At 29.8% G+C, this 127,230-nt stretch overlaps 13 protein-coding genes and 5 long non-coding RNA genes across 22 annotated transcripts; 10 read left to right on the top strand and 8 right to left on the bottom strand.

Annotated features, from left to right (window-relative positions):
* Positions 1-5,165: 5,165 nt before the first annotated feature.
* On the top strand, positions 5,166-6,550 carry LOC145741145 (C-type lectin mannose-binding isoform-like). Its single transcript, XM_082558673.1, has 5 exons — positions 5,166-5,382; positions 5,490-5,729; positions 5,856-6,007; positions 6,141-6,261; positions 6,398-6,550. The coding sequence occupies exons 1-5, from the start codon at positions 5,166-5,168 to the stop codon at positions 6,463-6,465; spliced, it is 798 nt and encodes a 265-aa protein (XP_082414799.1). The 3' UTR covers positions 6,466-6,550.
* A 7,005-nt stretch (positions 6,551-13,555) lies between these two features.
* LOC145743692 (uncharacterized) lies at positions 13,556-14,584 on the top strand. The gene is made up of 4 exons (XR_014281037.1): positions 13,556-13,617; positions 13,797-13,930; positions 14,193-14,298; positions 14,511-14,584. It is a non-coding gene; the product is annotated as an uncharacterized LOC145743692 (long non-coding RNA).
* Positions 14,585-15,731: 1,147 nt separating this feature from the next.
* On the top strand, positions 15,732-16,558 carry LOC145743661 (uncharacterized). The gene is made up of 3 exons (XR_014281034.1): positions 15,732-15,853; positions 16,172-16,292; positions 16,431-16,558. It is a non-coding gene; the product is annotated as an uncharacterized LOC145743661 (long non-coding RNA).
* A 5,081-nt stretch (positions 16,559-21,639) lies between these two features.
* Positions 21,640-22,562, top strand: LOC145743693 (uncharacterized). The gene is made up of 3 exons (XR_014281038.1): positions 21,640-21,767; positions 21,911-22,031; positions 22,468-22,562. It is a non-coding gene; the product is annotated as an uncharacterized LOC145743693 (long non-coding RNA).
* Positions 22,563-23,061: 499 nt separating this feature from the next.
* On the bottom strand, positions 23,062-30,319 carry LOC145743887 (uncharacterized). Its single transcript, XM_082561949.1, has 13 exons — positions 30,178-30,319; positions 29,354-29,433; positions 28,803-28,857; positions 28,474-28,583; positions 27,877-27,977; positions 27,059-27,185; positions 26,569-26,627; positions 26,417-26,474; positions 25,862-26,009; positions 25,253-25,363; positions 24,483-24,714; positions 23,908-24,026; positions 23,062-23,459 (listed from the first exon to the last, which is right to left on the bottom strand). Exons 1-13 carry the CDS (start codon positions 30,305-30,307, stop codon positions 23,227-23,229), a joined length of 1,563 nt encoding a protein of 520 aa, XP_082418075.1. The 5' UTR covers positions 30,308-30,319; the 3' UTR covers positions 23,062-23,226.
* A 263-nt stretch (positions 30,320-30,582) lies between these two features.
* LOC145744163 (ATP-dependent DNA helicase Q1-like) lies at positions 30,583-38,892 on the bottom strand. The gene is made up of 14 exons (XM_082562282.1): positions 38,837-38,892; positions 37,786-37,968; positions 36,993-37,172; positions 36,684-36,790; positions 35,987-36,094; positions 35,365-35,455; positions 34,600-34,679; positions 34,060-34,228; positions 33,764-33,912; positions 32,945-33,046; positions 32,463-32,617; positions 31,951-32,042; positions 31,322-31,541; positions 30,583-30,952 (listed from the first exon to the last, which is right to left on the bottom strand). The coding sequence occupies exons 1-14, from the start codon at positions 38,850-38,852 to the stop codon at positions 30,583-30,585; spliced, it is 2,022 nt and encodes a 673-aa protein (XP_082418408.1). The 5' UTR covers positions 38,853-38,892.
* A 634-nt stretch (positions 38,893-39,526) lies between these two features.
* LOC145743429 (11-beta-hydroxysteroid dehydrogenase 1-like) lies at positions 39,527-42,361 on the bottom strand. The gene is made up of 5 exons (XM_082561385.1): positions 42,232-42,361; positions 41,652-41,894; positions 41,051-41,233; positions 40,340-40,477; positions 39,527-39,928 (listed from the first exon to the last, which is right to left on the bottom strand). Exons 1-5 carry the CDS (start codon positions 42,314-42,316, stop codon positions 39,723-39,725), a joined length of 855 nt encoding a protein of 284 aa, XP_082417511.1. The 5' UTR covers positions 42,317-42,361; the 3' UTR covers positions 39,527-39,722.
* Positions 42,362-42,587: 226 nt separating this feature from the next.
* On the bottom strand, positions 42,588-45,491 carry LOC145743183 (uncharacterized). The gene is made up of 5 exons (XM_082561093.1): positions 45,145-45,491; positions 44,874-45,043; positions 44,431-44,617; positions 43,898-44,100; positions 42,588-43,015 (listed from the first exon to the last, which is right to left on the bottom strand). Exons 1-5 carry the CDS (start codon positions 45,242-45,244, stop codon positions 42,710-42,712), a joined length of 966 nt encoding a protein of 321 aa, XP_082417219.1. The 5' UTR covers positions 45,245-45,491; the 3' UTR covers positions 42,588-42,709.
* A 16,346-nt stretch (positions 45,492-61,837) lies between these two features.
* LOC145744162 (angiopoietin-related protein 2-like) lies at positions 61,838-65,271 on the top strand. The gene is made up of 6 exons (XM_082562281.1): positions 61,838-61,911; positions 62,091-62,215; positions 62,596-62,692; positions 62,780-62,876; positions 62,935-63,008; positions 65,024-65,271. Exons 2-6 carry the CDS (start codon positions 62,168-62,170, stop codon positions 65,269-65,271), a joined length of 564 nt encoding a protein of 187 aa, XP_082418407.1. The 5' UTR covers positions 61,838-61,911; positions 62,091-62,167.
* Positions 65,272-68,043: 2,772 nt separating this feature from the next.
* Positions 68,044-70,916, top strand: LOC145744158 (angiopoietin-related protein 2-like). Its single transcript, XM_082562277.1, has 6 exons — positions 68,044-68,117; positions 68,297-68,421; positions 68,802-68,898; positions 68,986-69,082; positions 69,141-69,208; positions 70,669-70,916. The coding sequence occupies exons 2-6, from the start codon at positions 68,374-68,376 to the stop codon at positions 70,914-70,916; spliced, it is 558 nt and encodes a 185-aa protein (XP_082418403.1). The 5' UTR covers positions 68,044-68,117; positions 68,297-68,373.
* A 3,997-nt stretch (positions 70,917-74,913) lies between these two features.
* Positions 74,914-79,107, bottom strand: LOC145742938 (uncharacterized). 5 transcript variants are annotated; one of them, XR_014280968.1, is made up of 5 exons: positions 78,020-79,106; positions 77,547-77,824; positions 76,794-77,328; positions 76,469-76,598; positions 74,914-75,706 (listed from the first exon to the last, which is right to left on the bottom strand). It is a non-coding gene; the product is annotated as an uncharacterized LOC145742938 (long non-coding RNA). The 5 variants fall into 5 exon arrangements; XR_014280971.1 differs by having other exon boundaries at positions 76,794-77,054; positions 77,229-77,328; positions 77,547-79,100; XR_014280969.1 differs by having other exon boundaries at positions 76,794-77,028; positions 77,229-77,328; positions 77,547-79,096.
* Positions 79,108-82,089: 2,982 nt separating this feature from the next.
* On the top strand, positions 82,090-84,912 carry LOC145744153 (angiopoietin-related protein 2-like). Its single transcript, XM_082562271.1, has 6 exons — positions 82,090-82,411; positions 82,591-82,715; positions 83,095-83,191; positions 83,279-83,375; positions 83,434-83,501; positions 84,668-84,912. Exons 1-6 carry the CDS (start codon positions 82,090-82,092, stop codon positions 84,910-84,912), a joined length of 954 nt encoding a protein of 317 aa, XP_082418397.1.
* Positions 84,913-91,261: 6,349 nt separating this feature from the next.
* Positions 91,262-93,719, top strand: LOC145742180 (microfibril-associated glycoprotein 4-like). Its single transcript, XM_082559959.1, has 6 exons — positions 91,262-91,568; positions 91,630-91,754; positions 91,837-91,933; positions 92,072-92,168; positions 92,525-92,598; positions 93,411-93,719. Exons 1-6 carry the CDS (start codon positions 91,277-91,279, stop codon positions 93,653-93,655), a joined length of 930 nt encoding a protein of 309 aa, XP_082416085.1. The 5' UTR covers positions 91,262-91,276; the 3' UTR covers positions 93,656-93,719.
* Positions 93,720-94,188: 469 nt separating this feature from the next.
* LOC145741868 (solute carrier family 49 member 4 homolog) lies at positions 94,189-102,540 on the top strand. The gene is made up of 11 exons (XM_082559538.1): positions 94,189-94,296; positions 94,707-94,905; positions 95,387-95,561; positions 95,845-95,984; positions 96,473-96,593; positions 97,304-97,439; positions 98,310-98,441; positions 98,585-98,652; positions 99,526-99,659; positions 99,868-100,047; positions 100,738-102,540. Exons 1-11 carry the CDS (start codon positions 94,282-94,284, stop codon positions 100,965-100,967), a joined length of 1,530 nt encoding a protein of 509 aa, XP_082415664.1. The 5' UTR covers positions 94,189-94,281; the 3' UTR covers positions 100,968-102,540.
* A 4,242-nt stretch (positions 102,541-106,782) lies between these two features.
* LOC145744150 (angiopoietin-related protein 2-like) lies at positions 106,783-111,380 on the bottom strand. Its single transcript, XM_082562268.1, has 6 exons — positions 110,987-111,380; positions 110,683-110,807; positions 110,301-110,397; positions 110,117-110,213; positions 109,991-110,058; positions 106,783-107,030 (listed from the first exon to the last, which is right to left on the bottom strand). The coding sequence occupies exons 1-6, from the start codon at positions 111,378-111,380 to the stop codon at positions 106,783-106,785; spliced, it is 1,029 nt and encodes a 342-aa protein (XP_082418394.1).
* Positions 111,381-114,215: 2,835 nt separating this feature from the next.
* LOC145741425 (microfibril-associated glycoprotein 4-like) lies at positions 114,216-116,770 on the bottom strand. Its single transcript, XM_082559016.1, has 6 exons — positions 116,414-116,770; positions 116,228-116,352; positions 116,050-116,146; positions 115,866-115,962; positions 115,740-115,807; positions 114,216-114,582 (listed from the first exon to the last, which is right to left on the bottom strand). Exons 1-6 carry the CDS (start codon positions 116,727-116,729, stop codon positions 114,335-114,337), a joined length of 951 nt encoding a protein of 316 aa, XP_082415142.1. The 5' UTR covers positions 116,730-116,770; the 3' UTR covers positions 114,216-114,334.
* Positions 116,771-119,965: 3,195 nt separating this feature from the next.
* On the top strand, positions 119,966-122,038 carry LOC145741427 (uncharacterized). Its single transcript, XR_014280934.1, has 3 exons — positions 119,966-120,222; positions 120,503-120,602; positions 121,260-122,038. It is a non-coding gene; the product is annotated as an uncharacterized LOC145741427 (long non-coding RNA).
* Positions 122,039-123,450: 1,412 nt separating this feature from the next.
* LOC145744144 (angiopoietin-related protein 2-like) lies at positions 123,451-126,122 on the bottom strand. Its single transcript, XM_082562258.1, has 5 exons — positions 126,000-126,122; positions 125,617-125,713; positions 125,433-125,529; positions 125,307-125,374; positions 123,451-123,695 (listed from the first exon to the last, which is right to left on the bottom strand). The coding sequence occupies exons 1-5, from the start codon at positions 126,120-126,122 to the stop codon at positions 123,451-123,453; spliced, it is 630 nt and encodes a 209-aa protein (XP_082418384.1).
* Between the last annotated feature and the right edge of the window lie 1,108 nt (positions 126,123-127,230).

The following is a 127,230-nucleotide window of genomic DNA, read 5'->3' as shown; positions in this document are numbered from 1 at the left end:
CTAATATATAAAATTAACTTAACCTAATACCAATTAACTTAACCTAATATATAAAATTAACTTAACCTAATACCAATTAACTTAACCTAATATATAAAATTAACTTAACCTAATACCAATTAACTTAACCTAATATATAAAATTAACTTAACCTAATACCAATTAACTTAACCTAATATATAAAATTAACTTAACCTAATACCAATTAACTTAACCTAATATATAAAATTAACTTAACCTAATACCAATTAACTTAACCTAATATATAAAATTAACTTAACCTAATACCAATTAACTTAACCTAATATATAAAATTAACTTAACCTAATATATAATTTAATTTTATTTAAGGAAGAAGTTCAAAATATTACTTTGGCCTAAGTCGGCAAATTCCAAACCAAGACAATTCCCCTTTTATTTGGTCTGATGGAACAATTTTAACTAGTGACCAAGCTAACTGGGACAGAGATGGTGAACATAATGTATATGAACCTAATAATGGGGGTGGTGGGAATGAAAATTGTGTTTTGCTCAAGGGTTGGTCCTCAAAGTGGAATGATAATAAATGCACTGAGCAAACAAGATTTATATGCCAACGACATTTACCAAGTAAGTAAAACTATGTTTAACATATATTTGTCTCACACAGAAATAATGCCGAAGTAGAAACATTGCAATAAAGTCTTGTATGTTTAGCTTCTACTGTATTGCTGTTAAATCTTTCTAGATAAAAGCCTTGATTCTACTTATTCTATTTAATAGTCGATATAAAACCACAGGCTACCCAAATAGCCTTTTTTTTTAAATATAAGACTGGCCCAGGGTCACAACAGTTTCCTTAAATTTGGGCTAATAAAAAATGATAAATGAAAATGATTCAAATACTACAAAATTAATTTTTTTAGCTACAACATCTACTACAAAAACTGTTTCTACAGCAAAACAACCACTTGCAACAACCTTAAAAAAACACTCAACAACTAAACAAAATTCAACATATTCCTTAACCCAACAAACTAACCAGGTATAATACTACTACTGTATAATCAGTAGTGGCAGCATGGTAAAGTGGTCAGAACACTTCCTACAATATATAAGGTCTTTGGTTTGATCCCTACCGCTCTTACGCTTTGCGCCTTCAGTAAGCGATATAAATTGTATAAACTTTTGCTGAGCCCGCACTTAATCAGTAGTTTAATTATCATGCGATTAAATTCTATAATTATCATGCGATTAAATTCAAATTGCCACAGGCAACTCGAGACTGGGTCGGAGTAACTGATGTTACTCGATGTTTAGGTTCTACAGCGAGAATAAAGATATTTGCAAAAAAAAATTAGTAATATTTAAAGCTCTTAAGAATCTTAAAACTATTTAAAATTTTTAATTAAGGCATCTTCTTTAACAATCCCCTTAATTGTAACTGGTTTGTTATTATTGCTTTGCTTTATTGTGGTTGGAGCAGTTCTGTGTTATAAGAAAACTAAAAATAAAACAGGTAAAGTGAAATGGGTTAAAAAAAAAACAATGTAGTAAAGTTAATGCTTAAGTTTTCAGCTAATATACCAGCAAAATGTTGTAAATTTTTGTAAAATATTTATAGTTAAAAATTTTTTTGTTTGCAATATTTTTATGCAGATCCAGAAAATACTGAAAATAATATTCCAGCCGAAAACTTATACACCACAGCAGAAGATCAACCAAACTTAAACACCACACCGGAACCCATACCATTTACCAACTATTACACCACAGCAGAACCAGGCCCGAGTGACAATAACACCACAGCAGAAGATCAATTAAATGATCAAGAAGTTTATGCTGCTGTTATTCCAAAACATTTACGATAAATACAAACTAAATTTTAACTCTTTTATTACATTTATTGTATTTATATTTACCAGTACTTACACTGTTTATCACATATATAAAATATATACCAGCAGCGTGGTGTAGTGGTAATAACACTTGCTACACCACCATGAGATCGTGGGTTCAATCCCCACTGATTTCATGCTGTAGCGCCCTTGAGTAAGGTGCTATAAACAGTATGAACTCCTGCTGAGCCAACACTTAATCAGCAGCATAATTACCGAGCAATTATAATCTATAATATTCCAAACTGCCACAGGCAACTCGAGACTGGGTCGAAGTAACTGATGTTACTCTATGTTTTGGTCGCGCATTCGACTTTCCCACATCGAGGATAAAGATATATACAAAAAATATATATATATTTTTCTATTTTATTCCTTATTATACTCTATTGTTTGAGTGACAACAAAAAAAAATATTTTGAGTATGGAAATTTTGTTTAACACTAGTAGACCTATAAAAAGTGTTTTGTAATAACTTACATAGTTATCAGAAGTTTTATTAGTTTAAAGTTACTTTTATGACAATTGTTTTTATAAGTTAGGCTATGTTATAAAATGTTTTTAATAAATTACTAACATTATGTCATTATCTGTTATGCAACTTAAACATAGCACAAAATAATATTTTAATGACAAACAAAATATGAGAAACTATATCGAAAATGTTTTTTCAAATAACTATTCATAAATACCTAACAAGTAGTATAAGTAATAAACTATGACATCACAACAACATCTTGTCTAAACTCAGTTAACTTATAACATGCATTACAGAATTTGTTTATTTTAAATTACGTAAGATATTAAAATAATAAATTTTATTTATAAATAACCAAGCAATATGATTAAGATCTTAATAACATAGAGTTTTGTTTTAAGGCATTTTGCTTTTAAAATGAACAAGTTAGTTTTAAGTTTGATGATTTTAAGTTTAAATGTTGTAAATGGACAACAATGGTATACATATGAGGATGTAGAATATTATTTTTATAAAGGGAATGTATCCAATGGTTATAATTATCAATCATCAGTAACAAGATGTACAGAATTAAAAGCCAAGTTAGCAACTCTTAAAACTTCTGGAATTCGTGATTTTGTTAATCAAACATTATATTCAATAAAAGGTAAAATTTAAAAAAAAAATACAAGTATCTATTTAAAGCATTTCACCAAAAAAAAATATTTTGTAAAAACTTCAAATTTTTTAAAATTAGTTTTTAGGATAATTTTTTTTTAAGGTCAAGCTCTTAAGTATTGGATTGGACTAACTTGACAAATTCCAAACCAAAAAAATTCCTCTTTTATTTGGTCTGATGGCACAATTTTAACTAGTGACCAATCTAACTGGGATACTTATGAACCTAACAATGGAGGTGATGGGAATGAAAATTGTGTTTTAGTTAAAAGTTGGACTTCGAAGTGGGAGGATTTTTCATGTGCTTCAAACTGGAAAGAAGGATTTATTTGCCAAAAAAATTTACCAAGTAAGTTACCATAAATACTGTTCTTAGTTGAAACAACCTTTACATAATCGGCATTTAATTAAGACTATGGCTTATTGTAGCATTTAAAATACTAAGTATTCTTACATTAACTGTACCCATATTATAGCATATTAAAGCAAAAACTCTCTTTGATTTACCCACAATTATTGCGTAAAAATAAAAATAATTTAAAAAAAATTCTGTTGATATTCACAGAAACAAGAACAACCAGAGTAACAACAAAATGGACAACAGCAATAACTACAGAAACAACAGCAGACACAACCACAGATGTACTTACAAACTCAATAATTTCTTCAACAGCAGGACCAGAAACTACAAACAACTCTACTCAACCAACTTCCTCAGTAAAATATCTGTTTTGTAATAAATATTAACAAGACATTTATTTAAAGAAAAACAGCCTAAAACACTACTATGTTTAGTAGAAATATCGCAGAAATGTTGTCAAAATTTTTGTTTAAACAAAAAAAATTTTCAACTAAATTATAATAATTACCTTTTGTTAAAAAATTTTTTTTTTACATACCTTAAAATATTAGTTTAAATTTGTTAGATAAAATTCTAACTAAATTTTTATTTTTACTTAATTATTTTTAAGGCTACAGTTCTGACAATTCCGCTAATTGCAACTGGGTTGGTTTTATTGCTTAGCTTTATTATAGTTGGGGCTGTTCTTTATTACAAGAAAATACATACAAAAACAGGTACAATTTTTGGTTGAAGAAATTTTAGAAATTGGACTATAAAATTAGTATTTAAATTATCTTTACAAATAATTTTAATTTAATATATTAACATAACAACCAGAAAAAGGAAACTACCATTATGTTTAAATACCCGCACAAAATGTAGTAAATTCTATTGAATTTTGGTTTATATTTGCTAAAAATATTTTTATGCAGATCTAGAAAACACTGAGAACAATATTCCAGTAGAAAACTTATACACCACAGCAGAAGATCAACAAAACTTAAACACCACACCAGAACCTATACCCCTCGACAACTATTACACCACAGTAGAACCAGAACCAAGTGGTAACTTTTACACCACAGCAGAAGATCAACAAAATTTAAACACCACATCAGAACCTATACCCCTCGACAACTATTACACCACAGTAGAACCAGAACCAAGTGGTAACTTTTACACCACAGCAGATCCAGGCCCAAGTGACAATGACAACAACACCACAGCAGAAGATCAACCAAATGATCAAGAAGTTTATGCTGTTGTTATTCCAAAACATTTACGATAAATTTTAAAAAAATTCGCCTTATTTTATTGCCATTGAAATGTTGTTTTAATATAATATATTTTTTCATTTTAATGAATAAAATTTATATCTTAAAATTAAATTAAAATATTAATTTAGGTCTATTTACTGTATTTAAAAAAAAACTGTTTTTTCTTTTAATTTTATAACATTTGTTTTAAAAAATCATCTATATTATGAATAGTTTTTCAATTACTTACATCATAGGATTATTTATATTATTATCTATATGTAAATGATATTTTCATGACAAACAAAGTGTAAGAAACTATCTAATTAATGTGTTTTGATTGCAACCTGTGTTAACAAACTTAAATATGTACTATACAACTATGACATCACAACAACATATCTAAACTCAATTAACTTATCACATGCATTACACATGTTTATTTAATAACACATAAGACGTTGTGATAATAAATATTTCCTATCAAAAACTGAGTAGTGTATTGATAATGCTTCATTAAGATAAAGTTTTTACAAAGCAATCTCAGTTTAAAAATGAACAAGTTAGTTTTAAGTTTGATAATTTTAAGTTTAAATGTTGTAAATGGGCAACAATGGTTTACATATGAGGGTGTAGAATATTACTTTGGAGCAGGTGTTTATAGTTATAACACATCAAAATTAAAATGTACAAAATTAAATGCTAAGTTAGCAACTCTAAAATCTTTCGAAATTCAGAGCTTTATTAACCACACAATAGATTCCATAAAAGGTAAAATTACTTTTTTTCCTTCATGCAACTTTATAACTTGGGCTAAATTAAATTTTATCACAAGCAAAAGTTAATAATCTTAACAGCACAACTAACATTTTATTTAGGACAAGGAGCAAGTTACTTTATTGGCCTAACAAAAACAAACCCAGCTAATTTAAATTCTTCTTTTATTTGGTCTGATGGGACAACTTTGTTGGGCCATCAATCTAACTGGGATAAATATGAGCCAAATAACTCTGGTGGTAATGAACAATGTGTTGTGGTAAGAGGATATACTTCTAAGTGGAATGATTTTGAGTGTTTTGCTAAGAGGGAAGGATTTATTTGCCAACGAGATTTACCAAGTAAGTAAAGCAAAGTTAACATTTTTTTAGTCAAAAAAATAATGAGAACACATTTAAAAAAACTAATTTAAGTAAAATCTTTTTTGAATTTTCACATAACTTATCTCATACAATTCAATTCTGCAGTTACAACGCTGATACTTACAACAAAAATATCTACAAAAACAACAAATTTTACAACAATATTCAGCCTCTCCAACAATTTAACAACAAATTCTACAGTTACAGTGTTTACAACTGAACAACCACAGGCCAACACAATTTATGTCATGATACAAGTAACAAAAAATAACATTATTATATCATTATGGTTAATGTATATAAATTCAAAACAGTTTTACTATTCATGTTTATTTAAATTAAGGTTTAAAAGGTAATTAATTTACACAAATTGCTTTAATTTATGTTTAGAACAATCCACTTATAATAGGGTGGGCAATTACTGGAACATTATTGCTCATTTCCATACTTGTTATTCTCTATCTGCTTTATCTACTGAAAAAAACTCAAAACAATTTGACTAATAACCCAGGTGTGTTTGTGATGTAATAAACTATAAATATAAAATATTTCTTTAAAGTTGTGCAGTAAAAATCAAATATGTTTAACGAGATATATAATTGAATAAATATTTTAAAATACAAATGTTAATTAAATTTGTTTTACAGACAATCCAACAAACTTGAAGAATACTTTAAACAATCCAGAAAGTATTTACGAAAACAAAAGATTTTAAAACTTATAAAAAAAGACAACTGTACATGTGTTGTATTTCTATAATTCGTAGCATAAACACTTTTAATTCTTACCCATAACTTACAAAGTATTTTATTACCTTACAGTCTATTTATTTTATCATTATTAACATAATCAATTTTTATCTTTATTTATTTCATTAAAAATGGTAAGACTTTATTTATTTGAAAATTTTTGTATTAATTTAACAGTCATCCTAGTTATTACATTATCTTAAAAAAACAGTAGTCATTTTTTAGTGTTTTTTGTAGTTTGACGTAATATTGTTTTAATTATGCCAGAATAAAACTAACTTATACTACTACTATTCAACTATAACATCACAACAACATATTTAAACTTAATTAACTTATAACATGCATTACACATGTTTATTTAATAACACATAAGATGTTATGATAATAAATATCTCTTATTAATAACTGAGTAGTGTATAGGTAATGCTTCATTTAGATAAAGTTTTTGCATAACAACCTCAGTTTAAAAATGAACAAGTTAGTTTTAAGTTTGATGATTTTAAGTTTAAATGTTGTAAATGGAGAACAATGGTATACATATGGGGGTGTAGAATATTACTTTGGATCAGATGTTTTAAGTTATGACACAGCAAAAACAAAATGTACAGAATTAAATGCTCAGTTAGCAACTCTAAAATCTTTCAAAATACAAGGTTTTATTAATCACACAATATATTCCATAAAAGGTAAAAGATTTTATTTTACAAAGCTTTTAATGAACATTATAACTTTGATTTTTATTTTAACTTAAAGTTAATAACGTTAACGGCACAACTAACATTTTATTTAGGACAAGGAACAAGTTATTTTATTGACCTTACAAGAACAAACCCAGCTAATTTGAATTCCTCTTTTATTTGGTGTGATGGAACAACTTTGTTGGGAAGCCAATCTAACTGGAATAGATATGAGCCTAACAATGCTGGTAGTAATGAACACTGTGTTGTGGTGAGAGGGTATACTTCTAAGTGGAATGATGTACAGTGTTCTACTTCTAAAATATTAAATAGATTTATTTGCCAGCGACTTTTGCCAAGTAAGTAAATTTTTATCAAAAAAATTGGTGACTGAAATTAAAATAAATCATGAAAAAGGTGATACCCAATTCAAAAAACAACTTCAAGTTGTAATTAAGCTAACTAAAAAGCCCATAAACCTCATTAAGAAACTGTTGTTTAGTTAAAACCGATTTAAATAAACTTATACTATATGTATTAACAAAATTAGCTTAGTCCAATTTATGACAAGCAATATTGGCAGAGAGGGTAAATCAATTAAGGTAATTTAGTACATTAAATTTTATTACAAATTTATTATAATTAAGGTCATTCAACAATTGCAACAACCCCAACCACAAGAGCAAATACAGATACAACAACACAGCCCCTAACAACAGAACAAATAATGTTTTCCACCCCAAACCAAGCAACAACATACCCCACAACTGAGTCACAACAATCACAGGTTTAATATTAACTAAAGTATATTGTATACAACTTAGTTTATATTTTGTATGAAGTATGTAATCAAATAATAAGTATGTTACACCAAGAATAAATTAAAAATAAACTTTTAGATGTCCAACCATTACTTTTAACTTATGTACAGAGCAATCCACTTGTGATTTTATTGGCAATTACTGGAACATTTTTGTTCCTTTCCATACTTGTAATTCTCTATTTACTTTATCTACTAAAAAAAGCTCAAAACAATGTAACTAGTTACACAGGTTTGTTTGTGATGTAATAAACTATAAATATAAAATATGTCTTTTAAGTTGTGCAGTAGGATTCAAATTTGTTCAACGAGATATATAATTGAATAAATATTTTAAAATCCAAATATTGATTAAATTTGTTTTACAGACAATCCAACAAACTTGAAGAAAACTTTAAACAATCCAGAAAGTATTTACGAAAACAGAAAATTTTAAAACTTATAAAAAAGGAACAGTTGTACATGTGTTGTATTTCTATAATTCATAGCATAAACAATTTTAATTCTTACCCATAACTTACAAAGTATTTTATTACCTTACAGTATATTTATCTTATTATAGTTACCATAATCAATTTTAATATTTTTACTCATTTTGTTGTATAAATTATTAGACTTTATTTATTCAAACATTCTCGTATTATTTTAACAACCATGTTAGTCATTACATTATCTTAGAAACAGTGGGTAAATAATTTAGGTAAAGACGTTATATTGTTTTACCAATAACTATCTTATACCTAGCATTGCAAATGTTTATTTAATATCACACAGGATGTTATGATAATAAATCTTTTTTAATATATACCAAGGTATGTGGGTGAGGCTTATTTGGAGAAAGTTTTTGCATAACAACCTAAGTTACAAAATGAACAAGTTAAATTTGGGCCTAATTTTTTTAAGTTTAAATGTTGTAAATGGGCAACAATGGTATACATATGAGGGTGTAGAATATCACTTTGGACCTAAAGTTGGAGATTATGACACAGCAAGTACAAATTGTACACAATTAAATGCTAAGTTGGCAACTCCTAAAACTTCTGGAATTCATGATTTTATTAATCAAACAATACATTTAAAAAAAGGTTAATGTCTGTTTTGAAAACAGTAATTTAAAATATTTATGTGAACAGGTTTACCTTAGTTATAAAAACAAAATTATATCATTATTTCTTCAAAGCATTATTTAAATAATATTTTATTTAGGACAAAGAACAAGTTATTTTATTGGCCTAACAAGAACAAACCCAGCTAATTTGAATTCATCTTTTATTTGGTCTGATGGAACAACTTTGTTGGGCAATCAATCTAACTGGGCTTCTAATGAGCCAAACCGTGATTATGAACTATGTGTAGAGTTATTAGGGTGGAGTTCTAAGTGGAATGATATATACTGTTTTCACTCAACACAACCTAAAAATTTTATTTGCCAGCGGTCCTTGTCAAGTAAGAAAATTTTCGTCAAAAATTCAGTGACTGGAATTAAATTAAAATTTGAAAAAGTTATACATTAATGAGGTTTATAGGTATTCAGTTAGCTTAACCTAAGTTAAAAAGTTATACATTAATGAGGTTTATAGGTATTTCAGTTAGCTTAACCTAATTTAAGCTAACTGAATACCTATAAACCTCATTAAGAAACTTGTGTTTAGGTAAAATTGTTTTAAATAAACTTATACTATATATATTAACGAAATTAGCTTAGTCCGATTTATGACAAGCAATGTTGGCAGAAAGGAGTAAATAAATTGGGGTAATTTAGTACATTAAATTTTATTACAAATTTATAATATTTCAGGTCCTACAACAATTGCAACAACCTCAACCACAAGAGCAAATACAGATACAACAACACAGCCCCCAACAACAGAACAAATAATGTTTTCCACTTCCAACCAAGCAACAATATACCCCACAACTGAGTCACAACAATCACAGGTTTATATCAACTAAAGTGTATTGTATACAATTTAAATTATAAAGGGTTTAAAACAGGTATTACATAATAAGTATGCATCCTTTACACCAAAAATAAATTAAAACTTGTTATGTCTCAAAATTACTTTTAACTTATGTTTAGAGCAATCCACTTGTGATTTTATTGGCAGTTTCTGGAACATTATTGCTCATTTCCATACTTGTAATTCTCTATCTGCTTTATCTATTAAAAAAAGCTCAAAACAATGCAACTAGTTACACAGGTTTGTTTGTGATGTAATAAACTATAAATATAAAATATGTCTTAAAAGTTGTGCAGTAAGATTCAAATATGTTTAATGAGATATATAATTGAATAAATATTTCAAAATACAAATGTTAATTAAATTTGTTTTACAGACAATCCAACAAATTTAAAGAATACTTTAAACAATCCAGAAAGTATTTACGAAAACAGAAGATTTTAAAACTTATAACACGAACTTATGAAAAAGGACAGTTGTACATGTGTTGTATTTCTATAATTCATAGCATAAACAACTTTAATTCTTACCCATAACTTACAAAGTATTTTATTACCTTACAGTCTATTTATTTTATCATTCTTAACATAATCAATTTTTATCAATCGTATACATATACTTTATTTACTCTTGAATTAATTTTACAGTCATCCTAGTTATTACATCATCTTAAAAAAACAGTAGTCATTCTTTTAGTGTTTTTTGTAATTTGACGTAATATTGTTTTAATTACACCAGAATCAAACTCACTTATACTACTACTATTCAACTATAACATCACAACAACATATCTATACTCAATTAACTTATAACATGCATTACACATGTTTATTTAATAACACAGAAGATGTAATGATAAAAAATCTTTCTTATTAAAAACTGAGTAGTGTATTGGTAATGCTTCATTTAGATAAGTTTTTGCTAAGCAATCTCAGTTTAAAAATGAACAAGTTAGTTTTAAGTTTGATGATTATAAGTTTAAATGTTGTAAATGGACAACAATGGTATGCATATGAGGGTGTAGAATATTACTTTGGACCAGATGTTTTAAGATATGACTTAGCAAAAACAAAATGTACAAAGTTAAATGCTATGTTAGCAACTCTTAAAACTTCTGAAATTCAGAGCTTTGTTAATTATACAATCTATTTAAGAAAAGGTAGGGAATCACTTTTCATTTTTTAATATTTCCTTTTAAACCTCTTCTATAATTAAGTTTATCTTTATGATAAAACCATTTAGTAAGATGTTAAGTGTTTGAATAAAATTTATTATATTTAGGACAAAATGCAAGTTACTTCATTGGTCTAACAAGAACAAACCACTCCAATTTGGATTCCTCTTTTATTTGGTCTGATGGAACAACTTTGTTGGGCAATCAATCTAACTGGGCTTTTAATGAGCCAAATCATGATTATGAAAAATGTGTTGAGTTAATAGGGTGGACTTCTAGATGGAATGATATACAATGTTCTTATCCTGCAGTATTTAATAGATTTATTTGCCAGCGAACTTTATCAAGTAAGTAAATTTCAGTCAATGTTTTGGTTGACTGTTAAAAAAAGAGAATACTTTACATTAAATTGAGCACTTTTAAGTTGCAATCAAGCTAACTGATTCGATTATGAACAAACATGTTAAATAAACAGATAATGCTTGTAAAAAAGAAGCACATTATCTATCAGTTAACCATACTTAGTAAAAACGAACAAGGTCAACACAAGGCTGAGGCTAAATAACAAATGTTATTCTATGTTTGGGTCATAAAGTTGTTTTTTCTACATGGAAACAGTATATGCTACTGATATCTATCTAGTTAGTAATAATTGTTAGCAATATATACCAAGTTTAAAAAAAAAATTACAAGTTTATGATAGGCCTGTTTAAAGGTCCAACAACAATTGTAACAACCCCAACTACAAAAGCAAATACAGATACAACAACACAGCCCCCAACAACAAAACAAATAACATTTTCCACTGCTAACCAAGCAACAACATACCAACAACATTGCAAGCAACAACATTGCTTCATTATGGTTGCAGCTGTTCTTTATTACAAGAAAATTAAAAATAAAACAGGTAAAGTGAAATGGGTTAAAAAAAACAATGTAGTAAAGTTAATGTTTAAGTTTTCAGCTAATAAAACAGCAATATGTTGTGAATTTTTTTTTAAATATTTATAGTTAAAATTTTTTTTGTTTGCAACATTTTTATGTAGATCCAGAAAATACTGAAAATAATATTCCAGCCGAAAACTATTACACCACAGCAGAAGATCAACCAAACTTAAACACCACACCAAAACCCATACCATTTAACAACTATTACACCACAGCAGAACCATGCCCAAGTGACAATAACACCACAGCAGAAGATCAACTGAATGATCAAGAAACTTATGCCGCTGTTATTCCAAAACATTTACGATAAATTTTCAACCAAATTTTAACTTTTTTATTACATTTATTGTAATTTATATTTACCAATTCTTACACTGTTTATATATAAAACATATTTTTCTGTTTTATTCCTTATTATATTCTATTGTTTGAGTTACAACATAAAAATAATATTTTAAATTTGTAAATTTTGTTTAACACTAGTAGGCCTATAAAAAGTGTTTTATAATAACTTATATAGTCATCAGGAGTTTTATAAGTTTAAAAATATTGTTATGACAATTGTTTTTATAAGTTAGGCTATGTTAAAAATGTTTTTAATGAATTACTAACATTATGTCATTATCTGTTATTTAACTTAGACATAGCACAAAATAATATTTTAATGACAAACAAAATATAAGAAACTATATCGAAAATGTTTTTTCAAATAAACTATTCATAAATACCTAACAAGTACTATAAGTAATAAACTATGACATCACAACAACATCTTGTCTAAACTCAGTTAACTTATAATGCATAACAGAATATGTTTATTTTAAATTACGTAAGATGGTATGATGATAAATTTTGTCTATAAATAACCAAGTAATATGATTTAGACCTTAATAACATAGAGTTTTGTTTTAAAGCATTTTGCTTTTAAAATGAACAAGTTGATTTTAAGTTTGATAGTTTTAGGTTTAAATGTTGTAAATGGGCAACAATGGTATGCATATGAGAGTGTAGAATACTACTTTCATAAAGGTCACATAGACTTTCACAATGGTTATAATTATCAATACTCAGTAACAAAATGTACACAAATGAATGGCACATTGGCGACTCTTAAAACTTCTCGAATTCAAGATTTTGTAAATCAAACAATATTTTTAATTAACGGTAAAAATAAAAAAAAATTACAACTATCTATTTAAAGCATTTTACTTAAAAAAATCATTTTGTAAAAACTTCAAATTTTTTAAATTTAGTTTTTAGGATAATTTTTTTTTTTTAAGGTCAAGCTCTTAAGTATTGGATTGGCCTCAAAAGACAAATTCCAAACCGAGACAATTCTTCTTTTATTTGGTCTGATGGGACAACTTTAACTAGTGATCAATCTAACTGGGACAGAGATGGTGGAGCTTATGAACCTAATAATGGGGGTGCTAAGAATGAAAATTGTGTTTTAGTTAAAGGTGGGACTTCTAAGTGGGAGGATATAGAATGTATCAAACAAAGAGAAGGCTATATTTGTCAGAGAAATTTTCCAAGTAAGTGACCATCAATATTGTTCCCAGTTTTAACTACCTTTACAAAAAAGGTGCTAAGAATTATAACATTAGCTGTACCTATATTATAGCTTAATAAAGCAAAGATTTTCTTTGATTCACCTACAATTATTGCGTATAAATAAAAAAAAATTTGAGAAAAATTCTGTTGAAATTCACAGAAACAACAACATGGACATCAACAATAACTTCAGAAACAACAGCAGACACAACCACAGATTTAGTTACAAACTCAATAATTACTTTAACAACAGGACCAGAAACCACAAACGACTCTACTCAACAAACTTACCCAGTAAAATATCTGTTTCGTAATAAATTTTAACAAGACATGTTTATTTAATAAAAAAAACAGCCTAAAACACTACTATATTTAGTGGAAATATCGCAGAAATGTTGTCAAAATTTTTGTTTAAACAAAAAACAATTTTCAACTAAATTATAATAATCACCTTTTGTTAATAAATTAATTTTTAGTTACCTTTAAATAGTAGTTTAAATTTATAAGATAAAGTTATAACAAAAAAAAAATTTAATTTTACTTAATTATTTTTAAGGCTACAGTTCTGACAATTCCCCTAATTGCAACTGGGTTGGTTTTATTGCTTAGCTTTATTATAGTTGGGGCTGTTCTTTATTACAAGAAAATACATACAAAAACAGGTACAATTTTTTAGTTAAAAAATCATAGAAATTGGACTATAAAATTAGTATTTAAATTGTTTTTACAAATAGTTTAAATTTAATATAAAACAACAATATATTAACATAACAACCAGAAAAAGGTAACTACCATTATGTTTAAATACCCGAATAAAAATGTAGTAAATCCTACTGAATTTTGGTTTATATTTGCTAAAAATATTTTTATGCAGATCTAGAAAACACTGGAAATAATATTCCAGTAGAAAACTTATACACCACAGTAGAAGATCAACAAAACTTAAACACCACACCAGAACCTATACCCTTTGACAACTATTACACCACAGTAGAACCAAGTCCAAGTGGTAACTTAAACACCACAACAGAACCAGGTCCCCCAACTAACAACTATAACACCACAGCAGAAGATCAACTAAATGATCAAGAAGTTTATGCTGTTGTTATTCCAAAACATTTACGATAAATTTAAAAAAAATTTTCCCTTATTTTATTGCCATTGAAATGTTGTTTTAATATAATATATTTTTTCATTTTAATGAATAAAATTTATATCTTAAAATTAAATTAAAATATTAATTTAGGTCTATTTACTGTTTTTAAAAAAAAACTGTTTTTTCTTTTAATTTTATAACATTTGTTTTAAAAAATCATCTATATTATGAATTGTTTTTCAATTACTTACATCAAAGGATTATTTATATTATTATCTATATGTAAATGATATTTTCATGACAAACAAAGTGTAAGAATCTATCTATTTAATGTGTTTTGATTGCAACCTGTGTTAACAAACTTAAATATGTACTATACAACTACGACATCACAACAACATATCTAAACTCAATTAACTTATCACATGCATTACACGTGTTTATTTAATAACACACATACGATGTTGTGATAATAAATATTTCCTATCAAAAACTAAGTAATGTATTTTTAAAGCTTCATTTAGTTAAAGTTTTTACAAAGCAATCTCAGTTTAAAAATGAACAAGTTAGTTTTAAGTTTGATAATTTTAAGTTTAAATATTGTAAATGGGCAACAATGGTATGCATATGAGGGTGTAGAATATTACTTTGGAGCAGGTGTTTATAGTTATAACACATCAAAATTAAAATGCACAAAATTAAATGCTAAGTTAGCAACTCTTAAAACTTTCGAAATTCAGAGCTTTATTAACCACACTTTATATTCCATAAAAGGTAAAATTACTTTTTTTCCTTTATGCAACTTTATAACTTGGGCTAAATTAAATTTTATCACAAGCAAAAGTTAATAATCTTAACAGCACAACTAACATTTTATTTAGGACAAGGAGCAAGTTATTTTATTGGCCTAACAAAAACAAACCCAGCTAATTTAAATTCTTCTTTTATTTGGTCTGATGGGACAACTTTGTTGGGCCATCAATCTAACTGGAATAAATATGAGCCAAATAACTCTGGTGGTAATGAACAATGTGTTGTGGTAAGAGGATATACTTCTAAGTGGAATGATTTTGAGTGTTTTGCTAAGAGGGAAGGATTTATTTGCCAACGAGATTTACCAAGTAAGTAAAGCAAAGTTAACATTTTTTTAGTCAAAAAACGCCGATACTTACAACAAAAATATCTACAAAAACAACAAATTTTACAACAATATTCAGCCTCTCCAACAATTTAACAACAAATTCTACAGTTACAGTGTTTACAACTGAACAACCACAGGCCAACACAATTTATGTCATGATACAAGTAACAAAAAATAACATTATTATATCATTATGGTTAATGTATATAAATTCAAAACAGTTTTACTATTCATGTTTATTTAAATTAAGGTTTAAAAGGTAATTAATTTTACACAAATTGCTTTAATTTATGTTTAGAACAATCAACTTATTATAGGGTGGGCAATTACTGGAACATTATTGCTTATTTCCATACTGGTAATTCTCTACCTACTTTATCTACTAAAAAAAGCTCAAAACAATTCAACTAGTTACACAGGTGTGTTTGTGATGTAATAAACTATAAATATATAAAATATGTCTTAAAAGTTGTGCAGTAGGATTCAAATTTGTTCAACGAGATATATAATTGAATAAATATTTTAAAATCCAAATGTTAATTAAATTTGTTTTACAGACAATCCAACAAACTTGAAGAATACTTTAAACAATCCAGAAAGTATTTACAAAAACAAAAAATTTTAAAACTTGAAACACTAATTTGTAAAAAAATACAATTTTACATGTCTTGTATCTTATAATTTATATCATAAACAATTTTAATTCTTACCCATAACTTACAAAGTATTTTATTACCTTACAGTCTATTTATTTTATCATTATTAACATAATCAATTTTTATCATTATTTATTTCATTAAAAATGGTAAGACTTTATTTATGTAAAACTTCCTGTATTATTTTAACAGGTATCCTAGTTATTACATCATCTTAAAAACAGTAGTCATTCTTTTAGTGTTTTTTCGTAATTTGACGTAATATTGTTTTAATTACACCAGAATCAAACTCACTTATACTACTACTATTCAACTATAACATCACAACAACATATCTAAACTCAATTAACTTATAACATGCATTACACTTGTTTATTTAATAACACATAAGATGTTATGATAATTAACCTTTTTTATTAATAACTGAGTAGTGTATTGGTAAAGGTTCATTTGGTTAAAGTTTTTGCTAAGCAATCTCAGTTTAAAAATGAACAAGTTAGTTTTAAGTTTGATGATTTTAAGTTTAAATGTTGTAAATGGGCAACAATGGTTTACATATGAGGGTGTAGAATATTACTTTGGACCAGATGTTTTAAGATATGATTCAGCAAATACAAGATGTACAGAATTAAATGCTACGTTGGCAACTCTTAAAACTTTTGAAATTCAGAACTTTATTAATCAAACAATAGATTCCATAAAAGGTAAAATATTCTATTTTACAAAGCTTTTAATGAACTATATAACTTTAATCAAGTTCAATTTTAATACAAGTAAAAGTGAATATTTTTAACAGCACAGTTAACATTTTATTTAGGACGAGGGGCAACTTATTTTATTGGCCTAACAAGAACAAACCACTCCAATTTAGATTCCTCTTTTATTTGGTCTGATGGAACAACTTTACTAACTAACAAATCTAACTGGGCTCCTTATGAGCCAAATAATGCCCATGAACAATGTGTTGTGGTAAGAGGGTATACTTCCAAGTGGAATGATGTAAAATGTTCTACTTCTACAATGTTAAAAAGATTTATTTGCCAGCGACATTTGCCAAGTAAGAAAATTTTTGTCAAAAATGACTGAAATTAAATTAAAATTTGAAAAAGTTAAACCTAATTCAAAAAACACCTTCAAGTTGTATTTAAGCTAACTGAAAGTCATAAACCTCATTAAGAAACTTGTGTTTAGGTAAAATTGTTTTAAATAAACTTATACTATATATATTAACAAAATTAGCTTAGTCCGATTTATGACAAGCAATGTTGGCAGAAAGGGGTAAATAAATTGGGGTAATTTAGTACATTAAATTTTATTACAAATTTATAATATTTCAGGTCCTACAACAATTGCAACAACCTCAACCACAAGAGCAAATACAGATACAACAACACAGCCCCCAACAACAGAACAAATAATGTTTTCCACTCTTAACCAAGCAACAATATACCCCACAACTGAGTCACAACAATCACAGGTTTATATCAACTAAAGTATATTGTATACAATTTAAATTATAAAGGGTTTAAAACAGGTATTAAATAATAAGTATGCATCCTTTACACCAAAATAAATTAAAACTTGTTATGTACAAAAATTACTTTTAACTTATGTTTAGAGCAATCCCTTTGTGACTTTATTGGCAATTACTGGAACATTATTGTATATTTCTATACTTGTAATTCTCTATCTACTATATCTGCTAAAAAAGGCTCAACACATTTTGACTGGTAATACAGGTGTGATAGTGGTGTAATAAATATAAAATATGTCTTAAAAGTTGTGCAGTAAGATTCAAATATTTAACGAGATATATAATTGAATAAATATTTCAAAATACAAATGTTGATTAAATTTTTATTTACAGACAATCCAACAAACTTGAAGAAAACTTTAAACAATCCAGAAAGTATTTACGAAAATAGAAGATTTTAAAACTTATAACACGAACTTATAAAAAAGGACAGTTGTACATGTGTTGTATTTCTATAATTCATAGCATAAACAACTTTAATTCCTACCCATAACTTACAAAGTATTTTATTACCTTACAGTCTATTTATTTTATCATTATTAACATAATCAATTTTTATCAATTGTATACATACACTTTATTTATTTGAAAACTCTTGAATTAATTTAACAGTCATCCTAGTTATTACATCATCTTAAAAAAACTGTAGTCATTCTTTTAGTGTTTTTTGTAATTTGACGTAATATTGTTTTAATTACACCAGAATAAAACTAACTTATACTACTACTATTCAACTATAACATTACAACAAAATATTTAAACTCAATTAACTTATAATATGCATTACATATATGTTTATTTAATAACACATAAGATTATGATAAAAAATATCTCTTATTAATAACCAGTGATGTATTGGTAATGCTTCATTTAGATAAAGTTTTTGCTAAACAACCTCAGTTTAAAAATGAACAAGTTGGTTTTAAGTTTGATTATATTAAGTTTAAATGTTGTAAATGGACAACAATGGTATACATATCAGGGTGTAGAATATTACTTTGGACCAGATCTTTTCGAATATGACTTAGCAAAAACAAAATGTACAGAAATAAATGCTACGTTAGCAACTCTTAAAACTTCTGGAATTCAGAATTTTATTAATCAAACCATTTATTTAATGAAAGGTTAATGTCTGTTTTGAAAACATTAATTAAAAATATTTATGTTAACGGGTTTACCTTGTTATAAAATAAAAACAAAATGTATCATTATTTCTTCAAAGCATTGTTTAAATAATATTTTATTCAGAACAAGGAACAAGTTACTTCATTGGCCTAACAAGAACAAACTCCACCAATTTAAATTCCTCTTTTATTTGGTATGATGAGACACCTTTGTTGGGAAGTCAATCTAACTGGGCTTCTTATGAGCCAAATAATGCCCATGAACAATGTGTTGTGGTAAGAGGGTGGACTTCCAAGTGGAATGATGTAAAATGTTCTACTTCTACAATGTTAAAAAGATTTATTTGCCAGCGACATTTGCCAAGTAAGAAAATTTTCATCAAAAATTCGGTGACTGAAATTAAATTAAAATTTGAAAAAAGGTATACCTAATTCAAAAAACAACTTTAAGTTGTATTTAAGCTATCTTAAATGTTCATAATAATAAAAGTAGTGAATAAAAAACTTGTGTTAAGTTAAAACTATTTTAAAGAAACTTATGTTAAATGTGTTATCAAAGTATTTTTAGTTAAATTAAGTAGCAAGCAATATTTGCTGAGTAAGTTTAAATATTCAGGTAATTTAGTGCACTAAATTACAACAATATGATATTTAAAGTTCCAACAACAATTGCAACAACCCCAACTACAAGAGTAAATACAGACACAACAACAGAACCATCATCAACATTTAACCCTTTTAACCAAGCAACAATATACTCTAGAAATGAACCACAACAATCACAGGTTTATATTAACTAAAGTATATTGTATACAACTTAGTTTATATTTTGTATGAAGTATATAATCAAATAATAAGTATGTATCTTTACACCAAGAATAAATTAAAAATAAACTTTTAAATGTCCAAGAATTACTTTTAACTTATGTTTAGAGCAATCCACTTGTGATTTTATTGGCAATTACTGGAACATTATTGTTCATTTCCATACTTGTAATTTTGTATCTACTATATCTACTAAAAAAGGCTCAACACATTGTGACTGGTAACACAGGTCTGTTTGTGATGTAATAAATATAAAATATGTCTTAAAAGTTGTGCAGTAAGATTTAAACAAAATAGCATAATTGAATAAATATTTTAAAATACAAATGTTAATTAAATTTGTTTTACAGACAAACCAACCATTAAGCAAAATACCTCAAACAATCCAGAAAGTATTTACGAAAACAGAAGATTTTAAAACTTGAAACACTAATTTGTAAGAAAATACAATTTTACATGTGTTGTATCTTTACAATTCATATCATAAACAATTTTAATTCTTACACATAACTTACAAAGTATTTTATTACCTTACAGTCTAATTATCTTATTATAGTTACCTTAATCATTTTTTTATTTTTACTTGTTTTGTTGTATAAATTATTAGACTTTATTTATTCAAACATTCTCGTATTATTTAACAACCATGTTAGTCATTACATTATCTTAGAAACAGTGGGTAAATAATTTAGGTAAAGACGTTATATTGTTTTACCAATAACTATCTTATACCTAGCATTGCAAATGTTTATTTAATATCACACAGGATGTTATGATAATAAATCTTTCTTAATATATACCAAGGTATGTGGGTGAGGCTTATTTAGAGAAAGTTTTTGCCAAACAACCTAAGTTACAAAATGAACAAGTTATATTTGGGCTTAATTTTTTTAAGTTTAAATGTTGTAAATGGGCAACAATGGTATACATATGAGGGTGTAGAATATCACTTTGGACCTAAAGTTAGAGATTATGACACAGCAAGTACAAATTGTACACAATTAAATGCTAAGTTGGCAACTCCTAAAACTTCTGGAATTCATGATTTTATTAATCAAACAATACATTTAATAAAAGGTTAATGTCTGTTTTGAAAACAGTAATTTAAAATATTTATGTGAACAGGTTTACCTTAGTTATAAAAACAAAATTATATCATTATTTCTTCAAAGCATTATTTAAATAATATTTTATTTAGGACAAAGAACAAGTTATTTTATTGGCCTAACAAGAACAAACCCAGCTAATTTGAATTCCTCTTTTATTTGGTCTGATGGAACAATTTTGTTGGGCAATCAATCTAACTGGGCTTATAATGAGCCAAACCGTGATTATGAACTATGTGTAGAGTTATTAGGGTGGAGTTCTAAGTGGAATGATATATACTGTTTTCACTCAACACGACCTAAAAATTTTATTTGCCAGCGGTCCTTGTCAAGTAAGAAAATTTTCGTCAAAAATTTGGTGACTGAAATTAAAATTTGAAAAAAGTTAAACCAAATTTAAAAAAATAACTTCACATTGTATTTCAGCTAACTGAAAGCCCATAAAAGAGGGTAAATCATTTTAGGTAATTTAGTACATAAAATTTTATTACAAATTTATAATATTTTAGGTCCTACAACAATTGCAACAACCTCAACCACAAGAGCATATACAGATACAACAACACAGCCCCCAACAACAAAACAAATAACATTTTTCACTCCTAACCAAGCAACAATATACCCTACAACTGAGTCACAACAATCACAGGTTTATATTGACTAAAGTATATTGTAAATAATTTAAATTATAAAGAGTTTAAAACAGGTATTTAAATAATAAGTATGCATCCTTTACACCAAGAATAAATTAAAACTTGTTATGTCCAAAAATTACTTTTAATTTATGTTTAGAGCAATCCACTTATAACAGGGTGGGCAATTACTGGAACATTATTGCTCATTTCCATACTTGTAATTCTCTATTTACTTTATCTACTAAAAAAAGCTCAAAGCAATTTGACTAATAACACAGGTTTGTTTGTGATGTAATAAACTCAATAAACAGGCAGCGTGGTGGAGTGGTAAGAACACTTGCTACACCACACATGGGATTGTGGGTTTAATCCCCACTGACCTCATGCTGTAGCGCGCTTGAGTAAGGCGCTATAAACGGTACAAACTCCTGCTGAACTAACACTTAATCAGCAGTATAATTATCAGGCAATTATAATCAATAATATTCCAAACTGCCATAGGCAACTCGAGACTGGGTCGAAGTAAGTGATGATACTCTATGTTTAAGTCGCGCATTCAACTTTCCCACATCAGGAATAAAAATATATACAAAAAAAATGAAATAACAAAAGGTAGATATGCCATTGTATATATAATTGAAAACATTATGCATGCTAATTTTTTTATTATATAAATGCTAAGTTAGTTACCTAATTATGGTAAATTATTTACAGGCAATCCACCAAAAACACATAATTTCTCCAACATACAAGAAAGTGTTTATGAGAACCATAAAATCTAAAACTTTAGAGCAAAAATGAAACTTTTTATCTAACCCTAAAAAGTTGAACTAAACAAAACTGCAATTAAAATTATCGTGTTAGTATATTTTATAATCTGTATTTATGATGTTTAGTGCATGTTGGCCATGATTTAGTTTAAACTTTTGTGTAAAAATTTTACTATTATGTCTTGTAATCTATAAAATTAGCTTTGCTTACATTTAACCCTTTTTTAAATTACTGTTTATGAGCTTTAATAAGTTGTTAGTGTCACTGATCTGTAGTAAACATAAATAAAAAACTGAACCAATTTTTTTTTTATAACCAAACCTAGTAGAATATTTCATAATGTACAAAAAACTTAAAAAGTTTCATATCAAAATAATGAACCAAAAAGCTAACTTTTTTACATCTACAAATATTTAAAACAATCAGAATCTTCAGTATTGATATACCTGATTAAATGGTGCGGCTCAACATTGAAATCAATAAATAAAAAAGTCGACTTTCTAACATCGAAGATAAATAAAAACAATTTTTTTTTAAAGATAATCTGTGTATTAATTGTCGAAAAAAATTTTAAAAACAATAAAGTTTTTATAGTTAGATTTATACACATACTTAAGTATGCAAACATATATTTATCTGAGTTTGTTATTTTTCGACCTCATTTTTTTTTTAAATGTCATAATTTTTCAAAAATTAAAATTTTTAAGACTTATTAATATAATAAGGGTAACTCCCCTGGGATTGAGGTATAAAGGGTTTTGATTCGGTGACTGGTGGGTTAGGGTTGGGGTTAAATTGTGGGGGTTTTAGGGGAGTAGAAAGCCGAGCTTTGATTGCGAGAAGTTGATCCCGGCGTTGGGTCATTTTCTCAATCGAGTTCTCTAACAGGGTATTCCCCTGTCTGGCTTGATGAAGAATTTGAAGAAGAGGTGAAACTTAAAAATTTTAAATAAACAATTTTTAACAAATTTATAAATAAAAACAAAAAGATTTTTGGTAAGATTATAAGAAAATTTAATATATTTAAATAAAATTAATTTATTTCTTTATATATCTTTTCCTCGATGTGGAAGGGTCGACTTCACAACTAAACATAGAGTAATATCAGTTACTCGGACCCCGTCTCGAGTTGCCTTTGACAGTTTGAGATATTATAGATTATAATTGCCTAATATTTAAGCCACTGATCAAGTGCTTGCTCAGCAGTGTTTGCTTATGAGAGTTACAGCATAAGTTTACTGGGGATTGAACCCAGGACCCCATGTAGTGTAGAAAGTGTTCTGGCCACTACACCACTTTGCCGGTACCAGCGTAGTTTAGTAACGATTAAACAAATTTTAACAGCTAGACAATCAATAGTTTATCCCCAATCAATTAACAAACCATCACTAGGGGTGCCAAACTCTTGAAAGAATTGCAACAAGTCATCTTTTTGGCTGTCAGCCAACTCATTAATTGCAGTCAGTCCATCTTTGTTAGTTGATTGATGTAGAATACTTGGTCTAAATATTTATTGTTCAGTTTTATAAATTTTAAATATTTTATTTGTTTATTCTTGATATAAAAATGCTAATTTTATGACCAAATTGTTTAATTTATCCTTGATGTAGAAAGGTCAAATTAATGACTTAAAAATAGAGCAACATCAGTAACATTAGTTACTTTGACCCAGTCTTGAGTTGCCTGTGCCAGTTTGGGATATTATAGATTATAATTGCCCGACATTTATGCTGCTGATTAAGTGTTGGCTCAGCAGGAGTTTATACTGTTTTAAGCGCATGGAAAGAGTGGGAATTAAACCCTTACCCTCATGTGGTCAAGTGTTCATTAAAAATATTTTAATACACTAGTTCAGTATTAAGACACAGCTAGAGTCAGTTTAAAAAAGAGGTAGTATCCTTATTACTACAACACCCTGTTAATTAAATCGTTAATTACTAATTATAATTAACACCAACTTATTATCTCCTCCTATATCTGCTGGCTTAGACGCCACCATAAACTCATCTCCATAAGCAGAGAGAGTAACCACGCTGTGCTTTGGTGCCATGGCATAACCTGCTGCCACCGATTCATCTGTGGCTTGTGCCGCAACATAAGATGGCTCAGTGGGTACCAGCATTGGGGTTAACAGCTTCGAGGTCACCTTAGGTCGCTTGATTTTGATTGGTCGTTTTTTTATATTATCTCCTGATAATAGTAAATAAAATTTATTAGTTTTAAGTAGAATTTTACATAAACTTATTTTATAAAAAGTTTATAGATTAACCAAGGTTTTAATCTATACATAATAAAACTCAAAGTAACGTATATGTCCAATAAAAAGACCTTTAAGAAAAAACTTAAGTTAGTTAGGGTATGCTGATAAATTATCGAGTGCAAATATTGGCCTTAAGTTGCAACCATATTACAAAATAAATCAAATATAATGCAGACTTTAAGGTGTGCAATGGACTAGAGTATAACTCTATGTTTAGGATGTACATTCAACCTTTCCACATTGAGGATTAAGATATGCAAAAAATATTAACTTTGTTAAGTACAAAATAAATAAAACAGTCGGTTACCGTGTACAGGTAAATTATCATATGCAAAAATCAATTGATAGTAACAACTGTATTTTAACAATTCAATAGTAAGCTACCAAATGTGTAAAATTCAGTCTGTAGGGTAGGCGCTTCACTAGCATATACATAAATAAAAACTATTTACAAATATCATCGAATACCTGAGATTCTTTTTTGTTTTTGTTTTTTAATTTTCTCAGAATTTTGAATCACAATTTTTTTAGATTTTACCGATCCGAGTGTCAACTTAGGGGCATCACCTTCTGGTTCAACTTGAAATACAAACATTTTTTTTTTTTTTCATATCACCCTAAGGAGATAGGTTTTTATTTTTTTATCAAGTAAGGGTGTGCAGTTTGGTGCGTGTCTGAGCTATCCGTGACGCTGGGCTTAAGGGCAGATAGTGTGGCATTGGTGCGGCTCAAACCTCAGACCTTTCGGTTCGTATTTTGACGCCGTGACCAGTCCACCACACTACCAGACTAATTTAGTCATAAAAAATAAAATTTATATATAGCGGAGCCTAATGGACAATATCTATTTATATATGTTCAATTTATAGGTCTACAAAATAATTAAAACTGCTGTTTGGGGTGTGCGGGTAATTTATCGCAGGCAAATATTACTTAAGAGTTGCAACCATATTACAACAATTATAATGCCTACTATCAACTAGTTATATTATACTAATAAATATTGTTTTTTTTTAATATATATATTATTTAAACAAAAAATTTAAAAATAATAAAATTTCAAAACATTTTTTTTACCTGACGGAATATTTTGTTGTGAATCAATTTGTTCACGCTCCATCGCACATGTTGCAACCTCCGCTAGTGAGGATAAAGTGAGACCACTAGTGTCCGAATATTGTGGTGAGTTCACAACACTTGTGGGAGGTAAGGAACCACTTGTAACCTTAACAAAATTTACGATGTTTAATGAAACTAGTCGTTGTAGTATGGTTCAACTCTCAACTAATATTTGTAATTATTTACCCCCACACCACAAGCAACAGTTTTACCCGTAGCGGGGTGTAGTGGTAAGAACACGCTATAAACGATATGAACTCCTGCTGAGCCAACACTTAATCAGCATCATAATTATCGGGCAATTACAATCTATAATATCCCAAACTAACAAAGTCAACTCGAGACTGGGTCGAAGTAACTGATGTTACTCTATGTTTAAGTCACGCATTCGACTTTCGCACATCGAGGATAAAGATACATACAAAAAAAAAGTTGTTTTATTTTAAAGGTCTTTTAAAAACACTAAGCTGCATTATATGTAGATTTAAATTTATTATTTTTTAGAGTACTTACGGTATCTGTTGTACTTATAACATCAACATTTTCAATGCTCTCATTATCTGGAACTATTCTGAAATTAAAAATGTGAAATTTTAAACGAGTCAAAAACTTTAAGTTCAGCAGAATTAAAAGTTGTTTTAATTTTAAAGTTGTCGATTTTTTACCTCAAAGTTTTCTCTGGGGATGAAACCTCATCGGATGAAGTTGTTGATAGTTTGTAAACCTAAAAAAATATGATTAATTAAAAAAAACGAATATAAAAAATCATTGTATTTTTGTAAATCCATAGAAAAATATTGTAATCAACTTCCTAATCAAAATGATATAAAATAAGGCATCAGTGTTTTTTTTGTATATATTTTTATCCTCGACATGGGAAAGTCGAATGCGCGACTTAAACATAAAGTAACATTAGTTACCCCGACCCAGTCTCGAGTTGCCTGTGGCAGTTTGGGGTATTATAGATTATAATTGCTTGATAATTATACTGCTGATAAAGTGCTGGCTTAGCAGGTGTTTATACCATTTATAGCGCCTTACTAAGGGTGCTACAGCATAAGAGCAGTGAGGATTAAACTCATGACCTCATAATGGTGTAGCAAGTGTTCTTACCACTACACCACGCTGCCGGTTAATGGAGTTTGCAAAACTTACCTTCGAGCAAGCCAGACTTTTAAATGGATTCTGTTTTTTGTGTTTAACATGATGAGAACAATATCCACAATACTTCGTTGTGTTACTACTTCCTGCCTCCTCACATAACAACCCTGTCATCTGAGCACTGAAAATATATTATATGATTTTTATTGTGGTTGTTTATCCTCGATTTGTAAGTAAATATATATTGTAACAAAAGTTTTAAGAAAATAGCAACAAAATAAAGTTGTTCGAATCATTCAGCTTAGTATTAAGCTTGTATAATTATTTGTTTACATAGGTATGACACTTGACATTATTGTATAAGATCCTAGACTGACTCCTCGACCTAAACATAAAGTAACATTTGTTTCCCCAACTAAGTCTCGAGTTAATTTTGACAGTTTGCAATAATATTGATTACAATTGCCTTATAATTAACCTGCCGATTAATTTTTTAACTCAGCAGGAGTTTATACCGTTTATAGCGCCTTACTCAAGGGTACTACAGCATGAGAATCAGTGAAAATCAAACCTATAACCTCATGGTTACTAGAAGTGTGGTGTAGTTGTCAAAAAAACTTCCTACACTACATGAGGTCATGGGTTCGATTCCCACTGCTCTCATGCTGTAGTGCCCTTGAGTTAGGTGCTACAAGCGGTATAAACTTGTGCTGAGCAAGCACCAAATCAGCACCATAATTATTAAAAATTATTGAAGATTAACTGGAGACTTAGTTGGGGTGCCTGATGTTACTCTTTAATTAGTTCGCGCATTGCACGTTGCCACATCGAGGATAAATTTATATATAAAAAAAACACTACACCAGGCTCACCAAGTGACATGGAAGTTGAGTTTACAGCCTGCTTTATTGCAGCTCATGCAAGCTCCTTTCCTCTTCTTTGGTCGATTCTCATCCTCACATATGCAACAAATCTAATAATGATTGAATGTTAAAACTTGTATAAATATAAGTAAGTGGTTAATGACATTAGGAATGTTAAATTACAAAAGTTATAGTGGAAAAAGTTAAATTACAACAATACCAAAAAGTTTAACTGTTTCAAAATTTTAGTGAGAGTATTAAAGTCTTTGGCAGATAGTTTTTGTTTGAAAATTAGTTTTTTAAAACAAATAACAAGAAAAATTTATTTTAAAACCGTTTAATATTGATCTTGCCATTTAAAAAAAAATTTTCTTTTGTTTTCCGCACATTAAGACTAAATTACCTAAATCTATAAAATTACATAAACATTTCTAAATATTAGTGTTTACACAAAGATTTTATATTAAGTTATAATATGGTTGCCATGTTTTGTCATCTAAAATCAATTACAGACTATAACTTAAAAACAAGTGTATTTTAATCAACCTAATTTATCATTTATACAATATTAAATTTTGAGATGTTAGCTGTATTTATGAATACAACCTTATTAAATCGATCTTGTGGGATCTTCTGTAAAACGATCGGTTCCATCGACGAAACATTCCCAAATTCCACCTCAGGAATATAAAGAGCACAAACTACATGAGCCCAACCTTAAAAAAAAATTTTATTTTAATATTCGGTGCAGCTTATTAAGTTTTATCTTTCATTTATTTTTCTTTAAAGTTTTGTTTAAAAACTTAATTCTAAACATGTAATTTATTAGTTTAAAATTAAGTTTTAATTTTCAGGGTTTGACACTAAATGTATTTTGGCATTTATTAATTAGTTAAAATTTTATTTCTAAACATCCAAAAAAAACTTATTTTAACCTTTATTGTCTGTTCTCTTTAAAGCTCCGTCTTTGTTTGGACATAACTCACATTTCTACAAATAAATCAGAAAGTATAATTGAGCATAAAACATTATTTAAATTGCAACCATCTAATAAATATACCTTAAATCATACCAAAAAATAATAACTAATTTCAATTAATAAATTGATTACAGCCTGAAGGGTGCTAACATACTTATAGAACATAACCAAAAAATGTTAAATTTAAAGAATGTAACATAATCTACATCTACAGCATTGTGTAGTGGTAAAAACACTTGGATTTACTACACAATGTCCCAAGTTCAATCCCCACTGCTTTCATAAAAGCACTTTAAGATATAAACAGTTATTTTACATTAATAGAAAAAAATCAGCAGCCTAAGAATCAAGCAATTATAATTAATAATACCCAAACTGGCAAAGATTGACTTGAGACTGGGTCGGGGTAACTAAGATTACTCTATGTTTAGATTGTGAAGTTGTCCTTCCAACATAGAGGATAAAAATATTCGATTTAAAACTTGGATAAAATAATGTAGAACTCACTGCTTCCTTAGTCGATTCTTGTGCTTCACATCTTGTGCAAAACCAGGGCCCAGATGGAACCTGAACGATGCCGTAACAAGCTGAAAATAAATCAAAAAAATTTAAATAAAAAATTGAGCGCTTTAAAGCTATAACTTAGTAATCATTCCTCTACTGATTAATGTATAAGTTGTTAAAATATAATCTCACTTATGTTCTGCAAGTTGTGACTTAATTGAGACACCAGAAAGTATGCATTTTATATTATGCTTTAAGTTGTGAGTTTAATTTCCACTGATGATATGTTGTAATATATTCTAGTAGGAGGCTATAAGTCTTTTACAGAAAACTTTATAACTAACTTAACAACCCAACAAAAATAATACTATTACCAGAAATTATAAACCCCGGAACCCAAAAACAAACCCAGATTCAGACCTGAGACTACACTATTAAGACCTAGAACCAGACCCAAGTGTATACAGGCCCAAAGACCCAAACCCTGAAACCCATTTCCAGGACCCAGACTTGGACCCAAATCCGAAAACCCTTTCCAGAACCCAGACCCAAAACCCATTTCCAGGACCCAAACCCCAAAACCCATTTTCAGGACCCAGACTTGGACCCAAATCCAAAAACCCCTTTCCAGGACCCAGACCCAAAACCCATTTCCAGGACCCAGACCTAAAAACCCAGACCCAAACCCCAAAACCCATTTTCAGGAACCAGACCCCAAATCCGAAAACTCATTTCCAGGACCTAGACTCGGACCCAAACCCAGACCCCCATAACCCATTTCCAGGACCCAAACCCAGAACATTTAATCACCCAAATCCAACTTTTACCTTGATGTACAGCAACTGAACATGACTGGCCGTCACAATAAACCAATGGGTTTTCAGCCCAACCTCGCTCATCCAAACAAACACAACAACCTCCCAACATTGGTTTGTCCATTGTTGATGTCATAATCATTTAATAAACCCTATTATCTGTGGGAAAATAATGGTAAAAAAATGGTTTTTAGTAAATTCCAATTTCTGTAAAAAAAAATTACCTGAATTTTTAAGTAAATTATTTTAGATATTTTTTAGAATAATTACAAGAAAAAAATAATTAATTTAAATTTTAAAACAAGTAGAATAGCAATGAATGTAAAAGTATCAAAATAACAACAAAAAAACTGAATATTAAATTAAGATATAGAAAAAATGAGCACAGTTAACCAAAAAATAAATAATATTGTTTTGTTATTCACTGTCAGTGAAAACAATAAAACTTTTTCTTTTAGAATTTGTCGCTAATTTTAAATTTTTTTCAGCTTCAATTTTTCTTTTTTTTGGTATTTTATTTTCTTCTTTTTTAACTTTTAAAACTTCTTTGCTTAGATCCAATTTATTTTCAACTTTTACTGAATTTTTGTCCAAAACTTTTTGGTTATTTTTTTGATCAAATTTTCGAGTCAAAATTTTGCAGTAAAAATCAGAGTTTCCAGATAATTCTTCAGGGTTCCCAAGAGAAGGAAAGGTGACCTTTACATTGGTGTGTTCAAGGGCAAGATGTAAAGGTCCGGGTACAATGTAACTAATTGTGGTGTATGGAGTAAAATGAAAATCCTCACTATAAAAAAAGTAAATTTTAGAAAAATAGTTTTAAAAAAAAAATTAATTTTTTTTTTTTTAAAACCCCTAAATTTTTATCGGGTAAGGGTTTGCGGTTTGGTACGTGTTTTGGCTATGTATGCACGCTAGGCTTAAAGGCGAATAGTGTGGTATTAGTGCGGCTCGAACCCGAAACCTTTTAACTCGTAGTCCACTGCCATTACCGGTTCACCACACAAAATTTATTTATTTTAGGTTTTGTATTCTTAAATAAACCAAAAATTTCCATAAATTTTTTTAAAAATTTTTTTAAAATATTAAAAAAACTTTTGTTAATTAATTTAGGTGCTAATTTATTAATAACAATTTTAGTTAATTAAAAACTTACGCTAAAAATTCGTTTATCAGCATGTGAACAATTAACCTTTGAACCTGGGTTGGCTTCAAACTTTTAAGGTCAGAGTTCAAGGTCTTTTGTTTACCCTTGCCACCCGCAGACTCCATCAACTTTAACCCTGTGACCCTGTGACCTTCACCGAGTGATTCGCATGAGTGAACAATGTTCAGTAAAGCGTGACATTGGACTGTCATATCTTTAATTTCACTTTCTTGAAAATTTAATTAATTAAAAGTTTTTAACTTTAATTAATAAAACAAAATTTCTTTAACAGAGCTGAAAAAAATAATTAAATTAAAAATAAATTTTAAAACAAATTTTAAAGCAAGAATTTATATAATTATCAAAAAATCAATATTTAATAGAGCTTAGTAGACATATACACACATGTATGTCCAATTTATAAGACTACAAAATAAATAAAACTGCTGTTAGGGGTGCGAAGAAAAATTATTACAAGCAAATATTAGTTGAAAGTTGCAACCATATTACAACAATTAAAATCCCTACTGTAGGCCGGACCATCAATTAGTTTACTTGAAAATTGCTTAAAACATTTAAAATAAATAAAAGAATTTGAAAAATACATAAAATATTAGAGAAAAAAATGTTTAACTTACTATGAAGGTTGGAACACACATCACACATTTTATTACAATTTATTAAATCCCATTTTTCCCCAAAATATCTTGAAATTAGATTTCGTCGACAACTTAAAAAAAATAGAATTGTAAAAAAAAAATTATTTTTAATATTGGAAAAAAATTTTTTTTAAAAAAAAAAATTTTAAAAAGTTTTAAAAATTTTAATTTACCGACAGCATGGTGTAGTAAAAAGAACACTTGCTACATTACATAAGGTCGTTGGTTTAATCCCTACTGCTCTCATGCCGTAATGCTTTTGGGTAAGGCGCTATAAACGATATGAACTCCTGCTGGCCCAGCACTTAATTAGCAGTTTAATTATCAAAAAATTATAATCTATAATATTCCAAACTGTCACAGACAACTTAAGACTGGGTTGGGGTAACTAATGCTACTCTATGTTTAGGTCGTTAAGTCAGCCTTCACAAATCAATACAAAAAAAATACAAAATTAAAATGAAAAATTGCAATTTTTTCAAAATTTTTACGTGTTTAAATCCTGGCAATATTTAACCATTTGGTTTAAATTTTCCAACCCAGTTTTTTCTGTCAAAATGTAACAACTCTGCCGGAATATATCAGTAAACCCAAAATACAACAAACATAAAGATGATTTTCCATCCCTACCCGCTCTACCAGATTCCTGTTAAAAATAATTAATTTCTTTAATTGTTTTTTTGTAATTAAAGTAAATAATTATTATTTTTTTTCTGTTTTATAAAGATTTTTTTAATTTGTAAAAACTTTAATTTTTAGTTTACAAAATTATTTTTTTTCATATTTTTTCTAATAAAAATAATGTAAACTTTATATATATTTAACCGTTTCTTAAATTTACTTTTTCTGAACACAATTTCCCCTTTTTAAAATTCTTAATCTAACGTTAAATAATTAAAAAAACTTATTCGAAAAACGAATAAAATTATCCTAAATTTCTTTTAATTTCTACAAGTAAGATCTAATATTAAACCTGATAATAATTTTCCACGCTTTTACTGATGGAATGATGAATCACAAATCTCACATCAGGTTTATCAATTCCCATCCCAAAAGCTACAGTAGCTACTATTACCTGAATTAAAAGTATTTTTAAAAAGTTCTAAATTTTTAAAACTTTATAGAAATTCGGAGATTTTGTATATTTTTTTGAAAAATCTCTGTAAAAAATAAGTTTTTATTATTTTTATCGGTAAAGGGTGTGTAGTTAGGACGTGTTTGATCTATCTGTAAACGCTGGGCTCAAGAGCGAATAGTTTGGCATTGGTGCGGCTTGAACCCGAAACCTTTTGGTGAGTTTTAGCTATCCAAAAACACCGGGCTCAAGGGTGAATAATGTGACATTGGTACGATTTGAACCCGAAACCTTTTGGTGTGTTTAAGCTATCTGTAAACGCCAGGCTTAAGAGCAATTAGTGTGGCATTGGTGCGGCTCGAACCCGAAACTCTTTGCTGTTGTTTGAGCTATCTGTAACCACCAGGCTCAAAGGCGAACAGTGTGGCTTGAACCTGAAACCTTTCGGCTCGTAGTCCGATCTCATGACCGGTTCACCACACTACCGCACATAAAGTTTAAGGTTATTTATTTTAGTAATCTATATTAGGAATCTTAATAAAGGCATACAAATATATATGTCCATTTTATAGCCTTGTTAATTATCGCAGACAAATAATAATTGCGAAGACCAATAAATTTCTGTTATTTCGACAATTAATATCGATTAGTATATATAACAGAAAAATAGCATGTTAAAATAAAACAACCAAAAATTTTTTTTAAATAATTTGAAACCTGGATATTATTTTGTGTCCATTTTAAATGAATTTCATTTTTCACTTGAGCTGGCATCAAAGCATGATACGGGGAACATTTTAATCCTAATTTGTTCAATTTATCACTGACTTCTTCACAATTTTTACGAGAGAAACAATAAATTATTCCTAAAATTTAATTTGTTAATTAAAAAAAATATATAATCAATTTTTAATTTTATTTAGAAATGACCCATTTTTTTCGTGATAAAAATTAAAAAAAAAAAATTTTTAACCAATTAAAAAAAGTTTTTAAATAAATAACTAAATATTCACCTGATTGTTTCTTAAAATTATTGTTTATGACATCATAGATATCCATTATGACATCATCAGTTTTGTTCGGTTTAACTTTAACTTGATAGAACAAGTTTTCACGGTTGAGTGGAGTTTTAAAAACAATCGAAAAAGGGATATTTAGAATCTCCATAATGTCATGCGTTACCTTGGAAATTAAATATTTGAATTTAAATACAATGGAGCCTAACGAACAATTTAATTTTTAGGTCTACAAATAATTAAAACTGCCATTTGTGGTGCGTGGTTAAATTATCACGAGCAAATAGTGTTGCAAACACTATAGTTGCGACCATATTACAACAATTAAAATTGACACTATATAGTGAAAATTAAATCTATATATAATAAAGCTTAGTAGATGATATATAAGTATGTCCAATTGATAAACAAAAATAAACATTCCCAAATTTTGTTGACATACATTTGTTGCGATAAAAAAAACAAAAAAAAAACATAAAATTTGTAAAAATAATTTCAAAAAAGTCCACATTTCTGAAAAACTTAAACTTATTTCACCTTATCAGTAGAAGTTGCAGTTAAACCTAATATTGGAGAGTTTGGAAATTGTCGTTTTAAAATTCCAAGTACTTTGTAATCTAAATCAGAAGTTAATTTCAAATTAAATTAGGTTTTACATAGTAGGAACAAATTTAAATTCAACTGGAAAAGTCACTAACTAAACATAGAGTAACATCAGTTACCCGATCCAACCTTAAGTTGCCTTTGCGGTTTGGGATATTATAGATTATAATTGCCCGATAATTAATCTGCGGATTAAATATTGGCCTAGCGGAAGTTTATATTTTTCCTTAAGAACACTAAATTATAGAAGCAGTAGGGATCAAACCCAGGACCTCATGGAGACAAACAAAGTGTTCTAAACGGCAGCATGGTGTAATGGTCATAACATTTCCTAAACAACATAAGGTCCTGGATTCAATCCTTAGTGATCTCATGCTGTGGAACCTTTGAGTAGGGAATAAATAATATAAACTCCTGCTGAGCAAACACTTAATCAGCAGTATAATTATCGGGTAATTATAATCTATAATATCCAAAAACTGACAAAGGCAACTCGAGACTGGGTCGAGGTAACTGATATTACTCTATGTTTAGGTTTGACCTTACCACATTGAGAATAAAGATATAAATAAAAAACACTACTTTCTGTTGATATTTATTCATACAGATAACCTTAACACATTAAAATCAAAAGAAAATAAAAAAAATGTAAAATAGCAAGAAATTGTCATAATTCAAAATTTAAAACTTAAAACAAACCAGGTCTAAAGTCATTTCCCCATTGACTTGCACAATGAACTTCATCGATTACAATTCGTGACAAGTTTCCACTTTTGTAACATTTTTCCAACTAAATATCAAGTTTTTATGATAATTATAACAAGCATAGGTGGGCACAGTTAACTCAGAAAGTAACTTCGTTAAGTGATAATTCGTTACATAGTACATTAACTTCGTTAACAGTAATAAGTTAAATTAAAAAAATGTAACGGTAGTTATCAATAACCATTATTGTTAAAATTTAAATAAAACAAACAAAAAAACGACCCTATTTAAAAAAACAGCAGTTTTTATCTTAGTTGATATTTTAACTACACGAACGTTAGTTTAAATGACATTTTTAAAACTGAAAGAATGGCCAAATAACAGCGGCCAAATGGTAGTGGCATACATCGTTTTAAAATAATTACTTACAATGTTTCTTTTTAAAATTATTTAAAATAAAAACATAAATATTTTTTAAGATATCAAAAAGAAAATCAGTAAATTAATTTAGTGTAAGAAAAATCGTTTAACTAGTAACTACTTTATGCCACGAATCCAAACAATATAATATTGGAAAGAAAAAGATTTTGTTAAAATGTTAACAGATGCTACCAACCTGAGCCATGAACCTTTTACTTTTTGAGATTTTCTCTGGAGTAACAAACAAAATTTTAAAGTCCGGATCAGGTGCTATCATGGTTTGATGAATTCCTTTAACTTGTTCCTACAATTTTAATTTAGTTTTATTATTTTTAGGTTTATTTATCCTTGATGTGATAAGGATGACTTTACAGCTTAAACATAGAGTCACATATGTTACCCCGACCCAGTGTCAAGTTGACTTTGATAGCTGAGATATTATTGATTAAAATTGCCCGATGATTTTTTTACTAATTGAATTTTAAATTTTCGGGAGCTCATATTGTTTTAAGTGCCTTTTTTATGCCAGTTACAGAGATATAACCGGCAGCAGGGTGTAGTGTTAAGAACACTTGCTACACCACACATGAGGTCGTGGGTTCAATCTCCACTAATCTCATGCTGTAACGCCCTTGAGTAAGGCGCTATAAACGGTATTACCTCCTGCTGAGCCAGCACTTAATCAGCAGTATAATTATCGGGCAATTATAATCTATAACATCCCAAAATGCCACAGGCAACTCGAGACTGGGTCGGAGTAACTGATGTTACTCTATGTTTAAGTCGCGCATTGACTTTCCCACATCGAGGATAAAGATATATACAAAAAAAAAAAACTAAACCATAAAGTTGACATTACATTAAGTATTAAAAAAACAACGTTTTCTACTGACCTTAGTTGAATCAGAATTGAGGGTACAAGCTTTAATTTTGAACTTCTTTGCAGCCATTACTTGATCATCCATTAATGAAATTAAAGGAGAAACAACCAGAGTTATTCCTTCAATATTTAAACATATTTTTATATGTCTTTTATTGGATTATTTCTTAAACTAAACTTAAATTTTGTGCATTTTTGTACTGAAGTGCTTTTTCATTTTTTAAATAAAACAGGCCTAATTTTTAACCGAGTTTTTATAAAAAAACTAAAAAAAAGTTATTTTATTAAATAAAAGTAACTAGTTTGTCTTAAAAGTGTTTACCTTTTGAAATCACAGCAGGTAGCTGATAGCAAAGACTTTTACCCCCTCCTGTGGACATAATTAAAATAACATCTTTCGAGGATAAAGTTGCATTGATTGTCTTTAATTGATTCGGTCGAAAATTTGAAAGTTTAAAAACTTCTTGTAGTGTTTTTGTTACTTCTTTCGACCATTTGAAATCTAAAAATTAATTAAAATTACTTTTAAATAATTTTATAAAAAACATTCTTAGATAATAGTTACAAGGTTTTTTAAAAATCTGGCAGTATGGTGTAGTGGTTGGAATACTTGCTACACCACACATGAGATTGTGGGTTTAATCCCCACTGCCCTTATGCTGTAGTGCTCTTGAGTAAGGCGCTATAAACGATATGAACTTCTGCTGAGCCAGCACTTAATCAGCAGAATAATTATCGGGCAATTATAATCTATAATATCCCAAACTGCCACTGGCAACTCGAGACTGGGTGGGAGTAACTGATGTTATTGTTACTCTATGTTTAAGTTGCCCATTCGACTTTCCAACATTGAGGACAAAGATATATATACAGAAAAAAAAAATTAACTGGCGATATGCTGTAATGGTTAAAACACTTGGCTTCACTACTTAAGGGTCAGGGTTTGAATCCCACTGCTTCTATGCCTAGTGCACTTTTACTTAGTACTTAAAAAGATGAGAACTTCTGCTAAGCACAAAACCAATAAGCAGACTTATCAATTCAATCAACATATATTATAGCTAAAAATTGTAAAAAAATAATACAGCTTTAAAAAATAAAAACAAAAAAAATACCATTTGCCTCCCAATTAACATTCCCGTTCAAATTATCTACTTTTAATTGTTCTTGTTTTATTATTTCATTTTTGAGCAAATTTTCTCTCTTTTTTAATTTTTCTTGTTTATTCTGAAGCCCTCTAATCTGAAGTTGTAGTTTAGATATCTCATTTTTAATTGTTGAATGTTCAGCTTTTAGTTCTAAAAGAATTTTTTGTTAAAATTAAACAAGATCACTTTTTGTGGTTTTAATTTATCCTCGATCCAGTCTGGAAAGTAGGGCAGTTTTCGACGAAATCTTGTGCATGCAAGCATAAAAAAAGGCATGACCGCATGTGCACGCGTACCAAAATTTTTGGTTTAAATACGCCACTACGGAGCGTTACAATTGCACGCGTGCAAATTTTTTTAAAAACCAGGCGTGCAAAACGCCAATATCAGACGTGCAATTTTTTTACCGAAAAAAATCTCGTGCGTGCACACTTCCCTACTTTCCAGACTGGTTTTCGAAGTGAAAAGGTTGACCTCACGACTTAAACATAGAGTAACATTTGTCACCCCAACCCAGTCTTGGATAAACTTCAGTAGTTTGAGATTATTTTGATCGTCATTGCAGATTATTAATATGCAAATTAGTTTTTGGCTCAGCAAAAGTTTATACTATTTATAAAGTTATACTTAAAAGAGCTACAGCATGAAAGCAGTGGGAATCAAACCCAATATATGTCATAACATTGTTCTGATGCTAAATTATATATATATACATATTTAAAACCTTACGTTATTAGTTTTATTTTTAGAACAAGCGTAGCATAATATCTATAAACCCAAAACTTGAGATCCGTGGTTTAATTACGATAACATGGTTTAATTACGATAACATAGTTTAATTAGGATAATGCGTGGTTTAATTACGATAATTTAATTACATTTTTAAAATATTTTAACACAACTTTTAAATAATTCGCCAAAAACTGACAACTTGCACACAGATTAAACCGCCATATTTACAAAATATTACGCTGCCCGTTATTTGGTTTAATATTCCAACTATTACATCATAACTTACCATTTAAAGACGCCATTCTTGTATTTTCACTTAAATTAAAAATTAATCTAAAAAACAAAAACATTGCCGAACATTTAAAAAAATTAGGGTAACCACCTAGACAATAGAAACACAATAATAGTTGAATAAAGTTAGATAAAAAATTTCCTCTTTTAATAATTTTTATTGGAAAAAAAACTGTATTTTAAGAACAAATTAAAAAATATATTTTGTTTATTAAAGCTAACAGTTTTAGTTGTATTGTAATTTTATTATACAAAATGTGTGAAAATAGCAGCGTGGTGTAGTGGTAAGAACACTTGCTACACCACACATGAAGTCGTGGGTTCAATCCCCACTGATCTCATGATGTAGAGCCCTTGAGTAAGGCGCTATAATCGGTATGAACTCCTGCTGAGCCAACACTTAATCAGCAGTATATTTACCAGGCAATTATAATCTATAATATCCCAAACTGGCACAGGCAACTCGAGACTGGGTCGGGTTAATGTACCTTTTAAATAATGACAACATATTAACAGATAATTAAATTAGAAATAATATTAACATTGCAAAAATTTCTGAATAATTTAATAAAAAATCACATTTATAAATATCTGATTAATAATTTAACAAAGCAAATAAATTAAATATTGCACAAAAGATAAATAACATAGTTACAAAAATATGATAATAAGTTTTTAAGGCAGTGAATAGATAAAAAGTTTTGCATTTAAATTTAAAAAAAAATATTAATTGAATAAATTTAAAAAAGGCAAGAAAAAGGCAAAACACTTAAATTGTATAAAAGAAAAGCAAATTTCATTTTAATAAATATTATTTTTTATTTAACCTTCAAAAAATTTAATTTTACTCTGGATCATTCAAAAGATGCTTCAAAAAACCTTTAATTATTACTTTTTACAATTAATTGGTTTCTTAATATATCTGGATATATTTGATGGAGCGTAATAAGAAAACCTATTCGTCTCGGAAAAAATATTTCTTTGTCGCGGTTTATTGCACCTCTTATGATTTCTATGGCACATTCTTGAGCGTTGGACGCTGGTAAATTTGGGTGATTTTTTGTGTTTTTTTTCCCACTTTCTGTGTCTGTAAATTCATTAAAAAACATCTTAAATAATGAAAAACTCGTTGCTATTAGTAGAATTTATTTGTCCCTAATATATGAAGGTCGACTTCATGACCTAAACATAGAGTAACATCAGTTACTCCGACCTAGTCTCGAGTTGGGTTTGGCAGTTTGGGATATTATAGATTATAATTGCCCGATAATTATACTGCTGATTAAGTATTGGCTCAGCAAAAGTTTATACCATTTATAGCGCCTTACTCAAGGATGCTACAGCATGAGATCGAACCAAAAGCATCATGTAATGAAGTTAAAAACGTTTAACATAAATAGAGCAGCAATAAATGTTTATTCTAAGGTATATGCTGACAAATTTTAGGAAAGATAAAACTTAAATAATGGTAAAAAGCATATTCTGTGTAATGGTTTACCTATATAACCTAAGTGGCACAGTGTAACAGAAACATCACTGCTATTAGACGCGAGCTCTAAATCCAAGCTTCTAAAATATCCGTTCAAAGCTGATTTAGTTGAATTGTAGGAGGCTAAAAATGGAACGCCCAGAGACCCTGAAAAAAAATATTATTTAAATCCTTGTTATTTCAAATTTTTTTTTATTTTCAAGATTATTGTTTTGATTCTTATTACTGTTCATTATTTTTGTATATATCTTTATCCTTATTGTGGGATGGTCAATAGTGTAAACATAGAGTAACAACTGTTACCCCGACCCAGTCTTGAGTTGCTGTTGCCTTTATAATTGCCAGATAATTAAAATGCTAATTAGGTATTGTCTCAGCAGGAGTTCATACCGTTTATAGCGCCTTACTCAAGGGCACTACAGCATAAGATCATTTGGAATCGAACCCAGGGCCTCATGTAGTGTAGGAAGTGTTTTGAGCACTACACCACGCTGCCTGTTTTTGTAGCCTTTTACCTATTAACATTGTAGCCCTTTACTTATTAAAGTGAAAATAGTGGCATTTAAAGGCTATTACTTGAATTTAAATAGTTTTTCTAAAATTGTGAGATCAATATTGAAAAATGTTAAAAATCCACTCTTAAAAATGCCAAAAATCACTACTATTTAGTGTTTAACAATAATGAGTTAATTTTAATTCATAATTGAATACAATACACACCATCAACAGATGACACTACTACAATTCTTCCCTTATTTTCTGTTAAACTTTTCATAGCAAGGAAACTAAGGTGGGCATAGGAGATTGTATTTGATTGAAACATCTTCTTCATTGCTTCAATGTCGTTGTAAGATGTAAAGTAAACTCCACCGACATGATTCAACACAAGCATGTCAATACCACCTGATAGAATACAATAATAAGCTGATTTTCAACAGATCAAAAACAAAAGTTTGTAGGCATTTTAAGGCATGCAATTTGTTTTAAAATTAGCCACCATTATAAAGTTTGAGGGAGAATAAGGACAAAAAAAACAAAAGAGACCTAGCTAGGAAGGTAAAATCTGTGTGAGAGAATAAGTAAGCACCAGAATGTACAAAAAAAATTAGCAAGTACTGCAAAGTTTAAAAAAGAATTAGCGGAGACTGCAAAGCATGAGAGAAAATAAGCGGGAACTGTTAAATACAAGAAAGAATTAGCAAGGACTGTAAACTATGACATAGAATTAGCAAGGGCTGTAAAATACGAAGTCTTTCGGAGGATGGTAAAGTACAAGTAATCTGTTTAACTAAAACATTGTCAAAATAATTAACATACGAACCTAATTTATCCAATGCCTCTTTGATAACAATCTCCGGACTTTCAACCTCATTCATATCAGCCGAGATGTAAAAAGCATCAGGTGATCCCAGCTTCTCACATTCCTCCACAACTTTCTGAAGTTTTGACTCAGTTCGAGCCGTGACCAATAATCTTACTCCCATTTCTGCCAGGTGCCTGGCAACCTCACGACCGATGCCACCACTGGCACCTGTCACAACAACGCGCAATCCTTGTACATCATCTGTGGATATACACAATACACTATAGTTAATTAATTAAAAAAGATGTTTTAATATATTTCTAAAAACATTGCACCATTTTTTTGAATATATCTTTATCCTCGATGTGGGGAGGTCAAATGCGCGACCAAAACATGGAGTAACATCAGTTACCCGTACCCCAGTCTCGAGTACCTAGACCCAATCACTGTGGCAGTTTGAGATAATATTGATTTTATTTGAGCTGCTGATTAGGTGCTGGCTTAACATTTTTTTATACCCATTGTCAGATTGTAACCTCTTACTATCTGACTATCTGACTATGCGTTGTTAAGCTATAAACATTAACAGATTACATACCTTTGTTAAAGTGTTGTTTTTCTTTTAAAATATAGTAGGCAATAACCGACACTATTATCACAAATATAAATTTGAAGACCGCCATAAAGTTTGCCAATAATACAAAAAATATTTTCAATAAAAAATTGTTTATTTCATATTTCCAAAATTCCTTTAATCCAAAATCATTAAATCGCAACGATGTAAACAAACATTATTTTTAAGTTTATCCTCAATAAACTAATAACATTTTTATATTCTGTTTATATTTATCCCTTATAAAAAAAGCTGATTTTTGTCCTAAACATAAAGTAACATTTGAATTTTTATATTAGTTATATAATAATACTTTAAGCTACGCTATCAGGCCTATAAAATAAAAGCTTAATTTGTTTTATATGTTGTATTTATACAGTTGTTCGTAATATTTAACTTAAATTCACACTACATTATTAAAAAGAATACAATATACGGAAATCACCAAAAAAACTAATCCATTTTACAATTGTAAATCTTTAAACTTTGAAATAATGTGCGAACCGAGTGTCTGGTTCGTTTTTTTAGTTTCTTCCTGCAGCGCTCTCAACTGCTCCTCTAGCGGCACGTAATCGTCATCAGCGGGTGATAAGATGACTCCAAGGTTAAGTAAGAACACCAAATCGTGCCTCCTTATTCGTACGAAAGCATCCCGGAGATTAGGGTAGATATTATCGGGTACTGTGCGGTCACGCCATATTTTGAGCATCATATGAGCCTGTGAATATAAGTTTTGTGCGCTGCTAGCTGAGGCAATAATCTGCGAAGCCTAAAAACAATGTTTTATAGTGAAAAGAATATAAACATATGTGGGCACAGTTACCGAAAAAGTAACTTCGTTAAATGGTAATGCGTTACATAATACATCAACATCGTTAACGGTAATAAGTTAAATGAAAAGTAACGAAAGTTATCGATAATCGTTAACATTAAAATTTAAATAAAACAAAGTAAAAAATGACCGTTTTTTAAAAAAAAACAGATTTTATCTTAGTTTATATTTTAACTACGCGAACGTAAATTTGAAAGAAGTTTTTTAAACTAAAACAATGCCCGAACAACAGCGGTCAGATAGTAGTTACATACATTGTTTAAAAATTTTGACGTTTAAACCCGATAAACGGCGATATTAAACACAAATACCCTTATATTACCATGAGTTTACTTGTAAAATATTAAATTAGCAGACTAAACGTAACAAAAGCACATTTTAATAAAAGTTAACAGGTCTGAAAACGAATTTTAAATTTAAATTAAAAGTTAAATTTTAACGCAAAATTTTACTTTCTTAATTAACGATTAACGCGTTACACCTTTGTGTATAAACCTAAATTTTATTTAAATTAAAAATATCTTGAAATTTTGCCTGTGTAGTATATTTTTAATAGTAACCAGATCCTTTCAATCCACCTTTACTGATCAAAATCAGTTCAAAAAGTTGCTTCCAGTCGTTTGGTAGCCTTACTATAATTTTTAATTTTACAATATACGGTAAATTAACATGAGTCAATATTAGTTGCAAGTTGCGACCATAATACAATAAGTAAAAAGAGGACTGTCTAACTTGCTACTAAGGGTTAAAAAAATATTTTAATTGTGATATGGAGTAGAACCTTTTACATTGAGGATAAACTAAAAACAAATTACAAACCTCATCTGGTAGAAAACCAAGAGCATACGCCAGTCTTTTCCATTCCTCCTGTGCTAAAATTTGTCGCGCCAAAAAGCTGACTCGGTTGTCAGTGAAAATCACTTTACTTTGCGTGAATGGAGGTGCTGTTACCTCCGGGTTTTCTTCAAGAAGCTCTAGCAACTCAGGCAGTAAAGTCGGCTCTTTAACATCCTTTGGAATCTCTAAACAAAAAAGCTTTATTAGCGCGCTGTTATTTTGGTGACTTTGATTTTTTCCGTATCACATTAAGGTGATAGGTTTTATATTTTTTATTGCGGAAGGGTGTGCTATTATGACGTGTTAGAGCTATCCGTGAACGCTGGGCTCAAGAGCGAATGTTGTGGCGTTGGTGCGGCTCAAACCTGAAACCTTTCGGCTCGTAGTTCGACGCCATGCAATCACTTTTTTGGTACAAGTTAAAGCAAATATTGCTTAACAGCAGCAGCTAGCGGTATCAAAATTTCTAGCCAGCAATTACTATTATTTTATAAAAATAAATATTAATAGCTTACCCTGTACAGCTAACTCCAATCCAATTTTCAGCGCCAGATCGTGTCGTCTTATCCGCTCGAGGGCGTTACAGAGTCTCGATAAAATCTCCTGCGCATGCGTAAGATCGCGCCATGTTTTTAACATCAACGAACATTGACTGTAAGAATTTTGAGCCGAACTAGCACGTCCAGTGAAGTGAGAAACACCCTTGTTACGTCATAATAAATAATAATTAGACTTTTATTTATCCTGTAAGTTTTATATTTTTTATTGGGGAAGAGTGTGCTGTTATGACGTGTTTGAGCTATTTGTAAACGCCAGGCTCAAGGACGAATAATATGGCAATGGTGCGGCTTGAACCTGAAACCTTTCGGCTCGAAGTCTGACGCCACGACCGCTTAACCACACCGTCGGACTCGCGATTAATTAATATTGATACAAGTAAAAAAAAATGGTTTATCACTTGTGGTAGGAATCCGAGAGCATACGCCAACCTTATCCAATCATTCGGTCCCAACGCACGAGCTAGTTTACTAATGGTGTTGTTGCTAAACGTCACTTCCTTAGTGGAAATGACGTCAGCCCTTTTTTTCGTCTTTTTTCCTCCTCTTTTCCGTTTTTTTGCCCTTTTTTCTAAAAATGTTATTTACCTCAGTTAAAACAAATTTATTATCGTTAATTTTTTTATACCCATTAAAAATTAATTTTATCGTTTTTTTATGACGTCATATTACCTTTATCCGCCAATTCCGCCTTTTCCGCTTCTTCTCTTATCCGCATTTCTTCCAATTCCGCTTTTCGCTTCTTTTTTTCTTTGCTTTTGTTGCCCCCCATTTTGAAATAATACAAAAATTAATTAAAAAATTCTAATTAACAGACATTATAACAAATATAATTTTAGACTACGTTTAAAGCTTAGGTTTAAGTTACATATTTTGGTCTGCAATTGGTGCTAGCGTCGTCTGCCAAGTTTATAAAATGCGGAAAGGCGGAATTTTTTTGCGAAAAGAGCGGAATTTTTTTGCGAAAAAGGCGGAATTTTTTTGCAGAAAGAGCGGAAAAAACCTTACCCTAATCTTTTCTTGTTTTTAGCACCACCCTTATTTTAGTACCACCCGTTTTAACCGGCAGACGGACGACGCTAATAATGCTTTAAACTTTTTCCGTTTTCCATTGTCTTTTAATTGAACAAATATTCATTTTTTTATTTTAAGATAAGTAATTAATTTTGGATTTAAATTTTCCTATTGCGCAACTGATGGCCCTAATCTTAGTAATAACGAAGTAATTTTGCTCAAAATTAATATAACCTTTCGTTCTTGACATACAGTCAATATAATTAGTTAAAGTTTTTATTTTATTAAAAATACTTTTATTTGCCGACCGAGCGCCACAGTTGCTACTGTAAACTAACTATTTAACTTTTAAAGAACCAAAATGTTTAGGAATTAGGTAATTTGAGCCCTGTTTCTTTGTGACGTTACAATTAAAAACAATATCATATTGCGATGGCGCGTTTTAAAAACAATGGCAATAATTTGGGAAACAATTTAGTTAAGCTAAAGTCCCTATTTAACCAATCGTGTTCTGGTAACCTTATAACTTTTTAAAAAAATTGATATTTTTTTAAAAATAATATTAACGAAAGTTGTACAAGTTTAAAATAATATTGACCTCGTGATATTACACCAACCCAGTCTCAAGTTGTACAAGTTTAGAATTTTATTGACCTCATGATATTACCCCAACCCAGTCCCAAGTTGTACAAGTTTAAGGTGTTATTGATCTCAAAATATTACCCCAACCCAGTATCGAGTTGTACAAGTTTAAGGTGTTATTGACCTTAAAATATTAACCCCAACCCAGTCCCAAGTTGTACAAGTTTAAGGTGTTATTGACCTCAAAATATTACCCCCAACCCAGTCCTAAGTTGTACAAGTTTAAGGTGTTATTGACCTTAAAATATTAACCCCAACCCAGTCCCAAGTTGTACAAGTTTAAGGTGTTATTGACCTCAAAATATTACCCCCAACCCAGTCCTAAGTTGTACAAGTTTAAGGTGTTATTGACCTCAAAATATTACCCCCGACCCAGTCCCAAGTTGTACAAGTTTAAGGTGTTATTAACCTCAAAATATTACCCCCAACCCAGTCACAAGTTGTACAAGTTTAAGGTGTTATTAACCTCAAAATATTACCCCCAACCCAGTCCCAAGTCGTACAAGTTTAAGATATTATTGATCTTAAAATATTACCCGTAACCCAGTCTCAATTTGTACAAGTTAAAATATTCGTAAATTACTAATTAAATATTAAAAAATTAACAATTTAAATTATAAACTAACCTTTTTTTAATTCTTAAAATGAGTGTTTTTAAAATCCTGTGAATTGGAATAAAAATTTTTGGTTTTGAAAAAAAACTCGCGCATAAAAATTTGTTGTTTTTAACCCTTTATAGACGGAATTTGTTTACTTTTGATAGACAAATTTGTTAAAGGGTTTACAACATTTCAGTAAAAATGTCAAACGTTTGACTGTGACGTCACAATACTAAACTATTGTGTAACATTACGTAGTATATTTAGCAACAATGCAACGCAAATACAACAAAAATTAACAATTTACAGCAAATTTATTTTTAAAATTAATTTTAGAAAAATTTAAAATGTTGTGTAATGTCATTATTAAATATATTAAGTAAACTAAATTAAAATACTTAAACATAAAATTGCAACATTTTCAAATATTAAATTAATTTTTTATTTAAAAGCTTAAAATACTTAATTGGCAAATTAATAAAATAGTTACAATTTTTAATCGAATAAATTTGCTTTTTAATATAAGGCACATTTTTTGAACCTGTTTGGAAACTTATGACGTCATATAATAGAAATTACGTGCCCCCAAACTTATGACATTATATAATAGAAATTACGTGCCCCAAGCTAAACAAAATTAAGCGTCAAAATTTAAGCGAATTTTGCAAATTATAAATATCGTTTAAAATGTTATTTAGGCATATTTATATATTCGCAGAATGGTTTTATAAAAGCAATTTCATTTTAAGTTTCGAAAGATTTAGACAAATATAACTTTACTCTTTAGTTAAAATTATAAATATAGTAACGATATTATATATTAAGTAGGTAAAATAGTTAATTAAGTACAGTTATAATACTAACAAGCACAACTACGATCGCCCATAACGACTGCACTGCCAAATTAAATTACTTGTGTAAACTAGCAAGGTTATAATTTGCAAAAAAAATCAAAATTTTGTTTACGTTTTGTTAGAACTAAGAGTTACTTAAAACATTAAAAACTAACAATGGCCATTTTAATCGCCCTAATGACGTCATAATGTTGTTTACTTTTAATATTGGTCTTAACGTTGCGCTAAATTGAAAATATTTTTAATAATTTTAATTAACAATACTTTAATAATTGGAATTTTAAGGTAATTTGTATTTTATATTCTTATATTATTATTGTAAACAAATCTTTATGTTTAGGTTAAATTGTATGTTAAACATACAAGTTAAGTGGCGAATTTTATTCAAATACCATTTTTAAGACGCAATAAAATGTTAGAAATATAACAGCAAGATATTTCGTTATTTTTAAACAATTTATTCTTTGTTATTTTACAAACCAATTTAATAACGTAACCTTAATGTAACTTTTGTTATTTTATAATGATTTATTATCAATGTTACATGGCCAATTTAAAAACGTTATCTTGATACAGATCATTAGTTAGCCATTAACCGCTTCGAAGCGAGTTGGAAGATGCTCTCCGTCTGCTGGGGTATTTTTATTAACACCTAAGCGATTAATTTTGTATATAAAATTTATCCTCGATGCGGGAAAGTCGACTACATGACCTTGAGAAACACCCTTTACTACGCCCGCTTTCTTCGCAGTTTGGGTTATTTTTAAATATATTTGTCGTTGAATTTAGCTGCTAATTTAGTGCTGACTAAGCAGCAGTTTACGAAATCGAACTTAAGACTGTGTTTTGACCACTACACCACGCTACCTGTTTAAAAGTAATCGCTTAAACATCATCTAAAAGACCTAAAGGGGACTAATAAAATTTCAGTTTTTTTATTAATCACTTGAAGCGTTAAAATACCCCAGCAGACGGAGAGCATCTTTCGACTCGCTTCGAAACGGTTAATGGCTAACTAATCGGGTGCTTAATGTAAGTTTTGTTATTTTTGTTACTTCAACCCAGGTTACTTTTGTCAAGTTTTTATATTGTAAACCTTATAGTATCATATTAGTAATACCAACCTAAATATATTTAAAGTCAAGTTAGTACTGACAACATATTAATTATAATGTTAATATAGGAAAGTAGCGAGGATCGAACCAGGGACTTCGTGTTGTGATGCCAAGTGCCACTGCGCCACGTGGCCGGTCATAAGTTTGTTAATTAAAAACAAAACACATAACTACAATAAAACAAAACTCGACCAAACAAAATTTTAGTTAATAAATTTATTAACTTTAAATTGTAGAAAGTTAAATTTTAATGACATGACATAAAGTTTTAAGGAGAATTAACTCTAGTTTAAGATACCATTGATTTACATATATTAGTTGTTGTGTTTTACAGAGAGTTATTAAAATGCATAAATTCTTTGTTAAATTCCTGTGCTTTGTGTTTTTGTTCGCACAAGTTCAAAACACAAGAAAAGTTGTTTTAACTTGTGGAAATAATGACGTCACAATAGCGAGAGGACCGATTGGACCCCCCGGTGTTGATGGTGTTCCAGGTGCTGATGGTGTTCCAGGTGATAATGGTGCCGCCGGTGCTGATGGTGCTCCAGGTGCTGATGGTGCTCCAGGTGATAATGGTGCCCCCGGTGCTGATGGTGCTCAAGGTGCTGATGGTGTTCCAGGTGATAATGGTGCCCCCGGTGCTGATGGTGCTCAAGGTGCTGATGGTGCTCCAGGTGATAATGGTGCCCCCGGTGCTAATGGTGCTCAAGGTGCTGATGGTGCTCCAGGAATCTGCGATAAATGTCAGGAATTGCTTCTTAAACTGGAAAAGAAAATCTCTGGGCTCGAATCTCAGCAAAGGGGTATGAAATAATTTAAGTAAATATAAACAGAGTTTATTGCAACAAACTGGCAATATTCGAATAACTAGGATTAACTTTACTCGGATTTAAATTCTAATAAACTGTATTAATATAATTTATAGCTGTGCAACTTCCACATTGTAAGAGTATAACCATAAACAATGTTAATGCTATTTTAGGAATGTCGCCGTCGGAATGTAAAGGTTTTACCAACAATGCAGAAAGCGGTGTATACAACGTTATTATAAACCAAAAGATGACTCCAGTTTATTGTGATCAAACCAGAGGCGATAATGGATGGACAGTAAATATTATTAACTTTTATAATTAGTATTGTCATTTAGTTTTTTACCATTGACAAAGTTTTTTTTTTGTATATATCTTTATCCTCGATGTGAGAAGGCCGAATGCCCGACCTAAATGTAGAGTAACATCAGTTACTTTGACCCAGTCTCAAGTTGTCTTTGGCAGTTTGGAATTTTATAGATCATAATTGCCTGATAACTAAGCTGCTGATTAAGTGCTGGTTCAGCAGAAGTTCATACCGCTTATATCGCCTTACTTAAGGGCGCTACAGCATGAGATCACTGGGGATCGAACCCAAAACCTGATGTAGTGTAGAAAATGTTCTGACCACTACACCACGATGCCGGTTCGCAAATTAATAAACATTTTGATTTCAAGGTCATTCAAAGACGTTTCGATGGGTCTCAAGAATTTTACTTGGATTGGGAGAACTACGTGAATGGTTTTGGAAACATATCGGGCGAATATTGGCTTGGTAAGTCCTTGAAATCTAATTCTTTAACTTTATTATTTATGTTAAAGTTGTCTGTTGCATATAATATATTAAGACATTTATATACAGGTTTAAATAACCTTTACCAGTTGACAAAATCACGAAATTTTGAATTACGAGTTGATTTAAACTCCTGGAATGACGAAAAAATCTTTGCAAGATACAGGTAAAACCATCAGTTAAATATTAAAGTTTTATTATATAAAAAAAATTTTGTATTTTAGCAACTTCAAAGTTGGAAATCCTGAAAGTTTCTATCGATTGACCGTGGAAGGATATGATCCCAGTAGTACTGCAGGTTTGTAAAATATAATTACGTTACCTTTGATTTGTTCTATTTAATATTTTGTACAAAAAAAAGAATTAATAAATAAAGTTTTTTAAAACAAAGGACCTTTACTCTGGTACTTTGCTATAATTCTACGCTTCACAAAACAAACCTAACTTTTATTATTGTAATATTGTTCGATAACATGTCTCTATTTTAATTGTTGTAATATTTTTTTTTGTATATATCTTTGTCCTTAATGTGGAAAGGTCGAATGCGCGACCTAAACATAGAGTAACAACAGTTATCCCAACCCAGTCTTGAGTTGCCTTTGACAGTTTGGAATACTATAGATTATATTTGCCCAATATTTAAGCTGCTAATTAGATGCTGGCTTAGCAGGAGTTTATACCGTTAATAGCGCCTTGCTTAAGTGCGCTACAACATGATTTCATTGGGGATCAAACTTAGGACCTTGTGTAGTGTAAAAAGTGTTCGGACCACTACACCACACTGCCGATGTAGTTGCAACTCGAAACTAATATTTACCCGCGAAAATTTATTTTTTTATCACATACAGCAGTTTTTTTTATAATACAACACTATTCGTTCTTAAGCGCGGCGTTTACGGATAGCTCACACAAGTATTAACAACACACCCTTACCCCATAAAAACATAAAATACGATAGTGTGGTCAACCGGTTAAAGCGTCGGACCACGAGCCAAAAGGTTTCGGGTTTAAGCCGCACCTATACCACACTATTCGTTCTTAAGCTTGGCGTTTACAGATAGCTTAAACACACCAAAATGTTTTGGGTTCAAGCCGCACCAATGCCAAACTATTCGCTCTTGAGCCCAGCGTTTACAAATAGCTTAAACACACCAAAAGGTTTTGGGTTCAAGCCGCACCAATGCCACACTATTCGTTCTTAAGCGCGGCGTTTACAGATAGCTTAAACACACCAAAATGTTTTGGGTTCAAGCCGCACCAATGCCACACTATTCGTTCTTAAGCTTGGCGTTTACAAATAGCTTAAACACACCAAAAGGTTTTGGGTTCAAGCCACACCAATGCCACACTATTCGTTCTTAAGCGCGGCGTTTACAGATAGCTTAAACACACCAAAATGTTTCGGGTTCAAGCCGCACCAATGCCAAACTATTCGCTCTTGAGTCCAGCGTTTACAGATAGATCAAACACGTCATACCTACACACCCTTTACCGATAAAAATATTAAAAAAAAACTTATTCTCTTAAGAAATATGGAAAAAAGTATCACACGATTTAAAATGGATATAATTAATAAAAGCAGAAGTACAAAGCTACAGAGCCATACTGTTAACATTAATCAGTGTACCTAAGATAAAATTAAAATCTGGTTTGTTTAAAAAAGTTAAATTAAAACTTATGTAACATAGATGTTTTGTTATGCGTCGGTGGCTCCTGACACCTGATAGTCCGTTATATGCCCTAGTAGATTTAATTGATAACCTTATCGGTATTCCTTGCCCTAAACCTGATTGTAGCGTTTACTGTTTTTTTGTGGCGCCTACCAAAAGTAGTTCTGGCTTGGGTGCGGTTAGGTGTAGTTGTATTGTTTTTATACTGTTTTATTACTCTTACGTTTTTATTGCAAGTATTGTTTTAGTAGTTTTTATTGAATATTAAAAGTAAGTTTACACACCTACCGCACGTGTTAATATAAATAACAGAGTTAGCCAACTTGGTTTTTACGGTAGACCGTTAAAGCTGGGTACCTAGGCTTTACTAACTTAGGGAGATCGTCTCGTCCTAATAAACAGTTAAGGGTGAGGGTTTAATACAATTAGAACCTTTATTATATCGCCACCTTAACGTTAAGCTAAATTACGAGACGACCAAACTTTTTTTGTAACACTTAATCCATTTTATGTTCTTTTTTTAAAAATAAAATATTAATAACGAATATAAAAATAATTTTTTTTCACCCCAAATTCTTATAAAAGTTGTTTAGTTTAAAATTTTTATATTTTAGTAAATTGTTTAACTTTTATATTTATAAAGGAGATTCGATGAGTTCGCATAATGGAATGTCGTTTACAACATTTGATCAAGATCATGATAGGTGGAGTCGTGGTAACTGCGCTAACTACCGTCATGGTGCTTGGTGGTATGGCATTTGTGCTCACTCAAACTTAAACGGAGAATATCTTGTTGGGGGAGTTAAAAGTGTTCGTGGCATAACTTGGTATTGGTGGAAAAATAATCGGTATTCGTTTAAAAAAGCTAAAATGATGATTAGACCGTTGTAAAATAATCGTTAATTAATAATTAAAAACGATTTTTTGTAAAACATTAGTTAATTAATAATTAAAAACAATATTTTGTAAAATATTCGTTAATTAATAATTAAAAACGATTTTTTTGTAAAAAATTTATTTTTGTCCGTTACTAATAATAATTAAAAAAGCATAAAATTGTAAAATTATTTAGGATATAAAGTTTTTTAAGTAAATTTATTAATTATCGTAAAATTTGTAAAGCGCCTTTTCGTAGGTTTTTATTAAAAACTAATCATTATTAACATATTTGTAAATAAAGAGCATTAATTAAAATAAAAACCTTATTGTAAAATATTTGTTAAAAAGGTGTGTTTATAATTTAAAATTAATATTAATTAGTAAAATAAAGTTAAGTGAAAATTTTTTTATTTTAAACGATTATTTTATCATTGAGTAATTATTTTAACTTTTTTTTATTAAAATTTGTTAATTAAAATATGTTAATAGAATTCTGATCACATATCAAACGTCAATCAAATTTGTTTACATTTATTGTTAATTTAAATGTGATTATAATGTGTAAATAGTTGTGCTAATTATTATTTTAACATTGCTTTACCATTAAAATAATTCTGTAAATAATCTGTGTTTATATAATAAAAAAAATCAGAAAGTTTAAATATGACGTCACAAACTAGGATATTATGTAACAAAGATTAATTTAAATGGAAACAATAAAATTTAAATAAATTAAAATGTTTAAGTAAATTCTCCTTAAAATTTGTTTAATAAAATAAAACATTAAAATATTTAAATGTTTTAAACTTTATATCTGATTTATATTAAGTAATTTAAGTTAAAATACTTGAACAAAAATTGTAACATTTGCAAATATTAAATTAATCTTTTTAAAGTTTAAAATACTTAATTGGCAAATTAATAAAATGGTCACAATTTTTAATCGAATATATTTGTGTTTTAATATTACGCACATTTATTAAACCTGTTTGCAAACTTATGACGTTATATAATAGAAATAACATGCCCCTAGCTAAACAAAATTAGGCGTCAAAATTTAAGCGAATTTTGCAAATTATAAATATTGTCTAAAATGTTATTTAGGGATATTTATATATTCGCAGTAATGGTTTTATAAAAGCAATTTTATTTTAAGTTTCGAAAGATTTAGACAAATATTTTAAAAATGTCTAATATGCTAACTTTGGTCTATATATAACTTTACTCTTTAGTTAAAATTATAAATATAGTAACGATATTATATATTAAGTAGGTAAAATAGTTAATTAAGTACAGTTATAATACTAACAAGCACAACTACGATCGCCCATAACGACTGCACTGCCAAATTAAATTACTTGTGTAAACTGACAAGGTTATAATTTGCAAAAAAAAATAAAAATTTCGTTTACGTATTACTTTTAATATTGGTCTTAACGTTGCGCTAAATTGAAAATATTTTTAATAATTTTAATTAACAATACTTTAATAATTGAAATTTTAAGGTAATTTGTATTTTATATTCTTATATTATTATTGTAAACAAATCTTTATGTTTAGGTTTAAGTTAAGTGGCGCATTTTATTCAAATACCATTTTTAAGACGCAATAAAATGTTAGAAATATAACAGCAAGATATTTCGTTATTTTTAAAACAATTTATTCTTTGTTATTTTACAGACCAATATAATAATGTAACCTTAATGTAACTTTTGTTATTTTATAATGATTTATTATCGATGTCACACGGCCAATTTGAAAACGTTATCTTGATGCAGATCATTAGTTAGCCATTAACCGCTTCGAAGCGAGTTGGAAGATGCTCTCCGTCTGCTGGGGTATTTTTATTAACACTCAAGCGATTAATTTTGTATATAAATTTATCCTCGATGTGTGGAAATCAACTATGACCTTGAGAAACAACCGTTACTATACAATTTATTTTCCCGATAATTTAGCTGCTAATTTAGTGCTGACTAAGCAGAAGTTTACGAAATCGAACTTAAGACCGTGTTTTGACCACTACACCACGCTACCTGTTTAAAAGTAACCGCTTAAACATCATCTAAAAGACCTAAAGGCGACAAATAAAATTTAGTTTTTTTTATAAATTGCTTGAAGCGTTAAAATACCCCAGCAGACGGGGCGCGTCTTCCAACCTGCTTCGAATGGGTTAATGGCTAACTAATCGGGTGCTTAATGTAAGTTTTGTTATTTTTGTTACTTCAACCCAGGTTACTTTTGTCAAGTTTTTATATTGTAAACCTTCTAGTATCATATTAGTAATACCAACCTAAATATATTTAAAGTCAAGTTAGTACTGACAACATATTAATTATAATGTTAATATAGGAAAGTAGCGAGGATCGAACCAGGGACTTCGTGTTGTGATGCCAAGTGCCACTGCGCCACGTGGCCGGTCATTAGTTTGTTAATTAAAAACAAAACAAATAACTACAATAAAACAAAACTCGACCAAACACTAAAAATTTTATTTAATAAACCTTATAAACTTTAAATTGTAGAAAGTTAAATTTTCATGATACGACATAAAGTTTTAAGGAGAATTACCTCTTATTTAAGATACCATTGATTTACTTATATTAGTTGTTGTGTTTTACAGAGAGTTATTAAAATGCATAAATTCTTTGTTAAATTCCTGTGCTTTGTGTTTTTGTTCGCACAAGTTCAAAACACAAGAAAAGTTGTTTTAACTTGTGGAAATAATGACGTCACAATAGCGAGAGGACCGATTGGACCCCCCGGTGCTGATGGTGTTCCGGGAAGCTGTGATGACCACCAAGAATTGCTTCTTAAACTGGAAAAGAAAATCTCTGGGCTTGAATCTCAGCTAAGGGGTATGAAATAATTCAAGTAAATATAAATAGAGTTTATTGCAACAAACTGGCAATATTCGAATAGCTAGGATTAATATTACTCGGATTTAAATCCTAATAAACTGTATTAATATAATTTATAGCTGTGCAACTCCCACATTGTAAGAGTATAACCATAAACAATGTTACTGCTATTTTAGAATTGTCACCGTCGGATTGTAAAGGTTTTACCAACAATGCAGAAAGCGGTGTATACAACGTTATTATAAACCAAAAGATGACTCCAGTTTATTGTGGTCAAACCACAGGCAATAATGGATGGACAGTAAATATTATTAACTTTTATAATTAGTATTGTCATTTAGTTTTTTACCATTGACAAAGTTTTTTTTTTGTATATATCTTTATCCTCGATGTGAGAAGGCCAAATGCCCGACCTAAATATAGAGTAACATCAGTTACTTTGACCCAGTCTCAAGTTGTCTTTGGCAGTTTGGAATTTTATAGATCATAAGTGCACAATAACTTAGCTGCTGATTAAGTGCTGGTTCAGCAGAAGTTCATACCGCTTATATCGCCTTACTTAAGGGCGCTACAGCATGAGATCACTGGGGATCGAACCCAAAACCTGATGTAGTGTAGAAAATGTTCTGACCACTACACCACGATGCCGGTTCGCAAATTAATAAACATTTTGATTTCAAGGTCATTCAAAGACGTTTCGATGGGTCTCAAGAATTTTACTTGGATTGGGAGAACTACGTGAATGGTTTTGGAAACATATCGGGCGAATATTGGCTTGGTAAGTCCTTGAAATCTAATTCTTTAACTTTATTATTTATGTTAAAGTTGTCTGTTGCATATAATATATTAAGACATTTATATACAGGTTTAAATAACCTTTACCAGTTGACAAAATCACGAAATTTTGAATTACGAGTTGATTTAAACTCCTGGAATGACGAAAAAATCTTTGCAAGATACAGGTAAAACCATCAGTTAAATATTAAAGTTTTATTATATAAAAAAAATTTTGTATTTTAGCAACTTCAAAGTTGGAAATCCTGAAAGTTTCTATCGATTGACCGTGGAAGGATATGATCCCAGTAGTACTGCAGGTTTGTAAAATATAATTACGTTACCTTTGATTTGTTCTATTTAATATTTTGTACAAAAAAAAGAATTAATAAATAAAGTTTTTTAAAACAAAGGACCTTTACTCTGGTACTTTGCTATAATTCTACGCTTCACAAAACAAACCTAACTTTTATTATTGTAATATTGTTCGATAACATGTCTCTATTTTAATTGTTGTAATATTTTTTTTTGTATATATCTTTGTCCTTAATGTGGAAAGGTCGAATGCGCGACCTAAACATAGAGTAACAACAGTTATCCCAACCCAGTCTTGAGTTGCCTTTGACAGTTTGGAATACTATAGATTATATTTGCCCAATATTTAAGCTGCTAATTAGATGCTGGCTTAGCAGGAGTTTATACCGTTAATAGCGCCTTGCTTAAGTGCGCTACAACATGATTTCATTGGGGATCAAACTTAGGACCTTGTGTAGTGTAAAAAGTGTTCGGACCACTACACCACACTGCCGATGTAGTTGCAACTCGAAACTAATATTTACCCGCGAAAATTTATTTTTTTATCACATACAGCAGTTTTTTTTATAATACAACACTATTCGTTCTTAAGCGCGGCGTTTACGGATAGCTCACACAAGTATTAACAACACACCCTTACCCCATAAAAACATAAAATACGATAGTGTGGTCAACCGGTTAAAGCGTCGGACCACGAGCCAAAAGGTTTCGGGTTTAAGCCGCACCTATACCACACTATTCGTTCTTAAGCTTGGCGTTTACAGATAGCTTAAACACACCAAAATGTTTTGGGTTCAAGCCGCACCAATGCCAAACTATTCGCTCTTGAGCCCAGCGTTTACAAATAGCTTAAACACACCAAAAGGTTTTGGGTTCAAGCCGCACCAATGCCACACTATTCGTTCTTAAGCGCGGCGTTTACAGATAGCTTAAACACACCAAAATGTTTTGGGTTCAAGCCGCACCAATGCCACACTATTCGTTCTTAAGCTTGGCGTTTACAAATAGCTTAAACACACCAAAAGGTTTTGGGTTCAAGCCACACCAATGCCACACTATTCGTTCTTAAGCGCGGCGTTTACAGATAGCTTAAACACACCAAAATGTTTCGGGTTCAAGCCGCACCAATGCCAAACTATTCGCTCTTGAGTCCAGCGTTTACAGATAGATCAAACACGTCATACCTACACACCCTTTACCGATAAAAATATTAAAAAAAAACTTATTCTCTTAAGAAATATGGAAAAAAGTATCACACGATTTAAAATGGATATAATTAATAAAAGCAGAAGTACAAAGCTACAGAGCCATACTGTTAACATTAATCAGTGTACCTAAGATAAAATTAAAATCTGGTTTGTTTAAAAAAGTTAAATTAAAACTTATGTAACATAGATGTTTTGTTATGCGTCGGTGGCTCCTGACACCTGATAGTCCGTTATATGCCCTAGTAGATTTAATTGATAACCTTATCGGTATTCCTTGCCCTAAACCTGATTGTAGCGTTTACTGTTTTTTTGTGGCGCCTACCAAAAGTAGTTCTGGCTTGGGTGCGGTTAGGTGTAGTTGTATTGTTTTTATACTGTTTTATTACTCTTACGTTTTTATTGCAAGTATTGTTTTAGTAGTTTTTATTGAATATTAAAAGTAAGTTTACACACCTACCGCACGTGTTAATATAAATAACAGAGTTAGCCAACTTGGTTTTTACGGTAGACCGTTAAAGCTGGGTACCTAGGCTTTACTAACTTAGGGAGATCGTCTCGTCCTAATAAACAGTTAAGGGTGAGGGTTTAATACAATTAGAACCTTTATTATATCGCCACCTTAACGTTAAGCTAAATTACGAGACGACCAAACTTTTTTTGTAACACTTAATCCATTTTATGTTCTTTTTTTAAAAATAAAATATTAATAACGAATATAAAAATAATTTTTTTTCACCCCAAATTCTTATAAAAGTTGTTTAGTTTAAAATTTTTATATTTTAGTAAATTGTTTAACTTTTATATTTATAAAGGAGATTCGATGAGTTCGCATAATGGAATGTCGTTTACAACATTTGATCAAGATCATGATAGGTGGAGTCGTGGTAACTGCGCTAACTACCGTCATGGTGCTTGGTGGTATGGCATTTGTGCTCACTCAAACTTAAACGGAGAATATCTTGTTGGGGGAGTTAAAAGTGTTCGTGGCATAACTTGGTATTGGTGGAAAAATAATCGGTATTCGTTTAAAAAAGCTAAAATGATGATTAGACCGTTGTAAAATAATCGTTAATTAATAATTAAAAACGATTTTTTGTAAAACATTAGTTAATTAATAATTAAAAACAATATTTTGTAAAATATTCGTTAATTAATAATTAAAAACGATTTTTTTGTAAAAAATTTATTTTTGTCCGTTACTAATAATAATTAAAAAAGCATAAAATTGTAAAATTATTTAGGATATAAAGTTTTTTAAGTAAATTTATTAATTATCGTAAAATTTGTAAAGCGCCTTTTCGTAGGTTTTTATTAAAAACTAATCATTATTAACATATTTGTAAATAAAGAGCATTAATTAAAATAAAAACCTTATTGTAAAATATTTGTTAAAAAGGTGTGTTTATAATTTAAAATTAATATTAATTAGTAAAATAAAGTTAAGTGAAAATTTTTTTATTTTAAACGATTATTTTATCATTGAGTAATTATTTTAACTTTTTTTTATTAAAATTTGTTAATTAAAATATGTTAATAGAATTCTGATCACATATCAAACGTCAATCAAATTTGTTTACATTTATTGTTAATTTAAATGTGATTATAATGTGTAAATAGTTGTGCTAATTATTATTTTAACATTGCTTTACCATTAAAATAATTCTGTAAATAATCTGTGTTTATATAATAAAAAAAATCAGAAAGTTTAAATATGACGTCACAAACTAGGATATTATGTAACAAAGATTAATTTAAATGGAAACAATAAAATTTAAATAAATTAAAATGTTTAAGTAAATTCTCCTTAAAATTTGTTTAATAAAATAAAACATTAAAATATTTAAATGTTTTAAACTTTATATCTGATTTATATTAAGTAATTTAAGTTAAAATACTTGAACAAAAATTGTAACATTTGCAAATATTAAATTAATCTTTTTAAAGTTTAAAATACTTAATTGGCAAATTAATAAAATGGTCACAATTTTTAATCGAATATATTTGTGTTTTAATATTACGCACATTTATTAAACCTGTTTGCAAACTTATGACGTTATATAATAGAAATAACATGCCCCTAGCTAAACAAAATTAGGCGTCAAAATTTAAGCGAATTTTGCAAATTATAAATATTGTCTAAAATGTTATTTAGGGATATTTATATATTCGCAGTAATGGTTTTATAAAAGCAATTTTATTTTAAGTTTCGAAAGATTTAGACAAATATTTTAAAAATGTCTAATATGCTAACTTTGGTCTATATATAACTTTACTCTTTAGTTAAAATTATAAATATAGTAACGATATTATATATTAAGTAGGTAAAATAGTTAATTAAGTACAGTTATAATACTAACAAGCACAACTACGATCGCCCATAACGACTGCACTGCCAAATTAAATTACTTGTGTAAACTGACAAGGTTATAATTTGCAAAAAAAAATAAAAATTTCGTTTACGTATTACTTTTAATATTGGTCTTAACGTTGCGCTAAATTGAAAATATTTTTAATAATTTTAATTAACAATACTTTAATAATTGAAATTTTAAGGTAATTTGTATTTTATATTCTTATATTATTATTGTAAACAAATCTTTATGTTTAGGTTTAAGTTAAGTGGCGCATTTTATTCAAATACCATTTTTAAGACGCAATAAAATGTTAGAAATATAACAGCAAGATATTTCGTTATTTTTAAAACAATTTATTCTTTGTTATTTTACAGACCAATATAATAATGTAACCTTAATGTAACTTTTGTTATTTTATAATGATTTATTATCGATGTCACACGGCCAATTTGAAAACGTTATCTTGATGCAGATCATTAGTTAGCCATTAACCGCTTCGAAGCGAGTTGGAAGATGCTCTCCGTCTGCTGGGGTATTTTTATTAACACTCAAGCGATTAATTTTGTATATAAATTTATCCTCGATGTGTGGAAATCAACTATGACCTTGAGAAACAACCGTTACTATACAATTTATTTTCCCGATAATTTAGCTGCTAATTTAGTGCTGACTAAGCAGAAGTTTACGAAATCGAACTTAAGACCGTGTTTTGACCACTACACCACGCTACCTGTTTAAAAGTAACCGCTTAAACATCATCTAAAAGACCTAAAGGCGACAAATAAAATTTAGTTTTTTTTATAAATTGCTTGAAGCGTTAAAATACCCCAGCAGACGGGGCGCGTCTTCCAACCTGCTTCGAATGGGTTAATGGCTAACTAATCGGGTGCTTAATGTAAGTTTTGTTATTTTTGTTACTTCAACCCAGGTTACTTTTGTCAAGTTTTTATATTGTAAACCTTCTAGTATCATATTAGTAATACCAACCTAAATATATTTAAAGTCAAGTTAGTACTGACAACATATTAATTATAATGTTAATATAGGAAAGTAGCGAGGATCGAACCAGGGACTTCGTGTTGTGATGCCAAGTGCCACTGCGCCACGTGGCCGGTCATTAGTTTGTTAATTAAAAACAAAACAAATAACTACAATAAAACAAAACTCGACCAAACACTAAAAATTTTATTTAATAAACCTTATAAACTTTAAATTGTAGAAAGTTAAATTTTCATGATACGACATAAAGTTTTAAGGAGAATTACCTCTTATTTAAGATACCATTGATTTACTTATATTAGTTGTTGTGTTTTACAGAGAGTTATTAAAATGCATAAATTCTTTGTTAAATTCCTGTGCTTTGTGTTTTTGTTCGCACAAGTTCAAAACACAAGAAAAGTTGTTTTAACTTGTGGAAATAATGACGTCACAATAGCGAGAGGACCGATTGGACCCCCCGGTGCTGATGGTGTTCCGGGAAGCTGTGATGACCACCAAGAATTGCTTCTTAAACTGGAAAAGAAAATCTCTGGGCTTGAATCTCAGCTAAGGGGTATGAAATAATTCAAGTAAATATAAATAGAGTTTATTGCAACAAACTGGCAATATTCGAATAGCTAGGATTAATATTACTCGGATTTAAATCCTAATAAACTGTATTAATATAATTTATAGCTGTGCAACTCCCACATTGTAAGAGTATAACCATAAACAATGTTACTGCTATTTTAGAATTGTCACCGTCGGATTGTAAAGGTTTTACCAACAATGCAGAAAGCGGTGTATACAACGTTATTATAAACCAAAAGATGACTCCAGTTTATTGTGGTCAAACCACAGGCAATAATGGATGGACAGTAAATATTATTAACTTTTATAATTAGTATTGTCATTTAGTTTTTTACCATTGACAAAGTTTTTTTTTTGTATATATCTTTATCCTCGATGTGAGAAGGCCAAATGCCCGACCTAAATATAGAGTAACATCAGTTACTTTGACCCAGTCTCAAGTTGTCTTTGGCAGTTTGGAATTTTATAGATCATAAGTGCACAATAACTTAGCTGCTGATTAAGTGCTGGTTCAGCAGAAGTTCATACCGCTTATATCGCCTTACTTAAGGGCGCTACAGCATGAGATCACTGGGGATCGAACCCAAAACCTGATGTAGTGTAGAAAATGTTCTGACCACTACACCACGATGCCGGTTCGCAAATTAATAAACATTTTGATTTCAAGGTCATTCAAAGACGTTTCGATGGGTCTCAAGAATTTTACTTGGATTGGGAGAACTACGTGAATGGTTTTGGAAACATATCGGGCGAATATTGGCTTGGTAAGTCCTTGAAATCTAATTCTTTAACTTTATTATTTATGTTAAAGTTGTCTGTTGCATATAATATATTAAGACATTTATATACAGGTTTAAATAACCTTTACCAGTTGACAAAATCACGAAATTTTGAATTACGAGTTGATTTAAACTCCTGGAATGACGAAAAAATCTTTGCAAGATACAGGTAAAACCATCAGTTAAATATTAAAGTTTTATTATATAAAAAAAATTTTGTATTTTAGCAACTTCAAAGTTGGAAATCCTGAAAGTTTCTATCGATTGACCGTGGAAGGATATGATCCCAGTAGTACTGCAGGTTTGTAAAATATAATTACGTTACCTTTGATTTGTTCTATTTAATATTTTGTACAAAAAAAAGAATTAATAAATAAAGTTTTTTAAAACAAAGGACCTTTACTCTGGTACTTTGCTATAATTCTACGCTTCACAAAACAAACCTAACTTTTATTATTGTAATATTGTTCGATAACATGTCTCTATTTTAATTGTTGTAATATTTTTTTTTGTATATATCTTTGTCCTTAATGTGGAAAGGTCGAATGCGCGACCTAAACATAGAGTAACAACAGTTATCCCAACCCAGTCTTGAGTTGCCTTTGACAGTTTGGAATACTATAGATTATATTTGCCCAATATTTAAGCTGCTAATTAGATGCTGGCTTAGCAGGAGTTTATACCGTTAATAGCGCCTTGCTTAAGTGCGCTACAACATGATTTCATTGGGGATCAAACTTAGGACCTTGTGTAGTGTAAAAAGTGTTCGGACCACTACACCACACTGCCGATGTAGTTGCAACTCGAAACTAATATTTACCCGCGAAAATTTATTTTTTTATCACATACAGCAGTTTTTTTTATAATACAACACTATTCGTTCTTAAGCGCGGCGTTTACGGATAGCTCACACAAGTATTAACAACACACCCTTACCCCATAAAAACATAAAATACGATAGTGTGGTCAACCGGTTAAAGCGTCGGACCACGAGCCAAAAGGTTTCGGGTTTAAGCCGCACCTATACCACACTATTCGTTCTTAAGCTTGGCGTTTACAGATAGCTTAAACACACCAAAATGTTTTGGGTTCAAGCCGCACCAATGCCAAACTATTCGCTCTTGAGCCCAGCGTTTACAAATAGCTTAAACACACCAAAAGGTTTTGGGTTCAAGCCGCACCAATGCCACACTATTCGTTCTTAAGCGCGGCGTTTACAGATAGCTTAAACACACCAAAATGTTTTGGGTTCAAGCCGCACCAATGCCACACTATTCGTTCTTAAGCTTGGCGTTTACAAATAGCTTAAACACACCAAAAGGTTTTGGGTTCAAGCCACACCAATGCCACACTATTCGTTCTTAAGCGCGGCGTTTACAGATAGCTTAAACACACCAAAATGTTTCGGGTTCAAGCCGCACCAATGCCAAACTATTCGCTCTTGAGTCCAGCGTTTACAGATAGATCAAACACGTCATACCTACACACCCTTTACCGATAAAAATATTAAAAAAAAACTTATTCTCTTAAGAAATATGGAAAAAAGTATCACACGATTTAAAATGGATATAATTAATAAAAGCAGAAGTACAAAGCTACAGAGCCATACTGTTAACATTAATCAGTGTACCTAAGATAAAATTAAAATCTGGTTTGTTTAAAAAAGTTAAATTAAAACTTATGTAACATAGATGTTTTGTTATGCGTCGGTGGCTCCTGACACCTGATAGTCCGTTATATGCCCTAGTAGATTTAATTGATAACCTTATCGGTATTCCTTGCCCTAAACCTGATTGTAGCGTTTACTGTTTTTTTGTGGCGCCTACCAAAAGTAGTTCTGGCTTGGGTGCGGTTAGGTGTAGTTGTATTGTTTTTATACTGTTTTATTACTCTTACGTTTTTATTGCAAGTATTGTTTTAGTAGTTTTTATTGAATATTAAAAGTAAGTTTACACACCTACCGCACGTGTTAATATAAATAACAGAGTTAGCCAACTTGGTTTTTACGGTAGACCGTTAAAGCTGGGTACCTAGGCTTTACTAACTTAGGGAGATCGTCTCGTCCTAATAAACAGTTAAGGGTGAGGGTTTAATACAATTAGAACCTTTATTATATCGCCACCTTAACGTTAAGCTAAATTACGAGACGACCAAACTTTTTTTGTAACACTTAATCCATTTTATGTTCTTTTTTTAAAAATAAAATATTAATAACGAATATAAAAATAATTTTTTTTCACCCCAAATTCTTATAAAAGTTGTTTAGTTTAAAATTTTTATATTTTAGTAAATTGTTTAACTTTTATATTTATAAAGGAGATTCGATGAGTTCGCATAATGGAATGTCGTTTACAACATTTGATCAAGATCATGATAGGTGGAGTCGTGGTAACTGCGCTAACTACCGTCATGGTGCTTGGTGGTATGGCATTTGTGCTCACTCAAACTTAAACGGAGAATATCTTGTTGGGGGAGTTAAAAGTGTTCGTGGCATAACTTGGTATTGGTGGAAAAATAATCGGTATTCGTTTAAAAAAGCTAAAATGATGATTAGACCGTTGTAAAATAATCGTTAATTAATAATTAAAAACGATTTTTTGTAAAACATTAGTTAATTAATAATTAAAAACAATATTTTGTAAAATATTCGTTAATTAATAATTAAAAACGATTTTTTTGTAAAAAATTTATTTTTGTCCGTTACTAATAATAATTAAAAAAGCATAAAATTGTAAAATTATTTAGGATATAAAGTTTTTTAAGTAAATTTATTAATTATCGTAAAATTTGTAAAGCGCCTTTTCGTAGGTTTTTATTAAAAACTAATCATTATTAACATATTTGTAAATAAAGAGCATTAATTAAAATAAAAACCTTATTGTAAAATATTTGTTAAAAAGGTGTGTTTATAATTTAAAATTAATATTAATTAGTAAAATAAAGTTAAGTGAAAATTTTTTTATTTTAAACGATTATTTTATCATTGAGTAATTATTTTAACTTTTTTTTATTAAAATTTGTTAATTAAAATATGTTAATAGAATTCTGATCACATATCAAACGTCAATCAAATTTGTTTACATTTATTGTTAATTTAAATGTGATTATAATGTGTAAATAGTTGTGCTAATTATTATTTTAACATTGCTTTACCATTAAAATAATTCTGTAAATAATCTGTGTTTATATAATAAAAAAAATCAGAAAGTTTAAATATGACGTCACAAACTAGGATATTATGTAACAAAGATTAATTTAAATGGAAACAATAAAATTTAAATAAATTAAAATGTTTAAGTAAATTCTCCTTAAAATTTGTTTAATAAAATAAAACATTAAAATATTTAAATGTTTTAAACTTTATATCTGATTTATATTAAGTAATTTAAGTTAAAATACTTGAACAAAAATTGTAACATTTGCAAATATTAAATTAATCTTTTTAAAGTTTAAAATACTTAATTGGCAAATTAATAAAATGGTCACAATTTTTAATCGAATATATTTGTGTTTTAATATTACGCACATTTATTAAACCTGTTTGCAAACTTATGACGTTATATAATAGAAATAACATGCCCCTAGCTAAACAAAATTAGGCGTCAAAATTTAAGCGAATTTTGCAAATTATAAATATTGTCTAAAATGTTATTTAGGGATATTTATATATTCGCAGTAATGGTTTTATAAAAGCAATTTTATTTTAAGTTTCGAAAGATTTAGACAAATATTTTAAAAATGTCTAATATGCTAACTTTGGTCTATATATAACTTTACTCTTTAGTTAAAATTATAAATATAGTAACGATATTATATATTAAGTAGGTAAAATAGTTAATTAAGTACAGTTATAATACTAACAAGCACAACTACGATCGCCCATAACGACTGCACTGCCAAATTAAATTACTTGTGTAAACTGACAAGGTTATAATTTGCAAAAAAAAATAAAAATTTCGTTTACGTATTACTTTTAATATTGGTCTTAACGTTGCGCTAAATTGAAAATATTTTTAATAATTTTAATTAACAATACTTTAATAATTGAAATTTTAAGGTAATTTGTATTTTATATTCTTATATTATTATTGTAAACAAATCTTTATGTTTAGGTTTAAGTTAAGTGGCGCATTTTATTCAAATACCATTTTTAAGACGCAATAAAATGTTAGAAATATAACAGCAAGATATTTCGTTATTTTTAAAACAATTTATTCTTTGTTATTTTACAGACCAATATAATAATGTAACCTTAATGTAACTTTTGTTATTTTATAATGATTTATTATCGATGTCACACGGCCAATTTGAAAACGTTATCTTGATGCAGATCATTAGTTAGCCATTAACCGCTTCGAAGCGAGTTGGAAGATGCTCTCCGTCTGCTGGGGTATTTTTATTAACACTCAAGCGATTAATTTTGTATATAAATTTATCCTCGATGTGTGGAAATCAACTATGACCTTGAGAAACAACCGTTACTATACAATTTATTTTCCCGATAATTTAGCTGCTAATTTAGTGCTGACTAAGCAGAAGTTTACGAAATCGAACTTAAGACCGTGTTTTGACCACTACACCACGCTACCTGTTTAAAAGTAACCGCTTAAACATCATCTAAAAGACCTAAAGGCGACAAATAAAATTTAGTTTTTTTTATAAATTGCTTGAAGCGTTAAAATACCCCAGCAGACGGGGCGCGTCTTCCAACCTGCTTCGAATGGGTTAATGGCTAACTAATCGGGTGCTTAATGTAAGTTTTGTTATTTTTGTTACTTCAACCCAGGTTACTTTTGTCAAGTTTTTATATTGTAAACCTTCTAGTATCATATTAGTAATACCAACCTAAATATATTTAAAGTCAAGTTAGTACTGACAACATATTAATTATAATGTTAATATAGGAAAGTAGCGAGGATCGAACCAGGGACTTCGTGTTGTGATGCCAAGTGCCACTGCGCCACGTGGCCGGTCATTAGTTTGTTAATTAAAAACAAAACAAATAACTACAATAAAACAAAACTCGACCAAACACTAAAAATTTTATTTAATAAACCTTATAAACTTTAAATTGTAGAAAGTTAAATTTTCATGATACGACATAAAGTTTTAAGGAGAATTACCTCTTATTTAAGATACCATTGATTTACTTATATTAGTTGTTGTGTTTTACAGAGAGTTATTAAAATGCATAAATTCTTTGTTAAATTCCTGTGCTTTGTGTTTTTGTTCGCACAAGTTCAAAACACAAGAAAAGTTGTTTTAACTTGTGGAAATAATGACGTCACAATAGCGAGAGGACCGATTGGACCCCCCGGTGCTGATGGTGTTCCGGGAAGCTGTGATGACCACCAAGAATTGCTTCTTAAACTGGAAAAGAAAATCTCTGGGCTTGAATCTCAGCTAAGGGGTATGAAATAATTCAAGTAAATATAAATAGAGTTTATTGCAACAAACTGGCAATATTCGAATAGCTAGGATTAATATTACTCGGATTTAAATCCTAATAAACTGTATTAATATAATTTATAGCTGTGCAACTCCCACATTGTAAGAGTATAACCATAAACAATGTTACTGCTATTTTAGAATTGTCACCGTCGGATTGTAAAGGTTTTACCAACAATGCAGAAAGCGGTGTATACAACGTTATTATAAACCAAAAGATGACTCCAGTTTATTGTGGTCAAACCACAGGCAATAATGGATGGACAGTAAATATTATTAACTTTTATAATTAGTATTGTCATTTAGTTTTTTACCATTGACAAAGTTTTTTTTTTGTATATATCTTTATCCTCGATGTGAGAAGGCCAAATGCCCGACCTAAATATAGAGTAACATCAGTTACTTTGACCCAGTCTCAAGTTGTCTTTGGCAGTTTGGAATTTTATAGATCATAAGTGCACAATAACTTAGCTGCTGATTAAGTGCTGGTTCAGCAGAAGTTCATACCGCTTATATCGCCTTACTTAAGGGCGCTACAGCATGAGATCACTGGGGATCGAACCCAAAACCTGATGTAGTGTAGAAAATGTTCTGACCACTACACCACGATGCCGGTTCCCAAATTAATAAACATTTTGATTTCAAGGTCATTCAAAGACGTTTCGATGGGTCTCAAGAATTTTACTTGGATTGGGAGAACTACGTGAATGGTTTTGGAAACATATCGGGCGAATATTGGCTTGGTAAGTCCTTGAAATCTAATTCTTTAACTTTATTATTTATGTTAAAGTTGTCTGTTGCATATAATATATTAAGACATTTATATACAGGTTTAAATAACCTTTACCAGTTGACAAAATCACGAAATTTTGAATTACGAGTTGATTTAAACTCCTGGAATGACGAAAAAATCTTTGCAAGATACAGGTTAAGCCATCAGTTAAATATTAAAGTTTTATTTTGTTAAAAAACTTTTATATTTTAGCAACTTTAAAGTTGGAAATCCTGAAAGTTTCTATCGATTGACCGTGGAAGGATATAGCGGTACTGCAGGTTTGTAAAATGTAATTACGTTACCTTTGATTTGTTCTATTTAATATTTTATACAAAAAAAAAGAATTAATAAAGTGTTTTAAAACAAAGGACCTTTACTCTGGTACTTTGCTATAATTCTACGTTTCACAAAACAAACCTAACTTTTATTATTGTAATATTGTTCGATAAAATGTCTTTATTTTAATTAATGTAATATTTTATATATATCTTTATCCTCAATGTGGGAAAGTCGAATGCGCGACCTAAACATAGAGTAACAATAGTTATCCCAACCCAGTCTCGAGTTGCCTGTGGTAGTTTGGGATATTATAAATTATAATTGCCCGGTAATTATGCTGCTGATTAAGTGCTGACTCAGCAGGAGCTCATACCGCACCTTGCTCAAGGACGCAATAGCATGATATCGTTGGGAATCAAACTTAACCTTTGTGTAGTGTAAAAAGTGTTCGAAAATTTTTAAAAAGTTTTTCTTTTTATCACAAACGGCAGTTTTATTTATAATACAACACTATTTGTTCTTAAGCGCGGCGTTTACAGATAGCTCACACAAGTCATAACAACACACCCTTACCACAGAAAAAAAAACGATGGTGTGGCAAACCGGTCAAAGCGTCGGACTACGAGCCGTAAGGTTTTGGGTTCAAGCCGAACCAATGCCACACTATTCGTTCTTGAGCGCGGCGTTTACAAATAGCTTAAACACACCAAAAGGTTTCGGGTTCAAGCCGCACCAATGCCACACTATTCGCTCTTGAGCGCGGCGTTTACAAATAGCTTAAACACACCAAAAGGTTTCGGGTTCAAGCCGCACCAATGCCACATTATTCGTTCTTAAGCGCGGCGTTTACAAATAGCTTAAACACACCAAAAGGTTTCGGGTTCAAGCCGCACCAATGTCACACTATTCGTTCTTGAGCCCAGCGTCTACAGATAGATCAAACACGATAAAAATATTAAAAAAACTTATTCTTTTAAGAAAACATGGAAAAAAGTATCACACGATTTAAAATGGATATAATTAATAAAAGCAGAAGTACAAAGCTACAGAGCCATACTGTTAACATTAATCAGTGTACCTAAGATAAAATTAAAACCGGGTTTTGTTTAAAAAAGTTAACACAACGTATTTAGGATTGACGATTTTGAGTGTCATGTAACTATTCATGGTCACAATACCCATACACTTTTAATAATGACGTCACAATGAGTTGTATAAAACTTTAAACTAATTTTGATAAATAATTGATAAAAAATTTTACCGTTATGACATAAAAAAACAAATTAATTAAAAATAACAGTTTTTATTAAAACTTAACCCCTTTTATGTTCTTTTTTAAAAATAAAATATTAATAACGAATATAAAAATAATTTTTTTTTACGTCAAATTTTTATAAAAGTTTTTTAGTTTAAAACTTTTTATATTTAAGTGAATTGTTTAACTTTTATATTTATGCAGGAGATTCGATGAGTTATCATAATGGGATGCCGTTTACAACATTTGATCAAGATCATGATACGTGGAGGGGTGGTAACTGCGCTAACCACCAGCATGGTGCTTGGTGGTATAACGCTTGTGCTGACTCAAACTTAAACGGAGAATATCTTGTTGGGGGAGTTAAAAGTCATCGTGGCATATATTGGTATCGTTGGAAAAATAATTTGTATTCGTTTAAAAAAGCTAAAATGATGATTAGACCGTTGTAAAACATTTGTTAATTAAAAACGATTTTTTGTAAAATATCACATATCAAACGTCAATCAAATTTGTTTACATTTATTGTTAATTTAAATGTGATTATAATGTGTAAATAGTTGTGCTAATTATTATTTTAACATTGCTTTACCATTAAAATAATTTTGTAAATAATCTGTGTTTATATAATAAAAAAGAATTGGACAGTTTAAATATGACGTCACAATGCTAGGTTATTATGTAACAAGGTTTAGTTTGTTTAGCTACAACTTAAACACATCATCCTATAAAGTGCTTTAAAAAAGGTTATTAAATGAAAAGACGTTTTTATCATCACTAAATCGTAACCAAAATTACACGTTTGACAACCGACTCCTTCGCTTAAAAGAGCTAGATATAACCAAGCAGAGACAACTTAACAAGCTGGTCAACGATTCAACTTTCTTTTAAAGGCAATGACATGGGACGAACTTTAATAACGCAACATTGTATTAACACTGGTGTAGCGGTCTCCGTCGACCCAATCGGAAGGTTTTATTTTTAAGTTAAAGACAGTTAATTGTTTTTTTTAACTAGCTAATTGCTTGTCTGCTGGTTAGGAATTCTTAAATTAACCACGCAGGTGAATTCACTGTATAATTATATTATACGGCAATTTCTTATAAAGTCGAATTCAAATTTCATTAACGGTAAATCCAAAACGTAAAATTCCAAAATCCAAAATACAACTACTTTGTAGAAAGGCATAAGATCACTAATTTGAAAAAGAATAACAAAGAATCGAATTCCATGTCAAAAGCAAACCACAGATTTTAAAAACAAGTTTAAGATTAAAAGACATATCAAAATAGGAGTTAATATAAGGTTTTGATGAAATCAAGAAACGATAACAAAAATAATTCCCACCAAATGTGAAATAGTTAAATTTAATTGTTATTAATGTGAATAAAAGGTTAGCTTATGCACAATAAGCTACATCATCCCAGCTAAAGGAGAGCCCGGGGTAACAAAAATTAAAAAAAAAAATACACACGATATAAGCATAAAGAAAAATACAATCTACTAATTATTTTTTAAAAGTGAAGAAAAAATATACAGTGTCATATTTTTTATTTGATTTTTAACATTTTTATTTAATTTTTTGGTAGTAGAAAACATTACAATAGCAATAACAACACATACAAATACGAGCGACACAATATAATACGAAGTAAAGCTTAAGCGGTAATGGCAAAAAATATAATGTTCCTTACATACTCTCAGATAGTCTTGAGCGAATTACCTGATCCCTAACATGTTTTGCCCCCCTCTCTGACCGCTTACGCCTCTGGTGTGTGCGATTTTGGGTTTCAAGAGAGGTTTTAGGTTTTAAATTTGGGTTTAATTTTTCATTAATCTTGGTTCGAAAAAGGTAAAGAGGGCCTAGAATAAACAGGTGTGATAAAATAGTCAAAAACTGTAAAAAAATGAAACAATAGTAAGAAAACGGAAAAGATTAGTTTGTTGATACGACGGCCTGTCGTCGACATAGTCAGAGCAGTGTTGTCGCGGTAAACAAGTAAGTTTGCTTCGGTAACAATATTAAAAGACACGTCAGATGGGCAATTATTATAAATTGCATTTGTGGACAAATCAGGATTTGTGTTCTTTGTGAAAGGTTCTTCATTAGAACTCTCTTCCTTAGGAGAGGTAAGACTCTTAACCTGACTAGAACTAGAAATTTCATATGTATTGTCATTCGCCAATGACATAATTTCTTCATTAAGATCTTCTGTTATTTGCATCCTCGGTACTTTGTCGGTGCTTCGTAATTCATCTTCGGTCTCTGCCGATATATTATTTATTTCTTCTTTATTTTTCTTTCGCATTCTCGGTACTTTGCCGGTGCTTATTAATGTAACTTCGGCCTTTGCCGGTTTAATAGTTATTTTCTCCTCACTTAACTTTTGCATTCTCGGTACTTTGCCGGTGCTTAAATTTTTCACGTCCCTCTCGGTAAGTTTTTCTTCATCATTAGGAACATGGATCATCTGTATGCATCCAGAATGATCAGAACATGATGGGTTATTTGATATCGAGATGTTGGACAAAGGTAAATCAACGCAATGGGGTGTACAGTCCTGACAGTGTTTGCCCAAGTTTTTAAAAGGTCTTATTTTTCTCGACATACGCGGAATAAAACAGGAATCAGTTACAGGTACGTTTGACAATTCCACACACTCATTTGTAGGTTTGTGACACAGCAGGTTTCTAGCAAAATCAGTAGATAAGTTCAAGTTTATTTACGGGCCAAATCCTATACACAGATCCCGTGTTAATAAGAAAAGAATTGTGTGAGCGATAATCAAATATATAAAACATGTGATAAGTAATACAATTAAAGTGTTATTTGAGAATGTCCACAATTTACTGGGTTAAGTAGAAATAAACTTTATCATCATAAACGTTTCGAAAACTTCGGTAAATAAAAACGATTGTGCGGTGGGTTTCCCGCAGCTACAGAAATTTGCCTCGAGGTTGTCGAGTTTGATCATCAGGCATAGTTCGTAACATAAAAAAAACTGGGAAAAGAATAATTCAAAGTCTCAGAGGTATGGGGTAAACGAAATAAATAGTTAGCAAAAACAGATTTAACAGCATGGGTAGGGTGTAAGTTAGATAAGGTAAAGGTAGATGCCATGGTTGGGTTAAGAACCTGGTCAGCGGTTAAAATAAATTACCCTACGATATCGCGTTGCCCCACCTAACATTTTTAGTGCCATTACAACCTAAGTCAACATCATTACCAGAAAATTAAAATCAACATTATCACGAAAAGATACAACTCTCTTATTAGACTGATTACGTTTAGAAAATAAAGAGGGTAACATAATCGTTAAATACAATATAATTATACACTACAAAAAACACCAAAAATATATACTCATAATATACAAAAATAAAAAGGTTACTTATTGTTCGTTGACGAAGATCTTCTTGTTGGTATGGTCAACACGGGCTTGCTGATATAAGACAATAAATCCAAACAGTATTGCGTCCAACATTTTTGCGATGTTCACAGCGTGAGTCAGGTGCTACAAGTCCTGATTGTTAGAATTCTCACACTTTAATCACAGAGGGCAGTCACCAATTTGTAGCGGTCTCCGTCGACCCAATCGGAAGGTTTTATTTTTAAGATAATGACAGTTAATTGTTTTTCTTAACTAGCTAACTGCTCGTCTGCTGGTTAGGAATTCTTAAATTAACCACGCAGGTGAATTCACTGTATAATTATATTATACGGCAATTTCTTATAAAGTCGAATTCAAATTTCATTAACGGTAAATCAAAAAACGTAAAATTCCAAAATCCAAAATACAACTACTTTGTAGAAAGGCATAAGATAACTCATTTTGAAAAAGAATAACAAAGAATCGAATTCCATGTCAAAAGCAAACCACAGATTTTAAAAACAAGTTTAAGATTAAAAGACATATCAAAATAGGAGTTAATATAAGGTTTTGATGAAATCAAGAAACGATAACAAAAATAATTCCCACCAAATGTGAAATAGTTAAATTTAATTGTTATTAATGTGAATAAAAGGTTAGCTTATGCACAATAAGCTACACTGGTGACCCCCCTTTCAATAAATCTATATCCTTGACCAGCGGTCGGCAACCTTTTTCGCAATGCGGACCGATTTAAAACTGAAATCTTTTGACTAGCTTTTAAAAAACAATTTTTTTGCATTTTCGGGTAAAAGAAATCAATCAATTTAGCTAATAATGATGTTTCAAGGGACGAGAAATATTATCAACAAACGACAAATAAACTTAGCATGTGGCCCCCTTTTTACCTAACCTTTATATAAATATAAGCACATATTAGGAATAAACCAGATGTAATTGCAATACAAGTGATATACCAATGTGCTACTAGTTATCCAAGTTTAACTTATTTTTTAAATCTAAAAAAACACAAATTTTTAGCTATACAAATCGTGTTAAAAGTGCCATTTAAATCTTTATCACAGTGAAACGATATACATACCTATAAAAACTATAACTTTAGGTTATCACTTAATCAATTTATTAAGAGAATATTTGTTCAATTAACCAGCGTTATTATATTATTGCAGAAAAATGTAATTTACATGAAGTATTAATATTTGTGTAACTAATTAAAACACAAACATATAGCACTTTAAATCAGCTGATATATATGGACATAGTGAAAAATGAATGAATTCGAAATTTTAAAATTGCGTTTTTACACTTCACAAAAAATCAATTATAATTACAACTATGGTACAGTAAAAAATGTTACCAGTTTTGATTAAAATCTCACAAAATACCTAATATATTTTGCAAATAAAATCCACCAAATTTTGGAAGGTGATTTAAATATAATTTCAGTACAATCTTTAAATGGATTAAACATAAACCTGTAAAATTAGCTTATAAACATTAAAACTAAAGTAAGAAAATTATATTTTGACACCCAAAACAAAGAGTAATTTCTGCTACCTAAAAGTCTTGTAATATGTTTGTTATTTTTCAATATTACTGTTCAGTATAAAAAATGTAATGTTAGTATTTTATGTGTAATTTAAAAACCTAATTAAAATGCAAATTTAAACTGTAACATCAGTGTATGTAAAACTGTAGCGATCAGTAAAATTTTGAGCTTCCTTGACCACTCTGATATGGTTGACTGTGTTGTTAAAATGGGTTTCTATGATGTCATAATCCTTTCTCTCCTTGATATTAGGAAAATATCTTCTTTTGGAGATCAGTTGATTAAGTAAATCAACTGTTACCTTAATCATAACAGTAAAAAATTAAAAAATTGTTTGACAAAAGTTAGAACGAAATATTTAACTATTTTTGGCTATAACATTTTTTTGATATTAATGAATTTATATCTTTATAAAATGTTAATTACCTACCTATAATGTTGTGTAATTTTATAGCAAACTGTCTAAAATGTAGAACACAACTTACTACATACAGTATATCATTTTTTTCCAACATTGATCGCACCATGGTATAGTGGTCAGAACACTCTTCTATCATACACAAGGTCCTAGGTTCGATCCCCAATGATCTGATGTTGTAGCGCCCTTGGGTAAGGAGATATAAACGATACAAACTTCTGCTGAGCTAGCATTTAATCAGCAGCTTAATCATTTGGCAATTATAATCTATAATATTCCAAACTGCCACAGCCAACTCAAGACTGGGTCGGGGTAACAAATGTTACTCTATGTTTAGATCACGCTTTTGTCTTTCCCACATCAAAGATAAAGATATATACAAAAAAAAATTATTTTAACATAAGGTCCTAGGTTCGATTCCAACTTCCTAAAGTAAGGGATTATAAACAATCAAAACTCCTGCTTTGCCAAAACTAATTATCAGATTATTTAACAAGCAATTATATTCCAAAATATCCTAAACAACAAGAGTCCACTCGAAATTGAGTCAGAGTAACAAATGTTACTTTTTGTTTAAGCTGTAAAGTCGACCTTCCCACATAGAGGATAAACAAATACAAGGAAAGACTGTTTGAAACAACTTACCGATTTGCAACCTTGTTTGAAGAAGTAAATTGTTGAGTATTTTAACAAAAGACTGCAACTAAACAGCTGACTCCATGCATTGCAGACTTCATAGCTTTTTCAAACATTCAATAACTCTATGGTCCTTCATCTAAATAATATATTAAGCAATTATTATTTATGTTAAATTTAAACCAAGGCTAGATAAAATGGGGATTTATTTATTAAATTATTCTTTAATTTTAGGTAAGTTTTCTAATTTAAAGTTAGAAATTTAATATTTATTATAGTTAAAACTTAATAGTCGAACATTTTACTCTTGTTGAGGATAAACAAAATAAATTACCTCTCCATCGCTCTCTTGTGTTCGTCCTGACCAGAACAAATGTGAAACATGTGTCACGGCTCGTGACTGATCAGGTTTTTTAGCGAATGTGCCGTGGCATGAGCACACTGGGCACGCAAAGAGGCCTGGTTTTTCTCACTAAAACAGTTGCAACGCTCAACTGCGCTGACAAGAAGGGTCACTGCTGCAAGTTAAACTCAAATATCGGGAACTTCCTCTTCACATATAGGGAAGCCTTAAACCAAAAGTTGAAAATAAAATCTATATATAAAGGAACTCGATGAATATATATATATATTTATTTACAAATATGTCCAATATATACGCCTACAAAACAAAAGTAAATTTTGTAATCTATATATATTGAAATTTGGTGGATGATATGTCCATTTTATCGGCCTACATTAATAAATACAAATATCATCGATGTCTAACTTTGATAAAATGACGATCTTGCAAAAAAATAGAATATCATCTAAGCTGATATTTTTACAGTTTTCTGTTGTAAGGTCATCTCGTGTTAAGTGTTCTTTGACTAAATGTAAAATGCATTGATTATTATATTTTACTCAAAGCATTAGTAACTGGTAGTAAGTGGGTTAAAAAATAAGAACGAAGAGTGGTAAGAAAAAGTGTATAAAAATAAACGTCCGATAATCCACCCAAAAAGTTGGTCTACTGATAAAGCACAAAATATTATTAAAAAAAGCATTATTTTCAAAAAAGTTTTAGAATTTGATTGATTACCCTTACTTTGATTTATTTCCGTGTCTTGGTAATTCCATCTTTAAATTTCAACAAACATTGATCATGAAATTGTCGAAAAGCAGCAACCACAGTTCCCTCTTTCTGATTGGTTAAATATTGTTTAAAATTGTTTTGGAAGTAAACCCATTGAACCTTGGCGAATTGGGGGGTTCAAATCAGAGTTTAAAATATTGATATAATTCAGGTTTTGTTTTAGATTATTCATTTTAAACAAACTAAATATAGTTTAAAGGCCTCGTTTACATGAAACCTATAGCAGAAATCTAAAACAATGAAAAAATTGTTCTTTAACAAGTAAGAGGGTTAATTAAACTAAAAACTTCAAGAAAAAAAATAAAATTGTTAGTTAGTGTTATCTTGTACTCTTTATCATTTATTATTATGGATAAATTAATTAAACTTAAAAATTATTTTATGTTAAACTTATTTTATTATTAAAAATAAAAACATGATCTGACCTTGTTTCTATGTCAATATACAGATATAATATCTTAGTTGAAATACAATAAAAAAATTGCTGACATATTCGTAAAAAAATCTATTCATTCTGCATTTATATCAATTTTATTATTTTTTAAACACTAAAAACAACTGTCTGACTGTCAGACTGTCTATAATTAAAATGCAACTTAATTAAAAATTCGTTTTACAGTTACAGTATAAGTTAGTTATTGTTGCAATAGTCTAATAGTTCAGTTTAAAAATTGTCCAAAATTAGATTACATTTACTTAAAATATTTTTTAAAAATATTTTTAAGATGACGTATTAAAAGTTAAGTTATTCGGGAATTAAATGTTTTCTTTTTGCCTTATAAGAAGAAATTTCCCCTATTTTGAAATTTTTAAAACAAATTTAATATCGTAAATATTTTTATACTCATTAAATATTAATTTTATTGTTTTTTATGACGTCATATTACCTTTATCCGCCAATTCCGCCTTTTCCGCTTCTTTCCTTATCCGCATTTCTTTCAATTTCGCTTTCCGCTTCTTTTTTTCTTTGCTTTTGTTGCCCCCCATTTTGAAATAATACAAAAATTAATTAAAAAATCTAATTAACAGACATTATAACAAATATAATTTTAGACTACGTTTAAAGCTTAGGTTTAAGTTACATATTTTGGTCTGCAATTGGTGCTAGCGTCGTCCGCCAAGTTTATAAAATGCGAAAGGGGGGAATTTTTTTGCGAAAAGAGGGAAATTTTTTTGCGAAAAAGGCGGCATTTTTTTGTGGAAAGGGCGGAAAAAACCTTACCCTAATCTTTTCTTGTTTTTAGCACCACCCTTATTTTAGTACCACCCGTTTTAACCGACAGACGGACGACGCTAATAATGCTTTAAACTTTTTCCTTTTTCAATGTCTTTTAATTGAACAAATATTCATTTTTTTATTTTAAGATAAGTAATTAATTCTGGATTTAAATTTTCCTATTGCGCAACTGATGGCCCTAATCTTAGTAATAACGAAGTAATTTTGCTTAAAATGAATATAACCTTTCGTTCTTGACATCCAGTCAATATTATTAGTTAACGCTAAGTTTTTATTTTATTAAAAATACTTTGCTGACCGAGCTCCACAGTTGCTACTGTAAACTAAATATTTAACTTTTAAAGAACCAAAATGTTTAGGAATTAGGTAATTGAAGTCCTGTTTCTTTGTGACGTAACAATTAAAAACAATATCATATTGCGATGTCGCGTTTTAAAAACAATGGCAATAATTTGGGAAACAATTTAGTTAAGCTAAAGTCTCTATTTAACCAATCGTGTTCTGGTAACCTTATAACTTTTTAAAAAAATTGATATTTTAAAAAAAATAATATTAACGAAAGTTGTACAAGTTTAAAATAATATTGACCTCGTGATATTACACCAACCTAGTCCCAAGTTGTACAAGTTTAAAATAATATTGACCTCGTGATATTACCCCAACCTAGTCCCAAGTTGTACAAGTTTAGAATTTTTTTGACCTCGTGATATTACACCAACCCAGTCTCAAGTTGTACAAGTTTAGAATTTTATTGACCTCGTGATATTACCCAAACCCTGTCCCAAGTTGTACAAGTTTAAGGTGTTATTGACCTCAAAATATTACCCCAACCCAGTCTCAAGTTGTACAAGTTTAAGATAATATTGACCTCGTGATATTACACCAACCCAGTCTCAAGTTGTACAAGTTTAGAATTTTTTTGACCTCATGATATTACCCAAACCCTGTCCCAAGTTGTACAAGTTTAAGGTGTTATTGACCTCAAAATATTACCCCCAACCCAGTCCCAAGTTGTACAAGTTTAAGATATTATTGATCTTAAAATATTACCCGTAACCCAGTCTCAATTTGTACAAGTTAAAAATATTCGTAAATTACTAATTAAAAATAAAAAATTAACAATTTAAATTATAAACTTACCTTTTTTTAATTCTTAAAATGAGTGTTTTTTAAATCCTGTAAATTGGAATAAAAAATTTTGGTTTTGAAAAAAAACTCGCGCATAAAAATTTGTTGTTTTTAACCCTTTATAGACGGAATTTGTTTACTTTTGATAGACAAATTTGTTAAAGGGTTTACAACATTTCAGTAAAAATGTCAAACGTTTGACTGTGACGTCACAATACTAAACTATTGTGTAACATTACGTAGTTTATTTAGCAACAATGCAACGCAAATCCAACAAAAGTTAACAATTTACAGCAAATTTATTTTTAAAATTAATTTTAGAAAAGTTTAAAATGTTGTGTAATGTCATTATTAAATATATTAAGTAAACTAAATTAAAATACTTGAACATAAAATTGCAACATTTTCAAATATTAAATTATTTTTTATTTGAAAGCTTAAAATACTTAATTGGCAAATTAATAAAATAGTCACAATTTTTAATCGAATAAACTTGCATTTTAATATTACGCACATTTTGAACCTGTTTACAAACTTAAACTTAAGACATTATATAATAGAAATTACGTGCCCCAAGCTAAACAAAATTAAGCGTCAAAATTTAAGCAAATTTTGCAAATTATAAATATTGTTTAAAATGTTATTTAGGCATATTTATATATTCGCAGTAATGGTTTTATAAAAGCAATTTCATTTTAAGTTTCGAAAGATTTAGATAAATATTTTAAAAATGTCTAATATGCTAACTTTGGTCTATATATAACTTTATTCTTTAGTTAAAAATATAAATATAGTAACGATATTATATATTTATAGTAACGATATTATATATTTAAAATAGTTAATTAAGTACAGTTATAATACTAACAAGCACAACTACGATCGCCAATAACGACTACACTGCCAAATTAAATTACTTGTGTAAACTAGCAAGGTTATAATTTGCAAAAAAAATAAAAATTTTGTTTACGTTTTGTTAGAACTAAAAGTTACTTAAAACATTAAACTAACAATAACCATTCTTATCGCCCTAATGACGTCATAATGTTGTTTACTTTTAATATTGGTCTTAACGTTGCGCTAAATTGAAAATATTTTTAATAATTTTAATTAACAATACTTTAATAATTAAAATTTTAAGGTAATTTGTATTTTATATTCTTATGTTATTATTGTAAACAAATCTTTATGTAATAACGTAACCTTAATGTAACTTTTGTTATTTTATAATGATTTATTATCGATGTTACACGGCCAATTTAAAAACGTTATCTTGATGCAGATCATTAGTTAGCCATTAACTGCTTCGAAGCGAGTTGGAAGATGTTCTCCGTCTGCTTGGGTATTTTTATTCACACTTAAGCGATTAATTTTGTATATAAATTTATCCTCGATGCGGGAAAGTCGACTACATGAACTTGAGAAACACCCTTTACTACGCCCGCTTTCTTCGCAGTTAGAGTTATTTTTAAATATATTTGTCCGTGAATTTAGCTGCTAATTTAGTGTTGACTAAGCAGCAGTTTACGAAATCGAACTTAAGACTGTGTTTTGACCACTACACCACGCTACCTGTTTACAAGTAACCGCTTAAACATCACCTAAAAGACCTAAAGGGGACTAATAAAATTTAAGGTTTTTTTTTATTAATTGCTTGAAGCGTTAAAATATCCCAGCAGACGGAGCGCGTCTTCCAACCCGCTTCGAAACGGTTAATGGATAAATAATTGGTTGCTTAAACTAAGTTTTGTTATTTTTATTACTTCAACCCAGGTTACTTTTGTCAAGTTTTTATATTGTAAACCTTCTGGTATCATATTAAATATATTTAAAGTTATATGAGCATTAACAACAAATTAATTATAGTGTTATATAGGAATATAGCGAGGATCGAACCAGGGACTTCGTGTTGTGATACCAAGTGCCACTGCGCCCCACGTGGCCACACATAACTACAATAAACAAAACTCGACCAAACACTAAAAATTTCATTTAATAAACTTATTAACTTCAAATCGAGAAAGTTAAATTTTAATGACACGACATAAAGTTTTAAGGAAAATTAACTCTAGTTTAAGATACCATTGATTTACTTATATTAGTTGTTGTGTTTTACAGAGAGTTATTAAAATGCATAAATTCTTTGTTAAATTCCTGTGCTTTGTGTTTTTGTTCGCACAAGTTCAAAACACCAGAAAAGTTGTTTTGACTTGTGGGAATAATGACGTCACAATAGCGAGGGGACCGATTGGACACCCCGGTGCTAATGGTGTTTCCGGTGCTGATGTTGTTCCAGGTGCAAATGGTGTTCCAGGTGCTGATGGTGCTCCGGGGGCTATGGGAGCTCCGGGTTCTTCCGGAGCAAAAGGGGAACCGGGAAGCTGTGATAAATGTCAGGAATTGCTTCTTAAACTGGAAAAGAAAATCTCTGGGCTTGAATCTCAGCTAAGGGGTATGAAATAATTCAAGTAAATATAAACAGAGTTTATTGCAACAAACTGGCAATATTCGAATAGCTAGGATTAACTTTACTCGGATTTAAATTCTAATAAACTGTATTAATATAATTTAAAGCTGTGCAACTCCCACATTGTAAGAATATAACCATAAACACTGTTAATGCTATTTTAGGAATGTCACCATCGGATTGTAAAGGTTTTACCAACAATGCAGAAAGCGGTGTATACAACGTTATTATAAACCAAAAGATGACCCCAGTTTATTGTGATCAAACCACAGGCGATAATGGATGGACAGTAAATATTATTAACTTTTATAATTAGTATTGTCATTTAGTTTTTTACCATTGACAAAGTTTGTTTTTGTATATATCTTTATCCTCGATGTGAGAAGGCCGAATGCCCGACCTAAATGTAGAGTAACATCAGTTACTTTGACCCAGTCTCAAATTGTCTTTGGCAGTTTGGGATTTTATAGATCATAATTGCCTGATAACTAAGCAGCTGATTAAGAGCAGGTTCAGCAGAAGTTCATACCGCTTATATCGCCTTACTTAAGGGCGCTACAGCATGAGATCACTGGGGATCGAACCCAAAACCTGATGTAGTGTAGAAAATGTTCTGACCACTACACCACGATGCCGGTTCCCAAATTAATAAACATTTTGATTTCAAGGTCATTCAAAGACGTTTCGATGGGTCTCAAGAATTTTACTTGGATTGGGATAACTACGTGAATGGTTTTGGAAACATATCGGGCGAATATTGGCTTGGTAAGTCCTTGAAATCTAATTCTTTATCTTAATTATTTATGTTAAAGTTGTCTGTTGCATATAATATATCAAGACATTTATATATAGGTCTAAATAACATTTACCAGTTGACAAAATCACGAAATTTTGAATTACGAGTTGGTTTAAACTCCTGGAATGACGAAAAAATCTTTGCAAGATACAGGTAAAACCATCAGTTAAATATTAAAGTTTTATTATATAAAAAAACTTTTATATTTTAGCAATTTTAAAGTTGGAAATCCTGAAAGTTTCTATCGATTGACCGTGGAAGGATATAGCGGTACTGCAGGTTTGTAAAATTTAATTACGTTACCTTTGATTTGTTCTATTTAATATTTTTTATAGAAAAAAGAATTAATAAATAAAGTTTTTTAAAACAAAGGACCTTTACTCTGGTACTTTGCTATAATTCTACGTTTCACAAAACAAACTTAACTTTTATTATTGTAATACTATTCGATAACATGTCTTTATCTTAATTGTTGTAATATTTTATATATATCTTTATCCTCAATGTGAAAAGTCGAATGCGCGACCTGAACATAGAGTAACAACAGTTAACCCAACCCAGTCTCGAGTTTATAGCACCTTGCTTAAGTGCGCTACAGCATAATTTCATTGGGGATCAAACTTAGGACCTTGTGTGGTGTAGAAAGTGTTCAAAAATTTTTAAAAAATTTATCTTTTTATCACATACAGCAGTTTTATTTATAATACAACACTATTCGTTCTTAAGCGCGGCGTTTACGGATAGCTCACACAAGTCATAACAACACACCCTTAACCCATGAAAATATAAAAATTCGACAGTGTGGTAAACCGGTTAAAACGTCGGACCACGGGCAAAAAGTTTTCGGGTTCAAGCCGCACCTATATGCCACACTATTCGCTCTTGAGCCCAGCGTTTACAGATAGATCAAACACGTCCTAACTACACACCTTTTACCAATAAAAATATTAAAAAAACTTATTCTCTTAAGAAATATGGAAAAAAGTATCACACGATTCAAAATGGATATAATTAATAAAAGCAGAAGTACAAAGCTACAGAGCCATACTGTTAACATTAATCAGTGTACCTAAGATAAAATTAAAACCTGGTTTTGTTTAAAAAGTTAACACAACGTATTTAGGATTGACGATTTTGAATGTCATGTAACTCTTTATGGTCACAATACCCATACACTTTTAATAATAACATCACAATGTATTGTATAAAACTATAATCCAATTTGGGTAAATAATTAATAAAAATTTTACCGTTATGACATAAAAAACAAATTAATTAAAAAAAAAAATTTTATTAAAACTTAATCCATTTTATGTTTTTTTTTTAAATAAAATATTAATAACGAATATAAAAATAATTTTTTTTTACCCTAAATTCTTATAAAAGTTGTTTAGTTTAAAACTTTTTATATTTTAGTAAATTGTTTAACTTTTATATTTATGCAGGAGATTCGATGAGTCATCTTAATGGGAGGTCGTTTTCAACATTTGATCAAGATCATGATAGGTGGAGTGGTAACTGCGCTTACAACCGCCATGGTGCTTGGTGGTATAACTTTTGTGCTCGCTCAAACTTAAACGGAGAATATCTTGTTGGGGGAGTTATAAGTCCTCGTGGCATAAATTGGTATTATTGGAAAAATAATTGGTATTCGTTTAAAAAAGCTAAAATGATGATTAGACCGTTGTAAAATATTCGTTAATTAATAATTAAAATCGATGTTTTGTAAAATAATTGTTAATTAATAATTAAAATTGATTTTTTGTAAAATATTCGTTAATTAATAATTAAAATCGATTTTTTGTAAAATATTCGTTAATTATTAATTAAAAACGATTTTTTGTAAAATATTCGTTAACTATTAATTAAAAACGATTTTTTGTAAAACATTCGTTAACTAATAATTAAAAACGATTTTTCGTAAAATATCACATATCAAACGTCAATCAAATTTGTTTACATTTATTGTTAATTTAAATATGATTATAATGTGTAAATAGTTGTGCTAATTATTATTTAACGTTGCTTTACCATTAAAATAATTCTGTAAATAATCTGTGTTTATATAAAAAATAAATCAGAAAGTTTAAATATGACGTCACAATACTTAGTTGTTCGTAACAAAGATTAATTTAAATGGAAACAATAGAATTTAAATAAATTAAAATGTTTAAAGCGCCTGGGACATCATAAAGTAACTTGACTTTGATAAAGTCGTTGGGTCTTCGAAAAAAAAAAATTAGAAAAAAAATTTTGTTATGACGTGTTTTTATAAAGTTAGGGGCGGTTGAAATCGTACTACACCAAAATCCTAACAAATTCATTGTGACGTCAGAGGTGGCCCTTAGGCCCAAAAATAGCAAATATTTTGCTGTTTGCACTGTGTTTATTTTAACTTTAAACGTATTTTTAATCAAATTTTTTATGTGTTTTTCAACAAAATGTTTAATTTGTAACTCGGGTAGCCTTGCCTACAAAAATAATATCGTATATGGTATAAAAAACATTACAAAGCTTATTAGTAGTGCGTGCGCACATTTTTATTCAAAACGGAGCGTAATTGTACAATTGCGCAGTTTACAAATAACAAAAGTTGGCAAATGATTGATTTTAAAGTTTGTTATCTTGTATTTACTACATTTACACAAAATTGTAAGTTTTAGTTTCGTATAGAAATAGTTTGTTCAACGTGAGGTAAAAAACAAAAAAAAAAAAGCTACTCGAAAATATTAAAATTGTCACAACAAATCCTTTGTGACGTTAACACTAATAACAAAGAAATACGCAGAGGACAAAATATTAAAAGTCATGGCAAAAAAGTACCTTATTTAGTCTAAATTTAAAAAGTTTCGTTTAAATATTTTGTATTTAATAAAAACTAAAAAAATACAGTGAAAACATATCTGGTCGGGGGCCGTAAGAATGCTGATGCATTAGGCAAAATGTTTAGTTTTCACGAATTCCCGGGAATCAAAAATTGTGCGTCAAATGATTCAGTTTGTGCAAACGATACGATTTTAAAAGAGTGGCAAACATCATCACGTTGTAAAATTACCTTTTTTCTAAATATTTATGTTAATATTTCAAACATTCTTATGTTTTATTATTTCTTTTAATAACTCTAAGATTTTTTTTAAATAGTCCTAACCCCATCGCATAAGTTGTCAGTAGACCACATGCCTTTACTTCCAAAAATTAGTAAAAAAAGGATAAAGCATTCTTTTAAATAAATCTAAATTAAAAACTAACTTGTGATAAGATTCCTTAATTGCATGACACCATAATTTTTTGTTCTAAACGAAATAGGCTGTTTCTAAAACCCATGGATTAAGGAAAACACCTTTAAAGCCTAGGTGTGAGCAGTTTTGCAAGCAAGCACTTTTGTTTTACTGTTCAGTTTTCTAATTTTTCTATAGCATACTGATTGGAAAACTGAACTTATACAAAAACACAGTTGTCACATGGCACTTTATTTACATAAAAACTTATTGTTAAATAAATAAAAAAACAAAAAAGACGACTTGGCTTTGCTGTTTAGCAGTAAGGCTAAGTGATACTAAATATTTTTTAAATTGTTTCTTAAAAAGCAGGAGCTACTTATAATATATATTTATTTTAACTGATTTAAGTACTTTAAATAAGTTCACAGATATTATAAACATCTTACTAGTTCATATTTTACAGCCTGCCTTCACGCAAACTTGATTTAAAATCCTTAAACACGTGTGTGCTAACAATTTCAGATTTGTTTACCCTTTCCAACTTGGCCTCAAAATACTTGGAATATAACATATATTCGAAAAAAGTTCCATTTCCCAAAAGAGATTCATTAAAAGAAACTGAATCATATTTGCCTTCTTCTTAGCAAAACATATTAACGCCGATAAACCAAAAATATTTCTGTACACGCTTAAATCAAAAATTTATTTTTTCTGTACACGCTTAAATCAAAAATTTATTTTCTTCCCAAAATGGCCACGTTAGGCTACTTCTGACGTCACAAGTAAATTCACAACGGTTCGTGGGATTTTAACAGTATTTATTTTTAAATTACTGTAACTATCCAAAACTGAAATATAATTAAGATATTTTTTGTAAATAAATTACAAAAAAATATAAACTTTTGTCGTAAATGCAAAAATATACTTTTACTAACGTTTGCAAAATGCATGTCCCAGGGGCTTTAAGTAAATTCTCTTTAAAATTTGTTTAATAAAATAAAACATTAAAATATTTAAATGTTTTAAACTTTATATCTGAATTATATTAAGTAATTTAAATTAAAATACTTGAACAAAAATTGCAACATTTACAAATATTAAATTCATTCTTTTAAAAACTAAAAATATTTAATTGGCAAATTAATAAAATAGTCACAATTTTTAATCTAATATATTTGCGTTTTAATATTACGCACATTTATTAAACCTCTTTGCAAACTTATGACGTCATATAACAGAAATTAAATGCCCCAAGCTAAAAATTTTGACATTAAATTTAAACGAATTTTTTAATCTTTAAATATCAAAATCGTAAATTTTTTAAATGTTATTTAGTTATCATTCACAGTGACTGTTATAAAATAAGCGGTTTAATTTGAAGTTCTAACGCCTTTAAGATGGTTTTAGCAAAGTAATTTAAGTGAAACTTTTTAAAAATAAATATAGTAACGATATTATATATTAAGTAGGTAAAATAGTTAATTAAGTACAGTTATAATATCAACAAGCACAACTACGATCGCCCATAACGACTGCACTGCCAAATTAAATTACTTGTGTAAACTAGTGTTACTAAATAATCTGTTACAAGCAAAACTGAATTCTAATTAGGTACTAGTTTTACTTTAGAGCAATTTAGTAACGGCCAACCGAAAGACCGATCGTAACTTTGGTACTAACCGAGTTCCAAATTAATTAAAATAGTATAAGCTTTTATTAATATATTAATAAAACATCAACAAAGATGGTCTAAAAATTTAAGACGAAGACAAATAACCAGTTATCTATAAGTAAGAGCAAAGCTACTAAATCAAAAACAAAGCTACTAAATCAAAAACAAAGCTACTAGATCAAAAACAAAGCTACTAAATCAAAAACTTAAGCTACTAAATCAAAAACAAAGGTACTGAATCAAAAACAAAGCTCCTAAATTAAAAACAAAGCTCCTAAATTAAAAACAAAGCTACTAAATCAAAAACAAAGCTACTAAATCAAAACAAAGCTACTAAATCAAAAACAAAGCTACTAGATCAAAAACAAAGCTACTAAATCAAAAACAAAGCTACTAAATCAAAACAAAGCTACTAAATCAAAAACAAAGCTACTAGATCAAAAACAAAGCTACTAAATCAAAAACAAAGCTACTAAATCAAAACAAAGCTACTAAATCAAAAGCAAAGCTACTAGATCAAAAACAAAGCTACCAAATCAAAAACAAAGCTACTAAATCAAAAACAAAGCTACTAAATCAAAAACAAAGCTACCAAATCAAAAACAAAGCTACTAAATCAAAAACAAAGCTACTAAATCAAAAACAAAGCTACCAAATCAAAGCTACTAAATCAAAAACAAAGCTACCAAATCAAAAACAAAGTTACTGAATCAAAAACAAAGCTACCAAATCAAAACAAAGCTACTAAATCAAAAACAAAGCTACCAAATCAAAAACAAAGCTACTGAATCAAAAACAAAGCTACCAAATCAAAAACGAAGCTACTAAATCAAAAACGAAGCTACTAAATCAAAAACAAAGCTACTGAATCAAAAACAAAGTTACTGAATCAAAAACAAAGCTACTAATTCAAAAACAAAGCTACTAAATTAAAAACAAAGCTACCAAATTAAAAACAAAGCTACTAAATCAAAAACAAAGTTACTGAATCAAAAACAAAGCTACCAAATCAAAAACAAAGCTACTGAATCAAAAACAAAGCTACTGAATCAAAAACAAAGCTACCAAATCAAAAACAAAGCTACTGAATCAAAAACAAAGCTACTAAATTAAAAACAAAACTACCAAATCAAAAACAAAGCTACCAAATTAAAAACAAAGCTACTAAATCAAAAACAAAGCTACTAAATCAAAAACAAAGGTACTAAATCAAAAACAAAGCTACTGAATCAAAAACAAAGCGACCAAATCAAAAACGAAGCTACTAAATCAAAAACGAAGCTACTAAATCAAAAACAAAGCTACTGAATCAAAAACAAAGTTACTAATTCAAAAACAAAGCTACTAAATCAAAAACAAAGTTACTAAATCAAAAACAAAGCTACTAAATCAAAATCAAAGCTACTAAATCAAAAACAAAGCTACTAAATTAAAAACAAAGTTACTAAATCCCAAACAAAGCTACTAAATCAAAAACAAAGCTACTGAATCAAAAACAAAGTTACTAAATCAAAAACAAAGCTACTAAATCAAACACAAAGCTCTTAAATCAAAAACAAGGCTACTGAATCAAAAACAAGGCTACTAAATCAAAAACAAAGCTACTAAATCAAAAACAAAGCTACTGAATCAAAAACAAAGCTACTAAATCAAAAACAAGGCTACTAAATCAAAAACAAAGCTACTAAATCAAAACCAAAGCTACTAAATCAAAAACAAAGCTACTAAATCAAAAACAAAGCTACTAAATCAAAAATAAAGCTAGTAGTTCAAAAGCAAAGCTACTAAATCAAAAACAAAGCTACTAAATCAAAAACAAAGCTACTAAATCAAAAACAAAGCTACCAAATCAAAAACAAAGCTACTAAATCAAAAACAAAGCTACTAAATCAAAAACAAAGCTACTAAATCAAAAACAAAGCTACCAAATCAAAAACAAAGCTACTAAATCAAAAACAAAGTTACTGAATCAAAAACAAAGCTACTAAATTAAAAACAAAGCTACCAAATTAAAAACAAAGCTACCAAATTAAAAACAAAGCTACTAAATCAAAAACTTAAGAAACATATCTCAAGTCAGAACTGCTCAAATAAAAGCAATAATCCAGTAGATTGCCTTAAAAGGATACGAAGTAATTAAGCCTGCGCTTTCAGGCAACCCGTACTAAAACGCTACAAACAAACGTTACAAAACGTTATACACTAGCAAGGTTATAAGAAAAACCCTTTGCCCACGAAAACAGTTGAACGGTACATTGTTTTAAAGCGAAAATGTTTAAGTTTAGCAGTTATGTAGTTATTGTTGTTATACTAGTGGCATTTAAAGTGTTTGCAGATGCTTAACATTTGCGTTTAGTCACTTAACAATAAAGCCGGCACCGTGGTGTAGGGGTCAGAACACTTCCTACACTACATAAGGTCCTGAGTTCGATCCCCAGTGATCTCATGCTGTAGCACCCTTGAGAAAAGCGTTATAAACAGTATGAACTTCTGCAGAGCCAGCACCTAATCAGCAGCATAATTATTGGGCAATTCTAATCAATAACATCAAAAACTACAAAATCTGACTCAAAACTAGGTTAAGGTAAGTGTTGTTACTCTATGTTTAGGTCGCGTGTTTGACCTTTCCACATCAAGGATAAATTTATATACAAAAAAGCAAAGACACTTAAACTAGTTGACAGTTGTAAACTGATTAGTTTCAGTGGTAATTATTTTTGAAAGCAGCGCGAACAAGCTAAGAATTAACTTACTTAAGTTGACTAGAATGCAATATATGTTGTTTTTCGAATATATATATTTATTCTTGGTGTGAAAAGGTCAACTTCACGACCTAAATATAGAGTAACATCAGTTACCCTGACTCAGTCTCGAGTTATTTTTGCCAGTTTAAAGATTAAAATTGCCCAATAATAAGGCTGCTGTTTAAGTGCTGGCTCAGCAGGAGTTTATACCGTTTATAGCGCCTTACTTAAGGGCGCTACAGCATGAGAGCAGGAGGAATCGAACACTGGACGTCGTGTAGTGTAGGAAGTGTTTTGACCACTACATCTAGCGAAGATTTTATATGCATATGGCTGTTAACATAACATACCAGTTTAAAGAAAAAACATGTAATTTAATTTGATGTTTTTTCTTAGGAACTATTAAAAACAAAAAACATGTTTTGTGTTAAGTTATTAGTGTTAGTGTTTTTGTTCGTACGCGGACAAAACGTCAGACAAGTTGTTTTAACTTGTGGCAACGATGACGACACCATGGTACGAAGAGAACCCGGTGCTCCCGGAAAGAGGGGACCGATTGGTCCTCCTGGAGCGAAAGGAAGTCATGAAAACTGTGATGAATGCCAAAATTTGCTGCTTGAGTTGCAAGAAAGAGTTGCTGAGCTTGAATCTTGGCGTGATTCATTTCAACAACCTCAAAATCAAATTAATAAAACCCAAACAGTAAAAAGTAAGTTAACACAAGTAACCCTTTATTAGTTTGCATATTTACCCAAATTTTTTGGTTTTAGTACCGCCTACCATGGACTGTAGGAGTCTACCCAAGAATGCAGAAAGCGGGGTATACGACATAATCATTAACAATAAAATAACACCAGTTTATTGTGATCAAACCACAGACGGTGGTGCTTGGGTGGTAAATAATATTTTAATTTCGTAATTAATATTTTTTTTATTTTTAAGTAATAACGAAGTTAAATTAACATTTTCATTCAAAGGTCATTCAAAGGCGTTTCGATGGGTCTCAAGACTTTTACTTGGATTGGGATAACTACGTGAATGGATTTGGAAACATATCGGGCGAATATTGGCTTGGTTAGTACTTCTAAATTTTAATGTATTTTAGATATATATTTTTCAGCTTTAATTTTCGCCTATTAAAATTGTTTTTACAACGCTTAATTTCTATAATAAAAACTAAGGGTAATACTAAATGTAATAAATTTAAAACAGGTTTAGATAACCTTTACCAGTTGACAAAATCAAGAAGTTTTGAGCTTAGAATAGATCTGGAAAATTTTAAAGGTTTTCAAAAATTTGCAATATATAGGTAAGATAAATGTAACTTAAATAGTTGAGTTTAATTATAAATAACCTTAACCGGCACCGTAGTGTAGTGGTAAGAACACTTGCTACACCACGATCAGGTCGTGGGTTCAATCCCCACTGCTCTCATGCTGTAGCGCCCTTGAGTAAGGCGCTATAAATGGTATGGACTCCTGCTGAGCCACCACTTAATCAGCCGATTAATTATCGGGCAATTGTAATTTATAGTATCCCAAACTGACACAGGTAACTCGAGACTGGGTCGGAGTAACTGATATTACTCCATGTTTGGGTCGAGCATTCGTCTTTTCCACATTGATAATAAAGATATATACAACAAAAAAATCTTTTAAATTCTAGCAACTTTAAAGTTGGAAATCCTGAAAGTTTGTATCGATTGACTGTGGAAGGATATAATGCCAGTAGTACTGCCGGTTTGTAAAATATAATTAAATGAATGTGAATTAATACTAAATTAATCTTAAGTTTATTTAACAAAATATTTCATTTTTTTATAACTTTTGCTGTAGTTTTGGATTTCTATAAAACTTGGCGTTGAAATTTAACATTTTTGTGTTGACTAATGATAGTTTATTGGTTAAAACACTTGGACCACTATTTTTGTAACTAAACCATGCTCTTTAAGATTTTGTGTTCGATCCCCACTGCCTTAGTGATGTAGTGCCATTAGAAAATCCTCTATAAACTATGACAAATTAGCAGCTTCATTATCAGGCAATTATATACAATAATGTTCCAAACTGCCAATGGAACTCAAGACTGGGTCGGGGTTTCTAATGTTACCCATGTTTAGGCTGTGAAGTCAGCTTTTCCATATCAGGAATGAATAAATTTAAACTTGTAAATAGAAAAAGAAGTTAATAGAGAATACAACATAAGACTGGGTCGTAGTAATTAAATTTACGTGAAATTTAACATGAAACAACGTTTTTTTTTATATATATCTTTATCCTCGATGTGGAAAGGTCGAATGCGCGACTTAAACATAGAGTAACAACAGTTACTCTGATCTAGTCTCGAGTTACCTGTGGCAGTTTGGGATATTTTAGATTATAATTGCTCGGTAATTATGCTGCTGATTAAGTGCTGGCTCAGCAGGAGTTCATCCTGTTTATAGCGCCTTACTCAAGGGCGCTACAGCACGAGATCAGAGGGGATTGAACCCACGACCTCATGTGTTTTTAAACATAGGAAAAATAAGTATAATTTAACAATTGCTATTTAGGTGATTCATTGACAAGTCAAAATAAAAGACCATTTACAACGTTTGATCAAGATCACGATATTTCGCCAGATCAGAATTGCGCTGTTTTCCATCATGCTGCCTGGTGGTATGTAGCCTGTGGTAACTCAAACTTGAACGGAGAATATCTTGCTGGGGGAGTTGATGACCTTCGTGGCATATTCTGGTTTAGCTGGCAAGAATATAAATCTCTAAAAAAGGCGCAAATGATGATTAGATCTGTGTAATAAAATGTTAAAAGCAATAATTAATAAAAGTTGTAAATTTGGGATTAATAAAAACATTTTTTTAAAAGTATTATTTCTGTTATTGATTTTCAAATAATAGATATTTTGAAACTGTAATTAGAATTTTAAAACTAAAATGTCTAAGTGTAATATTATAGGAATTAAATCAATTGTTTTACTAATATATATTCTATTTTTACAAGAATCTAAAACGATTTCTGCAATAACTAAATAAAACAATATTTAATAATAAAGATTTCAACTAAATAAGTAACTTTTTAAACAAAGTTTGAGGTTTTTTAAAAGTTTATTGACATTTTTTAAATTTAAAAGAATTACAAATATAACTTTAAATGTCAAAAAATTAAAGTTTTTTTTTAAATAATTGAGGATAAAGATATCTAATGACGTATTAATTGGACCATAACGTTGTAAACAAAACTCATTTTAGCGGAAGACTTGCAAAACAATTTTTTTTATTGAACTTTAAGCTTTCGGCAATTCTAATTTATAATTTTTTTAACAAGAAGTATGCTAAGTTGTTGATGTTAGTTTGTGCAATGTTAGTTAAACGTCAAAACTTGATCGAAGCATCGGGAAATTAAGAAATCAAAATATTAGAAAAAATGGATTTACCGCAGGTTAGAAAATTAATTGAGAATATTTTTAAATTTATTTTTGAATTACAAATTAAATTCAAATAAAAATGCAGCTTTAATTAAAAGTGGCTGGCTAAAAGGTATATTTTTTTATATTTAAACCTCACAATATTCATTATAATTACAAGATGGGGTTAAATTAATAATAAAGTCTCTTATTTTTAGTAAAATTAAAGTGTTTGTTCGGTGTAACTAAGTTTATAAATGCGAAAAGGGCGAAATTTTTTTACCTTTTTCCAATCTTTTTTTCTGAATTCTGCTCTTTTCTGCATTCATTTTAGTACTACTTATTCAAACCGACGGTCGACGCTAATAGAGCTCCTTTTTATGTTTTTTTGATGGTTAAACATCTAAAGATTTGATTTTTTTAAAGTTTTTTGTTTTGCTTGCAGTCAGACAAATCAACTAATGATGAACTACTATCAAACAACAACGAAAACTCAAGATTAATCTCGAAAAAATGCACAAAATATTGGTATCGCTGGTATATTTGCATCTTGTTTTCACTTCTAGGGATGTTTCAGGGCGCAATCTGGAACACTTGGAGTCCAATCGATGACTCGGCTGAATTTGCACTTGGGTTTACAACCAGTAAATGTTGTTTATGTTTTATTTAAATAGGCAACGTTTTTAGTAATTTTTACTGCTTTTTAAAGCCTAATTTGTAACCAATACTGTTCTATCATAAACATAAAGTAAAATTTGTAACTCTAACTCAGTCTTAACTTTTGAAGCTGGGAATAATAGTGATTGTAATTGCCCTATAGTTCTGATAAGCAACAGTGTGGTGCAGTGGTCAGAACACTTGGCTTTACTACATAAGATTCTGCATTTGATTCACACTGCTCTTATGTTGTAGCCTAAAGTAAGGCGCTATAAACAGTATAAACTTTTGCTAAGCCAACACTTAATTAGCAGATAAATTTTTGGGCGATTATAATCTTTAATATCTAAACTGCAAAAGTCAACTAAAGACTGAATTGTGGTAATGGATGTAACTCTTTGATAGAAGCTGTATAATCAAACTGAAGGCTGTTTTTCTTATGTTAACGAATATGTTTTTAATTTTTAGATGATATAGAACTCTTAACAAACTGGGGCCCTATATCTTTCCTTATTTGTATGCCAATTTACATGTGGCTACTTGATAACAAGGGGTTACGTGTTTCTGTGCTCTCTGGTGCCTTTTTTGTTGCAGTCGGAACTGGATTGAGATGTTTACCACTAGATGTCAATATACTTCGATAGTAAGCTATCAGTTAATTGAAAATTTTGTTTGTGTAAATGTTCTTGAAGTTTCTTGATTATAAATAAAGGAGCTTAATGTTTATTTGTATATATATATATGTGTGTGTGTGCACTGGCGTCGATGCTGATAGTGCAAGGAGTGGACGCACCCCCATTTATAAATTTAATAAGTGTTGAATATATGTGGCACCTCTGGGATATTTGCAAAATATTGCAATTTCATCAATATTACCCAATTTACTTTTTTTTTCCAGTAAGCTTTTTTTAATTTTTTTACTCAAGTTTTGTTCATGTCGGGCAAATATTAAATGGAATAGCCGGATGTCCTGTGATGGCAATCCCACCTCTGCTTTCTAATGTCTGGTTTCCACCAAATGAGAGGATAACTGCTACCGGGGTCGCAACCTTGTTTAATTATATGGGTGAGTCTAAAATAGGGGAGAAATATAAAATTATATATGCTTTGTTTTATTAAAAAAATTATCTACAATTGTTAATTTTGGGTAATTTATTCTCGATGTGAAAAGGTCGACTGTACAACCTAAACTTAGAGTAACACTCATTACCCAGACCCAGTCTCGAGTTGCTCTTTTCAGTTTAAAATATTGCTTGTTATAATTGCCCGATAAACCTATGGCCTACACCAAACTACACCAAACCGAATTATAACTTACTAAAATATTTACTTTATTTATTTTTGCAAAATAGTAGCATTTATTGTTTATAGTTTGTTAAATTAATTTTTATTAAGTATATTTAATTTAAGTTACTCATTTACAAAACTCAACTATAATTAATTAAAATTACATTTTATAACTTTTAGTTGTCATTTTATGGATAATATGTTCTTACCTCCTGTTTTATTGTTTAAAAATTAGATTTAAAATATTCTTAAATGTTAAATTTATAGGTACTGGTGTTGCATATATTATTGGACCACTTTTTATTCAAGAACCTCCAGCAAATTATACTTATATGCCTCAATGTATGTATCCATCTCAGCCTAACTGTTCAGAAGTCTACCTTATTAGGTAAATATGTTTGCTGCTTTTTCAAGCCATAAATGTATAAAAACTGTAATAGATCATGACAGCAATTTTTAGAAGTAAGCATAAGGACATTTTAATAATGGAAATAGTTGTGATAAAATGTGTATTTTTATCGGAAAGGATGTGCTGTTGTGACATGTTTAAGCTATCTATAAACACTAAGTTCAAGGGTGATTAATGTGGCTTAAATTCAAAACCTTTCGGCCTTATGGCTAACATTCCACCCACACTTCCATACCTCAACCAACATTACTAACTCATGTTTTTTTGAGTATTTGCATATATTTTGTTTGTTATTTGCAAGTAAATACATTTAGATGCCTACTTGGCAGCAGTGGGAATTAAACCTAAGACTTAATGTGTGCCCAAACCACAACTAATAATAACCAATAGTGTGGTGTAGTGGTCAGAACATTTGGCTTCACTACATCAGGTTCTTGGTTCCATCTTCACTGCTTTTATGCTGAAGCGCTCTTGAGCAAGAAGCTATGACCGGCTTGAACTTTTGCTGAGCTAACACTTGATCAGCAGCATATTTATCGGGCAAATATAATCTATAATATTTAAACTGCGGAAGTCAGCTCGAGACTGGGTTGGGGTAACAAATGTTGCTCTATGTTATAGTCATTACGTAACCCTTCCAACTTCGAGGATTAATTCAAAAAAGTTTTATTTCATATTTATGTGAATAGGAAACAAATTAACGATGTGATGTACCTGGAGTTTGGAGTTGCTGCCGCTATTTTCCTCTCAGCTCTTTATTTCTTCCCCAGCAAACCTCCAACTCCACCTAGCGTCTCAGCATCAACACAGAGAATGGGACTCAAAGTAAATATTTTTTATCCTCGTTTTAAAACTAGAATTAATACTGAAGTTGAAAATTTGAATTTTAGAATGTTAAGTTTTTTTTTGAAGAACTATTTTTAAAGAAGGGTTTTAGGTAAATGGTGTATATTTGAAAATATATTTATTGTAAGTAAAATAGGATTTTTATGCATATCATTTTAATGTCAGTAATTTTTAACTTCCTAATAAATTTAATTTGTTGCATCATAGTAAATAAAGCAGGTAATATCAATATTATCTGCAAACAATGTAATTGTTAAAAACAACACATTAACACAATGCCGATTATTAACTAAAAAGCACTGTTAGGTCATGACCTAATTTTTGCAACATTTTTTTAGAAATGTTTTATTTTTAATTTTAAAATAGTTTTTGATTTTAATAAAGTTTTGGTATTGGAATGGAATTTAAATGTTTTTTTACATAAATATTTATATACATTCCATGTCTAACTTATATATAAATATTTTATATTTACTCTGTATATTAATATAGGTTATTTTTTTATTATAATAATTAATATAATGTTTTTGGTACTTTTATTGTTTTCTTACCTTACTTTACAGGTTTAAAAATTTTAAAAAAATTCTTAAGTTTCCACCTTTATTAATAGAAAAAGTAAATTAAATACAATGTAGCTAATAGACAATGTATGCTCAAATTTAAAGGCCTATAAAATAAATAAAACTGCTGTTTGTGATGCATCGGTAAATTATCACAGGCAAATATTAGTTAAGAGTTGCAACTTGCAACCATTACAACAAATAAAATCCTGACTGTAGGGTTGGCATTTGACCAGTATTATTACATTTTTATTAAAATTTTTTTAAATTTTGTTAAACTTTTTTCTAGGATGGTTTATTACAGTTACGTCATATTCCAGAATTTTGGTTCGTTGTCGCGGTAACAGCTTTAAGTTTTGGTACTTGGGGTGGTTGGGCTGGTGCCATGCCTTTATTACTCAAACCATTAAATATTAACCAAGTAAGTGGTTGTTTTTACGTTAATAATATGGTTAATTATCAACCATTTAATAATATGGTTAATTTTAAACCACATAAAATACGGTTAATTTTTACCCCTTTTAAAATATGGTTAATTTTTTTTTAAAATTGGTTTTATTCTAGGATGAAGATGGTTTTATTGGTTTTCTTATGACAGTGGTTGGTTGTATTGTAGGCATGTTTGTGGGTTGGTAAGTATGGTGTTTAATTATTGGTAAGGATTTTTTAAATAATTTAATATATGGTGTTTAAAGGTGGTAGTTGTGTTTAAAGGTGGACAGATGTCATGGTTTTATGTTGTCATGTGTAATAGTTAAAAATTATGGTGTTTTTTTGGTTAGTAAATATGGTGTTTTTGTGTGAAAAAAATGGTGTAAAAAAATTATGATGTTTCTTAATTAATATGGTGTTTATTGGTCAGTAATTATGTTGTTTCTTGATAATTAGTATGGTGTTTATTGGTTAGTTTGAGTGATGGTTTTGGGTAATAAATATGGTGTTATTTGCTTAATGATTATGGTGCTTTTTGTAATAATAATGGTGTTTTTTTTGTAATAAATATGGTGTTAAATGGTTAATAACTGAGTGTTTATTGGTTTAAAGTAATGGTGTTTACCAAGAATTAATATAATGTTTATGGCTTATTGGTTATGGTGTTTTGTTAGTGATAAATATGGCGATTATTGTATAGTAATTTTTGTGTTTATTTATTAGTAAATATGGTGTTTTTGTGTGAAATATGGTGTTTATTGGTCAATAATTATGGTGTTTTTTGATAATTGATATGGTGTTCATTGCTTCTTAATCATGGCTGTTCTTGGTTGGTAGTTTGGTGCTTACTGGTAAATATAGTGTTTTTTGCTTATAAATTATGGTCTTTACTGGTTAACAAATATGGTGTTTGTTTAATTTAAGAAATAGAATTTGGTGTAAAATAACATTTTTAAACATGATTTAAACTGAATTAAAACCAATTTATTTCTGTAAAATTAACTGTGATGCCATTTATTAACATTTAGCTTTTAAAAACCAATTTTTAGTTTAAAACTTTAAACTATTTTCAGGTTCACAGATCGTTTAAAAGGCAGAATGAAAGTTGTCATAGTTTTTCTTTTAACAATTTGTTTCATTATGTTCCTTTATTTTGTAATAATAGCCAACAAATGGTTTCATTTTGAACCCTTTGTTCCTCACAAAGGTAATAATAATTATTTAAATAAAACTAAAATTTGTTTTATTTATTAACAAAATTAATTGGGTATCATAACTTAATATATATTAATAAATAATTTAATAAACGATAAAAAAAATAGAACTATATTATCGCAAATATTAAATAAAATAATATTATTTAAATAATTTAAACGATTTATTTTAAATTAAAATTTGATCCTTTAATAATGCAGCTAATATTTGGGTTACGGTAATAATTCTAAGTACTGGGATGAATGGTGCTGTCCCAGTTGGCATGGAACTAGCAGCAGATTCAGCGTACCCTGTTAGCGAGGGCACTTCCACCTCAATAGTTGTCTGGTTTTACAACCTTCTCTCTTTCGTGTTTTTGTTAACTTTAAATGTATCTTCAAGTAAGTTTTGTTTTTTGATTAGGTCCTATTTTTTGAATAAATTTTATTTTAGAATATTTTTAAGAAAAGGTTACAAATTAAAGTTGCTTTATTAAAATTTTTGGATTTCGTATGCCGTCCGGTTCTAGACAAAACATAATTACACTACAGCTCTCCTAAATTCTCTCGTCTGGATTATGGTGCGAGGGAATTCTCTCCTATGGTAAACGGAACGTTGTTTTGTCTAAAACCGGACAACATACTATACTCAAATTTTTGGATAGGATAACTAACACTGACAAAATAAAAACATAATTAATTACTTTGAATTTTTAACTAAGTTTTTTTGTATTTTGCCTGGTTGTGGGGCATGAGAAATTTTAGTTCTAGAAAATACAAAACTAGGGTTTTTAAGTTAAATATACGAGATTAACAAATTCAAAACATTATTAATTGCTAAACAGTTATTACATTTTAGGATTTTTTTGCTTTTTTTTAATTCAGCTGAATAATTATTTAATTTTTCAAGTTCCTTTTGCAATTTTTTTGGCAAAATTACACATCAAACTTGAAACATCAGGTCTTAAGGAAGTATAGCAGGACGGCATGGGAATCGAACTCTAGGCCTAAGTAACAAAGCAAAAAACGTGAATCTAATGCGATAAGTTGATTATTTCTTATTTCGTTTTTCATAAAATTTAATTTTTTAAGGTCCAACTTTTGCGAACTATTTAATGTTAGGAGGATTATTTGTTTCTCTTCCTCTCCTTTTATTTGGAGCTCGGTCCGGTAACCGTCGGTTACAACTTGACCATGCTAATGGCATCATCAATGATGTCATCAAGACACCTAGTGGTTATGGTTCGATTGTTGATGTTAATACCAATAGTGAAGGGAAAAGTGGGTTAGATGATTTGTTTGGTAATGAATCGAACGCTTAAAATTTTGATAAACTTTGTTTTGATTAATTTTGGTTTGTTTGAAAAATTTAAAATAATTTTCGGGTAAAAATTAGAGCTGATTTGTTTATTTTTTTGGTTGAATCACCCAAAACTAAACTTTTAACGAGGTAGAAAAAAAACATTTTTTTCAGTATTCCAAAATTATTATTTTTTTAAAAACATTGACATTAATTGAGGTTAACTATGCACTTTATTTAAATTATTAGTATAATTTTTCTTTTTTTTTCAGTTATAGATTTCTATTTTTTGTGCAATAAGTTTGAAATAAATGGTATTTGGTACGAAGTTATAATGTGGTCCTACTTATTACCACACAGGACTACACAGGACCACACAGGACCACACAGAACCACACAGGACCACACAGAACCACACAAGACTACACAGAACCACACAGAATCACACAGAACTACACAGAACCACACAGGACTACACAGAACCACACAGAACCACACAGGACTACACAGAACCACACAGGACCACACAGAACCACACAGGACCACACATAACCACACAGGACCACACAGAACCACACAGGACTACACAGAACCACACAGAATCACACAGAACTACACAGAACCACACAGGACTACACAGAACCACACAGAACCACACAGGACCACACAGAACCACACAGGACTACACAGAACCACACAGAATCACACAGAACCACACAGAATCACACAGAACTACACAGGACCACACAGGACCACACAGAACCACACAGGACCACACAGAACCACACAGGACTACACAGAACCACACAGAATCACACAGAACTACACAGAACCACACAGGACTACACAGAACCACACACAACCACACAGGACTACACAGGACCACACAGGACTACACAGAACCACACAGAACCACACAGAATCACACAGAACCACACAGAATCACACAAAACCACACAGGACCACACAGAACCACACAGGACTACACAGAACCACACAGAATCACACAGAATCACACAGGACTACACAGAATTACACAGAATCACACAGGACTACACAGGACTACACAGAACCACACAGAATCACACGGTACCACACAGAACCACACAGAATACGTTGACAGTTTATTTTGCGATACTGTTATTTGATAAACACCAAATATCGACAATGAGACACTTTTTATTAACCCCACCTCCAACCCTTTTTTGGGAAATACCCTTGATTGCCCTAAATACAAAAAACAGTCTAACAATTTATTTTTTTTATATTTTTTTGTCCTGTGTGGTAAATGTATGGCCTGTGCGGTCTGTGTGGTTAATTAGTAGGACCGTTTATAATATAATAACTGTGATTGAAATTATTATTTTTATTCTTGTTTGTTCAATTTTGCTGTCTAAATTGATTTATTAACATAATATTAAAAACGTCATCTACTGATATTAAGACACTTTTTATTTACCCCATTTAAGAAATGCGACCAAAATTTTGGTAAAAGGTTGTTTTCAAAAATTTTTAGTTTTTCAGGAATATGTTTATTTATTAATTATTCTTTTTTAAATTAAAAACAGTGTTAAACTTGGCCTATTTATTTTTTTGCTTCCACTGAAAGTATTGTTTAATATTATCACTTATTTATGTAAAGAAATTGCCTTATGTTAAGTTTGGTTAACCAATAAACTAATCATCATATTAACTAATTAGTGCAAAAACGCGGCGCTTATCGTCTTAAGCTTAAAAATCAATAGTTTTTGATTTATTTTTTTTTAATTTTAGACAATTTATAAAAAAAAAATTTTAATTTTTTTTTTTTTTGACAAAAACGTCGTGCCGCTAGTTGATGCTCGAGCGCAAGCAAGAGAGCAACTCCATGACAGTTGTGACGTCACACTGAAATAAAGTTGAGCTCCTAAAAGCACCCAGCCAGCGGTTACGTCATGTTGCTAATAGCAATGTCGATTTTACGTTTCCAAAAAAAAATCAAAAAAAAAAAATTTTTTTTTGATGATTTTAATTTTATCTAAAGTTATTTAAACTCCAAAATTTAATATTTCATTTTTTGTTTATTTTAAAACAGAAAAACGAGTTTTTAGGTTATCCAAACTAAATTATGTTTACTCTATCTCGGGTTTGTCCTTTTTAAATTTGATAAATTAGCGAAAACAACTTTTAATAAAACTCCGCTACTGCTAAATTACGGTTATCGAAATGAACCTTATTTTTCGACTTCAGTTTAATTTAAAATAGTTGTTATAGCAACACATGGAGGTTGGTATTTTGTTAAAATATTGATTTAACTCTCCTTTTTAACAGTCCCGCTATATTTCGTTCTAAAGTACATTCATCTATACTGTTGCGAGCTTTAAAATAATAAAATGATGTTTTTTTAGTTTTATTCAAGCGTTTATTAAGAAACTGTTGCCGTTAGAAAGCTTTTTGTTGGCAACCGAGCGTTTAAAAACAAGCTCGCTACTAGAAAAACAAAAAAAAAACATTCTTGTAAAACACGCGATTTTAAATTTAAAAATTTGCTAAAAGTTTATCGTTTTTCTTAATTAAAAAAATACGAACCTAAATTGCCGGATTTGATTAATTAATTTGACCCAAATTAGTTACTGAATTATTGTTAAAATATTGTAGAATTTACGTAATTTCTAATTAACGAAATTTTTAACGAAAAAACTTTATTTTATTGATTAGTTTTTAATTGATGTATCGTCGTTTGGTAAAAATTTGGTCTATTTTACTAAGTGCTCGAACTGCATTAAAATTGTGGTAATATGGTCGCAACTTTTAACTGATATTTGCCCACTATTATTTATATTACTAACTTAGCCTCATTATAGATAAATCATTAACATAAATTTAATTTTTTTTTTATTTTTACGCGAAATAAAATTTTGTTTTTATTTTTAAACCTACTTTATATAAAAAAAATAAATGTCAAAATATAACATTAAATATTCAAAAAAAATAATTTTAAGTTTTAGTTTTTAACTAAACTAACATTTCGACTCTTTCTAGGTTCAAAATATATTTTAAAAACGGTTTTTAAATCATTTAAACTTTTTTTTTTCGTGTATTCGCTACAGCGACTAAACATATATTACGTGTCAAAAAAATTCGACCAATCAAAAGCTTTTAAATTTCGATTGAGCACTATTTTATTTGTGACGTCACATTTCAATGACACGTGACCATAATTTTGTAACTTTCTTGTTTAATGTTTTGACAGGTGTGGCTGTGATGTTAATCATGCCAGGGTTGCCAAATTATTTACAAAAGTGTTGCCAAAAATGTATTTTAATATTTGGTAATATAAATTCGCAAAAATAATTAAAAAAAACGCCAATTAATGTGACGTCATAGTTATGTATTAAAAACTGTTGAAATAACGACATTTAGTTGGATTTTGCTTAATTTAAATATTGATAATGAAAAAGAATTTTAAAATATTATTAAATAATTAAGTATTTCGGCACCTAACCCATTTTAATTTGCCTCATTGCGCATCGTTGAAATTATATGGATAGGAAATAAAAGCGTAACAAAACAACGAAATTTAATTTAATTATTTCGTTTATAAATTTCCTAAAAATAAAAATATTTTTCCCGCTCTTTTTTAAGGTAACATCTGTTCCTTATGACGTCACAGGCTGTATATTGTAACGTCACAAACTATTATTTAACACAGGTTTGAATGTTCAGAGTTAGGTAACTTAATTTTTTTTTCATATTTTTAATAATTTATTATAATTAAAATTAAATTACCTTTTGTTTACGGTCCTTATTTTAAAACAGTTCTTGTAAAATGTCTTTACAGGTTTTTAGATATGTAATATATACGCTAACTCCATATATTTCTAAAATATATGTATTCCCTAACTCTATAACCATTTTATATCTAATAATAAGTTATTATTATATTATAATCACGATAATTAAACAATATTCTTTTGTTACTTTAAATAGCTAAAGTTGGTAAAAAAGGTAACATAGACATAATTTTAAAAACTGTTTTAAATTAAAATTTTTTTATTTTCATTTTTGCCTTTTAAAACTTTGCAAAAGTGACGCAACAATGCACTTACAATGACATTTGTGACGACATAGAATAAGTTACAACGCCACGCTTAAATGAACTTGAGTTTAACGACATGCTTGATTACCACGTGGTCTAAAAAATTGTCAATTTTATTAATATTTTATTATTTTTAAAAACCCAAATATTAGGCATTTATTTGGAGAAAAAAATTATTGTTATGTTATAAATAAACCTAACAATTTCTGGTATTTATTTTTGGTAAAGGCCAACTTTAAGACCTAAACATAGAGTAACATTTAATCTCCCGACCAAGTCTTAAGTTATATAGTTACAAGTTGAAAGGTTTCGGGTTCGAATCGCACTAATGCTACACTAATTATCCATTTGTTTGGCGTTTACGGATAGCTTAAACAAGTTTTTAGGTTTTTAGCACGAAATGTGAGTTTAAATTTGAGTAGGTTGTTTTTTTATATAATGTTTATATTTATATAAATACTGAATTTGATTTTTTAATTTTAAATTTTAAGCCGCACTATGAACCCGGCCTTTTTAGTTTGGCGTTTATCTAATTAACAAATTAATTACAAACTAAAGTAGTTAAGTAAATTTATTTTTTATTTTTTTGTTACGTTTCTTTTGCGCATAAATGAAAGTAAATAAAATACTTAATAATTTTTTTTTGGATATATCTTTATCCTCGATGTGGAAAGGTCGAATGCGTAATCTAAACATAAAGTAACAACAGTTACTCCGACCCAGTCTCGAGTTTGGATATTATAGATTATTTTTTCCCAATAATTGAACTGCTAATTACGTGCTGGCACAGCAGGAGTTTATATCATTGAAAGAGCATTTTCGAAGCACTACAGTTTAAGAGCAGTCGGGATTGAACCCACAACCTCATGGTGGTGTAGTTTTTATATTATGATCTGTATTTTATATTATGACAGCAAACCTAAACATTAACTTTTTTAATCTAACTAGATTAGTTGTTTTTGCTAAAATAATTATTCAACAATTTTCCTAAATTTTGTCATGATTCTTTTAAATGCTATCAGTGGGGTTCGAACTTAAATCATTAGATTTATAAACTATTAATGTTCTACGCATGGTCTTTAAAGTAGTTTAATGTGTTTAATAAAATAAATTATAAAAAATTTAAATTTTAAATACTTTTATTCTTTTTAAAAATTAAACAAATTTTATTTTTTTTTATGTTGATTTATTTATTGTGACGTCATATTTAAACTTTCTGATTTTCTTTTTTTTATATAAACACAGATTATTTACAGAATTATTTTAATGGTAAAGCAATGTTAAAATAATAATTAGCACAACTATTTACACAATATAATTACATTTAAATTAACAATAAATGTAAACAAATTTGATTGACGTTTGATATGTGATCAGAATTCTATTAACATATTTTAATAAACAAATTTTATTAAAAAAAATTAAAATAATTACTCAATGATAAAATAATTTAAAATTTTTTACGGTAATTAATTAATTTAATTAAAAAACCTTATATTCTTAATTAATTTATTTTCGAATATTTTACAAAAAATCGTTTTTAATTATTAATTACCGAATATTTTACTAAAAATCGTTTTTAATTATTAATTAACGAATATTTTACAAAAAAATCGTTTTTAATTATTAATTAACGAATATTTTACAAAAAATCGTTTTTAATTATTAATTAACGAATATTTTACAAAAAATCGTTTTTAATTATTAATTAGCGATTATTTTACAAAAAATCTTTTTTAATTATTAATTAACGAATATTTTACAACGGTCTAATCATCATTTTAGCTTTTTTAAACGAATACCGATTAATTTTCCACCAATACCAACTTATGCCACGAAGACTTTGAACTCCCCCAACAAGATATTCTCCGTTTAAGTTTGAGTGACCACAATAGTTATACCACCAAGCACCATGACGGTTGTTAGCGCAGTTAACACCATTCCACGTATCATGATCTTGATCAAATGTTGTAAACGACATCCCATTATGAACTCTCATCGAATCTCCTGCATAAATATAAAAGTTAAACAATTCACTAAAATATAAAAAGTTTTAAACTAAAAAACTTTTATAAGAATTTAGGGTGAAAAAAAATTTTTATGCGTTATTAATATTTATTTTTAAAAAAAGACATAAAAGGGATTAAGTTTTATTCAAAATTTTTGTTTTTTTTTAATTAATTGGTTTTTTATTTTATAACGGTAAAATTTTTTATTAATTATTTACCCAAATTGGATTATAGTTTTGTACAACACATTGTGACGTCATTATTAAAAGTGTATGGGGATTGTGACCATGAATAGTTACATGATATTCAAAATCGTCAATCCTAAATACGTTGTGTTAACTTTTTTAAACAAAACCAGGTTTTAATTTTATCTTAGGTACACTGATTAATGTTAACAGTATGGCTCTGTAACTTTGTACTTCTGCTTTTATTAATTATATCCATTTTAAATCGTGTGATACTTTTTTCCATATTTCTAAGAAAATAAGTTTTTTAAAAATTTTTATCGTGTTTGATCTATCTGTAGACGCTGGGCTCAAGAACGAATAGTGTGGCATTGGTGCGGCTTGAACCCGAAACCTTTTGGTTTGTTCAAGTTATTTGTAAACGCCGCGCTTAAGAACGAATAGCGTGACATTGGTGCGGCTTGAACCCGAAACCTTTTGGTGTGTTTAAGCTATTTGTAAACGCCGCGCTTAAGAACGAATAATGTGGCATTGGTGCGTCTTGAACCCGAAACCTTTTGGTGTGTTTAAGCTATTTGTAAACGCCCCGCTCAAGAGCGAATAGTGTGGCATTGGTGCGGCTTGAACCCGAAACCTTTTGGTGTGTTTAAGGTATTTGTAAACGCCGCGCTTAAGAACGAATAGTGTGACATTGGTGCGGCTTGAACCCGAAACCTTTTGGTGTGTTTAAGCTATTTGTAAACGCCGCGCTTAAGAACGAATAATGTGACATTGGTGCGGCTTGAACCCAAAACCTTTTGGTGTGTTTAAGGTATTTGTAAACGCCGCGCTTAAGAAAGAATAGTGTGACATTGGTGCGGCTTGAACCCGAAACCTTTTGGTGTGTTTAAGCTATTTGTAAACGCCGCGCTTAAGAACGAATAATGTGGCATTGGTGCGTCTTGAACCCGAAACCTTTTGGTGTGTTTAAGCTATTTGTAAACGCCGCGCTCAAGAGCGAATAATGTGGCATTGGTGCGGCTTGAACCCGAAACCTTTTGGTGTGTTTAAGCTATTTGTAAACGCCGCGCTTAAGAACGAATAGTGTGACATTGGTGCGGCTTGAACCCAAAACCTTTTGGTGTGTTTAAGCTATTTGTAAACGCCGCGCTTAAGAACGAATAGTGTGGCATTGGTGCGGCTTGAACCCAAAACCTTTTGGTGTGTTTAAGCTATTTGTAAACGCCGCGCTTAAGAACGAATAGTGTGACATTGGTGCGGCTTGAACCCGAAACCTTTTGGTGTGTTTAAGCTATTTGTAAACGCCGCGCTCAAGAACGAATAGTGTGACATTGGTGCGGCTTGAACCCGAAACCTTTTGGTGTGTTTAAGCTATTTGTAAACGCCGCGCTTAAGAACGAATAGTGTGGCATTGGTGCGGCTTGAACCCGAAACCTTTTGGTGTGTTTAAGCTATTTGTAAACGCCGCGCTTAAGAACGAATAGTGTGGCATTGGTGCGGCTTGAACCCAAAACCTTTTGGTGTGTTTAAGGTTATTGTAAACGCCGCGCTTAAGAACGAATAATGTGGCATTGGTGCGGCTTGAACCCGAAACCTTTTGGTGTGTTTAAGCTATTTGTAAACGCCGCGCTTAAGAACGAATAGTGTGACATTGGTGCGGCTTGAACCCGAAACCTTTTGGTGTGTTTAAGCTATTTGTAAACGCCGCGCTTAAGAACGAATAGTGTGGCATTGGTGCGGCTTGAACCCAAAACCTTTTGGTGTGTTTAAGGTATTTGTAAACGCCGCGCTTAAGAACGAATAATGTGGCATTGGTGCGGCTTGAACCCGAAACCTTTTGGTGTGTTTAAGCTATTTGTAAACGCCGCGCTTAAGAACGAATAGTGTGGCATTGGTGCGGCTTGAACCCAAAACCTTTTGGTGTGTTTAAGCTATTTGTAAACGCCGCGCTTAAGAACGAATAGTGTGGCATTGGTGCGGCTTGAACCCGAAACCTTTTGGTGTGTTTAAGCTATTTATAAACGCCGCGCTTAAGAACGAATAGTGTGGCATTGGTGCGGCTTGAACCCAAAACCTAACGGCTCGTGGTCCGACGCTTTAACCGGTTTACCACACTATCGTATTTAATATTTTTATGGGGTAAGGGTGTGTTGTTATGACTTGTGTGAGCTATCCGTAAACGCCGCGCTTAAGAACGAATAGTGTGGTATTATAACCAAAACTGCTGTATGTGATTAAAAGATAAATTTTCGCGGGCAAATATTAGTTTCGAGTTGCAACTATATCGGCAGTGTGGTGTAGTGGTCCAAACACTTTCTACACCACACAAGGTCCTGAGTTTGATCCCCAATGAAATCATGCTGTAGCGCACTTAAGCAAGGCGCTATTAACGGTATAAACTCTGCTGAGCCAGCATCTAATCAGCAGCTTAAATAATGGGCAAATATAATCAATACTATCCCGAACTGTCAAAGGCAACTCGAGACTGGGTCAAAGTAACTGATGTTACTTTATATTTAGGTCGGACATTCGGCCTTCTCACATCGAGGATAAAAATATATACAAAAAAATATTACAACAATTAAGATAAAGACATGTTATCGAACAATATTACAATATTAAAAGTTAAGTTTGTTTTGTGAAGCGTAGAATTATAGCAAAGTACCAGAGTAAAGGTCCTTTGTTTTAAAAAACTTTATTTATTAATTCTTTTTTTTTTGTATAAAATATTAAATAGAACAAATCAAAGGTAACGTAATTAAATTTTACAAACCTGCAGTACCGCTATATCCTTCCACGGTCAATCGATAGAAACTTTCAGGATTTCCAACTTTAAAGTTGCTAAAATATAAAAGTTTTTTGACAAAATAAAACTTTAATATTTAACTGATGGTTTTACCTGTATCTTGCAAAGATTTTTTCGTCATTCCAGGAGTTTAAATCAACTCGTAATTCAAAATTTCGTGATTTTGTCAACTGGTAAAGGTTATTTAAACCTGTATATAAATGTCTTGATATATTTTATGCAACAGACAACTTTAACACAAATAATAAAGTTAAAGAATTAGATTCCAAGGACTTACCAAGCCAATATTCGCCCGATATGTTTCCAAAACCATTCACGTAGTTATCCCAATCCAAGTAAAATTCTTGAGACCCATCGAAACGCCTTTGAATGACCTTGAAATCAAAATGTTTATTAATTTGCGAACCGGCATATAAACGGTATGAACTCCTGCTGAACCAGCATTTAATCAGCAGCTTAGTTATCGGGCAATTATGATCTATAAAATTCCAAACTGCCAAAGACAACTTGAGACTGGGTCAAAGTAACTGATGTTACTTTAATTTTAGGTCGGGAATTCGGCCTTCTCACATCGAGAATAAAGATATATACAAAAAAAAACTTTGTCAATGGTAAAAAACTAAATGACAATACTAATTATAAAAGTTAATAATATTTACTGTCCATCCATTATCGCCTGTGGTTTGATCACAATAAACTGGAGTTATTTTTTGGTTTATAATAACGTTGTATACACCGCTTTCTGCATTGTTGGTAAAACCTTTACAATCCGACGGTGACATTCCTAAAATAGCATTAACAGTGTTTATGGTTATACTCTTACAATGTGGGAGTTGCACAGCTATAAATTATATTAATACAGTTTATTAGGATTTAAATCCGAGTTATATTAATCCTAGCTATTCGAATATTGCCAGTTTGTTGCAATAATCTCTGTTTATATTTACTTAAATTATTTCATACCCCTTTGCTTAGATTCAAGCCCAGAGATTTTCTTTTCCAGTTTAAGAAGCAATTCCTGACATTTATCACAGCTTCCCGGTTCCCCTTTCGCTCCGGAAGAACCCGGAGCTCCCATAGCGCCCGGAGCACCATTAGCACCTGGAACACCATCTGCACCTGGAGCACCGTTATCACCTGGAACACCATTATCACCTGAAACACCATCAGCACCTGGATCACCGGGGGCACCTGGAACACCATCTGCACCGGGAACACCATTAGTACCGGGGGGTCCAATCGGTCCCCTCGCTATTGTAACGTCATTATTTCCACAAGTTAAAACAACCTTTCTTGTGTTTTGAACTTGTGCGAACAAAAACACAAAGCACAGGAATTTAACAAAGAATTTATGCATTTTAATAACTCTCTGTAAAACACAACAACTAATATAAGTAAATCAATGGTATCTTAAACTAGAGTTAATTCTCCTTAAAACTTTATGTCATGTCATTAAAATTTAACTTTCTACAATTTAAAGTTAATAAGTTTATTAAATGAAATTTTTAGTGTTTGGTTGAGTTTTGTTTTATTGTAGTTATGTGTTTTGTTTTTAATTAACAAACTTATGACCGGCCACGTGGCGCAGTGGCACTTGGCACCACAACACGAAGTCCTTGTTTCGATCCTCGCCACTTTCCTATATTAACATATGATATTAAGAGGAACAATATATAAAGGTGACAAAAGTAACCTGGGTTGAAGTAACAAAAATAACAAAACTTACATTAAGCACCCAATTAGTTAGCCATTAACCCATTCGAAGCGGGATGGAAGACGCGCTCTGTCTGCTGGGGTATTTTAACGCTTCAAGCGATTATTAAAAAAACCTTAAATTTTATAAGTCCCCTTTAGGTCTTTTAGGTGATGTTTAAGCGATTACTTTTAAACAGGTAGCGTGGTGTAGTGGTCAAAACACAGTCTTAAGTTTGATTTCGTAAACTGCTGCTTAGCCAGCACTAAATTAGCAGCTAAATTATCGGACAAATATATTTAAAAATAACCCAAACTGCGAAGAAAGCGGGCGTAGTAAAGGGTGTTTCTCAAGGTCATGTAGTCGACTTTCCCGCATCGAGGATAAATTTATATAAAAAATTAATCGCTTAAGTGTTAAAAAAATACCCCAGCAGACGGAGAGCATCTTCCAACTCGCTTCGAAGCGATTAATGGCTAATTAATGGTCTGCATCAAGATAACGTTTTTAAATTGGCCGTGTAACATCGATAATAAATCATTATAAAATAACAAAAGTTACATTAAGGTTACGTTATTAAATTGGTCTGTAAAATAACAAAGAATAAATTGTTTTAAAAATAACGAAATATCTTGCTGTTATATTTCTAACATTTTATTGCGTCTTAAAAATGGTATTTGAATAAAATGCGCCACTTAACTTGTATGTTTAACATACAATTAAACCTAAACATAAAGATTTGTTTACAATAATAATATAAGAATATAAAATACAAATTACCTTAAAATTCCAATTATTAAAGTATTGTTAATTAAAATTATTAAAAATATTTTCAATTTAGCGCAACGTTAAGACCAATATTAAAAGTAAACAACATTATGACGTCATAAGGGCTATAAGAATGGTTATTGTTAGTTTAATGTTTTAAGTAACTCTTAGTTCTAACAAAACGTAAACAAAATTTTGATTTTTTTTGCAAATTATAATCTTGCTAGTTTACACAAGTAATTTAATTTGGCAGTGCAGTCGTTATGGGCGATCGTAGTTATGCTTGTTAGTATTATAACTGTACTTAATTAACTATTTTACCTACTTAATATATAATATCGTTTCTATATTTATAATTTTAACTAAAGAGTAAAGTTATATATAGACCAAAGTTAGCATATTAGACATTTTTAAAGTAATTGTCTAAATTTTTCGAAACTTAAAATAAAATTGCTTTTATAAAACCATTCTGCGAATATGTAAATATGCCTAAATAACATTTTAAACAATATTTATAATTTGCAAAATTCGCTTAAATTTTGACGCCTAATTTTGTTTAGCTTGGGGCATTTAATTTCTATTATATGACGTCATAAGTTTGCAATAAGGTTTAATAAATGCGCGTAATATTAAAACGCAAATATATTAGATTAATAATTGTGACTATTTTATTAATTTGCCAATTAAATATTTTAAACTAATAAAAAATTAATTTAATATTTGCAAATGTTGCAATTTTTGTTCAAGTATTTTAATTTAAATGACTCAATATAAATCAGATATAAAGTTTAAAACATTTAAATATTTTAATATTTTATTTTTTTAAACAAATTTTACAAATTTACTTAAACATTTTAATTTATTTAAATTCTATTGTTTCCATTAAAAATAATCTTTGTTACATAATAGCATTGTGACGTCATATTTAAACTTTCTGATTCCTTTTTTTATATATAAACACAGATTATTTACAGAATTATTTTAATGGTAAAGCAATGTTAAAATAATAATTAGCACAACTATTTACACATTATAATCACATTTAAATTAACAATAAATGTAAACAAATTTGATTGACGTTTGATATGTGATCAGAATTCTATTAACATATTTTAATTAACAAATTTTAATAAAAAAAAGTTAAAATAATTACTCAATGATAAAATAATTGTTTAAAATTAAAAATATTTCACTTAACTTTATTTTACTAATTAATATTAATTTTTAATTATAAACACACCTTTTTAACAAATATTTTACAATAAGGTTTTTATTTTAATTAATGCCCTTTATTTACAAATATGTTAATAATGATTAGTTTTTACTAAAAACCTATGAAAAGGCGCTTTACAATTTTTTACCGTAATTAATTAATTTAATTAAAAAACTTTATGTTTTTAATTAATTTTACAATTTTATGCTTTTTTAATTATTACTATTAATTATTAATTAACAAATATTTTACAAAAAATCGATTTTAAATATTAATTAACAAATAATTTACAAAAATCGTTTTTAATTATTAATTAACAATTATTTTACAAAAAATCGATTTTAATTATTAATTAACGAATATTTTACAAAAAATCGTTTTTAATTATTAATTTATAATTATTTTACAAAAAATCGTTTTTAATTATTAATTAACGAATATTTTACAAAAAATCGTTTTTAATTATTAATTTATAATTATTTTACAAAAAATCGTTTTTAATTATTAATTAACGTATATTTTACAAAAAATCGTTTTTAATTATTAATTAACGAATATTTTACAAAAAATCGTTTCTAATTATTAATTAACAATTATTTTACAAAAAATCGTTTTTAATTATTAATTAACGAATATTTTACAACGGCCTAATCATCATTTTAGCTTTTTTAAACGAATAATAATTATTTTTCCAATAATACCAATATATGCCACGATGACTTTGAACCCCCCCAACAAGATATTCTCCGTTTAAGTTTGAGTTAGCACAATGGTTATACCACCAAGCACCATGACGGTAGTTAGCGCAGTTACGACCACTCCACCTATCATGATCTTGATCAAATGTTGAAAACGACATCCCATTATGAACACTCATCGAATCTCCTGCATAAATATAAAAGTTAAATAATTTACTAAAATATAAAAAGTTTTAAACTAAAAAACTTTTATAAGAATTTGGGGTGAAAAAAAAATATTTTTATATTCGTTATTAATATTTTATTTTAAAAAAAGGACATAAAAGGGGTTAAGTTTTAATAAAAATTTTTAGTTTTAATTAATTTGTTTTTTATGTCATAACGGTAAAATTTTTATTAATTATTTACCCAAATTAGATTATAGTTTTGTACAACACATTGTGACGTCATTAATAAAAGTGGATGGGTATTGTGACCATGAATAGTTACATGATATTCAAAATCGTCAATCCTAAATACGTTGTGTTAACTTTTTTAAACAAAACCCGGTTTTAATTTATCTTAGGTACACTGATTAATGTTAACAGTATGGCTCTGTAGCTTTGTACTTCTGCTTTTATTAATTATATCCATTTTAAATCGTGTGATACTTTTTTCCATATCTTTTTAAGAGAATATTTGACCACACTATCGTATTTTATATTTTTATGGGGTAAGGGTGTGTTGGTATGACTTGTGTGAGCTATCCGTAAACGCCGCGCTTAAGAACGAATAGTGTTGTATTATAAATAAAACTGCTGTATGTGATAAAAAGATAAATTTTCGCGGGTAAATATTGTTTTCGGGTTGCAACTACATCGGCAGTGTGGTGTAGTGGTCCGAACATTTTCTACACCACACAAGGTCCTAAGTTTGATCCCCAACGAAATTATGCTGTAGCGCACTTAAGCAAGGCGCTATTAACGGTATAAACTCCTGCTGAGCCAGCATCTAATTAGCAGCTTAAATATCGGGCAAATATAATCTATAGTATCTCAAACTGTCAAAGGCAACTCGAGACTGGGACAGGATAACTGTTGTTACTCTATGTTTAGGTCGCGCATTCGACCTTTCCACATTGAGGATAAAAATATATACAAAAAAATATTACAACAATTAAGATAAAGACATGTTATCGAACAATATTACAATATTAAAAGTTAGGTTTGTTTTGTGAAGCGTAGAATTATAGCAAAGTACCAGAGTAAAGGTCCTTTGTTTTAAAAAACTTTATTTATTAATTCTTTTTTTGTATAAAATATTAAATAGAACAAATCAAAGGTAACGTAATTATATTTTACAAACCTGCAGTACCGCTATATCCTTCCACAGTCAATCGATAGAAACTTTCAGGATTTCCAACTTTAAAGTTGCTAAAATATAAAAGTTTTTTGACAAAATAAAACTTTAATATTTAACTGATGGTTTTACCTGTATCTTGCAAAGATTTTTTTGTCATTCCAGGAGTTTAAATCAACTCGTAATTCAAAATTTCGTGATTTTGTCAACTGGTAAAGGTTATTTAAACCTGTATATAAATGTCTTGATATATTATATGCAACAGACAACTTTAACATAAATAATTAAGATAAAGAATTAGATTTCAAGGACCTACCGAGCCAATATTCGCCTGATATGTTTCCAAAACCATTCACGTAGTTATCCCAATCCAAGTAAAATTCTTGAGACCCATCGAAACGCCTTTGAATGACCTTGAAATCAAAAATGTTAATTTAATTTAAATATTTCTAATAAATTAGAAATATTTATTATAAAAATTAAGTAATATTTACCATCCAAAATTCATCGTCTGTGGTTTGATCACAATAAACTGGTGTTATTTTATTGTTCATGATTATGTAGTATACCCCGCTTTCTGCATTGTCCTTTAAACCATTACAGTCCATGGTAGGCATTACTAAAAACCAAAAACTTGGGTAAATATGCAAACTAATAAAGGGTTACTTGTGTTAACTTACTTTTTACTGTTTGGGTTTCATTAAATCGATTTTCGAGCTCAGTGAGTTTATTTTTTAACTCAAGCAGCAAACTCTGACATTCATCACAGTTACCCGGCTCCCCCTTCGCTCCGGGAAGACCCCTGACACCATCAACACCGGGAAATCCGGAAGTTCCGTTGAATCCGGGAGGTCCGATCGGTCCCATCTTTCCGGGAGATCCAGGTTCTCCGCGTTCCATTGTGTCGTCATCGTTGCCACAAGTTAAAACAACTTGTCTGACGTTTTGTCCGCGTACAAACAAAAACACTAACACTAATAACTTAACACAAAACATGTTTTTTGTTTAAGCAATATCTATAAGATAAAGTTATAAACAATAAACAACTGTAGTTAACATTTTAAAATGACACAGCCTAAAAAAAGCAAATGTAGTCAATAAAAATGTAAACTCAACAACCAATAACCATAAACGTAAATAACCAAACTATATAACACAGAGTAACAGACTCTGAAATAACTTAAATTTAATTAACGATCAATTTATGCTGACAAAAAATAATTCGCTTTAAAGTTATTTATTCGGATTTTAAGACAAAATGTTGGCTCAGCTTTTTGCCAGTTTTATATTAAATCAGGCAGAATTATATGCTAAAAAAACACTTGATTTTATATCTTAATTTTTTACATCTCGTCTATAACTCAGGTTTGAAAACACTTTTAAAGCTTTTTTAAACGCAAAGTGATGTCACTCTAGTAAATAATGACGTAAAAATGATTGGAAATGCGTTTTAAAACACGTTTTGTCAATGTTTTCTTTTGCGCTTTAAAATTTTGTTATACTTAAATATTTTAATTTTAATAGCACTCGATTAGTTAGCCATTACCGCTTCGAAGCGGGTTGAAATATGCGCTCCGTCTGCTGGGGTATTTTAACGCTTTAAGCGATTGATGAAGCAACCTTAAATTTTATTAGTCGCCTTCAGGTCTTTTAGGTGATGTTTAAGCGGTTAAAGTACTGACTTTTTTATACCTCAATAAAACTAGTTCGGTTTGTTGAAAAAGTTTTATTGCTTAAATTTGTTAACATTTGGAATTGAGGTAGTATTTTAAAATATTTAAAATTTAATTATTCCTTATTTATGTTTTAATTATTCGCTTAGATGTTAATAACAATATCCCAGCAGACGAAGCACATCTTCCAACCCACTCCGAAGCGATTAATGACTAACTAATTGTCTGTTAATAACAGTTTATGTTAGTAACTTGCTAAAGCAAACCTATCCTTAACGTAAAACAATCAGATTTATGAAATAACTAGACGTATACGTTTGACCAGGCTTATACGTTGAATAAACGTTAATTGTAACAACAAAACAGTTTTTATACGTAGGTATATTTACCAGTTCAATAATTCGTAAACGGTACGAAATTGACAGCAGTAAAAATCAGCAAAGTGGTAATGGTTAAAACACTTAGCTCCACTACATTGGATTCTGGCTTCGATCGCCACTGCTCTTAGGCTCTAGTGCCCCTAAATTAAGAAGCTATAAATGGTATAAACTTCTGCTGAGCCAACACTTCATCAGCAGCTTTATTATCGGGCAGTTATAATCTATAATATTCATAACTGCAAATGTCAACCCAAAACTGAGTTGGGGTAACAAATGTTACTCTATGTTAAGGTTTTAAAGTCGGCCTTTCCACATCGAGGATAAATAATTATGAAAAAATAAACTGTTTGAATGCTAGTCGCTTGGCTGCCTAAAAAATAAAATTCACCAAAAAATCGCTAAATTTTAGTCTAATATATTCATAGAGTCAAAAACCTTATGCTAGTTGGTCTATTAATAACAAACTTTGACCACTAAAGTAAAACACACAACAAGTTGTAAACCTCAACAGTTTTATCACGCTTTTAAAAATATTTTGAAACGCAGAGTAGTTTAGTAGTGATGTCATAGTCTAAGGGGGACAAAAGAACTCATCTTTAATTCAGAATTAAATAATTTAATGAAGGTTTTAGATTAACTACACCACCAAAATTAATAAAATTCAGCTATAAACAACAAATACATTAATATAAAACCAAATTGCATGACTCTGACCCCCGCTGTTTAAAAAATAAACCACACAGTGCTTATTTAAACTATCTGTATTGCGATTGCTTTGCCATATGAACAAAACGATATTTTAACAATTTTTTTACATTATTTGAAATCGTATTTTTACTTTAGTATAACTTTGTTTTTATAAGTTTTACCCAGTAACAAACAACACACCCTTTTTAAGGGGGCACTCCCCTATTCTATATCGTATTGTTCGTTGTACACTCTTCTCTTGTACTTCGTCGTTAAAGATGCAAGGACACCTGTATATATACACAGAAAGAAAAAGCTTTTGAAGAAGATTATTTAGGAAGTATTGCATCATTCTAAAATAAGGTGATATTGTTCTAGGTAACTAAAAGAACTATTGTTGTCAGTTCAGCTAAAAATGAGGTAATGTTTTTTATGCAGTCAGCCAAAAACCAAGTTTTTGTCGTTCCTTGTATTTAAGCTAGCAAATAATGGATGTGGTTTTAAGTAACGCTTAAAATAGAAATATTTATTGAACTTTGTCAAAACCCCGTTGCACGAAGGTCTTGTGTTAAAGCAAGTAATCTTATTACCGGTTCTGCATGGGTTAAGTTGTGTGTTTAAAGTGCTTTGCCTTTTGTACTTTGACGTGTTTTGTTTAACAATGGGTCTCAAGATAACTCTTTATTTAAACATGATGTAATAGTTGACAAGTGCTAAATATCATGAAGTCAGTATTTCTTTATGATGTCATTGTTTAAAAATAAATTCAACACGTGAAGAAAAAATTTGCAAAAATTTTGCCAGCATTGCGAATTCAAGTAAAAGCTAAAATAATTGCATTTAACAAACTATCATTAATAATAAGCCAATTTTTGAATATTTATCCTCTTTAAGAATATTTATCCTCATGAATTTCAAAAGAGGGGAAATTTGTTCTTATAAGGCGAAAAGAAAACATTTAATTCCCGAATAAATTAACTTTTAATACGTCATCTTAAAAATAATATTGAAAAATATTTTAAGTAAAATGTAATCCAATTTTGGACAATTTTTAAACTAAACTATTAGACTATTGCAACAATAACTAACTTATACTGTAACTGTAAAACGAATTTTTAATTAAGTTGCATTTTAATTATAGACAGCCTGACAGTCTGACAGTCTGACAGTTGGTTTTAGTGTTTAAAAAATAATAAAATTGATATAAATGCAGAATGAATAGGTTTTTTTACGAATATGTCAGCAATTTTTTATTTTATTTGAACTAAGATATTATATTGACATGGAAACAAGATCAGATTATGTTTTTATTTTTAATAATGAAATAAGTTTAACATAAAATAATTTTTAAGTTTAATAAATTTATCCATAATAATAAATGATCAAGAGCACAAGATAACACTAACTAACAATTTTATTTATTTTCTTGAAGTTTTTAGTTTAATTAACCCTCTTACTTGTTAAACAACACTTTTTTCATTGTTTTAGATTTCTGCTATAGGTTTCATGTAAACGAGGCCTTTAAACTATCATTAGTTTGTTTAGAAATAATCTAAAACAAAACCTGAATTATATCAATATTTTAAACTTTGATTTGAACCCCCCAATTTGCCAAGGTTCAATGGGTTTACTTCAAAACAATTTTAAACAAAATTAAACCAATCAGAAAGAGGGAACCGTGGTTGCTGCTTTTCGACAATTTCATGATCAATGTTTGTTGAAATTTAAAGATGGAATTACCAAGACACGGTAATAAATCAAAGTAAGGGTGATCAATTAAATTTGAAAACCTTTTTGAAAATAATGTTTTTGCAAAATTTTACTTCTAAGGTAACTAGATCTGTTATTATTATCCTTTTTTTAATAATATTTTGTGCTTTATCAGTAGACCAACTTTTTGAGTGGATTATTGGACGTTTATTTTTATACACTTTTTATTACCACTACTCCATTCTTATTTTTTAACCCACTTACTACCAGTTACTAATGCTTTGAGTAAAATATAATAATCAAGGCATTTTACATTTAGTCAAAGAACACTTAACACGAGATGACCTTACAACAGAAAGCTGTAAAAAGATTAGCTTAGATGATATTCTATTTTATTGCAAGATCGTCATTTTATCAAAGTTAGACATCGTTGATATTTGTATTTTTCAATGTAGGTCGATAAAATGGACATATCATCCACCAAACTTCTAAATATATAGATTACAAAATTTACTTTTGTTTATACTGTAGGCCTATAAAATGGACATATTTATAAATAAATATATATTTTTATTTTTTGTATATATCTTTATCCTCGATGTGGGAAAGTCGAATGCGCGACCTAAACATAGAGTAACATAAGTTACTCCGACCTGGGCTCGAGTTGCCTGTTGGAGTTTGGGATAGTATAGAGACTATAATTGCCAGGTAATTATGCTGCTGATTAAGTGCTGGCTCAGCAGGAGTTCATACCGTTTATAGCACCTTACTCAAGGGCGCAACAGCATGAGATCACTGGGGATTGAACCTAGGACCTTGTGTATGGTAGAAGAGTGTTCTGACCACTATACCACGGTGCGATCGATGTTGGAAAAAAATGATATACTGTATGTAGTAAGTTGTTTTCTACATTTTAGGCAGTTAGCTAAAAATTACACAACATTATAGGTAGGTAATTAACATTTTATAAAAATATAAATTCAGTAATAACAAAAAAATGTTATAGCCAAAAATAGTTAAATATTTCGTTCTAACTTTTGTCAAACAATTTTTTAATTTTTTACTTTTATGATTAGGGTAACAGTTGATTTACTTAATCAACTGATCTGCAAAAGAAGATATTTTCCTAATATCAAGGAGAGAAAGGATTATGACATCGTAGAAACCCATTTTAACAACACAGTCAACCATATCAGAGTAATTAAGGAAGCATAGAATTTTACTGATCGCTACAGTTTTACGTACACTAGTGTTACAGTTTAAATTTTGCTTTTCAATTAGGTTTTTAAATTACACATAAAAAACTAACATTACATTTTTTATACTGAACAGTAATATTGAAAAATAACAAACATATTACAAGGCTTTTAGGTAGCGAAAATTACTCTTTGTTTTGGGTGTCAAAATATAATTTTCTTACTTTAGTTTTAATGTTTATAAGCTAATTTTACAGGTTTATGTTTAATCCATTTAAAGATTGTACTGAAATTATATTTTAATTACTTTCCAAAATTTGGTGGATTTTATTTGCAAAATATATTAGGTATTTTGTGAGATTTTAATCAAAACTGGTAACATTTTTTACTGTACCATAGTTGTAATTATAATTGATTTTTTGTGAAGTGTAAAAACGCAATTTTAAAATTCCAAATTCATTAATTTTTCACTGTGTCCATATATATCAGCTGATTTAAAGTGCTATATGCTTGTGTTTTAATTAGTTACACAAATATTAATACTTCATGTAAATTACATTTTTCTGCAATAATATAATAACGCTGGTTAATTGAACAAATATTCTCTTAATAAAATGATTAAGTGATAATATCAAGTTATAGTTAATATATAGGTATGTATATCGTTTCACTGTGGTAAGATTTAAATAACACTTTTAACACGATTTGTATAGCTAAAAATTTGTGTTTTTTTGAATTTAATTTTGGTTAAACTTGAATAACTAGTAGCACATTGGTATATCATTTGTATTGCAATTACATCTGGTTTATTCCTAATATGTGCTTATATTTATATAAAGGTTAGGTAAAAAGGGGGCCCACATGCTAAGTTTATTTGTCGTTTGTTGATAATATTTCTCCATTCGTCTAGGACAGTGGTCGGCAACCACCGGCCCGGTGCCGGTCCATGAGCAGTACGTTACCGGGCCGTATTTTTTTGAGGTTTAATGCTTAAAAACAGAAACGTCATTTTTGATTTGTAAGCTTATTTTGTCGTAGAAACATTTAAAAATGTTTATTATCGATTTGATGAAGAAATTAATTGCTTTAAACTTATTTGCGTCTCTTGAAACATCATTATTAGCTAAATTAATTGATTTCTTTCACCCGAAAATGCAAAAAAATTGTTTTTTTAAAAGCTGGTCAAAAGATTCCGGTTTTAAATCAGTCCGCATTGCGAAAAACGTTGCCGACCTCTGGTTTAGGATATTGATTTGTTGAAAGGAGGGTCACTAGTGTTAATACAATGTTGCGTTATTAAAGTTCGTCCCATGTCATTGCCTTTAAAAGAAAGTTGAATCGTTCACCAGCTTGTTAAGTTGTCTCTGCTTGGTTATATCTAACTCTTTTAAGCGAAGAAGTCGGTTGTCAAACGTGTAATTTTGGTTACGATTTAGTGATGATAAAAACGTCTTTTCATTTAATAACCTTTTTTAAAGCACTTTATAGGATGTGTTTAAGTTGTGGCTAAACAAACTAAACCTTGTTACATAATAACCTGGCATTGTGACGTCATATTTAAACTTTTTTTTTTTTTATATAAACACAGATTATTTACAGAATTATTTTAATGGTAAAGCAATGTTAAAATAGTAATTAGCACAACTATTTACACATTATAATCACATTTAAATTAACAATAAATGTAAACAAATTTGATTGACGTTTGATATGTGATATTTTACGAAAAATCGTTTATAATTATTAATTAACAAATATTTTACAAAAAATAGTTTTTAATTATTAATTAACGAATATTTTTCAAAAAATCGTTTCTAATTATTAATTAACGAATATTTTCCAAAAAATCGATTTAAATTATTAATTAACGAATGTTTTACAAAAAATCGTTTTTAATTATTAATTAACGAATGTTTTACCAAAAATAGTTTTTAATTATTAATTAACGAATGTTTTACCAAAAATCAATTTTAATTATTAATTAACAAATATTTTACAAAAAATCGTTTTTAATTATTAATTAACGAATATTTTACAAAAAATCGTTTTTAATTATTAATTAACGAATATTTTACAACGGTCTAATCATCATTTTAGCTTTTTTAAACGAATACAAATTATTTTTCCAACGCCCCCAATATATGCCACGATAACTTTCAACTCCCCCAACAAGATATTCTCCGTTTAAGTTTGAGTCAGCACAATTTTTATACCACCAAGCACCATGATCGTTGTTAGCGCAGTTATAACTCGCCCTATCATGATCTTGATCAAATGTTGAAAACGACATCCCATTATGAACACTCATCGAATCTCCTGCATAAATATAAAAGTTAAATAATTCACTAAAATATAAAAAGTTTTAAACTAAACAACTTTTATAAGAATTTGACGTAAAAAAAAATATTTTTATATTCGTTATTAATATTTTATTTTTTAAAAATGAACATAAAATGGATTAAGTTTTAATTAAAATTTTTGTTTTTTTTTAATTAATTTGATTTTTTATGTCATAACGGTAAAATTTTTTATTAATTATTTACTCAAATTAGATTATAGTTTTATACAATATATTGTGACGTCATTATTAAAAGTGTATGGGTATTGTGACCATGAATAGTTACATGATATTCAAAATCGTCAATCCTAAATACGTTGTGTTAACTTTTTTAAACAAAACCAGGTTTTAATTTTATCTTAGGTACACTGATTAATGTTAACAGTATGGCTCTGTAGCTTTGTACTTCTGCTTTTATTAATTATATCTATTTTAAATCGTGTGATATTTTTTTTCCATATTTCTTAAGAGAATAAGTTGTTTTATTATTTTTATCGTGTTTAATCTATCTGTAAACGCCGCGCTTAAGAACGAATAGTGTGGCATTGGTGCGGCTTGAACCCGAAACCTTTTGGTGTATTTAAGCTATTTGTAAAAGCCGCGCTTAAGAACAAATAGTGTGACATTGGTGCGGCTTGAACCAGAAACCTTTTGGTGTAGTTAAGCTATTTGTAAACGCCGCGCTTAAGAACGAATAATGTGGCATTGGTGCGGCTTGAACCCGAAACCTTTTGGTTTGTTTAAGCTATTTGTAAACGCCGCGCTTAAGAACGAATAATGTGACATTGGTGCGGCTTGAACCCGAAACCTTTTGGTGTGTTTAAGCTATTTGTAAACGCCGCGCTCAAGAGCGAATAGTGTGGCATAGGTGCGGCTTGAACCCAAAACCTTTCGGCTCGTGGTCCGACGCTTTGACCGGTTGACCACACTATCGTATTTTTGTATTTTTATGGGGTAAGGGTGTGTTGTTAATACTTGTGTGAGCTATCCTTAAACGCCGCGCTTAAGAACGAATAGTGTTGTTTTATAAATAAAACTGTTGTATGTGATAAAGAGAGAAATTTTCGCGGGCAAATATTAGTTTCGAGTTGCAACTATACCGGCAGTGTGGTGTAGTGGTCCGAACACTTTCTACACCACATAAGGTCCTAAGTTTGATCCCCAATGAAATCATGTTGTAGCGCACTTAAGCAAGGCGCTATTAACGGTATAAACTCTTGCTGAGCCAGCATCTAATTAGCAGCTTAAATATCGGGCAAATATAATCTATAGTATCTCAAACTGTCAAAGGCAACTCGAGACTGGGTTGGGATAACTGTTGTTACTTTATGTTTAGGTCGAGCATTCGACCTTTCCACATTGAGGATAAAAATATATACAAAAAAATATTACAACAATTAAAATAAAGACATGTTATCGAACAATATTACAATAATAAAAGTTAAGGTTGTTTTGTTAAGCGTAGAATTATAACAAAGTACCAGAGTAAAGGTCCTTTGTTTTAAAAAACTTTATTTATTAATTCTTTTTTTTTTGTATAAAATATTAAATAGAACAAATCAAAGGTAACGTAATTAAATTTTACAAACCTGCAGTACCGCTATATCCTTCCACGGTCAATCGATAGAAACTTTCAGGATTTCCAACTTTAAAATTGCTAAAATATAAAAGTTTTTTGACAAAATAAAACTTTAATATTTAACTGATGGTTTTACCTGTATCTTGCAAAGATTTTTTCGTCATTCCAGGAGTTTAAATCAACTCGTAATTCAAAATTTCGTGATTTTGTCAACTGGTAAAGGTTATTTAAACCTGTATATAAATGTCTTGATGTATTATATGCAACAGACAACTTTAACATAAATAATTAAGATAAAGAATTAGATTTCAAGGACTTACCAAGCCAATATTCGCCCGATATGTTTCCAAAACCATTCACGTAGTTATCCCAATTCAAGTAAAATTCTTGAGACCCATCGAAACGCCTTTGAATGACCTTGAAATCAAAATGTTTATTAATTTGCGAACCGGCATATAAACGGTATGAACTCCTGCTGAACCAGCACTTAATCAGCAGCTTAGTTATCGGGCAATTATGATCTATAATATCCCAAACTGCCAAAGACAACTTGAGACTGGGTCAAAGTAACTGATGTTACTTTATATTTAGGTCAGGCATTCGGCCTTCTCACATCGAGGATAAAGATATATACAAAAAAAAAACTTTGTCAATGGTAAAAAACTAATTGACAATACTAATTATAAAAGTTAATAATATTTACTGTCCATCCATTATCGCCTGTGGTTTGATCACAATAAACTGGAGTTATTTTTTGGTTTATAATAACGTTGTATACACCGCTTTCTGCATTGTTGGTAAAACCTTTACATTCCGACGGTGACATTCCTAAAATAGCAGTAACATTGTTTATGGTTATACTCTTACAATGTGGAAGTTGCACAGCTATAAATTATATTAATACAGTTTATTAGAATTTAAATCCGAGTAAAATTAATCCTAGCTATTCGAATATTGCCAGTTTGTTGCAATAAACTCTGTTTATATTTACTTAAATTATTTCATACCCCTTAGCTGAGATTCAAGCCCAGAGATTTTCTTTTCCAGTTTAAGAAGCAATTCCTGGCGGTCATCACAGATTCCTGGAGCACCATCAGCACCGGGAGCACCATCAGCACCTGGTACACCATCAGCACCGGGAGCACCATCAGCACCGGGAACACCATTAGCACCTGAAGCACCATCAGCACCGGGAGCACCGTTATCACCTGGAACACCATCAGCACCGGAAGCACCATCAACACCGGGAGCACCATCAAGACCTTTATCACCGGGAGCACCTGGAACACCATTATCACCTGGAACACCATTATCACCTGGAACTCCATTAGCACCTGGAACACCATCAGCACCTGGATCACCGGGAGCACCTGGAACACCATCACCACCGGGAGCACCATCAGCACCTGGATCACCGGGAGCACCTGGAACACCATCACCACCAAGAACACCGGAAACGCCGTTGATTCCGGGAGGTCCAATCGGTCCTCTCTTTCCGGAATTTCCTCTTTTCCCTCTTCCTAATGTGTTGTCATTATTCCCACAAGTTAAAACAACTTTTCTGGTGTTTTGAACTTGTGGGAACAAAAACACAAAGCACAGGAATTTAACAAAGAATTTATGCATTTTAATAACTCTCTGTAAAACACAACAACTAATATAAGTAAATCAATGGTATCTTAAATAAGAGGTAATTCTCCTTAAAACTTTATGTCATGTCATTAAAATTTAACTTTCTACAATTTAAAGTTAATAAGTTTATTAGCTAAATTAGTGTTTTGTCGAGTTTTGTTTTATTGTAGTTATGTGTTTTGTTTTTATGACCGGTTATGACCGGTCTTATGACCGGCCTTATGACCGGCCACGTGGCGCAGTGGCGCTTGGCATCACAACACGAAGTCCCTGGTTCGATCCTCGCTACTATCCTATATTAA

The sequence above is a fragment of the Corella eumyota genome, chromosome 2 (genome assembly GCF_963082875.1).
Source record: "Corella eumyota chromosome 2, kaCorEumy4.1, whole genome shotgun sequence".
In the NCBI taxonomy this organism is placed as follows: Eukaryota; Metazoa; Chordata; class Ascidiacea; order Phlebobranchia; family Corellidae; genus Corella; species Corella eumyota.
Note: the sequence above shows the minus strand (reverse complement) of the source record. Positions and strands in the feature narration are given on the sequence as shown.

What these genes read in the sequence shown, in the direction of transcription:
- LOC145744162 (XM_082562281.1), top strand. Translation starts at nt 62,168, where the DNA reads ATGACTCCAGTTTATTGTGGTCAAACCACAGGCAATAATGGATGGACA. An exon ending in ATCGGGCGAATATTGGCTTG is followed by an intron (nt 62,693 to 62,779) that starts GTAAGTCCTTGA and finishes ATTTATATACAG; the next exon opens with GTTTAAATAACCTTTACCAG. An exon ending in AAAATCTTTGCAAGATACAG is followed by an intron (nt 62,877 to 62,934) that starts GTAAAACCATCA and finishes TTTGTATTTTAG; the next exon opens with CAACTTCAAAGTTGGAAATC.
- LOC145741425 (XM_082559016.1), bottom strand. Translation starts at nt 116,729, where the DNA reads ATGTTTTGTGTTAAGTTATTAGTGTTAGTGTTTTTGTTTGTACGCGGA. An exon ending in AAAATCTTTGCAAGATACAG is followed by an intron (nt 115,808 to 115,865) that starts GTAAAACCATCA and finishes TTTATATTTTAG; the next exon opens with CAACTTTAAAGTTGGAAATC. An exon ending in AGGATATAGCGGTACTGCAG is followed by an intron (nt 114,583 to 115,739) that starts GTTTGTAAAATA and finishes ATATTTATGCAG; the next exon opens with GAGATTCGATGAGTGTTCAT.
- LOC145743887 (XM_082561949.1), bottom strand. Translation starts at nt 30,307, where the DNA reads ATGATTATGACATCAACAATGGACAAACCAATGTTGGGAGGTTGTTGT. An exon ending in AAAGAGAACAGACAATAAAG is followed by an intron (nt 28,584 to 28,802) that starts GTTAAAATAAGT and finishes TTTTTTTTTAAG; the next exon opens with GTTGGGCTCATGTAGTTTGT. An exon ending in GTTTGGCACCCCTAGTGATG is followed by an intron (nt 23,460 to 23,907) that starts GTTTGTTAATTG and finishes AAAATTTTTAAG; the next exon opens with TTTCACCTCTTCTTCAAATT.
- LOC145742180 (XM_082559959.1), top strand. Translation starts at nt 91,277, where the DNA reads ATGTTTTGTGTTAAGTTATTAGTGTTAGTGTTTTTGTTCGTACGCGGA. An exon ending in CAAAAATTTGCAATATATAG is followed by an intron (nt 92,169 to 92,524) that starts GTAAGATAAATG and finishes TTTAAATTCTAG; the next exon opens with CAACTTTAAAGTTGGAAATC. An exon ending in TAATGCCAGTAGTACTGCCG is followed by an intron (nt 92,599 to 93,410) that starts GTTTGTAAAATA and finishes ATTGCTATTTAG; the next exon opens with GTGATTCATTGACAAGTCAA.
- LOC145744153 (XM_082562271.1), top strand. Translation starts at nt 82,090, where the DNA reads ATGCATAAATTCTTTGTTAAATTCCTGTGCTTTGTGTTTTTGTTCGCA. An exon ending in ATCGGGCGAATATTGGCTTG is followed by an intron (nt 83,192 to 83,278) that starts GTAAGTCCTTGA and finishes ATTTATATATAG; the next exon opens with GTCTAAATAACATTTACCAG. An exon ending in AAAATCTTTGCAAGATACAG is followed by an intron (nt 83,376 to 83,433) that starts GTAAAACCATCA and finishes TTTATATTTTAG; the next exon opens with CAATTTTAAAGTTGGAAATC.
- LOC145744158 (XM_082562277.1), top strand. Translation starts at nt 68,374, where the DNA reads ATGACTCCAGTTTATTGTGGTCAAACCACAGGCAATAATGGATGGACA. An exon ending in CAGGCAATAATGGATGGACA is followed by an intron (nt 68,422 to 68,801) that starts GTAAATATTATT and finishes TTTGATTTCAAG; the next exon opens with GTCATTCAAAGACGTTTCGA. An exon ending in AAAATCTTTGCAAGATACAG is followed by an intron (nt 69,083 to 69,140) that starts GTTAAGCCATCA and finishes TTTATATTTTAG; the next exon opens with CAACTTTAAAGTTGGAAATC.
- LOC145744144 (XM_082562258.1), bottom strand. Translation starts at nt 126,122, where the DNA reads ATGTCACCGTCGGAATGTAAAGGTTTTACCAACAATGCAGAAAGCGGT. An exon ending in CAGGCGATAATGGATGGACA is followed by an intron (nt 125,714 to 125,999) that starts GTAAATATTATT and finishes TTTGATTTCAAG; the next exon opens with GTCATTCAAAGGCGTTTCGA. An exon ending in AGGATATAGCGGTACTGCAG is followed by an intron (nt 123,696 to 125,306) that starts GTTTGTAAAATT and finishes ATATTTATGCAG; the next exon opens with GAGATTCGATGAGTGTTCAT.
- LOC145744150 (XM_082562268.1), bottom strand. Translation starts at nt 111,380, where the DNA reads ATGCATAAATTCTTTGTTAAATTCCTGTGCTTTGTGTTTTTGTTCGCA. An exon ending in ATCGGGCGAATATTGGCTTG is followed by an intron (nt 110,214 to 110,300) that starts GTAAGTCCTTGG and finishes ATTTATATACAG; the next exon opens with GTTTAAATAACCTTTACCAG. An exon ending in AGGATATAGCGGTACTGCAG is followed by an intron (nt 107,031 to 109,990) that starts GTTTGTAAAATT and finishes ATATTTATGCAG; the next exon opens with GAGATTCGATGAGAGTTCAT.
- LOC145743429 (XM_082561385.1), bottom strand. Translation starts at nt 42,316, where the DNA reads ATGGCGGTCTTCAAATTTATATTTGTGATAATAGTGTCGGTTATTGCC. An exon ending in AAAACAACACTTTAACAAAG is followed by an intron (nt 41,895 to 42,231) that starts GTATGTAATCTG and finishes GTATATCCACAG; the next exon opens with ATGATGTACAAGGATTGCGC. An exon ending in GTGCCACTTAGGTTATATAG is followed by an intron (nt 39,929 to 40,339) that starts GTAAACCATTAC and finishes ATGAATTTACAG; the next exon opens with ACACAGAAAGTGGGAAAAAA.
- LOC145741868 (XM_082559538.1), top strand. An exon ending in GTAGGCATGTTTGTGGGTTG is followed by an intron (nt 98,653 to 99,525) that starts GTAAGTATGGTG and finishes AACTATTTTCAG; the next exon opens with GTTCACAGATCGTTTAAAAG. An exon ending in AACTTTAAATGTATCTTCAA is followed by an intron (nt 100,048 to 100,737) that starts GTAAGTTTTGTT and finishes TAATTTTTTAAG; the next exon opens with GTCCAACTTTTGCGAACTAT.
- LOC145744163 (XM_082562282.1), bottom strand. An exon ending in GTAAAAGGTTCATGGCTCAG is followed by an intron (nt 35,456 to 35,986) that starts GTTGGTAGCATC and finishes CTTGATATTTAG; the next exon opens with TTGGAAAAATGTTACAAAAG. An exon ending in GGACACAAAATAATATCCAG is followed by an intron (nt 33,047 to 33,763) that starts GTTTCAAATTAT and finishes CTTTTAATTCAG; the next exon opens with GTAATAGTAGCTACTGTAGC.
- LOC145743183 (XM_082561093.1), bottom strand. Translation starts at nt 45,244, where the DNA reads ATGGGGGGCAACAAAAGCAAAGAAAAAAAGAAGCGAAAAGCGGAATTG. An exon ending in GGCGGAATTGGCGGATAAAG is followed by an intron (nt 45,044 to 45,144) that starts GTAATATGACGT and finishes TAACATTTTTAG; the next exon opens with AAAAAAGGGCAAAAAAACGG. An exon ending in CTCTCGGATTCCTACCACAA is followed by an intron (nt 44,618 to 44,873) that starts GTGATAAACCAT and finishes TGACGTAACAAG; the next exon opens with GGTGTTTCTCACTTCACTGG.
- LOC145741145 (XM_082558673.1), top strand. Translation starts at nt 5,166, where the DNA reads ATGAACAAGTTAGTTTTAAGTTTGATAATTTTAAGTTTAAATGTTGTA. An exon ending in CACAATAGATTCCATAAAAG is followed by an intron (nt 5,383 to 5,489) that starts GTAAAATTACTT and finishes CATTTTATTTAG; the next exon opens with GACAAGGAGCAAGTTACTTT. An exon ending in CAATTTGACTAATAACCCAG is followed by an intron (nt 6,262 to 6,397) that starts GTGTGTTTGTGA and finishes TTTGTTTTACAG; the next exon opens with ACAATCCAACAAACTTGAAG.